At 42.7% G+C, this 144,179-nt stretch overlaps 2 protein-coding genes across 4 annotated transcripts; one reads left to right on the top strand and one right to left on the bottom strand.

Annotated features, from left to right (window-relative positions):
* The first annotated feature begins 37,969 nt into the window (after positions 1–37,969).
* On the top strand, positions 37,970–109,467 carry LOC147421662 (uncharacterized). Of its 2 annotated transcripts, none has more exons than XM_086503479.1 (3): positions 37,970–38,108; positions 108,092–108,819; positions 108,916–109,467. In XM_086503479.1, exons 2-3 carry the CDS (start codon positions 108,094–108,096, stop codon positions 109,018–109,020), a joined length of 831 nt encoding a protein of 276 aa, XP_086359605.1. In that variant the 5' UTR covers positions 37,970–38,108; positions 108,092–108,093; the 3' UTR covers positions 109,021–109,467. The 2 variants fall into 2 exon arrangements, with proteins under 2 accessions (XP_086359605.1, XP_086359606.1); XM_086503480.1 differs by lacking the exon at positions 37,970–38,108 and adding an exon at positions 60,273–60,416.
* A 14,792-nt stretch (positions 109,468–124,259) lies between these two features.
* On the bottom strand, positions 124,260–128,495 carry LOC147421661 (tubby-like protein 4). Of its 2 annotated transcripts, none has more exons than XM_086503219.1 (9): positions 127,744–128,495; positions 127,277–127,379; positions 126,940–127,110; positions 126,038–126,093; positions 125,864–125,939; positions 125,452–125,538; positions 125,268–125,360; positions 125,047–125,114; positions 124,260–124,796 (listed from the first exon to the last, which is right to left on the bottom strand). In XM_086503219.1, exons 1-9 carry the CDS (start codon positions 128,304–128,306, stop codon positions 124,721–124,723), a joined length of 1,293 nt encoding a protein of 430 aa, XP_086359345.1. In that variant the 5' UTR covers positions 128,307–128,495; the 3' UTR covers positions 124,260–124,720. The 2 variants fall into 2 exon arrangements, with proteins under 2 accessions (XP_086359345.1, XP_086359344.1); XM_086503218.1 differs by having other exon boundaries at positions 125,864–125,960; positions 127,744–128,493.
* Between the last annotated feature and the right edge of the window lie 15,684 nt (positions 128,496–144,179).

Here is a 144,179-nt window from a genome sequence, read left to right as displayed (position 1 = left end):
CGTAGTGTTTCCAAATTTTCAATGTATGTACCACAGCAGTCAACTCTTTATCATAAGTACTGAACTTTGCTTCAGACGGTTTGAATTTACGACTTTCGAAAGCAATTGGATGGTTATCTTGCATAAGGACTGCACCGATACCTTTTCCACTAGCATCAGTGACTACCACAAAGAATGGTCTTTCAAAATCAGGCAATTGCAATACAGGTGCATTAGTCAAAGCATGTTTAAGTGCATTAAATGAGCTTTCTTGCAAATCAGTCCATTCATAAGGCGTGTTTTTCTTCGACAAGAGAGTCAATTAATGTGATTTGTAAGCAAAATTACGAACAAATTTCCTGTAATAGCTACAAAGATCGATAAAAGATCGTAGCTCATGCAAGTTTTTGGGTCTAGGCCATGATTGAATGGCTTCAATTTTCTTTGGATCGACATGTATTCCGTTACCCGATACAATGTGTCCCAAATATTCAATTTCAGATTGGAAAAATGAACTCTTTTCAGGATTCAAATACAAGTGATTTTGTGCAAGCAGATCAAATACACGTGTTAAATGTTGTTTATGCTCTTCTTTTGATTTACTGAATACCAAAATGTCATCAAAAAATACAATCACAAAATCTTGATGGTCAATGAAAATTCGATTGATCATGCGTGTAAATGTGGCTGGTGCATTTGTCAAACCAAATGGCATGACAAGAAATTCATAGTGTCCAGTTTGTTTTCTGAAAGCAGTTTTGTAGACATCATGTTCAAACATTTTGACTTGGTGATACCCTGATTTAAGGTCAATTTTGCTAAAGATGTTTGCCTCTTTCAGTTTGTCTAATAGATCATCCACTCTAGGAATAGGAAACCTATTCTTAATGGTAATCTTGTTTAGAGCCCTGAAGTCGATACACATACGAAAGGTTCCGTTTTCTTCTTGACAAGAAGTACTGGAGCTCCGTATGGTGAACTACTAGGTCGGATTAGGCCTCGATCAAGTAAATCAGTGATTTGAGTTTGTATTTCCCTGTGTGCGGTAGGATTTACACGATAAGGTGCTCTACAAGGAGGTTCACTACCCGGTATGATGTCAATTTTGTGGTCTTCTGGGCGTGATGGTGGAATTCCAGGTGGTAGATCATGCATGAAACAATCTTTAAATTGTGAGAGAAATTCATCGTTTGTGGAGTTACGTGAAGTGTCAGTTTCAGCAGAAATTTAATTTACCAATACTAGATATGTTTTCCCTTGTTTTCGAATTGCTCGTTTGGCTTGAGTGAGAGAGGAGTGGAAATTTTTGATATGCCAATGTTGCTTGGATGGAGAATTTTTTTTTATTATGAGTGAGAGACATTGTACGTGTTTTATAATTAATCAACGGGTCAAATTCATGACGAAATGACATTCCCAAAATCATATCAAGACCATGCAATGGTGCTACCAAAAATGTACGTGCTTGAGTGAACTCACTAATGCAAACTTCAACAGTGACTTGAGTTTTACAATTAAAACGTTGATTATTAAAAACAGTTTTGACCTTGTGAGGTGATGATATTTCAGAGAGTGATAGTTGTTGTGCCAATCGTGTGGAAATGAAATCATGGCTACTACCATCATCTAACAGAATTGTGACATTTTCACCCTTCACAGTGCCTTGCACTTTAAACAAAGTGTGAGGAGATATAGGAGTACCTGAGGATGGGTTGTCATCGTTATCATAATCAGGATCATATCCCTCACCGTAGTTAGCTTCCACTTCATTGTCATCGGGTGTAGCATCTTCGATGAGGTTAAGAGTAGCTCCGTTGGGGCGGTTGTTGTTGAAGGATTTTTTACTTGAATTTCTGCTGAATCCATTGGAATGGCCATTGGATTGACCATTGCCCTTAGCATGACCATTTGGGTACTTATCTGCATAGTGACCATACTGAAAGCATTTAAAACACTTCACCTTTTTGTGACCATTAGAATTTGGAGTAGAACGTTGGTTGAAAGAATTTTGGTTGCCTCGTTGCTGGGTGTTGTTGTTGTTGTTGCTCGTATGAGGTTGAGCAGTTGTAGGAGAATTGTCAAATCTACGTCTTTTGAAAAACGTACGGCTTTGGTGTTTGTTTCTGTCAAAGTTAGTAGAGAAAGGAGGTCTCTTGTTGCGGTTAGTGTTAGCAGGTTGATCAGTGTGAGAGGAATGTCCACCTTTCTTCTTTTCTGCATTGAGAGCCAAATTAATGGCCTTTGACAGAGAATCTGGTTCGAACATATCTACCTCAGCACTAATTTGTAGTGCCAAGCCTGATATGTACTTACGCTTCAATTTCCTGCGACTAACATGTTCAATAACTTGCAGTTGAATTGAACGGTTCCAAAAACGATCAGTGTAACCGTGTACATCTTCATTTCGACCCTGTTGAATTAAATCCCATTGACGTCGTGCTTTAGCTTTGTACTGTGTGGGCAAAAATTGAGGTAAAAACACTTTTTTGAATGCATTCCATGTGCGTGGTCTTCTACCGTGTTGTTTGGTTGCGTTCCACCACAATGCAGTGCGGCTAGTGAGATTATTTGATGCACACTTTACCATTTTATGCTCAGGAAAGTCTTCATCATGAAAATAGTCATCTAGTTGACTAACCCATGCTAGAACCGTGCTAGCATCTTTAGTGCCATCGAAATCCTTGAAAGTGAAGGCTTTTCTGCTGATTTTGTTTTTCTTGGGTGCCGGTGCAGATTCGGGGCGTGCAGAATGCAATAATTTATCTTCAAGTTCTTGCCTTTGCATGCGTTCATATGTGAGTGATTGTTGCAGATTTTGAAGTTGTTCCGCAATCGTGGGTGCCTGAGGAAGGTGTGCCATGATTGCGTGCTTTTTATGTTTTTCTCTTTTTTTTCTTTCAACTTTTTTAAAATTTTTTAAGAATAATACTTAAAAAGGGCTATTTGGTGATATTCACAGATGCAATATGCGGAATAAAAGAGTAAAATAAATAACAGAAATGTAATGTACTTAGCTGGGAAATAGCGGTGGCGTCCAATCCGGAATGGCGATGCGCTAGGAAATTGCCAGAAAAAGGGAGTGGTCCGATGGTGCATCAGCGAGCCAATCGAATTTTGTAGCACCCGATCTCCCGTATCCCAAAACGTAATTTTAGCTTTCACTGTAAAATTCGGTTCATAGAGTCGGCTATCTTTGGTGAGAGCGGAACTCTGGAAATTATAATGAAGAAAGTTGAAGCACCAAATGTTGTCGGATATGATCGGCGAGGAATGGACAGGCAATATCTCCCTTGAACAGCAAGAGAGAAAGCTTGTGCGGCCAATGGAGTCTGTGGGTTGGGTTTGGTGAAGACCGACCAAGCGAATTAGAGAAGGGTAAACAAATCCTTAATAAAAGCCAATTTGGTTCTTAAGTTGAAATGCCAATATGCCACAGAGAAATGGAAAGCCTTTGGAGGCTTATGTTAAAATAGAAATGAAGGTTAAAGTAGAATTGAAGGCTCGAGTGGGCCGTCGACCAATTTACCCAAAAGGCTTTTAAGCCACTCCTTTTAATCAAAAGGTATGTCCACTCACCAATATATCAAGGCAGCGTGCAGGTTCACAGAACGACAGAGGCTATTTGTTTTGGAGATGATGGTGAGTGAAGGGTGCCGTTTCGGTCCGCGTGCAAGGAGGCAATAATACTCACACAGCCCGGACGTCCGTGTTGATGGCAATTTCAAGCTTTTTTTAGCAGCTCGACAAGGATTTCTTTTTTGTGTAAGCAAGGATTCCCACGGAATTGTCTCGCCTTGTTCCTTCTCTTCGTTTACGCCTTCCGATGCCACTTCCCAATGACAAGCCGAATCGACGTGACTCAAATTTCCTTGCTTGCTTCGACTCTTGCTCTCTCTTTCCTTTAGCAAGCCATAATCCACCTTCTTGTTCCCAATTTCAACTTCGCTTCCAAAGTTGTAATTAAGAGTTCTGACTACTTTCAATTATGCGTCGGTTCACTTTCTCGTCCGTATCTTCATGTATACGCAAGCTTAGCTAGTGCTTAAATTTAACCGTTGAACATACCCGTTCTTGATCGTCTTGAAGCCGAAATTGAAAATTGATTGCCGATTAGTAGCTGATTTGTCGCCAATTAACGACCAAGCAAAATTTCGTTTGCAATTTCGATCGATTAATCTTTGAATTGCCACGAATCCTTGAATCTAAGAATTGCAAGTCGATGAATTGCAATTTTGAATTTTGTCGATTCGAGGAATCTCTTCTTAAGCTTGAAATCTGATGCCAATTTTTCCTTGAACCTGAAGCTCTGATACCACTGTTGGGAGAAGAGGGGGGGAGATCGACCGCTTAAATTATTCAACACAAGCTCCCAAACATCACCATCAACCTGTCCACCTCTTCTTCCAATTTCCAAGCACACACACTCACACCTAGACTATGACACACACACACACACAGTAAACATAGAATTGACATAGACATGCTTGTAAGAGAGTGTAAGAGATGTGTAAAGGATGGAAACTAGATTAGAGAGTACACAGCAAAATAACCATAGCATAAGAGAGTAGAGAAGAGAATCTGCAAGAGAAAGGCCTAAATCTAGCCCCAAACTCCACGGCACCTCTCTTGTGGAGTTGGTATTTAATATATTACTTTGAGTTTAAGGTGCCAAAAATTGAGGCCCCTCTTTTACAACCACTTTACTTTTGCAAATGAGTGAAGCTCATTAGTTCTTACATGACCCATAAGGGGAGTTCCCACTACAACTATTTACAGGGTCATAGTGGCTTATTGAAATGATGTTCTAAGATACTGTGCAAATATAAAGTGGCCAAGAGTAGTTGTCGTCGCCTCTTCATCAACTCCCCACATTCCACTCTACAAAATCATCATCAACTCAATTAGTAAAATAAATAGACATCACATAATTAACCATTACGCCAAGGTATCCCAATTGCAGTTAACCACTTCAACAGGAGGGTGCCCAGTCTTGTAACAGGACCAATGCTAGGAGGAAGTACCTCCCAAAACCCTTTGAACAAGGCCAAGTTCACTATAATCTTCTTAGAAGGAACAAACTCTCAGGGAGCCCTAGTTTATTTTGACTATCGGGGACGCAAGTGCATTTGTATAGAGTAACGGCCTTCTCAGAGACTGGAGATAATTCAAGTCTATGATGATGGAGATAGATTCCGAGATGAAAGGGGGAACCACTATCTGATAGTTAAGAACCCTGAGGATTATAATAGGTATGGAGATAATGTGAAAAAAGGAAAAATGGTCTCAGAAACTCAAGAGCCGCCTCCTAAAATTTATCGACCTGGAGCTCATTTTATGTATGATAAAAAAACAAACAGAGTCTCTACCTATAATGAGAATGTGGGAATTTACAAGCATGAGAGCGAGGGAGTAGTCTCTTATTTTCGATGCAAAGAACCCTACCCAAATGAATTAAGCAATGACAAGGTTCTTTACTTGTTCTCTTAGGAAATTGCTATGGGGAAGGATATCAGTTTTGTTGACAAGTACGGGTGAGAATAGAAGCGAATTCTGCCAAAGGAGGTAGATAAGGCAACAGTTCCAGAAACATCAACATATGCCCCCGAAGAAGTACCAAGGTCCACCTATACCCCTAGCAAGTCTACAAATCCATTTTCAGAAGAGTACGACGCAACATTACATTCTAAACGGTAGCAGACTTTCAAGTATCAGAACCAGCAGGCAACCCAGCCATCATTACAGACATGGCTTCAACAAAATGCAACATCCGAACAAGACCTAAACAGAGGTGGTTATCCAGCTGCATGAGGGCTAAGAGATTTACAAGAACCACCACTCCATTCACATTACCAAGGCGAGAGTAAGCCGAAAACTCAAGAGTCGGCAGAGCCCAGAAGACAACCCATAGAACGAGAACAAAGAGAACGAGTTCCGAGAGATGAACCACCTCTTGCAAGAACCGTCAGAAATTATGGCTTAGGAGCACCTCTGGGAGAGGAACCCTCCCACTACCGAAGGCCAGAAGAGGCATATCGAGGAGGACGAGGAGAACCAATTATGAGATTTGTAGAACATCGTAGAATTAGACCTTCTTAGGTGCAAAAATGGGTAAACAAGAAATACTCGGGAAACAAAGATCCTAGGGATCATGTAGCATCCTTCGTGTGTGTAATTGGAGCTGAAGAAGTTTTGGAATTTTCTACTCAATTTGTAGGGTTTGGACTTACCCTAGAAGAGGATGCAGCCACTTAGTTTGATTTTGTGGAGCGTAGAGATTTTGAGTCTATGGAGGAGGTTTTTGATGAGTTTATTGAGGAATTCTCACAAAGAGGGATAGCTCATAATACAGTCTCACAAATCCCTAAATTCAAACAGAAGTAAGGGAAATCTGTGCGAAAGGCAGCCCTACGACTAAAGAGATATGTGAAGTTCTGCCTGTGGAAGAACTACCAACCCAGTCTAGACTTATGCTTATATTTATTCAAGGACTGAGAAACGTAGATCTCCAAAAGAACTTACATATGAAGAGGAGCACAACGTTAAATGAGTTAATCAAGAAATCTCTTGACCTTGTAGACAATTGTGCGGTCTACAAGGAGGGTGAATTCAAGGATCTTGATGGCGATTCATCCTCACAACAAAGTGGAATCAAGTCCACTAAGTCAGCACAGAAAGGAGAAGTAGCTGTAAGCCACGAGCAGCTGGTGGAAGAAGTGCTAAAAAAAATTAATATGTATACCAAGCCTCCGGCTAAGCAGCCGAAGTGGTGTGCAATTGAACAAAAATGGACAAACCATGTGACGGAGGAATGTTATTATAACAAGGGATATGTGAGAGAGCGACCTTATGCTCCCCAAGCTCAAGTAGCATCTCCTCAAATCCCATCGATGCCTAGGTATCCAGCAGGTAGCCTACGAAGACCTGTAGGAGTTGAAAGACCACAACCAGTATTGGGGCAACAACCACACCTACCAGGAGTAAGACCGCTTAGCATAAGGTATGCACCGACGATAAACGAACCAGAAGAAAAGGCTTTGGTACCCATGCATGCATATTACGAAGATCCCAATGGATATGCAGAAAATCCTGTCTATTATCCACATGAAGAACCTAAGATGCAAGAACCTTGGAGCATGATTGGAAGTACGGGACCACCAACAGCTGCCCAGGCTACAGGAGAAGGAAGATAGAGCTTGGATGAATGAACACTGTTGTTCATAGCCAACGGAGGCATGGGTAGGCAGAGGCATGCTTACCAACAGAGAGGAGCTCAAGGAGCACCTCAATAGCCTAAGGTACCCTGCTACAAGTGTGGCGGAGATCATTAGCTAAGGGACTGTCCTCACGATGAAATCATTAGAGTCAATGCGTATTGCACCGAGTGTGGTATTACTCATTTGATTCATGATTGCCCTAAGAACTCGAGCAAAGGAGCAAAAACTACTTTAAACATGCTGGAAGCAGTGCCATCTAGTGGGGGGTCAGAAAATGAAACAGTAATACCTATTCAGGTAGTCACACGGGCACAAGCTCAAAGAAGGACAAACGAACCCATAATTGAAGAGCCAAAATCGATGCCCCTAGTGGTGCAGAAATGAAAAATCAACGAAGCACTTGGAAAGCTAGAAAGGCTAGTATGAAAGCCAAGAAGGAACGAGAGCAAACGGCTCTATCCGAGGAGCTAAAACACACAAAGGATAGATTGGAGCAATTAGAGGATCTAACTAGTTTAAGTTCACACACTGCTGCAACCATAGGGCCCAAGGAAATAGTGGAACCCAAAAGTGCAGGATTGGAAGGATTAGTACTGGTAGAAAAAGTAAATGAGCAGCTTGATGCACTTTTAAAAGCATACGAAGCCAGACTCAAAAACAACCAAAACCAAGAGCAAAGATGGATGACTTATCCATATGCGGAACTAGAAAAATAGAGGTTGGAAATGTGTCGGAAGATGATTGAAACAGCCCAATCCTTGATAGAAAATCCACCTAGTAAACCTGCAAGTTGGCACGAGGTGCCAGCTCCAACCCCCATCACACCAACTCTAGAGAAACAAGTAGACACAAAGGACGGACTCACAACTGCCTCAAAGGAGAAGCTAATGGGGTAAACTACCAACTAAATCACGCTGAGAAGGAGATCTTACCTCCCATTGAAGAATTTGAGGTAGGATCACAAATGAACTTTAATATGCATTCACAAGGGGGGGACCAGGGGTCAATTAGCTTGGGGCACTGCCAATCTGACTCGCTAAAAACTCTACCCTCTTACCTAGGGGAGTATGAAGCTAAGTCTGAAGTGAGAGCAATCCCATCTCAAAGACTTTCTCCCAACAGAGTAATGGATTCACAAGGGTTGATTGAGTTACTGTCCACCCCTGTGGCATGCACAATCACGTTAGCCGAACTCCTGAGGTTATGACCAAACATGTGGACCACCGTAGTCAAATGCTTAGAAAAATTTGGAGTGAAAGACCCTACCTCAAGGATTCAAGAAGGAATCAAAGAATTGGACAAGCCTCAACTGAACACTAGGCCTATACCTTGAAACAAGGTTGGAGAATATTGTGAGGGAGAAGATGGAAATACCACACTACCAGTAGAATTCCAGGGAGTAGTATGCAAGGCTATTCTCGACAATGGAGCGGGAGTCGCTATCGCCACAAAAGAAATATGAAAAAAATGGGGAAAACCGGCTTTGAGAGCAACAAGAATGAAATTACAACTGGCAGATGGGTTCATGGAAAAGCCTCTAGGACTTTTAGAAAAAGTAATTGTCACCTCTTGTGGAATCGAGTATGAGCATACATTTACAATAGTTGATTTTGGCAAAAAGAACAATTACGAGATCATCTTGGGAAGACCGTTCATGAGACAATTAAAGATGGTACAATATTGGGGTTATGACCACATATACCTCAGGCATGGGGAGACTACAACCAAAATATACCTGAAAGACCATAGTTACGAAGATGTGAACTAGACACCAGTGGAAGAGTTTTATTTGGCTACGTTGGCAGGGTCTGAACTCCCAGCATGGTTAGGGCAGAAAAAAGATCTATGGATGTGGAGCTTCACATTGTGGGAGCTTGAAAAGAGAGGAATGCATCTTAGAAAGAGACATTGAAGACAAATTATATTCCGAAACCTTTTCCCAAAGATGCATTAGAACCTATGGAATGGGAACACATACTAGCAACGTTGGACGTTGTGCCATTACAGATAGCCCAACGACAAAATTTTGTGATAAGGACGGCTATGATGTGCTACCCTGTTACATGGTAAACCTTGTACCATTAGGAGATAAGAATGTAGACTCACCAGAACAAGAAGAGTTTTATCACTCCTCTGAGCATCTGAAATTAAGTAACGATGCTGATAACGAGTATTCAGACAGCTCAAGCGAGAGTAGGGAAACAACCATAGATATCAAGTTTTATGATTTTGCAAATCAACACCCTAGGCGCCAGGAACGCTATAGAAAAAAAGAGCAGAAAACAAGATTAGAGAAAACCCAATGCCCAGGATAAAAGACAAAACGCACTATCTAATGCTAGTCAAGGTAGAGGATTGTATAAAAAACAAAATATCAGGGAGATTCTCAAGAGTTTGAGGGAAAAGGACACGTGAGGACATAAAACAAGCACGAAAAACTAAACGAAAACAAATTCAAGAAAAGCTCAACAATCAAAACGTGAAAAGACAAAAGATCCAGACTGGACCAAAATGGAGCGTAAAAAGAAATATCAAGAACTTAAACGGACGTTACGAGAGGTATGGATTACTGAGGTAGAAAGTGAAGGTAAGGAGGATTCAGAAAAAGAAAACATGGATGTACCGTCCCACTATCGAAAATTCACCGTCCAAAACAGGAAAATCGTAATGACACCACCAATAAGGGAAAGAATAAACCAGGAATCTTACGATGGGCTGAAAAATGCAAAACGAATTGACCTCGCTGCACCAGGCGAAGAGCCTCAACCTATCTATATAGCAACTGATTTAGGGCATGAAGAAGAAGAAATGCTAACACAGCTTCTCAAGAAGTATAAAGATATGTTTGGATGGTCTTACAAAGACCTCAAGGGAGTTGATCCATCGATATGCCAACATACAATTCCGTTAAACTCAGATGCCAAACCAAGAAAACAGTGTCCATACACATATAATGACACATTCACTAAACGAATCAAAGAAGAGATTAACAAGCTGAAGGATGTCGAATTCATCTATGAAATCGAGTATACAGATTGGGTGTCACCCATTGTGGTTGTCCCCAAAAAGAACGGAAAGTTGCGTGTGTGTGTGTGTGTGTGTGTGAACCTCAAAAAGGTAAACGCAGCAACAATAAGGGATAATTATCCCTTGCCAATCACAGAACGTGTGCTTGAGAAGGTAGCGAAAAAACAGGACTATTCATTTCTGGATGGATTTTCGGGGTACAACCAATTGGCAACTGCAATAGAGGATCAACACAAAACCGCATTTGCCATAGAATGGGGAATATATGCATATAGAGTTATGCCTTTTGGCCTAACCAATGCCCCAGCCACCTTCCAAAGGTTAATGACTCATGCATTCAAAGAATACCTAAGAATATTCTTAGAAATATATATGGATGATCTCTGTGTCCACTCTCTTATTCGGGAAGAACACATTGATCATTTACAAAAGGTATTTGAGAAGTGCAAAACATCTCGAATCTGTCTCAACCCGGAAAAGTGCATTTTTATGGTAAGACAAGGCCGCATCTTAGGACATATTGTCTCAAGAAATGGCATAACCATTGACCTAGACAAAATTTGAGTCATAGCAGACTTGCCCACGCCTACTAATGCCAAACAAGTACAATCTTTCATGGGACACTGCGGATATTATCGAAGATTCATATATATGTACATGGTCATTGCACGACCACTATATCGCTTAATAGTCAGTTTCGATTGGACTGAGGAGTGTGAAACTTCATTCAAAAAGCTTAAGGAAAACCTTGTATCAGCACCTGTACTTAAAGCACCAGATTGGGAAAATATATTCCATGTTCACATTGATGCCTCTGCATACGCTATTGGGAGTATTCTGGCTCAACTTGGAGAAGGAACCATGGATTTCCCAGTTTGTTATGCGAGCTGACAGCTAAATAGTGCAGAAAATAACTATACCACCACTGAAAGAGAGGGATTAGGAATGATATATGTTGTAAATAAATTTTGGCATTATCTCCTTGCAAACAAATTTGTGTTCTTCACAGATCACCAAGCTCTTCTGTATCTAGTAAATAAACCATGCAATACTGGGAGAATTGTACGCTGGTTTATTATATTGCTAGAGTTTGACTTCACAGTGGTAGTAAAAAAAGGTAGAACGCATCTACGAGTGGATCATCTTTCAAGGCTACAAAACGGGGAAGCTCCTGAAGGAGTCGATGATGACATACATGATGCTTATCTTTTCAATACTGAAATGATACCCAAATGGTCTCAGAAAATTGTTAGCATTCTTTCCTTTGGAGGTAGATTTGATAAAAAGGAAGAGGGATCCAAACAACAAACATTTCGACAAACAAAAAACTTTCACTTGGTTGCGGGACGACTATACCATCTAGGCTCGGACAAAATTCTACGATTATGCATAAATCCAGAGGAATTCGAGTGTTATCTTGAGGAAGCACACATCCAAGACTGTGCATTTCATTGTTCAACAATTAAAACACACCAAATATTGAAACATTTAGGAGTATATTGGCCAACTATGTATGATGACACACATACTTATGTTAACAAATGTATTATATGTAGTGCCAAACGACCAGTAGATCACGCGACATTGTTTCAGGTAACCATTGCACCTGCATGGAGTCAATATATCATTGATTTCTTAACAACAAGGACATTTCTTGAAAACATAACAAAAGCACGACAAAGGGCTATAGAGTTAGAGGCTCGAGACTTTAATTTAATTGAAAATCAACTCTACAAGCGAAGGAAGGACAATCAACTTAGAATCTGTGCAAGTGAAAGTGAATACCTGCTGATTCTAGAACACGCACATGGAGGAATAAGTGGAGGCCATTTTTCAGGCAATAAGATGGCAAAAATTATCTTAACCGCGGGGATATGGTGGCCTACATTGCACATGGATGCTGAGGAATTTGTAAAGCATTGTGACGCGTGTCAGCGCACTAAAGTGCCGATAAAAAGAGATAGATGCCACTGCGGCCAATGATGGGAGCATGGGCATTTGCAAAATGGGGAATTGATTTTGTGGGGCCTATTTCACCCACTGCGTATCGTACCCATACCCAATATATCATCGTGGCTACAGACTATCTCACAAAATGGGCTGAAGCCAAAGCGACACAAAAAGCAGATGCAAGGACCAGTGCACAATTTTTGTATGAGAATGTCTTTGTAAGATATGGATTACCAATAGAAATTGTCAGTGATCGAGGAACACATTTTCTTAATGAAGTTATTGAATACCTGCTAGAGGAATTCATGGTCATACATAAAAAATCGGCTCCATATCATCCACAAGCAAATGGACAAGCTGAGGCCACAAATAAAATCCTATGCACTGTTTTGACTAAAATTGCATCAGAATCAAGGGCAGACTGGGATCAACAATTACACTCAACACTATGGGCATACAAGGTAGCTTATAAAACATCGATTGGAACAACACCGTACAACATGGTGTTTGGTCTAAACGCTATATTACCCATAGAGTTTTTGATTCCAACTCTATGAGTGGCGAAACGCTTAGAATGGACAGGACATGAACTCTCTTCAAGAATAGATGATCTTGAAAAGCTAGATGAACTTCGACTGAGAGCTGTAGCTTCGATCTATGCTTAGAAGAGAAGACAAAAGGAGTTTTTTGACAAGCATGTGCGCACGAAAGATTTTAAAACAGGTGATTATGTACTTGTTTACACCTTCAAGCAACATGCCAAAAAACTTAAAAAGCGAGAGATGGGACCCTTTGTGATTAGTGACTTATCACAAAGCGGAGCCGTCAAACTTGTGACATTGCAAGGTGAAGAAATGCCAAATTGGATTAGTGGGTGTCGGTTAAAAAAGTGTCATTTACCAGTAACACAGGATATGCTTCAACAAATCCATCATGAAAAACAACTGACAAAGGAGAAACAGAGGGTAAGAGAAGAAGCACAAGCAGAAGCAAAAGAACGCATTGCAAAAAGAAAGTTTCTACGACAACAACAACAAATTGGATCACCGTTGCGAATAAATGCTATTCGGTTAACGAATTTTAATGAAGACACAGTGGATCCAATAATTGTAGTCAAAGTGGGTAGCAACCAAGTTGACTCGACGGCATTGCTTGATTCAGGAGCTCAAGCAAATCTGATTTCTTGCAAATTATATAAACAGCTCAAGCTTGAAGAACAACTCCATCCTACTCAACAAGCACAGGAAAGCAGTACATCACATTCATTAAGCATGTTGTGCTGGACGATATCACATGTACAAATACATCAATATGTTTATCCCCACAAGTTTTATGTAGTTGAGGATGCGAGCACACTACATCCAATGATGTTGGGACAACCATGGAAGAAAGAGTATAATGTGCAAATAGATTGGAGTTTGAATATGGTCAAAATTCAACAAGCACAACGACACTAGGTGGTAGCATTTGCTCAGACAACCCAGAAGAACCAGATAATGGTGCCACAATCACTTGATAAAGAGCAAAAAAGATGGGTGCCACTTAACCAGCAAAAGATACCTACGAAGGATAACCAGCAAACCGCCCACCGTATTCAATCAAAAAATGAGACACCACAGGCGACAATGAATAGATCAAGTTCATCAATACCCAAACAACAGGTATGAGTATAGAAGGATGGAAGTGAACGAGCCTACAAACAACAATGCAATAGCAGACGACCTCCGAAAAACATTGTTAAACAAACATCGAACAGGGTCATAAAACAGATTTGGATACCAAAAAACATGCTCAATCGCCAACTACATGAGACACGCATTTGGATCCCCAAAGCGATGCTATAGGAACTCCCTTCAATACAAGCAACACAAGCAGCCAGACAATCACTAAATCCGACATCGGCAAACCGATCTATGTGGGTGCCGATCAAAAGAACCGCAATAACAACCAAAAAAGAGGCCATAAACCTACAAACGCCTCCAAATCAAAGCTAAAAATGGCCATGAAAAGAGAAAAAGATTATGGCCACATCAGACACGACACTCCCATCCACGGAGACCACAACGGCCATATCTACAGTAGCGGCAAACCAAGCCACTTTCGCAAAGAAGACATCAAACAACGAGCGGCAGAATTACAACTTTTTATTGTAAAGAAAATATGCCAACCAAACCAGGAACAAACAGGAAACCCCGACGTTGAATGCCAATAAGCATCTTGCTTATTCCCTCCTGTCGCACCGCATTAATTTTACCATGCATTGACTGAGTAGGCATCAGATAGGGCCACGTTACAAGGCCGCGCATTAGCACGATTTTAACCCATACACTGCACATACCCCGAGGCGATACCTTGTCGTCCGGGAGGACTCCGATTAGGAGGGGGGAGGCATTCTCAATGCGAACTCGATGACCGTAAAAAGCAGCAAAAAGGGCATGTTTTGACTATTTTTTAGGGGTTTACGTTTGATTGTGAAATTTTTTGAACTAACCTAAGTACATATGCCCTTATACAACATTAATCTACAGATATATGAGGCCAAATTGAGGCCTATAGGTGTGTGTATATATGTAAAAATAGCCATTTTTTGGGCAAAATATTGATAAAACGGAGAAATCCAGTCATAAAAATTACATGTGAGTGTACATAGTGTGTCGGGGTGAAATTTTTGATTTATTTTGATTTTTGGGGTTTTTCCGGGTTGACTTTGCTATTTTTCTTTTAATTTTACTAATTATTGACAGAAAAACTTCAAAAATACGAAAAGCAGGTGAAATGCGAACGTAATGAAAAACAAAAAAAGATGAGGATGATCAGTGATTATAAGACAACCCATGGTACATTGTGGGTGCAATTATGAGAATGAAGCGAGAGGCGTGTTGAGGCCAGATTTTGACCGAATCGTCAAAATTCTCAGAAAATGGGCAAACGGAGTCCAAATGAGGAACTTTTCGAGTCTAAACCACGTTTCGCAAAAAGTTAGGAGCACATGTCAAATTTCATGAAAAGTGGTATGGGGACCCCCATTATAAGATTTTTTCACTCCACTTGGAGCTCATTTCTACTATTTCACTTGTGAGAGAGAGCTCTAGCCACCTAGAGCTCTAGCTGATATGCCGCGCACAGGCATCCGATGGTCACCAGATATGAGAGGTAGGCTCGGCACCTTATGCTCTTCATGTATATTTGATGTTTTGTAGCCAAGACTAGCATAGAACTCCAACGAGGTTTGCAGGGTAGAGGCCTGTGAGCATAGGTAGCCACCTAACGGCTAACCCAATACCAACAAGACTTCATAGGGGGTTTACCCTAGCCTAGGAGACCAATCTTGGATGCCCAAAGGAGGCAAGAAAGCAATGGAAAAACCATGGCATCTCAAGCCCTGCAAGAGGCCACAAAGAAGAAAACCCGGCAAAAGTGGCCCGAATGATACCAAAACTCATGGGTAGGAGCTTCTCGACGAGCTCTACAAGGCTACATAGGCCACATGGCCATAAGGCAACCCAAAGCAAGCCTAAGCTTCAGAAACGGCATCGAAAACGCAAAGCATCACTTGGCTCTCACAGCCAAGCGAAACGTCCGTTTGCCACCAAACTTCACGAGCGGCTTACCAAGGCCTTCAACAACCAAGTCCTATGGTGGTAGACCACTACAAATCATCGGGGGCATGCAAACGCAATTATGTGCACTTCCAGAGCGACAAATCGCCAAACGAAGCTCAAGTGAAGCCAAAGCCAACAAGAACCACATGGCAAGGTTCCCCAAGGGTTCATGAAGCTATGCTGGTCATCATCAAGAAATTTCATCGCGGAAAAGCGCTCCAAGAGTCAGAAATCGCCTCTGAGGCTCTGAAAGCCAAGAAGGGAGTTTCTAACTAACTATTTGATTCTTTTATTTGAAATAAGGTACAAAGGGGACTTAGGAAGGTCATATGCACATAGTAGTAGGACTTGCTCCAAAAAAATGCACAGGAGACATCCTACGCGTAGGATGTCTCAAGGCCACTTTGGGTACCCAACTCATCATTCAGCCATACACACAGCCTCTACATGTCATTTACATCTTATCCCTCAAGTTTCACTCCATTTGGACCAAGTTTGACCTCTTATGCATCAAAAAACGCAAAGTCAGAGCATAGAGGCAAGAAATGGTCATAGACCTATCAGAAATGATCCAAATCAAGTGAAACTTGAACCACACACTCTTCATAACATGTCAAAGCTAACTGTGAGGTCACATCTTGAAAATCATGAAAAAGACATCCTACGCGTAATATGTCTCCAAGCTTGAAATGACCTCCAGGTGGATTTTTTGGATCTTCATACATCTTTATCACATTCATAGATGGACTTTTCAGACTCTGAAACACCAAAAATGGTCTTCCTACCCTCAAAACTTATCCAAATTCAAATCTAAGACCATGATGATGGTCCACAGGCTATGCCCTGTCACACTGACAAGTTTCATGCAATTCTGAGCAAAAACACATCTTACGCGTAGTATGTCTCCAGGATCATTTTGACCTACTCAGCAAAGTTTGACATCATGAATGTGATCAACATGCTACAAGAAGCCTACATATTAAGTTTCAAGTCATTTGGATAACATTTTCTCATCATTACAAGACATTCTACTCATTTGTATACCAAAAGCTTAAAATAGTCCAAAATTGCACTTTTTGGTGTCTAAATCAAAATCCAAGCACATAACTGTGATGTACTGGTAATAAGCTATCATCATGTCAAGTTTCAAGTCATTTCAATGAAAAAGACATCCTACACGTAGGATGTCTTTAGGCTTATTTTGCAGCACAAACCCTATTGTTTTCACTTGCGGGGCATCCTTAGTCCCTCATGAGCTCATGTTTCAATTTTCAAGTCAATTGGATAGTTAAAACTCAATTTATCAGCTAATCTGTAAAGAACGCTAACTTTGGACTACTGAGTGCAATAGGATCCATGGCAGCCGCTAAGTCGCTAGCAAAGAAGAAAAGAATGACCAACAAGGATTACCTGGATGAGGTGGAGCCATTTATAATACCAACAGGAACCATAAACCCCACTACCACTTGGTTACAAAGCAACTTACTTGAAGCAAATGACCTCAGAATATACCAAAGCATGTTCAAAGACCCAGGGGGCAATGCCATAGAGCTGCCAATGATACCACAAGAACTCAATGAGTTCACGAGAAGGCCAGAGATATTGTCTATCTTGGAAAAATTAGACTTACACAATTATGTTGAGGCTTTGCCAACATGAATTGACATTCAGAGAGTCTGGGAATTTGTCACAACAATAAAGGAGAATGGCATAGCCAAGGTGACAAATCTGCAAGGAAATAACAAAATGAATGTGATCACGCCAGAGGTGGTTGCAAGTGCCTTGAACCTCTCTAATGCAGGAGACAGTGTCAACAAGAGGTGAGAAGAGGTGAAGGTATACAAGGAAACCAAGAAGAACTACACCTTCGAGGATATTGCGGATCCAATGGTGGCAACCATGTGCCAACTATACAACCAATATTTCCATATCTGCACCAAGAGGCCTCAAAAGTACATTGTGCCACCTGCAACAATTGGAACAACATTCACATGGGCAATGAAGACAAGCAGCCCAAGAGAGATAGATTATGCGGCATACCTGCAGTACCACATTGTGAGGATGGGAACCAAGAATCCCACATATATTGTAGCAGGGGAGATGCTCACCAAGGTAATATATGAAGCTCTAAATGCTAGAGGCCTGTGGCCTCTTCCTCCATCATAGAATGAGTGGTTGAAGCTGACAGAAGACAAGGAAGAGGAGCAACCAACAGCTCCGAGGGTGACCACCAGACTGAAAAGAAGGTTAGAGACAGTAGAAGAAGAGCCACCTCAGCCAAAGAAAGGAAAGAAAGCTACCATTCAGATGCCAGCAAAAGAGACTAAATCCCAGAAGGCCGCTCGGCTAGAGAGGCTGATGGAGAGTTTCATAGCCGAAAGAATGCTTAAAGGAGATCTAAACGAAGTATGGAAGCCCTCACTTGAGACCATGTCTGGATCTTCTTGAAGGACTAATAGGGATCGCTTCGAAGATTATATAAAGAATTTCGAGATCATAGATGCGACGGCCAAGAATATTCCAATTATACCTTTTACCAAAGAAGAAGTTGATGATGTGAGGCGGCAGCTGTTAGAAGAGCAGGAAAGTGAAGAGCAAGAGAGGAAAACAAAGGCTGATCGGGACTTCAAAAAGAAGCAATCAACCCCACCATCAAGCCGCGAATCCAGTCCTCCACCATCACCGCCTCCTCCTAGTCCTCCTCAACCTCAACAGACTGAGGAGTTGATTAAAACTGAGAAGCCGCAAGACTCCAAGAAAGAAGAGGACAAAGAGAAAGAGCAGAAGGAAGAGTTTGAACCAAAGCCTGAGAAGCAAGATCTGGAAGCAAAAAACTATGAAATATTTCTGGATCTACTAGCTGTTGGATACACCCGAGAAGAGTCAGCTCATACAGCTTTTCAACTGTCAACCCCTAAACCAGAAGAATACACGTTGAGCCCTCATTTGGTGGAGCTAAAGGAGATTGCAACAGATACAATGGATTTGCAACCACAAGTCGAAGATTGGGAAGAAGTGATGCAGAGACTGCAAGGATTAAGAGCCAGATCAGTGGCCAAAGAGATTGAGTATGAAGGGTTGAAGTTGAGTGAAGTAAAGGTGAAAGCTGAAGTGGAAACACTTCAGAAGCAAAGTCAAGAGAAAATGCACAACCAAGCACAACTACAAGTTAAACTAGAAGCAGCACTGAAGAAATGTCAAGAATTAGAAAGTCAAAACCGAGAAACCAATTAGAAGCTAATGAACTTAGAAGAAGAGTACCAAAAAATCAGCAATGCTCTGACTGAAGCCGAAAAGGAAAGGGATGGGCTCACCCTACAGTTGGGGGAAGAGTCAAAACAGGTTGAGAGCTTGAAAGAGGCCAAAGACAAAGCTGAAATATCACATGAGGCTAGACAAGATGAGGTGATCTAACTAAAGGATCAAATCAAAGTGAAAGATCAAATGATTCAGAGGTTGAGAGCGTCTCCGGGCAGAGCAAGAGCTGCACCTGCAACTAGTACTAGCCAAGATAAAGACGTGTTTGAAGAACAAATGATAGAACTTCAAAAAGAGCTGACGCTTGAAAAGAGGCAGAGAGTAATGCTAGCAAAGGGATCATTCTAGGATCACTATCCGACACTATGGACATTGGCAAGCCATGGTACTTGAAGATTTGTGAAATGAAGAGGGTTGCCATTTGATGGGCCTTGATAGTCTTTTTGACAAGTATAAAATGAGCTTGTTTACTAAACATGTCTACAATCGCCCATATTCCCGTATTCCCATGGATAGACTTAGGCAATCCAAAGATAAAATCCTTGGATATTCTCTCCCATGGTGAATTAGGGATTGGCAAAGGTTGAAGCAATCCAGATTGCTTCCCTCTATCAAACTTTGTCTTTTGGCATACCACACATTTAGAAACATACTCTTGTATGTTTGCTTTCATGGTAGGCCAATAGAAATATGTTTCAATCCCCTTTAGGGTAGACGGAATCCCTCTATGCGCCTCATAAGGAGGAGCATGAGATTCATACATTACTTTCTCACGGAGTGAGTTAGTAACGCATAGTCTATTGCCATAGAGAAGATAACCATCTTGTAAAGTAAACGGTTCCTCTTTCTTCCCTAGTGCAGGGGCTGAAATCACATCTCTAAAATCGGGATCAATAACATACTCATCTATCGTAGAAGATAGATCATTGTGAGTTGCTATGGAAACCGCATTCACTCTCGGCCATCTTGAGAGTGCATCGACTACTTGATTATGCTTGCCAGCAATGTGAGCAATATGAAAATGAAATTGTGAAAGGAAATTTTCCCACCTCATTTGTTTGTCGGAGATCTTGGTCTGAGTCATGAAGTACTTAAGACTTTGGTGATCCGTTCACAGAATGAAAGGAGTCCCCAATAAATAGTGCTCATGAATCTAAGGCATGTATAACTACAAGGAGTTCCTTTTCATATATGCCTAGAGCTTGCTCAACAGGGTCGAGCCTTCGACTTTCATAGGCTATGGCGCGCTCTTCTTGGAGCAAAACAGCTCCAAGGCAATCACCACAAGCGTCACATTGGACCTCGAATGTCTTTGAGAGATCCGGTAGTGTAAGCATAGGTTGAGAGATAAGCTTTTCAAAAGCATTGTTCTCCTTGGCAGACCATGTATACCTAACGTTTTTCTTTCTTAGGTCATGTAATGGTCCTGCAATTTGTGAGACCTTTTCTATGAAGCGTCTATAGTATGCACAGATACCTATAAAGCTTGTTAGTTCATGAAGATTCCTTGGTTTAGGCGTTCCTTTTATTACCTCTAACTTTGATGCATCCATTTGGATGCCATCTTGAGAAATAGTGTGACCTAAATAATGAATATCTTGAAAGAAAAATTCACTTTTCTTTCGATTAACATAAAGTTTATTCTCTCTTAGAACTTGAAATATTAGTTGGAGGTATTGCTTGTGTTCGTCTAATGAAATAGAGTAGATGATGATATCATCAAAGAACACTCCAATAAAGGTTTAGTGAGGCCTGAATAGCTTCTCCATCAAGCGGTTGAATGTGGCTGGTGCATTGGTCAAGCCAAAAGGCATGACAATGTATTCGTAAAGACCAAATGTAGTGCGAAATGCGGTCTTTACAATATCTTGATCAATTATCCTTATTTGATGATAGCCACTTTTTAGGTCAATCCTACTGAAGTAGGTCGATCCTTGTAGCTTATCAAATAGGTCTTCTACTCGTGGAATGGGAAACCTATTCTTGATAGTGATCCTATTTAGTGCTCTATAGTCGACACACATACGATATGTGCCATCTTTCTTTTGCACTAGTAACATGGGTGAGCAAAATGGAGATGGCCTAGCCATGCCCTTCTCAACTAACTCATGCACTTGCCACATAATCTCCTCTTGTTGATCTTGAGAAACTCTATAAGGAGGTTTATTAGGCGGTGAACTTCTTGGAAGAAGTTCAATTGCATGGTCATCATTGCCTCGTTTAGGAGGTAGTTCACAAGGGATGTCGTCAATAAAGACATCTTGAAACCCCTTGAGAAAATTGGATAACTCTAATTTCTTGTGATTGTTTATATTTTCTTTTGCCAAAGCATTAGGTTCATTTTGAGAATCTTTAACAAAAATCACGTACACAGAAATAGAGCTCTTTATTGAATTATTGAAAGCTTGCGTATGTAAAATGGCTATGGTGTTACCCATTTCCTTAGCATCTATGTACATATCTTTTTCCTTGAACCTAAAGTAGATTCTCCTTTCAGGGAATTTAACATTGGCAGCCATGCAATCAAACCATGGTGCCCCTAGGATTACATCCTCGTGCTTAAGAGGAGAGATAAAGAAGTCCTCTTTGTCCACATAGCTTTGGACATGGAGCCTCAAATTTCCTAATTAAGGGAGTGACTGAAGCTTCTTGCCCCTTGAAAGCACCATCTGCGGGGTAGGACATCTCCCATCTTGTAAGCTTGAATGCCTAGCTTGGTGGCCAACTCTGTGGATATGAAATTGTGAGTAGAACCAGGGTCAAAGAGAATAAAAGCATCATGTTCTCTTACCTTTTCCCAAGCATGGCATAGAGGAGATCCTTTGTGGTGAGCTTCCTCTTCTTGGATTTCAACCAAGGTAGCTCTAGGAGGCTCATGGTGGGTGTTCTTTTTGGGGACAAGCGTGGTATGCATGCCATTGCTTGCCACACCTGAAACAACAGTTATCCTTGCGATAACGCTCAAGCTCGTCACAAGAGAGTTTGTTTTTGCCTTTGTAAACTCCCTTCTCCTTAGCTTTGTTGGAATTGCCCTTGGGAGACTTTTGGACATTGTCCTTCGCCTTAGGCTCATTGGAACCCTTGTTTTCTATGGGCTTAGAATTTCTCTTAGCCCCTGTTTGGAAATTGATTCGAGAAGCCACCATAGTATGGTGTATAACTGCCAATATGGTGCGTGGCCTTTGGGAGTTGACATGCTCCACCATTTCTTTAGTTAAGCCCGTACAAAATTGCTTCTTTTGCTCTCCAAAATCCATCTTTTTGAAGACAGTGGCTTTGAGATGTAGGTCCCAAAACTTGTCTACATATTTATGAATGGATTGGTAGGGAGAGAGCTTCAAGATTTGCCATTCGGTGAGTGCTTTGTCTTTTGCATTGGTGGCCAAAAACTCCTTCATAATGGAAGCTCTTAAAGCTTTCCATGTTCGTGGAGCTTCACCGTTGGCCCGTAGGCTAGACCCCCCATTGCCTGGTGGACTTTTGAAAGTGCATAGCTACATGACGTAGCTTAGAGGACTCCGTGAAGCCCTCATCTCCAAACGCCGCATCGAATTGTTGGATAAAGGCCAAGACTTTGTCCGTAGCACCAAAGGTGCCATTGTAGGTTAGGAAAGAGATGCTCTTCCCTTCCTCTTTGAACTTCTTGAGCTTGGACGACCTCTTCCACGCGACATAGGATTTCCTATGGCCTCTTCTTTTTGATGGTTCAAAAGTTGCACCATCGCTTTCTTCAAAAGATGATGAATTTGAGGAAGATGGAGAAGAGGGTGACCTCTTTCTCGCCTTTTTCTTACCTTGATCTTCTTTGTCTACACATCACTTTCATAAGAGGAAGAGGGTGAAGAAAATGGAGAAGAGGGTGTCCTATTTCTCGCCTTTTTCTTCTCTTGCTTTTTGTCATCCCTCTTTGAATTATGGTGTGGAGAAGTGTGTGATGGTCTTCTCCGTTTAGGAGGTGATGGAAAGCGTTTAGCCCTCCGTCTTCGTAGAGCCATCTCCGTCGAGGTGGCAGAAGACTCACTTATTTCTTGTTCCTTCGGTGGGGGTTCTTGAGTTCTCCTTTGAGAAGGAGATGCATCGTCACGAGGCAAATTTTTGAGCCCTTCATATGGATCCTCTTCTTCTTCCCAAATCGGAGAGAGCCTCTTTTGGGAGTCTCGCAAGGAGGCTTCCTAGGTACTCTCTTGTCATGGTGGGGAGCTTGGAGAATCCCATGAGCACGAAGCTACCATTGCAATTCACTTTGGAGGGATGGATTGCCCATGGCTTGTTGAAGCCTAGAAACAAGGTAGTTAATAAGCATAGGAGCAAAATCAAAGATATCAACATTAATTTCACTCTCTTTACTATTGTCAGCCATTCTAACAAATTTTAGGTGTAAACATTTTAGGTGTACTTTGGCACTTCAAGCCCTAGTTGCTACTCCTCTTTACCCCTTTTGAAAAACCACTGAAGCTACTGTACCCGTGTCTCAAATACCATTAATTGCAAGGAATAGAAGAGAGGGTCGTTCAACACCACAACAACACCGGCTCATGTCAAGCTTCTAATAGCTCAATAGTGGTTAAGCCGTAGGCAAGCCCCGTAGGACTCCACTATTAAGACCATAGCTCTCGACGGTGATGCCCCGTTATCTGCACGAAGGCAGGTGCATTGTAAGGCTGAAAAATCCCTATTCTACTTACTCAATTGCAATTAATAGTACCATTTATAGCTAGCTTGAGGACCTCCCTTCTTGAGCAAGAAAAGAGAAACCTTGTGCTATGATACTAATGTAACATTTAATGGCCTAGTAACTTGTGTGTAGTGGAAAATAGCATGAGCATAGTGAGCATTTCATTAGAATAGATTCCTACTGAGAATAACAAGAGTGCTTGGGTGGAGAGAGCAACAAAAAGCATAACACCTAGTTACATAGCATGAACAATACTTCAAAAGAGAGAGAAATTAAGCTATTGACAACAATTTAGGATTGGATTTACATGGAGCCGGTCCCCCCTCCAAAAGGCTTTGTATTATAGGTTTCTCCCATCAAGAGAGACATTTTACAATACAATTCTTTGTGTTTATTCAATACTAGCTAGTGCAATGAAGATGGAAGCTTCAAGCACTAAGCAAAACATTTATATAACACAACATCAATTCCCTCGCAGTCTCAGACCCAAGACCTCACACACCTTTGAAGATGGTGAGAGCTAGCGGGGTATGAGAGTAGATTGAGAGGAAGAAGGAGTAGTCTTACGAGAAAGATGTACATCTCCTCACATAATCACTCATATTAGCATAGCATAGCTTGGTAATTAGCATGGCAGAGGAGATGAGCATGCATTGAAGCTTGGCTCTTGGTTGGACTTGCATCACAAAGCCAAGAGTTGTTGGTGTAGGCCTCCCTTCTCACAAGCTTGGAGTAGGTAATAAGCTTTCCATTAAAGCTTGAGAAGGAGAGAGAGAGAGAGAGAGAGAGAGAGAGAGAGAGAGAGAGAGAGAGAGAGAGTCTTCTTGCTTCACACATGAGCTTTTGTGTGAGTGTGTGAGATAATGCCTTTGAAAATTCAGCCCCCTCTCTCTCTTGGATGACCCCTCTTGCTATTTGCTCATGCTACCACCCCATTGGACCTCTCCAAGCTTAGCCAATAGGATTTAAGGAGCATAAGTGATAGCCTTCTGACATATGTCCCCATTTCCCCTTTTGTGAGAGCTTTAGGTAATTAATTAATGCAACTAAACTCTCATTGGACCCCTTTGTCTCCTGGCCATTAGGAATCAGGCAAGCCATTGGGCTATTGAATGCTCATTGGACCCCTTGGGAGACTATCCAATAGTCTTCTAGAGAGATTAATTCTTATTGGTTATTTTATGAAGTGTTTCTAAATTAATTAAACTAGATTTACTCTAGCCTAATTCTCGTTGGTCCACCTCCATGGCCATCCAATAGGATTTGAGTACACCTTGTGGGCATCTGGGCTAGGAAGCTGACATGTGTCCCTCATTCCCTTTGTGTAAAGGAGGCTTGTGAGTGTGTGTGTGTGTGTGTGTGTGTGTTTCTCTCTCATCCCCTACTTGCAAGGCTCGCCCCCTCCTTTGTAGGATTTGTGAAGACTTTTTTACACACACACAAAGCATCCAATTTTCCTAAGCTTAGCCATTGGACACAACCTTGATTTTTGGAACCTTAGCATTTTGGAAGTCTTAATGGGCTGAACCTTAGGGTCTTTAAAGCCCATTGTTGCACCTTGCTCTTTTGCAGATGGCCCCCCCTTTGGATCCCTTTTTTCCCTCCTTTGGATCCCTACTGTGGCCGGTCTGCCAGCTTAACCAATATTCTAGTTTTTTCTCCGCTAGCACTTTCCCATATTAAATGATTAGTTTAACATGAGAAAATCATTTAGGAGAATTAGATATTAGTTATTATGACATACGACAAAGAATTGACAGTTGTAGTGCATGCTTTGAAAATTTGAAAACACTCTTTAATGGGTGCCGACCTGGTAATTAAACTCAATCAACAAAGGAGTCTTACCATACAACGAGCGACATTTTTCGAGCGAACCAAAATCTGAGCGAATATTTATACGGGATGGGCCTAGTTGTTGAGCCCTCTTCTCCGGGGGAGAGAGAGAGAGAGAGAGAGAGAGAGAGAGAGAGAGAGAGAGAGAGAGAGAGAGAGAGAGAGAGAGAGAGAGAGAGAGAGAAATCTTGAATGAGAAGAGCGATTTGTCTTATGTCTATGTCACACTAGGGCGGGGAAGCAAAGGCCATGCAGAGGTGGTAGCGAGTCATTTGCAGATAAAAAAGAAAAAGTTAGCCTCCATCCCTTGTCAAAGGGATGGCCTCGCACCCTCGGCCAAGTTTTCAAAGTAGTGGCCAACAACAAAAAGTACACGTGGGAGTCCATTTTAGAGGCGTTGAACCCTGGCAGATAACGTCTAAAACCAGAGGTTTAACCACTTGGGCTACTCCCTTGAGAAAAATGTGCAGCTTTTGTTTTCAACTCCAATGTGACAATAAAGTTAATGACCATTTGCAAAAAGAAAAAAAAAAGCAAAAAATTTACACAAGCTTTAGTGTCATTACTCGCAAAAGCTTCAAATTTTGACCTAAGAATTGAGAGAAATCCAAGTTTGCCCTTATTTTCACCGGTTAGAGAAAATATATTTTTCTAGCCCTACTCTCTCTCTCTCTCTCTCTCTCTCTCTCTCTCTCTCTCTCTCTTTGTAGTATAATCTTCTTCAAAGGGTGTGCCAGACGTGCAACCCTTTCAGGGAGATCTTTTAAAGAGCACATTGAAGAGCATTTTTTTAAAAAGTGTATTCACTTTTGCATTTAGTACAAATACAGAGAGATAGTTACCGTACATAAAGCATTTTCTCTTTGACAAGTAAATTTACCAGCCCCTCCATGCAATGGCACCCGCCACTTGCGTGTATCGGTCTGACCTACGACTCCACCTGCATATGCAACGTCTGTTGTTTTTCCATTTTCTTCCCATCGTGCAGGGCTCGTCATCACCCCAAGATTCATTAAATTCACCATTACTTTTCATTAAACAGAACGAGTACCCCTACTCACTTTGTATTCACTACAAGAACACATTTTTATTTTTTATAAAGCCTTCCTAAAGGACTCAGAGGTTTTTTTAAAAGTGAAAACTCTCTCTTTTCTTATAGTCCTTTAGGAAGGCTTTTTAAAAAAAAGGTGTTTTTCTAGTGAAGGGAGGGGGGGGGGGGGGGGGGTCGCAAAGCTGGCGGTGATGGTGGACAGATTATATTTGTTGATAGCTTATCTGATTTATTTATGTACTAGAAGGCTTTGTTTATGTTGGGGTCTCTTACCTACTTGTGTACAACTCGATGTATCTGTTGGGGACCCTTGCTTGTTTGTCAACTATTTGATGGATTTGATCTTGTTGTCGATGGTTTGGTCCCAGGACACTATGGTGGATGTGGCACAGTTATTAGTAGTGGTGGCATCCTAGGCCTGACCTCTAGGTGATGGGGATTGTAAGCCCTGTCATGTCGGCATTATGTGGTGTGGGTTTGCTCTTGTTTTGTTGAGGATGGCCTCCCCTCTTCAATCGGGTTTGTTGTTGATGGCAATTGTATGATTTTGGCAATTTTTGTGATTGATGTACGACTACCTGCTATGGTGTCCTAGTTCGGCTTGTGAGCAAGGTAAGTCTTGCATTTTTAATTTATTTTAATACAATACCACTCACTTTTGTGAGTTTTGTCAAAAAAATATCTCTTTTGTAGTCCTTCAAGGAGTCTTTTTTCTCTTAAAAAAGACTCTCTCTTAGGGGTTTGAGGTAGCGTCTCTTATTAAGCATCAAAATTTGATGGACAAGAAGGCCTCCAATTAATGATAAAGTGTCTCTCATTAACTCGCTCCATTTTATCATCGCTCAAAAAAGTTCGCTCGGAGTTTGGGATTCCTCTCAACAAAGTATCAAGTATTTATTATCTCAACCCCTAATAGATAATAGACATATTAAGTAGGTTGCTTTTATTAAAAGTTTTCAGCCCAGCATTCAATAGGTCAACCAGATAAAGAAAACATTGTAGCTGATGCTTTGAGTTAAAGAGCCTCTCTTAATAATCTATCAATTATTATGAGTACTTTATTTGATTCTATGCATAATACTTAAGCACAAGATGATGATTTCAAAACCACGTGGTTGGATATGCTTGCTAATTCAATGTACACATTTCTTAAATATATTATACAAGAAAATTTCCTTTATTTCAAATAGAAACTGTGTGTCATAAAACCATTTTGTATTTTACACATTGAAGAATTTCATAAACCACCTTATGCTCGACATAAGAGATTTGTTGCTACTTTTCAGAATTTACGTCGTGATTTATATTAGACTACTATGAAAAGTGATGTTAAACTATATGTTTCATTTTGTTTGATTTTCCAAAAGATTAAAGTAGCAATAGGTAAGAAAACAGGTCTTTTACACCTTCTTCCCATTCCTGAAAGACCTTGGGAACACATTTCTATGGATTTTGTTAATGGTATTCCACTCACTGTTCACAAACACGATATGATTTGGATTGTTATTGATCGTTTTTCTTATTTCATTCCATGCAAGAAAACTCTCACAACACATCAAGCTGCACTTTTCTTTCTTAAGGTTGTCTTTCCTCATCGTGGTTTGCCAAAGGTAATAGTATCTCACAAGGATTCCAAATTTTGTAGTGCTTTTTGGACTACAGTTTTTGAAAGTCTTGGTACTACACCTAATTTCACTTCTACATTCCATCCTGAGTTTAATGGTCAAACAAAAGTCACCAATCACACTATCATTGATTTATTGAAAGTTTATGTGTCTTCTCAACCAAAGAAATGGGATGATTACCTGCATATTTTATTGTTTACTTATAACAATACCACTCACTTTGCTAAAGGTAAATCTCCATTTGAGATTGTGTATGTTCACTCTCTTCCTACTCCTACTTCACGTCTTTCTAACATAGTGCATGTTGCCAATACTTTCATTGTAAATTTTCATGGTATTTATGAAAGTGTTCACTCAACTAAGAAGTCTAAGAGGCCTCTCAAGGGCACGAAGATTACAGGGCCCTCTAATGGCATAGCTTCTTCAAACCGCTTGCAATAGGTCAAGGTGCATGATCAATGCGACAAAGCTGTTAGTAGATAGTCCTAATTGTGGTTCAGTCAGTGCGGTGGTTGGGACACCCCCCAACGAAAAAGCAACGATAAACACCCGCTCATTTGTTGGTATTTGTGGAAACTAGGAAAATGTAGGAGGGTAATCAATTGTAAATAGAGGGCCCTCCAAATGGGCCTTTACAGGGCTTATGGGGGAGCCCTCTAAGTAAACTTCTCAAGCAAAAATAATGCATGATAAAAATCTCAATAAGTAAACAGATTTTTCTCTTCCATTCATTAGTGTGAAGAAACTTTACTCAATCAAAGGTAGTGCCTTCATCTAAAATAGATGATCTTGTTAGACAAACCCGACTCCAGTTTGCATGATCCCTTTGGTCTTTTATCCCAACACGTCTCCGTCTCTCTCTCTCTCTCTCTCTCTCTCTCTCTCTCTCTCTCTCTCTCTCTCTCTCTCTCTCTCTCTCTCTCTCTCTCTCTCTCTCTCTCTCTCAGAAGATGTCATGAAGATGCGAGGGAGGGCTTCTCTATGTATCTCTCTCTCTCTGGTGACATAGGGCAACATTCCTCTTTGTCTCTCTCCATGTGTGCTCTCTCTCCCTTTTTCATGAGGCATGGGTTCTCTCTCTCTCTCTCTCTCTCTCTCTCTCTCTCTCTCTCTCTCACACACACACACACACACACACACACACACACACGCGCACGAGCGTGCAAACTACGTTGAGAGTCTGCCATAGGAGTTCTCTCTCTCTCTCTCTCTCTCTCTCTCTCTCTCTCACACACACACACACACACACACACACACACACACACACACACACACACACACACAACTTATAGACTAGAGAATCACTCCACTTGCCCTTAGCCAACTATAGCTAAACCTTTCACGCCTTCCTTTTGAAGGAAATCTATGACAAACACAGCCTATGATCCTTGTCCCACTCAAGGACACATTAATCTATGCAGTTCTGTCTCCCTTCCCCAAGAATTGTATGGCATGTTTTTTGATCAGGTACTCTAATTTGCCAACAATTGTGCAACCTCTAATTTGTCCCACTAAAGGATGCATCAAATTATGTCTTATGTCTTGAGTGAGCAGGGTTCATAGCTCATATCTTGATACAATCCCTCATCTTATAGGTCTCAATGACAACTAGTGTGCATTATCCATCTTTGAACTGCTTTCGAGCCCCTTCTCTCTCCCCACACACATGCATGATCGATATAGCGAATAAATTATCAGGATTGGGCAGTGGATGTATATCTTGCTATTCAAAACATGAATGCTGGTAAAAAAATAGGTGCCTTCACATACCTGTGGTGAACATCATAGAGCATAGATATCATTTACTTGGGATTTTTTTTGAAAAGATTGATCCACATGGGGTTGCTTAGTAAAGACATGTATGCAAGGGTTGGGTGTATCAACCTTCAGTAATGGTATCCAAAAAATCCTCAACTTAATATAGCTAGATGTATTTACTACCTACCATACTCCTTGGGCTTGGTTTTCCAAAGCTGATGGCTTACTATTTGTAGTGGTCTCCAACCTAGTATAACATATGAGGTTTTTGCTTACTAAATATAGTTGGATTGCCCGTGTGGAGGTATTTAACTAGCATTTGTTAAATAGCTGGCCTACTGCATGTGCAAGGCAACTTTCTAAACCTAATTATAATCTCCCGTGATATAGCTCACCTAACCTAATGTGGCGAGTAAAGCCATACATAGCTGGACACATGTTCGCTTTGTGTTAAATAGCTCCCAATGCATTGTGTAATATCATATGCACAAATATATGCAAAAACACAAGCACACTCAGTCACAACCTGTCGTTTGCTGTAGTGCGAGCGCGCACACACACACACACACAAGCATAGTAGGAGCTTCAATCTGGGGTGGTCGTTGATACTCAATCGTAGCTTAATCAATATCCTATTGGTGTTGCGCCTATTGATGACCGTACACAAAGCATCTGAACCACTTGGTCCAGGGGCCATACTTCAAGCCTATGGCAGTCGCTTCAACTCAATAGGTACGTCTATGCACCTACGAAGATTATGTGATTTGTATAAACATACATATAGAAACAATTCTTTTGGTAATTCAATGGTAGCATAACACAATCATGTGCATACTATAGGCATATCAACCTTATGGCGTGACATAAGATAAACGTCCTGTTAGTCAGCTTTGAATGTGACTCTAAGCTCTTGGAAGGTTGTCGGCATGTGCTCTTACATGTACTACATCATTACCATCTCATACTAGTTCATATATAAATTTCTATTTGTTGAAGGCCTTTGATGGTAGTAATTTATAGATTGAGGCTCGTATCGATTACTCGTGTCTCAGTGATGGAAAGTTGCAAATAACCTTGATCTTCACACTGAATATTGGTAGGCCTTGGCACCGAATGAGAATCTTTTGTATAACATGCATAAAGAAACAGTTTTTTATTCAGCACTTTGATAGTAGCATAAGTTTGATTTGCTGGTCTTGTATTATGAAGCATTTATTTTATCTCGTATGTATACAAGCAAAAAAAACATGGATGGTATTGAGGTTGGCAATATCCGGTGTTTACATAAAGCAAAGTCTGGAGAAGCTTACACTGTAGATATCCAAGATTAATATATGGTGAGCATAACCTTACATAAATGGGGGGTACCCAAAACCTGACCTGGTTTTCTTGCATGCAGTACATATTTGGGGGTAAAAATAGTCAGCAACAAAAGGAAAAAAAAGTGTTTTATAGTCATTCATTATGTCATTCCCACAACAAAAAAAGATCCTCGATTTTTGGATTAGCATGGGATACATTATCTCCATTTCAGTAGATGGATGAAGTTCATTACTAACCATTGTTCTGTTTACATGGTATGTTACATGTTTTTTAGAAAGATGGGTCAATATATATAAATACACAAAAGTTAGTTGATTGCTAATAGGTTTTTTTCTGTTCATACTCAAAAAGTTAGATGATTGCTAATAGAATTTGGTTTGATGTGAGGGTCTACAACCTCATCTGATGGTCTCATACAAGAGGTAGACAACTGGTTTTTTTCCAGCATAATGAACAAGTACAAGCGAAATAATGATGAATACTTTGGATTGTATCAGTTCGGATTTACAAATCTAACTATGTATTGAATCATAAATTTCAACTAACTTAGTATTGATTTTTGTTGTGGACTTGCTAGACATCCATACTTTACTGTTAATTACCCTATTCTACATACATAAACATATTTTTTTTAACTTGTTTTTTTGACGCCGTTAACCTTCTGTGAGCGTCTCAATAGAGATGGCTTTGATTGGAAATTGGAAATTCTATCCGGTGTGAGGTTTGGATTAACGACTTCAAGCTGACTAAGAACCTGACCAACGTCATAAACTTACTTTTGTATACACGGATCGAGACCTTGAACCTTAAAGGAAAACTCTGAAATTCAATTTATTGAATGAGGTTTAAAAGCATGGCGTGAACTCATACCTTTTGTGATTGACAGTACTTTGTTGATGGAATGCTGGTTTTTTTAATGACTCTTAACTGCATCTCCATGGGAATGACACCATTGTTGGTGGTAAAAGAAACATAACATGCTTTTTTTAAAAATAGAAGCATAACTTTTTAAATTAGTGTTAGTGTTATACTTTGAAAACACCCCAATGGTAAAAAAATGGGGGCCTTAATCCTCATGTGAGGGTCTCGGATAAGATGGAATTTGATTGGACTTTTGAAAACCGATTCTTCAAATTACGAAGGAAATGCTATCCGTTTTTTTGGAAATTAAAAGATGAAAACATTACCATAATAAAAGGCTCATTCTTTAAACTTCATATTTGATCTAGGTTATGTTGTTAGTTTTGGTTGTAATTTTTGACAGCAGGGAGGGAGTCATTGACACCTGTCTTCCCAAGTAATGCCAGTTCTCACAAGCTTGTGTTTCTTGGATGGTGACAGGTAAGAGATTCTTTCCTTGGGATTACAACGACAACTACAGCAATTACAAAAGATCATCCATTGTTTGATTATTATAATTAGAGATTGAAAACGCTTGTGAGGGTTACCTTCTCAACTATGGTTTTCAAAGTTATAATTAGAGATTGAAAACGCTTGTGAGGGTTACCTTCTCAACTATGGTTTTCAAAGTTTCTTGGCTTGAAGATAGCAGACTATTATATCTTCTGGCTCTTGATTTTAGTACTTATGTATAAAGACCATTATGTACTATGAATGGGAATTATACCACCTTTCCATTGAGATAGTTTCTAGTGTCTTTTGTGATCTGAAAGGATTCTTTGGTGTATATTGTATATTGTTATTGAAAAACACACACACCTATCACCAAGAATAGTAGTGATATTATTCAAAGACCTAGTTAATCCCTCGATGTCTGTCCTAGATAATTTTACCTTGGACTGATCCATGAGGGATGGGGCTCTCTTCACACAGCCCTTATAGGTTTGCTTGGTCAGTTGAAGGTTGAAGAGGCTACAAGTTCTTACCTTTGGAGGTATTTATTTCTCTAAATAACTTTTTATGGACTATGCAAAAATACACACCATCTCAAGGGATAGAGCTTCCTACGGAGCCTCTGTCTAAAGCATTGATTCAGGTACTTAGATGCATTCATGACCCTATGGCATCTGAAATAATAGCAAGGGCTTCAGCTGATCTAGCCAACTCTTTGGTTCAAACCATGTCATTTGATAAAAGGTATCCATATCGTTGCCCAACTTGTCAGCAACTCTAAGGAAGGGGTGGCAGGGCTATCTGAATTCATTGAAAACATTCCTACCCTGACACTTGCTCACAAAGGGGAGTTAGCCAAGTTCTCTTCCGATTATTTCAGGAATAGGTTACTTTTAAACAAACTACACATATGAGGATTCCTTTGGGATCAAGAGCAAAAGCATAAAATATATCATTGATAGACTATGAATGCCAAAAAAATACTTTTTTCAAACTGGCTTCCAAAGCCTTAAAACTCCTAGAGGAGTAATGTCTTCCTTGAAGACAATTTCAGATGCTGTGTTGATAAGACTGATTTTACCCTCTTCAGGAAAAATTTGACTTGGCACATCTCTGCTAATGCTTCATGCTCAACTTTTGTTACTCTGATCTACTTTACAAGGCAGTAGGCCCATACACAATGGGTCTACTGCCAACCCATTCTGTATGGCTCATGGGGATAGGGCGAGTGTGCGCGCGCGCACACACGCACACACACACACACACACACATAGCTTATAGACTAGACAATCACTCAACTTTCCCTTAGCCAACTATAGCTAAGCCTTTCACACCTTCCTTTTGAAGGAAATCTATGGCAAACATGGCCTATGATCCTTGTCCCACTCAAGGACACATTAATCTATGTAGTTCTACCTCCCTTTCCCAAGAATTGTATGGCATGTTTTTTGATCAGGTACTATAATTTGCCGACAACTGTGCAACCTCTGATTCTTGTCCCACTAAAGGATGCATCAAATTATGTCTCGTGTCTTGAGTGAGCAGGGTTCATAGCTCATATCTTGATACAATCCCTCATCTTATAGGTCTCAATGACAACTAGTGTGCATTATCCATCTTTAAACTGCTTTCGAGCCCCTTCTCTCTCCCCCCACACATGCATGATCGATATAGAGAATAAATTATCAAGATTGTGCAGTGGATGTATATCTTGCTACTCAACACATGAATGCTGGTAAAAAAATAGGAGCCTTCACATACCTGCGGTGAACATCATAGAGCATAGATATCATTTACTCGGGATTTTTTTTGAAAAGATTGATCCACATGGGGTTGCTTAGTAAAGACATGTATGCAAGGGTTGGGTGTATCAACCTTTAGCAATGGTATCCAAAAAATCCTCAACTTAATATAGCTAGATGTATTTACTGCCTACCATACTCCCTGGGCTTGGTTTTCCAAAGCTGATGGCTTACTATTTGTAGTGGTCTCCAACCTAATTTAACATATGAGGTTTTTGCTTACTAAATATAGCTGGATTGCCCTTGTGGAGGTCTTTAACTAGCGGTTGTTAATTAGCTGGACTACTGCATGTGCAAGGCAACTTTCTAAACCTAATTATAATCTCCCGTGATATAGCTCACCTAACCTAATGTGGCGAGTAAAGCCATACATAGCTAGACACATGTTTGCTTTGTGTTAAATAGCTCCATGCGAAACCTTTTCATGCATTGTGTAATACCGTATGCATAGGCATCACAATATCTACAAAAACGCGAGCACACTCAGTCACAACCTGTCGTTCGTTGTAGTGCGAGCACACACACACACACACACACACACACACACACACACACACACACACACACACACACACACACACACACACACACACAGAAACTCACATACACTCACACACGAGCATAGCAGGAGCTTCAACCTGGGGTGGTCGTTGATACTAATCGTAGCTTAATCAATATCCTATTCGTGCTGACGGCCATACACAAAGCATCTGAACACTTGGTCCTGGGGCCGTACTTCAAGCCTATGGCAGCCGCTTCAACTCAGCAGGTAGGTCTATGCACCTACTGAGATTCTGTGATTTGTATAAACATACATATAGAAATAGATCTTTTTATAATTCAATGGTAGCATAACACACTCATGTGCATACTATAGGCATATCAACCTTATGGCGTGACATAAGATAAACGTCCCATTAATTAGCTTTGAATGTGACTCTAAGCTCTTGGAAGGCTGCCGGCATGTGCTCTTACATGTACTGCATCATTAACATCCCATACTGGTTCATATATAAATTTATTTTTGTTGAAGGCCTTTGTTAGTAGTAATTTATAGAGTGAGTTCGTACCTATTACTCGTGTCTCAATGATGGAAAGTTGCATCTAACGTTGATCTTCACACTGAATATCGGTAGGACATGGCACCGAATGAGAATTTTTTGTAGAACATGCATAAAGAAACAGTTTTTTATTCAGCACTTCGATAGTAGCATAAGTTTGGTTTGCTGGTCTTGTATTATGAAGCATTTTTTTATCTTGTATGTATACAAACAAAAAAACTTGGATGGTATTGAGGTTGGCAATATTTGGTGTTTACATAAAGCAAAGTCTGGAGAAGCTTACACTGTAGATATCCAAGATTAACATATGTTGAGCATAACCTTACATAAATGGGGGGTTCCCAAAACCTGACCTGGTTTTCTTTGATGCATTACATATTTGGGGGTAAAAACAATTAGCAACAAAAGGAAAAAAAAGTGTTTTATAGTCATTCATTATGTCATTCCCGCAACAAAAAAGATCCTCAGTTTTTGGATTAGCATGGGATACATTATCTCCATTTCAGTAGATGGATGAAGTTCATTACTAACCTTTGTTTTGTTTACATGGTATGTTACATGTTTTTTAGAAAGATGGGTCAATATATTAAATACACAAAAGTTAGCTGATTGCTAGTAGGTTTTTTTCTGTTCATACTAAGCAAGTTAGATGATTGCTAATAGAATTTGGTTTGCTATGAGGGTCTACAACCTCATGTGATGGTCTCATACAAGAGGTAGACGACTGGTTTTTTTCAGCATAATGAACAAGTACAAGCGAAATACTAATGATCTTCGGATAGACTTTGGATTGTATCAATTAGGATTTACAACTCTAACTATGTATTGAATCATAAATTTCAACTAACTTAGTATTGATTTTTGTCGTGGACTTGCTAGACATCCATACTTTACTGTTAATTACCCTATTTTACATACATAAACATAACTTTTTGAACTTTTTTTCATTTTTTGACACCGTTAACCTCTTGTAAGGGTCTCAACAGAGATGGCTTTGACTGAAAATTGGAAATTCTATCCGATGTGAGGTTTGGCTTGACGACTTCAAGCTGACTAGAACATGACCAACATTATAAAGTTACTTTTGTATACACGGATCGAGACCTTGAACCTTAAAGGAAAACTCTGAAATTCAATTTACTGAATGAGGTTTAAAAGCATGGCGTGAACTCATACCTTTTGTGATTGACAATATTTTGTTGATGAAATGCTGGTTTTTTTTATGACTCTTAACTGCATCTCCATGGGAATGACACCATTGTTGGTGGTAAAAGAAACATAAAATGCTTTTTTTTATAATAGAAGCATAACTTTTTAAATTAGTGTTAGTGTTATACTTTGAAAACACCCCAATGGTAAAGAAAGGGGGGCCTTAATCCTCATGTGAGGGTCTCAGATGAGATGGCATTTAATTGGACTTTTCAAAATCGATTCAAATTACAAAGGAAATGTTGTCCGATTTTTTCTGGAATTAAAAGATGAAAACATTATCGTAATAAAAGGCTCATTCTTTAAACTTCATATTTGATTTAGGTTATGTTGTTAGTTTTTGTTGTAACTTTTGACACTAATAACAAGGGGAGGGAGTCGTTGACACCTAGTAATGACAGTTCTCACAAGCTTGTGTTTTTTGGATGGTGACAAGTAAGAGATTCTTTCCTTGGGATTACAACGACAACTGTAGCAATAACAGAAGATCATCCATTGTTCGGTTATTATTATTAGAGATTGAAAACACTTGTGAGGGTTACCTTCTCAACTATAGTTTTCAAAGTTCCTTGGCTTGAAGATAGCAGACTATTATATCTTCCGACTCTTGATTTCAGTACTTATGTATAAAGACCGTTCTGTACTATGAATGGGAATTATACCACCTTTCCATTGACATAGTTTCTAGTGTCTTTTGTGATCTTAAAGGATTCTTTGGTGTATATTGTATATTGTTATTGGAAAACACACACACACACACACACACACACACACGTTACATTGAGAGAGTCCGCAAAACAGGAGTGGGCTTGCTTCCCTTGGATCCTTCTCTCTAAAGAATTTCTCTTTTTTGGGGGGGGCCGACCTCGACATTATATCACACGCGGTCTTGAATGAAGACCAAGCTATAAGATCAATGACGGGCAACATGGGCACGATTTTCATGACAATCGAGGTGTCCGTTGGATAGCAGTCGAGTTTATTCTTTAGGACTAAGTTTGCTTTTGGTTGCGCATGTTCACTTTATCATGTTGCAAAGTGGAATTAAACCCACGTAGGTGCGTGGTTAGCACACTAGCCTACCAACTAAGAGGTCTTGCCCAACTGGGGAACGAGGAAGTCAACGTCGTTGATACTTTGTGGACCGTCCATCGGCCTCGAGATTCGTCAATCCCATCTCTGAATCTTCATCAAATACCCCCTGCAATTTAGGGGAGGGAGAGAGAGAGAGAGAGAGAGAGAGAGAGATAATTCGTGGTGCAACTTGTTACTAAAAGAGAAATGTAGCCACGTGGATAGGTCCCGAGTCCCGACCTTACACACAAGCTTGCACTATCCATTTTGAGCTCTGCTGCTGCTTGTCGTACTCTGATGCTCCACCACGAAAGGTTAGCTAACCTGAGAGAGAGAGAGAGAGAGAGAAAGAGATGTATTTCTCTCTGCACATAAAGGGAAACCCGAGAGCGAGAGAGCGAGCTTGTATTTCTCTCTAAACATCAAGGAAAATTGAAGATTGGCAGACATCGTCTCTGATCGTATTGCCTCTTAAATATCAGTGAAAAGAAAAGTAGGGCAAGCCCTATGGATGTGGGCAGGACATGAAAGATGATCAGAGGGTTTCTCATTTTGTGGGGTTGTTTTTGCTCCATGCTCGTCATTTGAGGTCATTTTAAACAACACCTAACTGTGGCCCGTTTCCAATTGCCTCATGATAGAATTGGATCTTTCATAATTTTTAAAGCTCCGCATCTGGTAGGAGGCAAGGCATGTTACTCTTTCCTTATTGGTTTCTGGTCTTTCTCTTGCAATGCTTGGAGTTATTGCCTCTACTGGTTATCTAGTAAGGCTGTCCCATGTTCACCTCTCAAATCAATAGAAGGAAATGAACAAAGAGAACACCATAGAGTGTTCAAATTTTATCTCCCCCTTCCCCCTTTTGGGGGTTCAATGGACGCCTTTGTTGCATTTAGGGTTGTCAAATGCACCTCTGAAGCTATCTGCATCATTGCATATAATCGTTTATGCAATGAAGCAAGGCGATTTCAAAACATCTTCGCCCTCTCATTAACTAGACGTGGTTGATCACAAATGGCGTACTATTGAGAATATTGAATGATTGGCTCCGAGTAAACTGATCTGAACATGCATTGCATGCGAACATGCCCACGCCCACAAAGTTCCCTGCACATTATCCCCTAGGTTTTCCTAGTCTATGGATTGGCTCTTGAGTCATAGTAGCATGTGGCACATTGAGCCCATGTGCACATGACATCCCTTTTGTGACAAGCTAGTGATGTGGCACCACCAACTTATGGAGCACTGGTTGTGGGGCCTAAACCCTAAAGTCAAAAGCTTGAACTGTGGCGCTGGTTTCCGTAAATCGCGTTGACTTGCCACGTGGCACTACAATTTGGCTTACGGCTTTTGCACTGCTGAATGATAATGTCGCATTATACGCAGTTCCGTGCCATGTCGTCCCTCTCTCTCTCTCTCTCTCTTTTTCAAGTTGTTTTGAAGTACTAAAAGTGAACGAAAAGTTATCTCTGTGTTTCTGTCCGATCCCTCGCCGGAAGTGAGTGATTACACCTTCCTGCTTAAGTTGAGGCTAGGTTGAGCTGCTCCTACCGTTGGCGGCGGTGTGCCACTCTTTTTTGAGTAGGAGTGGTGATGGGGTTTAGGGTTATGTTTTTCTGCATCTAGACCAAAGAGGCATTTGATCACTCCGCTTGTTTGGTCAGTCACACAGAAGCTCTCTTTAGAAAGATAGTCAATGCCAATTTTTGAGTCAAAGCACTCCCAAGCTGCTTCAACTATTTCAAGTCCCTAGGGATAGGCACTCGATGCATAGAGAACTCCTTGGTGCATGAAGGCTAAGATTTTTGGCCGTCACGTTGTACTTTTAACTTAATCAGTAAACAAAGACCCAATCAGAGACACTAATAGCGGCGGTTTTGGCACAGTGATCACATGGCTATCGTTGAACGCTTTGATGGTGGTGACGTAACAATGTGTGCAGCCAAGCTGTTGTGGTAGTCTCTTACGGAGGATTGTAACATGGGATCAGAGCACGGCTAGTTCTGATGCGGCAAGTAGCGATGGCAACAGCTCTATTTAGATGCTTTATTGAGATTGATTTTTTTTTGTAGGAGTTGCTCTGTGGCTACTTTTAGTAGTTTAGAGCCTATGCTCTCAAAGGGGAACTTTGCACGTGTCACAAACTGGTGACGTGGTAGACCCCAGACAACCAATTGTTGCTGATGTGGCAGATTCTCGCAGAACGCACCGATAGGCTGACGTGGCAGTGCCGTACGGATCTCCGCAAATTCCGTTGATTGTATGGACGGCTGCAAAACATGTTGACATGCTAACATGGCACTGTACGGAATTCTGCGATCTGCACTATTGCTTTTGGCTGGCTGATTTAGGGTGGCAGCCTTTGGGATAGTTTGCTTTTATTTTTAAAAGCTTTTGGGGCTCTGCTTTTGGGCATCCCTTGTAAGAATAAATATGTCCTTTGGGACTCACTCCTTACAGCATCTGGACGTAGAGTTTGAGAGTGAGTACTCGCGGACTCTCTTATACTTTGCACACAGATTAATATAAAAAGAAATATCGAAAGGGGCGCCGGTCTTTGGGGCCAATACCTCTTAGCACGGAACTACACTGGGTTGTGTCATCTTTTGTGAATTGTTTTGAAGTGAATCTCTGATGTGTTGCGGTAGAATCTTGACTTGGGGTGTCCAAGTTTGTTACAGTGGTGTCAGAGCACGATCGATTTCTCTTCTTCCGGGAAATACGATCCCTTTTTCGTGACACTTACGGATTCCAACAAGAATCAGTCGACTTCTTCTGCATGTGCTGATGCAGGAGGAGATCACGGAGAAGATTCAACCGAATGAACAGAAGATTCATGTCTTGTACAGGTTTTATCTTCTCATGTGAGTGAAGGATGGGTTGTTGCTCGCTTTTTCAAAAGACAAAGATTCTTGCTTTGTAATTTCTTCACTTCGAAATGAACCAAGAAGGCAAATGCCTTCTGTCACAAAGTGATTACGTGGCTGAAAACCCTAAACTATGCGAGAGAAACCCTAATTTCTGGTGGCTAAAATGCCACGTAGCAGCAGTAGACACGGTCGAAAATTACAACGGATTTTGCGCTGGCTTTTTATGGCAGTTTTTGATATTGCTTTTTCTACGCAATTTGAAGAGAGAGAGAGCTTTTGATTTTAAGCTTTTGGGGCTCCGCTTTTGGGCATCCCTTGTATCTTTAAAATAGTGGGCAAGGCCTCACTTCTCAGAGCATCTGGACGCAGAGTCTGAGAGTGAGACCCAACCACTCTTGTACTTTGAACTCATATTAATATAATAAGAAATACAGAAAGGTGCACTAGTCTTTGGGGCCAATATCTCTAGGCAGGGAACTCCGCCGGGCCAGTGTAAATCAATTGTGAACTATGAACTATTTTGAAGTGGTTATTTGGTGCTGTCGCGGTAGATTCTTGACTTGGAGTGTCCAAGTCTGTTACAGTGGTATCAGAGCACGACCGATTTCTCTTCTACGGGAAATCCAATACCAAATTTTATTTTATTTTTTTCCGCGGCACCTATGGCTTCACACAAGGATCAGTCGACTCCCTCTGCATCCGAAGATGCGGGAAGGGATCACAACGAAGATTCCGACAAGGAGTATGGCCTGCCTCGGCCTACTCAGGCGGAGCGACGAGAGATGGAGTGTCGTCAATTGATCAGGGATGCAACAAAGATGATGCCCAATTTTGCGAAGGACCCAAAATTTGCAAAATATATGAGCAAGACTTCTTTTCAGGAAGTGCACAAGCAGTAGAAGAAAACCACAACACCACCCTCGAAACCGGCTCTCAAGAAACCTTCTACTCACAAGAAATACTCAGAGAAAGAATTAGAAGAGGTGGTTGATGCACGGATTGCTCAGCTTTTTGATGCGCAAAACAAAGCTAAAAAGCACGGCAAAAAGGCACTGACTTCTCGAGTTATTTGGGTTGTTAGTCGACATTTGAAAAGGCAAAGAAATAGAAGAAGCGTGTTCAATTTGAAGAAGTACCCAGTTCTTCTTCTTCTTCTTCTTCTTCTGACAGTTCTTCTAGCTCATCTGACTCGAGCGAAGAAGACGGAAAAGGCAAAAAGCGAAGCAAGAAACAACGCTTCGGAAAGGGCAAGAAAAAGGCAAAGAAGTCTAAATCTCGCCCAGTGAGTGACAATTCTACTGAGGACTCATCTATAAACAGTTCAGACTCTGAAGACGGCAACTTTTATGCAAAGAAGAAGAGTTTTTATAAAGCCAACCAATATGACTTTCTGGAAGATAAAGCCAAGAAAGTTCGAGAGTTTAAGGAAGGTGGATAGTCAATTAAATTTGACACGTTTTCGGGATATAGAGATGCCTCGAAGGCTTTGTCTTTTGTACAGCAGTTTGACATCGCTTTCGCAGGAGGACGCTACTCAGAGCACTCTTAAGATTCAGAGAGCTGTCTCTTACTTTAAGGGGAATGCTCGAACTTGGTGGTCCACGCTTCTTTTAAACAAGACTACGCCAGTTAAATGGTTGAAATTTAAGAAGCTTTTTATTTCTTCTTGGCTGACTTAAGAGTATGAACGTGATATACGAGCTACTTGGAACCATCTTCGGATGACCAAGAAAGATACAGTGGACGCTTATTGCGAGAGATTCTGAAGCTCTTTTCTACCTGCCTCTTCATTCAAGAAGATCTCATTCAGAGAACAGATTGAGCGGTTTAGCTTGGGTCTACCTACAAAGATCCGAGGTCACTGCTTGGAATAGAAGTCAGCTTCTATTCAGGAGTTGATGAGTCATGTGAAACGGGGTTTTGCCATTCACTTTGGCAGTCTGATCTACCCCACTGATGAGGTCATGACACAATGAGCCGAACAGATTTCGGCGAATGAAAGTAGAAAGAGAAAGAGCAATCCAAAAAAGAAGGATGCACGACCCAAGCTTACTCCTCAGGAGAGAGCTCGCTTCATCAGGGAGTGGAAGTGCTTTGGATGCGGGGAACATGGACATATCTCCGCGAAGTGCCCTAAAAAGGCACAGAAAGAACAGAATGACAAGGACGACGAAAGGCCTGAGAGTTCGAGAGCAGCTGAGGAACGTGGAAGAAAAGGCAAGATGAAAACAGGACTGGTTCCAGATTGTTTGGGGACTTCATTTCACCGAAATTGGCAGCGCGGCTCGATATCACTCCCGACCGGATGGGACCACTTGCGGAGGCTGTTCTAGCGGCACGCGGCAGGGACGTAGCCATTACACCTGTCATTGGTAAACTTTGGTTGCATTGTCAGGTGGTATTTGGGGCATGAGGACTTACATAATGCCTTTGGAAGATTGTGATCTTCTCTCAGGAATTCCCTGGTACCACAAGAACAACGCCGTGGTCGATTATCGGGCGAGGAAAGCGACATTGACTACAGAGAAGGACAGAACCATTGTACTTGACATTAAACGGAAGGGCGAGTCTGTCCCTATTGTATCGGCTTCGGCCATTTCTAAATTAATAAAATCCAATCTGTTTGTTTACTCGATCTTTATGAAAGAATTGAGTGATGAGGATAGGACAAATATGTTTAAACTTGATAAAGAACGCTAAGATTTTCTCCACTCTCACGCCGATTGCTTCTCAGAGGGCCTACCAGGCGAGTTACCACCTGTTCGTCCTGAAGATCATTCCATTGATCTGATACCTGGAAGCACACTACTGAACCGGCTACCTTACTGTGTGAACCGAGCACAAAATGAAGAGATTATGAACCAAGTGAAAGACCTCTTGGAAAAGGGTCTTATCCAGCCTAGTACTTCACCGTATTGCTCTCCAGTGTTGTTGGTTTTGAAGAAAGACGGATCTTGGAGAATGTGCATCGATTATAGAGCTGTCAACAAAATCAACATCAAGAACAGATTTCCAATTCCTAGGATCGATGATATACTTGACAGATTACAGGGATCCTCGTGCTTTAGCAGGATTGATTTGAAGAGTGGATATCATCAGATCAGAATTACACTGGGAGACGTCTACAAGACAGCTTTTCGAATGAGTTTTGGGTTATTTGAGTTTTTGGTGATGCCATTTGGCTTAACCAATGCTCCTGCAACATTTAACCGGATGATGGACAGGATTTTTCGAGAGTACAAGCTATTTGTTGGCACTTTCTTTGACGATATCATTGTTTTCTCCAAGAATGAGGCAGAACATAGAGATCATCTGCTTCAGGTCTTTCAGGCATTACGAGATCACAAGTTAGTGATTAATGCAAAAAAAAAAGAATTTTTTCTACTAGAGATACACTTTTTTGGACACATTGTGTCCGCAAGCAGAAGTGCAAATGGATCCGGCCAAGATAGAGACTATCCGTGATTGGCCCGATATGAAGAATGTCCATGAAGTTAGAAGCTTCTTGGGACTGTGTTCGTACTACAGGCGGTTCATTCGAAAGTTTGCAGAGGTTGCTTCACCTTTGCATATCTTGACATAGAAAGGAGTCCCTTTCTCGTGGGGACCCACAGAGGTGAATGCCTTTCAGACATTGAAAGAGAAATTGACTACGGGACGAGTTTTGACTCTGCCAGACTTGCAGAAGTCTTTTGAAGTATATTGTGATGCTTGTGGTCGTAATCTGGGTGCGGTCTTAATGCAAGAAGGCCATGTCATTGCTTACAAGAGCCGATTGTTCTCAAGGCCGGAAATGACAGCACAGATTTATGGGAAAGAGCTTTTGGCGGTTATCCATGCTCTTACTCAGTGGCGGCATTACCTACTCGGAGCGGATTTTACTATCATTACAGACCATGAGAGTTTGCGCTACCTCTTGTCACAGAAGCAGCTATCGGAAAAGCAGATGCGGTGGGCAAACATCTTGTCACAGTTTCACTTCCAGATTGTTCATGTTCAGGGATAGAAGAATGTGGTGGCAGATGCTTTGTCTCGAAGCCGTTGGTTCTGGCTATTGATACATCATAGGAGCTTCGAGGATATGGTCGACCAGTATGCCACATATACAGATTTTGTAGACGTTTTCACACGGATACGGGATGGGGAGACAGTAGCGGGATATTCCATTCGGGATGGCTACTTGATGCAAAAAACCATGTTGTGCGTTATACACCCTTTGAAGGGAAAAGGTTATGACTGAATGCCACTGTCCACCTTTTACGGGTCACCGCGGCATCGCTACCACCATGAAAGGGGTAGAGAGATACTTCTTTTGGCCGAGACTCAAGAAGGATGTGGAAGAGCTTTTGCGCAGTTGCTCGGTATGCCAGAAGATCAAGTTTGACAGGCATAAAGCACAGGGATTGTTACAGCCTTTGCCCATACCCACCCGTCCCTGGGAAAGTATTGTAATGGATTTCGTTTTTGATCTCCCGAGAACATAGAGTGGTCACGATGGTATCTGGATTGTTATTGACAGATTTAGCAAGCAGGCTCATTTCATTCCAGTGAAGAAAACAGTCAAGCCGGATCACTTAGCGAGATTGTTTGTGGCCCAGATCTTCAGATTACATGGCATGCCTGAGACGATTGTCTCCGACAGGGACCCCAGATTTACGAGTTTGTTTTGGAAGGCAATTTGGGAGAACATTGGCACGCGGTTGCAGTTCTCGTCATCGTTCCACCCGCAAGCTGACGGGCAATCTGAGATTGCCAATTCAATGGTTTTAGATTTATTGAAGTCTTATATCTCGGATCAGAAGACTCAATGGGAAAAGTATCTACCTTTGGTGGAATTTGCCTACAATAACACGATCCACTCTTCGACGGGGAAGGCGCCATTTGAGATTGTTGAAGGTGCTGCGGAGGTTCCACCCTTCCTAAGCACGAAAGATAAGATTTTTGAAGCGGATGAGTATACGCGCGACTTAGACATGGCTTTTGACAAGATCCGCGAGGCTTTGTAGAAATCTCAAGAACGACAGAAAAAGGCTGCAGATTGCCATCGTCGCGACTTGAAATTGAAGGAGGATGATTGGTTGCTCTTACGTTTTGAGAAGGCATGCCTGAGAAAGAAGAAGGGAAAGGAGTGGCTTTTTCCAAAGCTTAGTATGCGATACTACGGACATTTCCAGATCTCTGAAAAGATCAATGATGTCTCCTTCCGACTGAAATGCCCGACACTTGGAGGATTCACAATGCATTCCATGTGTTGAAACCTTTTAAAGGAGATGTGCCTGATGATGGGGAGCCTGATGAGCAACCCGAAGTGGAAGAAAACGAGGAGATCCTTGTTCCTGAACAGATTTTGGCACATAAGGATACGAAGAATAAAGGTAAAGTCCGAAGGCGGTTCTTGGTTAAGTTCAAGAACTATCCTGCTTTGGATGCGAAGTGGATGGAGGAGGAGGACCTAGCAGATACTCCTCAGGTTGTGAAACTTTACCTCGAAGCTTTTGGTTTAGCATAGTCTATTCCAATGGAACCCAGAATTCAGCTTGGCCGGAGATTTGGTGCAGTGGGATGCACAAGAGGGGAGTTACTCCGCTCCTTTGTCACCAGATGCCTCGATTTTGATACTAGAGTCACTGATGTCTCTTTGAGCTTCAGGGATTGTCACGTGACACATCCCAACCCTATGTGTCCGTGGAAAGCTACACCACAACAGGGTTCAGTTAGTCTAGATTAGCAGTGATCTGGTACTTTTGTGAGTCTATTCGTAGACCGTGCATGCCCAGTCACTTAGCATAGATGCATATCCTCCGGTTGCACACAACATGATCATCGGAATTCCCATTAGAATCCATTAGCATCAGTTAGGGGAATTTTCCAGTGCATTTAGCCTATTTTCCTATTTATTGGTTATTTTCACTTATTATTTTTAAGTGACTTTCCAACAAAAGTAGGTAGGGCAATTTTGCTAAGTTAATATATAAGCAAACCCAAGTCAGCACAAATTGGCAGATGAGCAAAGACACAGCAGGCTTCCCCAAGCAACACGTGTCCCACCCTCTCTCAGCAAGACCCTCTCCATCCCCTTGGCGAGGCCACCCCCGTTCCCTCAGCGTTTTCCTCATCGCCACCGTGATCCTTTCCCTTGGTGTTTCCAGGATAACCATCGCCATCCCTTAGACCTTTGAAGCCCAGCGTTTTACCTTCACTGGCAGCAGCACCCTCAAGAAACTACTAACGCTAGCTGCTTGCAGATCTGCAGCGATTTCAGCATCAGCCTACTGCAGCGTTTTTGCATCAAGTGCCTGGCATTTGTCAGCAATAGAAGATCAGTAGCCACAGCGTTTTTTCCACAGCTTGGCACCACAGCCATTCAGCGTTTTCAGCAGGTATAACAGCCATAAAAACGCAGCATTGGCGTAGATTCCTCAGCGTTTTTAGCTTGTGAAAACAGGCCCTAAAAACGCAGCCTTGAACCAGGTTGATCCAGGGTTTTACTCAACCCTAAGTTCCTCGTCAAAACAGGGAATTTCAGCCGTGTAAAGCAACCCCAAGATCACTCAGAACCATCAACAGTTTTCCCCTTTTGGACAGCAGATAGAAGTAGACCAATTCAGCCCCGAAACAGTCCAGGAAATTCAGCATCTAGAAGATCCCAGAATTCAGCCTTAGCCGTCGTCATAACCGTCGTCGTCATCGGCATAGTCCAACATTGCATTCGCATTGTACGTCGTCGAGCAATCAAAGTGGACCACTCTCGCCGACGAGAGTGGGGCCTTCGGAGGAGGGTTTTACAACCTCTCGGTGTCGTATCTCTTCTCTCTCCTTCTCTCAGTCTCATTCACTTGCACGCACAATATCCACTCACTTTGTTCGTGATCATAGCACTCTATAAGACGAAAAGCTCTCTCTTTCCCTAAGAACTAAAAGGAACCTTGAGCAATAAAGATCACTAATCTTGAGAAAATACAACATTCATTCCGTTGCACCTTACATTGGTATCAGAGCTTTGGAAGTGTTCTGCATTACTCAAGGAAAGAACCACAAGAACCACAATAATTTTTTTTGCTTGTTGCGATCGCACGAACCCAAGTTTACTTGGGCGTGGCGATTCCTAATCGTGTTTTGTTGAAGAGTGACAGGAATCCCAAGAAAGAAGGGCTTGTCCAACCTCCCCTTGTGTCTCTTTTCACTCATTGAGAGCGGACCGTGCACTTAGCGACCGGCCAATCGACGTGAGGTGGGAAAAAGCAACCTTGGTGTGAGTGCAAGGCCGCCAAGGGGTGCGCCCGCAGAAAAGGGGAGAACTCGGGTGAAGAGAAGATCCTTCTCCAACTCGATTTGCAAGCGAAAGAAAACCTCAAGAACCCAAGACCCTCAAGACTCAAGAACCTCAAGACCCCAAGATTCTCACGAATCAAGGACCTCAAGAACCTCAAAACCCGCAAGAACCCAAGTTCCTCGTGAACTTAAGAACCCAAGAACCCACAAGAACCCACGATTGCAGAATGATCATCACTCGAAGCGGATTGGATACTTCGCTTGGAAGTGATGAGCATGAGAGAGGCGAAGAAGAATTTTCCCCACCAGGAGGTTTTTCCGACCCTTCCCCATCTACGACAAAGATTGCACCAACTTCTATGGAGGAGTTGAAGCAGTTGTTTCTGGAAAGGAAGTTAGAACGCGAAGCAAGAGATGCAGAAAGAATGGCAGAATTTGATCGTGAATGCAAGGAAAGAAAAGCAGAAATGGAACGCAGACACGCAGAAAGAACATCAGAAATGGATCGCAGACACGCAGAAGACAAAGCAGAAAGAAAAGCAATACAAGAACAGAGCGACCGACAAAACAAAGAGTTCTGGTGACTCTATTCTCAAGTTCTTGCACAGATGCAAGAGATTTGGGGAAAGGAGACTCTCTCAGTCTCTTCTTCTCCAAAGCATGACACACAGGATTTGCATGATTGTGCGAAGCATGATGATGATTTGATTGACAATGACTTGCATGATGATTTGAAGCACAATGATAAGCATGATGATTTGGATGCCAATGATTTGCATAATGATTTGGATGACAATGATAAGCATGGTGATTTGCATGATCAAGATGTGATTTCTCACAAGCATGATGATTTGCATGATCAAGATGTGATTTCTCACAAGCATGATGAGTTGCATGAAGATGATGTGATTGTTCACAAGGATGATGTGTTAGTTGATGCTTTTTCTAGCGAAGCTAACCTCGTTGTAGATTAGATCAATCACGAAAAAGCGATCTTGGCTTTCGAGTCGAGGTCCAAAGAACCCCCACAGGACGATTCGATCATTCATGACGAATCGATCTTGGCTCTCGAGCCTTGGTCCAAAGAACCATCACAGGAAGTATTATGTGTTCGCAGGATTGATACGCACACATTGTTCGAGTGTTTCATTCGTGACGGTTTTCTGTATTTTAGTCAGCATCGTTATGTGATCCCTTTTCCTAGGCATGATATATTGAATGTTGAGTACGTTTCTCTCATGGATGAGCACGAATGTATGCGGATTGTTCATGAAGTTTGTATGTCAAGAAGTCGCATTCCATGTCTCTTCCTTGGCATGACACAGTTTCCGAAAGAGCACATGATAGTCTGAGCACCAAGCATGGGCATTTCCATTGTGATTTGCCACAGTTGATTGTTTTGGATCAAACAGAAAAGATTCGAACGCATTGTTTGCAAGTGTTTGATGAACGGGTTGTCACTCCGTCTCTATGTTCATCTACATTGCATACACAGTCTTTAGAGAAGAAAAGATTTTTTTCCTTCACTTTACATGGAATGGGTATGTTCATGGTTTTGTGTTGGAGATGGTTTCAGGAATTTTCAGCCATGGAGATTCTTGAAGACGAAAGAAGCAGGACTCTAGACGAAGTTGAAGCAAGAACTGAGATTCAGAAGACTTTGTGTCGCTTTCGGCGCGGCCCAAAGAAGCAAGCGTTGCAGACCTTTATGAAGTTCAAGTACCGCACGACCCACACATCAGAGTGGGCCGGCAAAGAGTCCCTTCCGGATGCTGTTGGCATCTCCCTTGACGCCATACAGTTCGGTACCAATATCTCACTTTGAAAAGGAGGGGATGTCACATGACACATCCCAACCCTATGTGTCCGTGGACAAGCTACACCACAACAGGGTTCAGTCAGTCTAGATTAGCAGTGATCTGGCACTTTTGTAAGTCTATTCGTAGACCGTGCATGCCCAGTCACTTAGCAGGGTTCAGTCAGTCTAGATTAGCAGTGATCTGGCACTTTTGTAAGTCTATTCGTAGACCGTGCATGCCCAGTCACTTACCATAGATGCATATCCTCCGGTTGCACACAGCATGATCATCGGAATTCCCATTAGAATCCATTAGCATCAGTTAGGGGAATTTTCCAGTGCATTTAGCCTATTTTCCTATTTATTGGTTATTTTCACTTATTATTTTTAAGTGACTTTCCAACAAAAGTAGGTAGGGCAATTTTGCTAAGTTAATATATAAGCAAACCCAAGTCAGCACAAATTGGCAGATGAGCAAAGACACAACAGGCTTCCCTAAGCAACAGGTGTCCCACCCTCTCTCAACAAGACCCTCTCCATCCCCTTGGCGAGGCCACCCCCGTTCCCTCAGCGTTTTCCTCATCGCCACCGTGATCCTTTCCCTTGGTGTTTCCAGGATAACCATCGCCATCCCTTAGACCTTTGAAGCCCAGCGTTTTACCTTCACTGGCAGCAGCACCCTCAAGAAACTACTAACGCTTGCTGCTTGCAGATCTGCAGCGATTTCAGCATCAGCCTACTGCAGCGTTTTTGCATCAAGTGCCTGGCATTTGTCAGCAATAGAAGATCAGTAGTCACAGCGTTTTTTCCACAGCTTGGCACCACAGCCATTCAGCGTTTTCAGCAGGTATAACAGCCATAAAAACGCAGCATTGGCGTAGATTCCTCAGCGTTTTTAGCTTGTGAAAACAGGCCCTAAAAACGCAGCCTTGAACCAGGTTGATCCAGCGTTTTACTCAGCCCTAAGTTCCTCGTGAAAACAGGGAATTTCAGCCGTGTAAAGCAACCCCAAGACCACTCAGAACCATCAACAGTTTTCCCCTTTTGGACAACAGATAGAAGTAGACCAATTCAGCCCCGAAACAGTCCAGGAAATTCAGCATCTAGAAGATCCCAGAATTCAGCCTTAGCCGTCGTCATAACCGTCGTCGTCATCGGCATAGTCCAACATTGCATCTGTCCATTGCATTCGCATTGTACGTCGTTGTGCAATCAAAGTAGACCACTCTCGCCGACGAGAGTGGGGCCTTCGGAGGAGGGTTTTACAACCTCTCGGTGTCGTATCTCTTCTCTCTCCTTCTCTCAGTCTCATTCACTTGCACACACAATATCCACTCACTTTGTTCGTGATCATAGCACTCTCCATAAGACGGAAAGCTCTCTCTTTCCCTAAGAACTAAAAGGAACCTTGAGCAATAAAGATCACTAATCTTGAGAAAATACAACATTCATCCGCTGCACCTTACAGGGATACTGAGAGCTGACGGTATTCTGCTGTATGAATTTATGAAATGGAATTTCTGAATATGAAACTGATTTGTTCTTGACTTGTTTTTAAGTGCAGGAACTGATAGACGAAATGACTGCAGCATTTTGGTCTACTTGATCTCGAATAGACATGGTTGCAATAGGGGTTAGTCAATCGGACATCGATGAGGTCCCGACTGGATCTAGATGCGATTGCTAGCTACATTGCCGATAAATCATGGTCTAAGATCCGAATGAATGTTGAATGTCATGTGATGTCCTGTGATGTCGTGTGATGTGATTGTCGATTGGTACATGTGCTAGATGTGTGTTCCTAGTACATAGGTGCTAAAGGTCAGTGTCTGTTAAAACGGTTTATGGCCTCTGTCTGTTTTGCAGGCGTAATCGAGGGCGATTACAATGCTTTCAAGAGGGGGGTATGTCACAAAGTGATGACGTGGCTGAAAACCCTAAACTCTGCCAGAGAAACCCTAATTGCAGAAACCCTAATTTCTGCAAGAAACCCTAATTTTTGCTGGAAACCCTAATTTTTGGTGGCAGAAATGCCACGTGGCAGCAATACGGACGGCCAAAAAGTACGGTGGATTTTGCGCTGGCTTTTTACGGCAGTTTTTGATATTGCTTTTTCTACGCAATTTGAAAGAGAGAGAGAGCTTTTGATTTTAAGCTTTTGGGGCTCTACTTTTGGGTATCCCTTGTATCTTTAAAATAGTGGGCAGGGCCTCACTTCTCAGAGCATTTGGACGTAGAGTTTGAGAGAGAGACCCAACCACTCTTGTACTTTGAACTCAGATTAATATAAAAAGAAATACCGAAACGGACGCCAATCTTTGGGGCCAATATCTCTAGGCACGGAACTCCGCTGGGCCAATGTAAATCAATTGTGAACTATGAATTGTTTTGAAGTGGTTATTTGGTGCTGTCGCGGTAGATTCTTGACTTGGAGTGTCCAAGTCTGTTACACCTTCTCTACTTGGCACATATGACTCGCTTGTCCCCAAGTGTGTCGCTAGCTTGTTCTCCACATAAGCCTGTGCAAAGTGATGAAGGTCCAGAGTCCTTGCCTATTAGAATAATATGGGTGAGATAGGTCATTAGATAATTGATTGTCTAGCCTTTGCATCATTCCATTTCGTGGCCGAAATGGCTGGCCGCTAATTATTGATTGCAAGGCCAACTCGAATAAGCAAAAGAGCAGGCTCTATCCATGAGCATTGCCTATTAGAATAATATGGGTGAGATAGGTCATCGGATCATTGATTGTCTAGCCTTTGCATCATTCCATTTCGTGGCCGAAATGGCTGGCCGCTAATTATTGATTGCAAGGCCAACTCGAATAAGCAAAAGAGCAGGCTCTATCCATGTGTCAATACTCATCGATACTCGAAATGGATGGCCGCTAATTATTGATTGCAAGGCCAACTCGACTAAGCAAAAGAACAGGCTCTATTCATCAGTCAATGCTCACTCACGAGGACTTGGGCTCTGTATGGCCACTAGGTTGTGGAACAAGGGATGGATTGTCACCATGTCAACCACTGAAGACGAAGGGGGTTAGGACTCCTTGATCCTAACCCTGGCCAACTTGCAGATCTTGGCCGAGGGACCTAAACCCTAATAGGCGAAGCAGAAGAAGTCTTAGATAACTTTCAAAGCGCGATCAAGGGGCTTATAGAAAAGGGGTTAGCACTTTAACATCCTAACCCTACCAACTTGCAGATCAGTGGCCGAGGGGCCTAAACCCTAAAAGAAAGCAGAACATACTCACACACACAAATTGCATAGAGAGATGATGACGTGGCAGGACTTTATGGACTGTTCCTCGAGTTACGGAGCTGACTGTTGACATGGCAGCATTGTATGGACGGCCTCTTGGAGGTAAGCTTTTGGACAAGATGCTTTAAGATGCCTTGCTTTTTATGTGTAATGCTTTTAGAGGCCAAGCGCCTTCAAATATGTGCCAAGGGCTCACTGTTTGGCACCCCGGTTGCAAAGGAGCAGAGCAGAGTCCCGGGGCTTGTGACCTTGGTGGAGCAATATAAAGAAACGCCTAAAAGGGCGCCAAGGTTTGGGGTCAGTGCCATCTGGGAGTGGACCTCTGTTACTCTGTGTCACATGGATTCTCTCTCTCTCTCTCTCTCTCTCTCTCTCTCTCTCTCTCTCTTTGTTTAGTTGTTTTGAAGTGCTAAAGTTTTGATCGAGTTTGTTCTTTTGAGTTGGCACATAGTGTCATTCCGTTACATTGGTATCAGAGCTTCAAGTGTGTGCTTTGAGGGTTTTAGGGTTAGGGTTTCTGTGTCAAGGTCATCGACGCATCAGTCCAATGCGTCCGTTTGGCCTGCCTTAGATTCACTCTCCCTCGAAAGATGGTCCATGCCAATCTCTGGGTCAATGCAAGAATCCTCTGTGTGGCGTTGCATCAGTAGGGCATTTGAGTGACCTTAGGGTCTAGAACTAACTTGACTGTGTTTTGCAGATTTTGGCCGAGGAGCCTAAAACCTAGAGGAAAGAAGAGGAGCAAACTTCTGGTTCCTGTCGAGAGGCCTAAAGTTATTGAAAAGGGAAGTCATAGAAGAAGAAACTAAAGAGTAACAACTTATAAAGTTTGCCAAGGTGTGAAGAACACGCTTACTAAGTGTGTTTATTCATACTTAAACTTAGATGAAGACCGAACTCTGAACAGAACTTGAGAACAAGAGACTCGGAGGCTTAATGTGTTTGATTGATTGAAATGTGTTACAAGGGCATTCTTATATACGAGGAGGTTGTTGCAATTGCATGCTTGACATTGAAAAAACGAGGTGCAGCCATTCACCGAAGAGGCATGGCTATTCGCCGAATAGGTGCGACTCTTGGGTGAAGAGGCACATCCTTTCGAGAACAACGGTCTCTGATCTGGTACGTCTTCGTATCTGCAAGAGAACCAAGCGAGAAAGGTAATACAAACATGAAGAACACGTCACAATCGTGACATTCCCTCCCATTTAAAATAAAACCCTTTGTATTAAATTATAGACATTCGTTTATCAAAGTTGTAGAACCTGAGGCTGTTGTTGCATCTCTTCATTCATTTGCCATGTAGAATCTGATTCATCAAGATCCATCCACTTGACTAGGAATTCTGTAGTAATCTTCTAGTAATCTTCTGTCTTGTCTCTTTCTGACGAACATCAAGGATAAGTTCTGGAACTAGAATCAAGTGTTCTTCTTCTATTTCTGGAACATAGGATGAGACATCTGGAATAATTGAATCTCTTGGAATATATTTCTTAAGCCAAGAAATATGAAATGTTGGAAGAATCTTTCCCCATGCTGGTGGAAGTTCCAGTCTATAACTGAATGTAGAATACTTCTTCAAAATCTTGAAAGGACCATAATATTTGGGCCGTAACTTTGGAAAGACAGACTTCACTGTCTTATGACGATGCGAAGCAACATATTGTAACACCAAGTAACCTTCTTGAACCTCTGTATGGCGACGATGTTTATTTGCTTACTTTTGAAAAGTCTGTTGAACATGTGCCAACCTGTCCTTCATCTGAATAAGAATATCTTTGCATTTCATTTACCAATTGATCTGCCAAAGCAACCTTATGTTGTATCACAAAATTTGTAGGAATCAATGGAGTATGTCCGAAGGCTGCTTAGAAGGGAGTCATGCCAATTGCTGAGTGAAAGGAGTTATGGTAAGAAAACTTCACCAATGGCAAATATTCTTTCCAAGAATTCAGTCGAGCCTGCATATAATGTCGTAACATTTCTTCCAATATTTGACTCACTCGTTCAGTTTGCCGATCCGTCTATGGATGATAAGCTGAACTGAATAAAAGATTCGTTCCCAATGATTTGAATAAGGAGGTCCAAAAATGTCCTGTAAACTTTGAATCTCGATCTGAAATGATTGATTTGGTAATCCATGGATTCGAAATATATGTTGCACAAATAATGAAGCAATATCTGGTGTTGAAGTAGTAATTCTGCAATGTATGAAATGTGCCATTTTGGAAAATTGATCCACTATCACCAATATCTGATTATTGCCTTTTGAGATTTGGGCAATGTTGTAATGAAGTCCATGCTGATGCTTTCCCAGCGTTCATTTGGAATTGGTAAAGGCTGGAACAATCCTTGTGGTATTGTCGTGACGCCTTCATAGTTTGGCAAGAGTGACAAGCTTTGATAAAGTTCACCACGTCTTGCTTCATTTGAGGCCAATAATAAACAGCTATCAATATTTTGTACGTTTTGTTGATGCCGGGATGAGCAACATAAGGTACTTCATGATGTTCTTGAATAATCATCTTTCGCAAACGCAAATTATGTGGTACACAAATTCTGTTCTCATAATACAACAGATCATCTTGCATTGTGTAAGCTGCAACCAAGTTCATTTCTGCCTGTGTAGGAGTGTTTGTTCGAAGCACTTGAAAAATTTCAGCAAAATCTCAATGAGTCAAGTATTCATCCTTAAAACAATCAAGAATATCAAATGTAACTGTAGAAATTGCCATATTTGTAGCTTGAGGCATTCTACTAAGTGCATTTGCTACCGAATTTGAAGTCTTGGCACATATTCAATGACCGAGTGGAAATTTGCCAAAAATTCTACCCAACGTCCTTGTGTAAAAATATACGGCAATGATTGATGATCCGTCTTGACAACATAGTCAGCTCTCAAAAGGTAATGTTTCCATGTACGATATGCATGGACAATGGCTATAAACTCTTTGTCATAGACTGGATAACGGATCTGTATAGCAGTAAACTTCTTGCTATCGAATGCAATGACCCTGTCATTTTGCATTAATATGCCACCAAAAGCAGGATTGAAGCATCTGTCATCACAAGAAATGGTTTTGTAGGATCCGCAATGGCCATGACTAGAGTAGTTGTTAAGGCCTGTTTGAGATCATTAAAAGACTTCTCTGCTTCTGAAGACCCGGTAAGCTTGTCAAACTTCGTGAACTCTAATAGAGAAGCGGCAATATCCAAAAATTTATAAACCTTGGTATGATAGAAATTTGCTAACCCCAAGAATGAGCGAACATCAGATATTGTTGTTGGAAGAGGCCATTCCATAATGACTTTGATTTTTTGAGGGTCAACTGCTATTCCGTCAGCTGATATATAACATGACCAAGATACTCGATCCGATCCTTGAAAAATTCACTCTTTTTCTTGTTGACATAAAGCACATTAGTCCATAATACCAAAAACACCAATCGAAGATGCTCTTTGTGTTCAACAATATCCTTGCTAAAAACCAAAATGTCATCCAAGTAGATGATGACAAATATATCCAGATATGGACCAAAAATTTCATTCATTAAGGTCATAAATGATGCAGGAGCATTGGTTAATCCGAAAGGTATTACCAGAAATTCATAATGTCCATATTTTATTCTGAATGTCATTTTATACTCATCACCTGCTTTGATTCCGATTTGATGATAATTAGGCTTTAAGTCGATCTTCGAAAATACTTTAGTACCTAAAAGTTGGTCAAATAGTTTATCAATCTGTGGAAGCGGAAAATTTGTTTTTAATTGTTAATTTGTTTATGCGCGGTAGTCAATACACAAGCACATAGAACCATCTTTTTTCTCAGCCAACAAGATTGGAGCACCAAAAAGACTTTTATTTGGACGAATGTGACCTTTATCTAGCAATTCTGCTAGTTGTCTCTGAATTTCCTGAGATTTAGAATATGAGATTCGATACGAAGCTCGTGTAGGCGGAGCACTACCAGGAATTAGATCAATCGAATGATTCACTGGTCTACGAGGAGGTAAGGTGCTCGGCAAGTCATCAGGAAAAAGATCCAAGTACGGTTTATAGAAAGGTTGCTCAAGGTAAGCTGCTGGCTTTGGTGTTGGTTTGGATTGAATTGCATCAGTTGCAACATCGTCAATGCTACGTATCATTAAAAGTGCTGTAGAGTTATCGGGTTTTCGTACCATCCGTTTAACTTGCAATGCAGAAACGCAGTCACCGGTTGTACGCAAAATAAGCCATTCAAAGTAATAAGCTGACCACCTTTGCAAAGGGTTATAGTATGTCCTCCGAAACTGATCAAAGGATCATATAGGTATAACCAGCATTGGCCAAGAATCATATCATAAGTGGATAATGGCATTACTTCGAAAGTGAGACTGTCCTGATATTCTTGAACGTCAAAGGGCAAGTGCTGAACAATTGTGTCATCTGCTAACTCAACATCGTACGGTTAAGTACTCTAGACAATAGGCAATTTTAGTTGATGCACAATGTTGGTGCTCACAAAATTATTGGAACATCTGCTATCAGTCAAAATGTTAATTGGTTTGCCATGAATGAAGCCAAGGAGACTTAAGACTTGATTAGACAAGCTGCTCGGTATGGGCATAGTATTCTTGGCATTTTTCATTAAAAATGTAGCCACCTTGGAAACGCGTATTGTGTTAACAACACGTTTGCCTCTGTCTTGCTGTGAAGTAGAATCTGCAGATTCGTCAGAATTAAAAGGTAACACTGCCGGTGTCTGCATTAGCGTTGCGTCGCAGATTCGACGGTTGAGGCCGTTTATTACATTGGAACCAACGATGAGGTCCACCGCAAAGGGTACATAATCCATCTTTGGATGGTTGTGAACTGGACTGTTGTGGAGGAGCGGCAGAAGTTGACGCTTGATTTCCATACGAACGTATGTCTGGATAGGATTTTTACCGAAAAGATTGTCGGCCTCTGCGACGTCGATTAAAATTAGACCGATCATTTTGAAAAATTGGTCTACTACTCTGCGCTCTCGGACTCCAAACACTAGATCGGGACAAGGAACTAGTAGTTGCTTGGGACTGTGAAACATTAGAACCATTGTGTGATCTGTTGCTTGAATAAGAGATGTCACGCTGGTTTCGAAAAGGGGCACCGGATCTGCGACCGATGGGCGATCACCGGCTTGACAAGCGGAAAGTGGTCTTTGCGAAAGTCACCTAACTGTTCCACATATGAAATGGCGTCCTCAATTGTAGGGGGGTTTGCCTTGTGTACATCATCGCGAAGGGTGGGCTCATGTCCATTGACAAAAAATTGCAATTTGTCGTCGGGAGTAATGGTCATTATCTCCAAGTTCAGTCGCTGGAACTGAGATATGTAAGTAGCCACAAAGCCTAAGTGGTGCAACGCAGGATGCGCATGAAAATCAGCACTTGTTGTGGCACAAAGGCTTTGCACATTGTGCGCTTGAATTTTGTCCACGTCAGTGTTTGTTTTCTTAGGGCAAGCCAATTTTGCCACCAAAGAAGATGCTAGCAGCTAAAGCTACTTTTTTTTGTTCCGTTATGTCCAGGTTATTAAAATAATTTTCCATTTTGAATATTCATTGATCAATCACCCGCTTATTGTGTCGACCATCATAAGGCTCGGGGGGTTTTATGTCCACTTTTTTTTCATTAGATTTTGTGATTAATCGAACTAAATATTTAAGTTCAGGATTGTTACCCTCATCAGGTGGATACGACATGGTTTGATCTTCGCCGCATACGGATGATGTAGAACTGCCATCCTGCTGAGGTGTTGGCTGTGTCAGGGCTTTGACTTCATTTGACAAGGACTAGAGCATGGACTCGAATTGAGCCTGTCGTGAAGCTTGGGCCTCAAACTATTGCTGAACAGTGGCCAAGAGTGCGGCTCCGTCCACCTATCCCTGCTGTGTCCCTGAGTCCGACATGATGAGCTCACAGCTCGTAGCGAGGCGAGGCTAGAAAAGACCAACCTGTAGGCAAAGTAGACGGTGTGTGTAGTGGCTCCGCGAACTCAGCAAATGTCGGGTCGTCCTCCGTGAAATCCTCGATCTCGTCGAGTTCTGGAGTCAGTGGAGTGTAATCTGGTACGACTTCCTCTGCATGAAAAGGAACCAATGTGTGGGAAGTCTGGATCTCGGAGGTTATCCACGTAACAAGCCGGAATATGGTGTGCGACAAATGGGAAACGAGTCAAAAGGAACTCATACTGTGGCAACTTTGCCCGCTCGCACCAAATGGTAATCCGCCAAATTGACCACCTTTGGAACCCGAAACGGCGTTGCGAGAAGTGCACCAAGTATTCTCTATCTAGAGGGTTAGGAGGTTTGGGAGAGTATGTGGGAGACGGAATCCCCACGGGTACTTCCGGAAGTGCCTGCTCCGGGATGGGTGCATGAATAGGTATTGGTGCAAGAATCTCTGCAATTTCCGGCTCTGGAGAATCTGGAATGAGTATGATGTCGGGTTCCGGCGAATCGGAAACGATGATAATCTCGTGGGCGAGAAGAGGTTCTGGTGCAGGAGCTGGTAAAGGCAAAGGAGGATTTTCGGGAAGGATTTCTTATGGCACGTCGTCTACGTACGACAAGTACGGAACCGGCACATCGTACGCGTCGTCATCCATGAGGAGGTGAAAGCCGGCTACTGTCCAAAAAGCACTTAACATCAAAAAGCATCTCTATCTAAAAAGCTCACATAAATCTGCCCTGGTTGTCAGTAGCCCAAAAAGCGGATATTCATACAACATGCCACGTCACCCTGTTCAATGGAAAACATGTAATGCCGTAGTCTACCACGTCAGCAATGCAGCGTAAAGTTCAGAAGTCCGTACAACTTGCCACGTGTCAGTTGTGCCAGGCTTTATTTTATCTTTATGGGATCCTTTTAGTTTTAGGCCCTTGTGTCACGATTGTGACGTGTTCTTCATGTTTGTATTACCTTTCTCGCTTGGTTCTTGTGTAGATACGAAAGTACCAAACCAGAGACCCCTGTTCTCGAAAGGATGTGCCTCTTCGCTCAAGAGTTGCACCTATTTGGTGAATGGTTGCACCTCTACGCCGAATGGTCACAACTCTACAGCAGAGGGACACGACTATTTGCCTAGGGTCATGTCTCTTCAGATTCTATATAAGAACGCCCTTGTAACACATTTCAATCAATCAAACACATTCAATCTCCAAGTCTCTTGTTCTCAAGTTCTGTTCAGAGTACAGTTTTCATCTAAGTTTAAGTATGAATAAACACACATAGTAAGCGTGTTCTTCACAGGGGTATCAGAGCAAAAAAAATTTCCCAGGCCTCTGGACTTGGCGTCTACCTAACTTCGTCGTTGCCTACCCTTCCCGCAATCCTCACCTCATGAGTCGTGTGGTAGCAGAGGAAAGATGGTGCCCAATTGCCTACGTGTATGAGGTAACTCTTACCTGTTCTAATTCATTCTATGAACATCAGATATAAACATAAAGAGGGCAGACAGCAGTGTGTGTGAGTGTGTGGCGTACCCGGAGCATGTGTGTGGCGTACCCGGAGGCTCGTGTGCACAGTCAGTACTTGGAGCGTTGTGCCCCTTCGTCGCACCTCTTCCCAAGCGGTAGAGCAGCATCACCAAGCGTCTGAAGACTTTCCCAAGCGGCAGCTGCGTTTGACATTTGCTTGCGCTGGCTGCATATTCCACGCTGGCTGGGTTTTAACGCTGCAAGAGTTCTTACGCTGGTGGGTATTTTACGCTGGCTAGCTGACCTTTATAAGCCTTATAATTTATTCTAAGTGACCAGCCCGCCCCAAATTTGGGGTGACCGGCCAAGAGAGGTGACTTATTAAAAAAATTACCACATAACGTCAGCATGGCTGAATATTATTCAGCGCAACCAATTGAACGAACCAGCATTACAGAGAATATCTCCAGCGCTGGCCTTCTTGCGTGCATTTCCTCTGTATGAGTGTCCCTATGGCCATTCTTTCAGGCATCTGGACGCAGAGTTAGAAGATCTGGACACAATGGGAGTTGTTTCTTGCCAAATCAATAATAGAGAAATACCAAGACAGGCGCCAGTCTTTGGGGCCAACACGTCTTGGCTTGGAACTCCGCCGTGCCATGTCGCCTTCTCTCTCTTTTATTCAAGTTGTTTTGAAGTACTAATAGTGTGTGTGATTAAGTGTTAATTCCCGTTACAGGTCTCCTTTGCAAAGTGCTCTGTGTGTGTGTCTAAAGTAAAGAATTTTGGGTGAAAGCCAATGCCTACCACCCTATGGGCCGGTTTCGTCGCCGGGACATCAATCACTTTTTCCTTAAAAGAGTGAGCCTGGATTGTTTAGGGTAAAGACACAGAGTGCAGGAACGCGGGGACCACACTATGGCCGACAAGGGGAAGGGAATTATGGAAGAGGGTTCCTCTTCAAAGGACAGGCAGGAGATTCCTATGGTTTTTGAGATTGGCGAGAGCTCACGGCCACGTCAGTCTGTACCTCCTGTCAACGTGAATGTCCCTTCAGTAGTACAGGGCTTTATGACTGGGCAACTTGAGGATGATGCGTGTCACAAACGGGAGCGCATAACAATATAAACTATACTCGGATAAATAGAATTTATCACTTAATATTGAAGCCAAAGGATATATATATATATATATATATATATATATATAGAGAGAGAGAGAGAGAGAGAGAGAGAGAGAGAGAGAGAGAGAGAGAGAGAGAGAGAGAGAGCAGATCGACACAGTACTGGGGACGAGAAGATGGGCTGGTCCCCCCCGTAATAGTATCTTCATCTTCTGGTCCCCCCCCCGTAATAGTATCTTTATTACTGAGGAGAAGTCTATACAAGCACTTGAACCGAACGTATTACCACGTTCGTTCTAGAATAAGACTTGATGGTTCCCGGAAGCCTCGGCTTCCGATTCCTAGTGCAAAACCCTATTCTAAGGAACTTCCGTTCCTTATTCCAAATCCTTGAGAACCATCGCTCATCCAACATACAAGATAATAATGACTTGTTTTCCATTCTCTCTAAGTACATATAAATTCGCTTCAGAAGCACTTCTTCTAAAGCCAAGTTTTTTAAAAAACTTATCAATTCTGACATACCATGCTCTTGGAGACTGTTTCAGGCCATATAAAGCCTTCTTCAATCTGCAAACCTTCTGTTTTGAATGGGGTGTCTCAAACCCTGGTGGTTGCTCAATATACACCTCCTCCTTGAGAATTCCATTCAAAAATGCAGACACAACATCCATTTGGTAAACAACCCATAAATAGATAGCAGTAAGAGCAAGCACAAGACGAATAGTTGTCATTCGAGCTGTGGGAGCGAAGGTGTCACTAACATCAAACCCTCCGACTTGAGAGAATCCTTGTGCTACTAACCTGGCTTTGTACTTTTGCAAAGAGCCATCAACTTTATGTTTGAGCTTGTACACCCATTTTGTGCCAATGACTTTCTTCTTTGGAGGCCGATCCACTACTTCCCAAGTGTCATTCTTTATGATGCTGTTGTATTCAAACTGCATCGCTTCCTTTCATTTTGGATCAACTATGGCCTCGTCGACAGAGGTTGGCTTCTTCACAGAGCCTACAATTTCTGTCATGAGAGCCATGTTGACGATGTGTTCGGAGGCTCTCCTTTGCTCCTCTATTCTCTTTGACCGTCGCAAACCCCCCTCCTCTTCATGAGGATTGTGAACTTGAGGGTTTCGAGCGTCAAAAAGTTGTTGAGCCCACTTTGGTAGTGGCTTTTCCTGTGATGCTGCAACAGGTTGGTTAGATTTATTTGAGTCATCATCAGAAAACTGCTCCTCTTGATTTTTTACCTGACTTTGGTCTGCACATGGTGAGTTATTTCTTCATTTGATGAGAAAGTGGACGAACCTGGTTTCTCCACCGTATGTGGCCCTTCTTCAAATACCACATCTCGACTTGTGAGTATTTTCTTTGCCTCTGGATCATAGAGTGTATAAGCCTTAGACTATTCACTATATCCAAGAAATACTCACTTCTTGCTTTTGGCTTCTAACTTTGTTCTTTGAGAATCAAGAATATGAGCATAACAAAAACACCCAAATGTTTTGAAATGCAAGACTGAAGGTTTCTTACCAGAATAGGCTTCTTGAGGCGTTTTCCCTTTCAAAGCCTTTGTGTAGCTTCGATTGAGAATGTACACTGCTGTACTTACTGCTTCGGCCCAAAAGGAATCGGGCATACCCTTGGCTTTGAGCATACACCTTGCCATTTCTACCACCGTCCGATTGCGACGCTCCACAACGTCATTTTGTTGTGGTGTGTAAGCTGTAGTGAGGTGTCGTTTTATGCTATGCTCGTTGCAGTAATTGTTGAATTCATTTCAGATGAATTCTCCTCCTCGATCTGTGCGAAGCTTCTTCACCTTCTTTCCTGTTTCATTTTCTACAAGCTTTTGCCACATTTTAAACTTTCCAAAAGCTTTAGACTTCTCACGAATGAAATACACCCACATCTTTCTACTAAAGTCGTCGACTAACAGCAAAAAGTAGAAAGATCCACCTAAAGCGGATGTAGACATTTTTCCACAGAGATCTGTGTGTACCAACTCTAGAGGAGAATGAGCTCGATTACTACTCTCTTGTGGAAATGCCCATCATGCAAGCTTAACAAACTTCATTCATCTCTGAGATTTGAGGCAAGTGTGCTACCATCCCAGATTTTTGCATCTCTTTTAGCACAACAATACTGAAGTGACCAAATCTCTCATGCCATAATTGAGTTGTACCTTTTTCTATAGTGACCGTAAGTGCAGAAAGTTTGTAGAGGTTGTTGCGCCTTACACCCTTTCCCACTGTGTTGCCTTTAGAATCCAAGATTTCTGCTCCATTTTTCTTGAAACGGACTTCAAGATCACGATCAGTGATTGCAGCAATGGACAACAAATTCTTCTTGATTTGAGGCACGTACAACACATTAGAGAGCTCTTTAGTTTCACCTGTAGCTGCTAAAAAAGAAATTGTCCCAGACCCTTCGGCTGGACATTTGGCATTATTCCCAACAATTACACTTATGGGTTCCTGTAGAGGCTTCCAGGAACTATACCAGTCTTTCTTACTAGTCATATGTCGGGATGCACCACTATCTAGAATCCAAGAACCATCAACAAGCGGAGTTTGTGCTGATGAGCATACCTCTTTTATGACAGCTCATAGTTCAAGGTCTGTTTCAGCATTGTTGGCAGATTCTCTTTCCTTCCAAGAAGCTTTCATGGTGCTGTTCTTCTCATCTGCTTTCTTCTTTCTGTAGTCTTTAACAGCATGACCCTTCTTGTTACAGTAAAAACAGCTACCTGAAAATTTCCTCTTCTTGGGCTTCTTCTTAGAAGCATTTGATGTAGTCCCCTTGCCTTTTGCATTGGCTGTGAAGGCAGCATCACCTCCACCATCCCTGGTTCTGAGTCGTAGCTCCTCTTCAAGCAACATTGCACTCAGTTCTTCAAACATAAGAGGGGTTGGACGAACCTGAGTGTTGAGTGCCGTAACGAGACCATCATATTGTTGGTATACTTGCAATGTCCACCTCTCTAAGTTTTGCCACCACAATATATGCTGCACAGTTTGTAAGGCCCCCATATGAGGAGAAGCTAATGGTGCACATATATTTGGTGGATTCCAGCTATGCACGCTGATGAGATCTCTATTTGTGATCGTGGATGGTACGGAGCAAATTCAGGGGCAACTTTGGGGGCCTTGGGGGCGGAAGCCCCCGAGACTTTTTTTTCCCCTTTGTCGGAATATCTTGGCCGAACGACGGCCGGAAGACAATCGGAAAATGGTTGTCCGGTGGCCGGTGGTCCATGGTCTTTGGCCGGTGGCCGGATTTCCTTGGCCGGTGGCCGATTTCTAGGAGGACTTGTCTACCCAAAAGCGGCTACACATGGGCGCATGGGAGAGTCCTACTTGGACTTGGCTATCTAAGGGCGGCTGCACATGGGCGTTTAGAGGCTCCCCGCTCCCTTACAACTATATAAGGAGGCCTTTTCATGAGTATTTTGGTTGAATGGTGTGCACACTTGACGCACACAGCACATCCTTGTGTAAGGATTATTAGTCCCTTGTATTCACTTGCTCTAGTTGTCTAAATTGCCATCTAAGCTCTACCTTGAGAGCGCATGGGTGGATGACGCCATCAATTTGTATAGTGTGCCAATCTAAAGTTTTTTACTTGCCACTAATCTACTTTGCATCGTGTCTCTCTCTACTCTCCTTGCTACTAGATCCTTATTGTATTCCGCATTTCTTACAAGTTCCTCGCCTCTGGATCTCACCTTCCAGACTCGGGGCATGTCATCCCTGCAACTCTCTTTTCCAACTCTGCTTCCAGAGTCCTCTTCCCGTGTAGAACAACTCTGCTTTCTCGGACACGAAGTCCTTACTTGGGAATCCCAACTTCCGGATCACAACTTGAGAGACTACCTCTATCCGATCCGTGGATCTACTTCTTAAACTCGGGTACGAAACCCTTGGGCTGATCTGGCTCTAGTTCCTTAGAGCGCTTTTCTCCTGCAGAGGCTCATGCCTTCCTCTGCTCCTACTCCCTCACGAAGAGGAAGTACACCTGCAATCAAATACTCAGAGATCATAACATGAAAATCGCTACCTTCAAAGTCTCGACGCTCGAAACGCAACTCGGTTCTCGAAAAACAATTCCCCGGAAGAGATCTCTACATAGAAAATCCTCTCTTCCAATCCTACACACCAAAGAGGTGTGTTCTCGGGTTCCTTCTCGTAAATCAGCCCCGTCTACGACGTTTATGGGCTGAAAACAGAGAAAAACAGCAGCTTGCCGCGATGGAAACACGCTCCGTAGGCACTTCTTCGCGAGGGAACTCGCGCACTGGGTCTTGGCGACATCGGGTACACTTGGGACAGTCATCACCGGCAAACGTCTTCTTTGCGGGTGAACTCTGCAGTAGCATCTCCTTCTTGCAAAAACTGATCCTCTTCTCTGAGTCAGGGCATATAATGCTTTTATAGCTCTTGACAATGGGCACGAATAGTTGCTCGCGTAGAGATCGAGGCCGTTTTTTTTTTTTTTTTTTCATTTTTTTTTTTCCGCTGTTCTGCCAGAAAAAGAGAGAGAGGAAGCGTTGGCTGATCTGTTGCCTTATTTATCAGATGGCTGGCCACTTATTAAGTGGGCGGTCGGCGATTTTAAAAATAGTCTGAATCTGCCCAAAAACTCAATAAAACCTTATAAGTTAAAAACAATGCTTTCACAGCACTTCCCGAGCGTCCCTGGATGCAATCACATGCACAGTTGCAATGCAGACATAGACTTCCTCGCAAGAAAGTATCTGCTTTTCCGAAAAGCAATCCCGCTTTCTCAGAAAGCATCTGTTTTTCCTCAAAGTTTCCTCTGAACCCATCTTCATTCAAGTGCTTGCTTTTCCTTGTGCACAATTCTGACACAGTTCGGAATTTCCTCTTGACTATGAATATCCCCTTTCCGATGCACCCGTCACCCACCTTGTGACGCATCAGGAATACCCATCACCTAGTCCTTTCCGATCGAACTTACGGTACAATCTCCTTCACGATGCTCTATGTCACCCATCCTATGACGCATCAGAGATGTCCGTTCTCGGATGGTCGAATACTTCTTCCCGATGCTCTATGTCACCCATCCGATGTGACGCATCGTAAGTACTCGTTCCTGGTGGCCTTACAGATATTCCCGTTCACAGTGCTCCCGTCATTACTCTGAATGACGCACTAGGAATATACTGTACTTGGATGTCTCCAGTGAGAAAAACCCTCTCACTCAAAATTCCAATAATTCATTTAGAATTATTTTTCCTCGTGTTCCAAGCGAGAAAACCCTCACACTTATAAATCCAATAATTCATTTAGAATTATTTTTATGTCAAATAAAGCCAATTTAGCAACATCCCTCTCACTTATAAACAGTTGTCCTCAATTGTAGAGGTCCAACTGGACTGCTTAGGAGAAATCGAAAAAATTCAAAATCTTGCTCAATGGTGAGTTGAGCTGGTCCTTTCTCAGAAGAGAACTTTAAAAACATAAATTAAACAAAAATTCAATAATTCAATACTCACCTTACCGGTTCATGTCCTTCCTCTAGTACCTCGAGGATATCCTTCACCATTCATTAAACTTACGAGCCATGTAAGAACTCGTCATTCACGTTTCTGAGAATCTGTTAACTCAATTCCACCTTCTCAATCCCGAGAAGAATAATCCTCCTAGAAATCAATCTAGGTCTATGTCCTTGCGCATAATCCTGCGTTGTTAGTCTAGAGGGTATTAAACCTCTTGTGTCCTCCCACATAGGGAATGTCGAGAGCATTAAGCTCATGTAAATCTTCCTGTGGCAAACAAAGTGTGCCACCTTACCAAAGTAAGTTCTTATTCCGGGCCTTTGCTTTGGGTAGGCAAATTGTTCTGATCCAAAGTTTCCTTATCCGAGACCCTGTTAACTTGATTCTGTCTTCTCAAATTCGAGAAGAATAATCTTCCTAGAAATCAATCTAGGTATCTATCCTTGCGGATAATCCTGCGTTGTTAATCCAGAGGGTATTAAACCTCTTGTGTCCTCCCACATAGGGAATGCCCAAGTCATAGAGCATTAAGCTCGATGACTTTCTTTCACAATTTGCGATCACCTTAAAGAAGGTTCTTGTTCCGGGCCGTCTCTCAACATAGGCGGACGGTTCCAATCCGAAGATTCCTTGTGCACGGTGGCACTTCCTTCCAATCTTTTCCTCCTGCAAGTTATTACCACCTGCAGTGTTTTCTCGACGCCCATTAGCGTCTCTTCCTTACAAAATCATAAAGAATGATTCACCTTGCGAGCATCAATGACGACTTGCAACATCTCAGGCAGATAGGATTCTAGCCATAGCATTTTCTGAACGTACGTTCAAACCGGGTTCACAATAGAGCGAACCCTCTTTGATTCTCAGGGATGTTCTTCCGTATGTAATTCTTACCATTTTGAAACGTTGGCGAACTATATTTCTACGAGCATAATAGTTCGAATTTATTCCAGCAGCGTGTAAATGCTACTTGACCTACTCATGGAGAAACATATACTGCAACCAAAAGTTGCTACATAGCGTACTCAATGATCAACGACCATCAGAAAACCTCTTCTCGGTAGAGAAACTCAAATTCCTTCTACCGAACTGTCACGTGACACATCCCAACCCTATGTGTCAGTGGACAAGCTACACCACAACAGGGTTCAGTGAGTTAGATTAGCAGTGATCTGGCACTTTTGTGAGTCTATTCGTAGACCGTGCATGCCCAGTCACTTAGCATAGATGCATATCCTCCGATTGCACACAGCATGATCATCGGAATTCCCATCAAAATCCATTCGCATCAGTTTCTAGTGCATTTAGCCTATTTTCCTATTTATTGGGATTTTCACTTATTAGTTTTAAGTGACTTTCCAACAAAAGTAGGTAGGGCAATTTTGCTAAGTTAATATATAAGCAAATCAAAGTTCACACTTTCTGGCAGAAGAGGCAGCAGGAGCACCTTGCTCAACAGGCAACTTCTCAGCAAGACCAACCCCTGCGACTACTCTGGCGTTTTCTCCACAGAAGACCTAGCGTTTTTGCATCAGATCAGCCTTGGCAATTTGTGCACAGCAGATCAGCCCCGGCGTCATCACGACACAGCAGATCAGCCTAGCGTTTTTGCATTTGTAGAACCCCGGCGATAGAAGGACCAATTTCAGCCCCTGGCGTTTTTGGACTTCAGCAGCAATTTAAGACCAGCATTATTCACCTAAAGTGTAGCAGATTCAGCCTGTAAAGACCATCAGTTTTCAGCCCTAAGAAACCTTATTTTTCAGCCAAGAAAACGCAGCCAAAATAGTCATTTTCAGCCACCGAAACAGTCCCGAAATTCAGCGATTAGAAGATCTCAGATTTTAGTCGTCGTCATCGTCATCGTCGTCGTCGTCGTCGTCATCGGCATAGACCAAGTTGCATAGTCCATTGCATACGCATTGTACACCTTTGTGCAATCAAAGAAGAGACCACTCTCGCCGACAAGAGTGGGGCCTTCGGAGGAGGGTTTTACAACTCTCGGGTGTCGTATCTCTTCTCTCTCCTTCTCTCAGTCTCATTCACTTGCACGCACAATATCCACTCACTTTGTTCGTGACCACAACACTCTACAAGACGGAAAGCTCTCTCTTTCCCTAAAAACTGAAAGGAACCTTGAGCAGTAAAGATCACTAATCTTGAGAAATACAACATTCATTCCGCTGTACCTAACATTGGTATCAGAGCTTTGGAAGTGTTTTGCATTACTCAAGGAAAGAACCACAATAAATTTTTTTGCTTGTTGCAATCGCACGAACCCAAGTTTACTTGGGCGTGGCGATTCCTAATCGTGTTTTGTTGAAGAGTGACAGGAATCCCAAGAAAGAAGGGCTTGTCCAGCCTCCCCTGGTGTCTCTTTTCACTCATTGAGAGCGGACCGTGCACTTAGCGGCCGGCCAATCGACGTGAGGTGGGAAAAAGCAACCTTGGTGTGAGCGCAAGGCCGCCAAGGGGTGTGCCCACGGAAAAGGGTAGAACTCGGGTGAAGAGAAGATCCTTCTCCAACGCGATTTGCAAGCGAAAGAAAACCCTCAAGAACCTCAAGATCCTCAAGATCCTCAAGACCCCAAGATTCTCACGAATCAAGGACCCCCAAGAACCGAAGTTCCTCGTGAACTTAAGAACACAAGAACCCATGATTGCAGAATGATCATCACTCGAAGCGGATTGGATACTTCGCTTGGAAGTGATGAGCATGAGAGAGGCGAAGAAGAATTTTCCCCACCAGGAGGTTTTTCTGACCCTTCCCCCTCTACGACAAAGATTACACTAACTCTTATGGAGGAGTTGGACCAAGAAAGAGAAGCAAAAGAAAAGCCTACGAAGAAGATATGGAAGCCATCGAGCGTAAGTACCAAGAAAGAAGGGCAGCCATAGAAGCAGAATTTTATCGCGAGAACAAAGCACAAATGCAAGAGTTATTGCGACTCTTTTCTCAAGCTCAGGCACAGATGCAACATAATCGGGAAAAGGAGACTCTCTCAGTCTCTTCTTCTCCAAAGCAGGATACACAAGATTTGCATGATTGTGTGAAGCATGATGATGAATTGAATAATAATGATTTGCATGATGATTTGAATGACAATGATAAGCATGATGATTTGGATGCCAATGCTTTGCATAATGATTTAGATGACAATGACAAGCATGATGAATTGCATGATCAAGATGTGATTTCTCACAAGCATGATGAGTTGCATGAAGATGATGTGATTGTTCACAAGGATGATGTGTTAGTGGATGCTTTTTCTAGCGAAGCTAACCTCGTTGTAGATTCGATCAATCACGAAGATCCGATCTTGGCTTTCGAGTCGAGGTCCAAAGAACCCCCACAGGACGATTCGGTCATTCAGGACGAACCGATCTTGGCTCTCCAGCCTTGGTCCAAAGAACCCTCACAAGAAGTACTATGTGTTCGCATGATTGATACGCACGCATTGTTCGAGTGTTTCATTCGTGAAGGTTCCCTGTATTTTAGTCAACATCGTTATGTGATCCCTTTTCCTAGGCATGACATATTGTATGTTGAGCACGTTTCTCTCATGGATGACCACGAATGTATGCGGATTTTTCATGAAAAGCTGAAAAGTTTGTATGTCAGGAAGTCACATTCCATGTCTCTTCCTTGGCATGACACAGTTTCCGAAAGAGCACATGATAGTATGAGCACCAAGCATGGGCATTTCCATTGTGATTTGCCACAGTTGATTGATTTCGATCAAACAGAAAAGATTCGAACGCATTGTTTGCATGTGTTTGATGAACGGGTTGTCACTCCGTCTCTATGTTCATCTACATTGCATATAGAGTCTTTAGAGAAGACAATATTTTTTTCCTTCACTTTACATGGAATAGGTATGTTCATGGTTTTGTGTTGGAGATTGTTTCAGGAATTTTCAGTCATCAGCCATGGAGATTCTTGAAGACGAAAGAAGCAGTACTCTAGACGAAGTTGAAGCAAGAAAGGAGATTTTGAAGACTTTGTGTCGCTTTCGGCGCGGCCCAAAGAAGCAAACGTTGCAGACCTTTATGAAGTTCAAGTACCGCACGACCCACACATCAGAGTGGGCCGGCGAAGAGTCCCTTCCAGGATTCCGGATGCTGTTGACGATCTTCCTCGACGCCATATAGTTCGGTACCAGTACCTCACTTTGAAAAGGAGGGGATGTCACGTGACACATCCCAACCCTATGTGTCAGTGGACAAGCTACACCACAGCAGGGTTCAGTGAGTTAGATTAGCAGTGATCTGGCACTTTTGTGAGTCTATTCGTAGACCGTGCATGCCCAGTCACTTAGCATAGATGCATATCCTCCGGTTGCACACAGCATGATCATCGGAATTCCCATCAGAATCCATTCGCATCAGTTTCTAGTGCATTTAGCCTATTTTCCTATTTATTGGGATTTTCACTTATTAGTTTTAAGTGACTTTCCAACAAAAGTAGGTAGGGCAATTTTGCTAAGTTAATATATAAGCAAATCAAAGTTCACACTTTCTGGCAGAAGAGGCAGCAGGAGCACCTTGCTCAACTGGCAACTTCTCACCAAGACCAACCCCTGCGACTACTCTGGCGTTTCCTCCACAGAAGACCTAGCGTTTTTGCATCAGATCAGCCTTGGCGATTTGTGCACAGCAGATCAGCCCCGGCGTCATCACGACACAGCAGATCAGCCTAGCTTTTTTGCATTTGCAGAACCCCGGCGACAGAAGGACCAATTTCAGCCCCTGGCGTTTTTTGGACTTCAGCAACAATTTAAGACCGGCATTATTCACCTAAAGTGTAGCAGATTCAGCCCGCAAAGACCATCAGTTTTCAACCCTAAGAAACCTCATTTTTCAGCCAAGAAAACGCAGCCAAAACAGTCATTTCTAGCCACCGAAACAGTCCGGAAATTCAGCGATTAGAAGATCTCAGATTTTAGTCGTCGTCATCGTCATCGTTGTCATCGTCATCGTCGTCGTCGTCATCGGCATAGACCAAGTTGCATAGTCCATTGCATACGCATTGTACACCTTTGTGCAATCAAAGAAGAGACCACTCTCGCCGATGAGAGTGGGGCCTTCGGAGGAGGGTTTTACAACTCTCGGGTGTCGTATCTCTTCTCTCTCCTTCTCTTAGTCTCATTCACTTGCACGCACAATATCCACTCACTTTGTTCGTGACCACAGCACTCTACAAGACGGAAAGCTCTCTCTTTCCCTAAGAACTAAAAGGAACCTTGAGCTGTAAAGATCACTAATCTTGAGAAAATACAACATTCATTCCGCTGCACCTAACACGAACACATCTCACATCGTGATTTTCGTGTTGGAATATCCTTGTGCGCAAAAAGGCGCTCAAGTAACAAACTCCCGTCGAGTTCCTTAGCATAGTCTGCATCTTCGTGTGTTATCCATGTACCCAAAGGTGTACATAAGTTTCAGTGATCCTATGAAATTACCTTCCCTTCGTAAGATCCTTAGAGCGAAGACGGTCAACCTGATGATCCCTTGGCTCAATCTTAGAGCAAAACCCGCTCATCGAAAAAACTAGGATTTTAATCCTTGGATTCCTCGATCACAGGCCGTAGTCGTCGCTTGTTCTTTCCCTCGTAAAGGGACTATTCCTTCACTTGTGCAAAAAGCACTACCATATCTTCCCTTACCGGGTAGGGGGTATGGGCTTAAAGAGTACTCAAGCTTCATGAAAGCTTTTCTTTGCTTGAAAGCTCAGGATGGTTCCTTCATAATTTCCTACACGCAATAGCAGGTAATTTGTTGGAGAACTACCGGATACCAAATCAATCATGGACCTTCCGGATGGTTAAGCAAAGCAGTTAATTTGTTGGAGAACTACCGGATTCCAAATCAATCATGGACCTTCCGGATGGTTAAGCAAAGCAGTTCATGGTATAAAACAATGTTCTGACCCAACCCCTACTCTCATAAACACTCGAGAGTAATTGTTCTGGTTAGACACGTGCATATCTTGTGCATAAAAGCAATACGCAGTTGATGAGTTCCTCAAAGATTTAACTTTGATCAAAGACCTGTCCTCTCACTTAAAGTTTGAGGGTCTTCTATTCAGAAACTCAGGGGTTAGATTGAATTCCCTTACTCCAAACTTTCTCCGGATAGCAATGTATCCTTCGAGGAGAGGTAACAAAAATTCGTTATTTTTGTGTTCAATGGTTCTTGTCCCACTGCGGGAATTGTATTCTATGTACACTAAGGTGTACACTTTCAGCTTTTATCGCTGACTCCACCATCTGCTACAAAGTATCTTGCAGATTGGTTCACAAAATTCGGGCAAAAGTCCTTTGTTAAAGCTGTTCATATTTCCTTCCTCAGAGAGGATCAAGAATGGAGCTACCTTGGCAAGAGTGAACCACTACTTTCTTTGACTCGCTCGTGTTCCTATTGGGCAAACCAATCCCAATCTTCTTGAATGCTTTCCTCAAAGCGTAGAGGAAAAAAATTTGTCGGAAAATTCAGCCTTGAATTGAATCCAAGTCTTGTTGTTGTAAGCTCCTTGCAGAGCTTTGGTATACCACCAAGTACTTGCAATCTCCTTGAGGTGTTTGGTCACATGCCTCATCTTCGAGGCTTTTTCAAAAATTGCCGTTTGCAAAGGCAACTTCAAACTTGTCGAATCAAAGCGGTAGCTTTCGGGGCATCTTCCCTTCCGTCAAGAGTATCAAACTTGACTGGAAGTGTTCCTAGGTCTATAGACCTTCTTCATATCCTTCCCGGAATGGCAGGATTTCATGGCTATAGTTTTGGATTGACGCTCATGGATATTTTCTGGATTCTGAAGGATCTCGAGCATTCCGCTCCTTGGATTCTCTAGGTTCTTGAGCATCATGCTCTTGTCGCCTTCTCAGAGAATCCCAAGTCTTGTGTCGACTTCTTGCAAAGAGAGAAAAATTTCCAACTCTGCGAGCTTTTCCTTGCAGGACTTAGGGTTCCGCTTGCTTACTTCTCTCTTGGCTTGTCATGGCTTCTTCCCGTATCTTCCCAGAGTCGTCCTCCTTTACAGAGAAAGAGGAGACCATGCTCTGATACCACTGTCACAAACGGGAGCGCATAACAATATAAACTATACTTGGATAAATAGAATTTATCACTTAATATTGAAGCCAAAAAATATAGAGAGAAATAAATAGAGAGAGAGAGAGAGTACTGGGGACCAGAAGATGGGCTGGTCCCCCCCCGTAATAGTATCTTTATTACTGAGGAGAAGTCTATACAAGCACTTGAATCGAACGTATTACTACGTTCGTTCTAGAATAAGACTTGATGATTCCCGGAAGCCTCGGCTTCCGATTCCTAGGGCAAAACCCTATTCCAAGGAACTTCCGTTCCTTATTCCAAATCCTTGAGAACCAAGGTCCTCGCCTCTGGATCTCACCTTCCAGACTCAGGGCATGACATCCCTACAACTCTCTTTTCCAACTCTGCTTCGAGAGTCCTCTTCCCGCGCAGAACAACTTTGCTTTCTCGGACACGAAGTCCTTACTTGTGAATCCCAACTTCTGGATCACAACTTGAGAGACTACCTCTATCCGATTCGTGGATCTACTTCCCAAACTCGGGTACGAAACCCTTGGGCTGATTTGGCTCTAGTTCCTTAGAGCGCTTTTCTCTTGCAGAGGCTCATGCCTTCCTCTGCTCCTACTCCCTCACGAAGAGGAAGTACACCTACAATCAAATACTCAGAGATCATAACATGAAAATCGTTACCTTCAAAGTCTCGACGCTCGAAACGCAACTCGGTTCTCGAAAAACAATTCCCCGGAAGAGATCTCTACATAGAAAATCCTCTCTTCCAATCCTACACACAAAAGAGGTGTGTTCTCGGGTTTCTTCTGTCACAAAGTGATGATGTGGCGGACAGCAAAAACCCTAATTTCTGCCAAAAACACTAAAATTCTTGCAAACCCTAATTTTCGGAAATCGCGGAGGCGGATTATTATTATTATTATTTTTTTTTTTTTTTGGGAAAATTTTGAGCGACGCAAATCTCAGCTTTTCGCTTTGATTTGGGAGAAAGAAAGAGAAAAAGAGAACTTGCTTTTTATTGACTCTCATTGAGAGAGAGAGAGAATCTGCTTTTGCTTTCAAGCTTTTGGGGCTCTGCTTTTGAGCATCCCTTGTAACCTTTAAATTAGTGGTGAGGGCCTCACTTCTCAGAGCATCTGGATGCAGAGTCTGAGAGTGAATCCCGACCCACTCTCTTGTACTTTGAATTGATTAATACAAAAAGAAATACCGAAAGGGGCACCAGTCTTTGGGGCCAATATCTCTAGGCACGGAACTCCGCTGGGCCAGTGCAAATCTATTGTGATCTGTGAATTGTTTTGAAGTGGTTATTTGGTGCTGTCGCGGTTGATTCTTGACTTGGAGTGTCCAAGTCTGTTACAGTGGTATCAGAGCACGGCCGATTTCTCTCCTACGGGAAATCCGATCCCTGAATTTTTTTTCCGCGGCACCTATGGCTTCAGGCAATGATCAGTCGACTCCCTCTGCATCTGGAGATGTGGGCTGGGATCACAACGAAGATTCAGACAGAGAGTATGGCCCGCCTCGGCCTACTCAGGCGGAGCAAAGAGAGATGGAGCGTCGTCAATTGATTGGCGATGCAACAAAGATGATGCTCAATTTTGCCAAGGATCCGAAGATGGCAAAATATATGAAGCAGACCTCTTTGGAAGAGGTACAGATGGAGTGGCAGAGAACCACAACACCACTCCCGAAACCCGCTCGCAAGAAACCTTCTGCCTCCAAGAAATATACGGAGAAGGAACTGGAGAACGTGGTTGATGCACGGATTGCTCAGCTTTTCGACGTGCAAAAGAAGGACAAAAAGCACGGCAAAAAGCAGAAGAAAGGCACTGACTTCCCGGGATATTCGTCGGTCGACATTCGACAAGGCAAAGAAACTAAAGAAGCGCGTCAAGTTTGAAGGCCTACCCAGTTCTTCTTCTTCTTCTTCTTCTTCTTCTGACAGTTCTTCTAGCTCTTCAGACTCGAGCGAAGAAGACAGGAAAAGCAAAAAGCGAAGCAAGAAACAAAGCTTCGGAAAGGGTAAGAAAATGGCAAAGAAGGCTACATCTCGCCCAGAGACTGACAGTTCTACTGAGGACTCGTCTACAGATAGCTCAGATTCCGATGACGGAAAGTTTTATGCGAACAAGAAGAATTTTTACAAAGCCAACCAGTATGACTTTCTCGAAGATGAAAGCAAGAAAGTCCGAGAGTTTAAGGAAGGTGGCCACTCGATCAAGTTTGATACTTTTTCAGGATACTCAGATGCTTCGAAGGCTTTGTCTTTTATACAGTAGTTTGACATCGCTTTCGCAGGAGGATGCTATTCAGAGCACTCCAAGATTCGGAGAGCTGCCTCTTACTTTAAGGGGAATGCTCGTACTTGGTGGTCCACGCTTCTTTTAAACAAGACTGCGCCAGTTAAATGGCTGAAATTTAAGAGGCTTTTTATTTCTTCTTGGTTGACTCAAGAGTTTGAGCGAGATATACGAGCTGCTTGGAACCATCTTCGGATGACCAAGAAAGATACAATCAATGCTTATTGTGAAAGATTCTGGAGCTCTTTTCTACCTGTCTCTTCATTCAAGAAGATCTCGTTCAGAGAACAGATTGAGCGGTTTACCTTGGGTCTACCTACAGAGATCCGAGATCACTGCTTGGAACAGAAGTTAGCTTCTATTCAGGAGTTGATGAGTCATGTGAAGCGGGGCTTTGCCATTCACTCTGGCAGTCTGACCTACCCCACAGATGAGGCCATGACACAACGAGCCGAACAGACTTTTGGGAATGAAAGTAGAAAGAAAAAGAGCAACCCAGAGAAAAAAGGATGCACGACCCAAGCTTACTCCTGAGGAGAGAACTCGCTTCATCAGAGAGGGGAAGTGCTTTGGATGCGGGAAACAGGGACATATCTCCGTGAAGTGCCCTAAAAAGGCATAGAAAGAACAGCATGATAAAGACGACGATAGGCCTGAGAGTTTGAGAGCAGTTGAGGAACGTGGCAGAAAAGGCAGAAGAAAAACAGAACTGGTACCACATGGCGTGGGACCTGCACCGAGTGTAATGAATGAAAGTACAAACTTTGCTGCTTTTGGGGCAAAGTGAAGGATCAGGAAGCTCTTTTGATGGAGCCAAGGCCAACTTCTTTTCACTTGGAATTAGCGGCTCGATTTGGAATTACGCCCAACAGACTGACGCCATAGGCGGAGGTAGTTCGACTGGCACCCGGATGGGATGTTGCCATTACACCGAGCATTGGCAAACTTCGTTTGCAATGACAGAGGTGTTCAGGGCACGCGAGTGACGTTCTACTCAGGATCCCTTGGTACCACAAGAACTACGTCGTGGTTGACTACCGGGCCGAGAAAGCGACTTTGATAAATGAAGGGCTTAGAGATTGTACTTGATGAACTTCAGTGTCTTACTCATTCTTTTGGGAGAGAACTGAATGATGGATAAAGGTTGAATATGTTTTGACCTGATCAAAAGAACGCCAAGATTTTTCTCCACACTCATGCCGATTGCTTTTCAAAGGGCCTGAATATCAAACCATTGATCTGATACCTGGAAGCACGCCACCGAATCGGCCACCTTACCGTGTGAGCCGAGTACAGAATGAAGAGATTATGAACCAAGTGAAAGACCTCTTGGAAAAGGGTCTTGTCCAGCCTAGTACTTCACCGTATTGCTCTCCAGTGTTGTTGGTTTTGAAGAAAGACGGATCTTGGAGAATGTGCATTGATTATAGCACTCTCAACGAAATCACCATCAAGAACAGATTTCCTATCCCTAGGATCGATGATATACTCGATAGGTTACGAGGATCCTCGTGCTTTAGCAGGATTGACTTGAAGAGTGGATATCATCAGATCAGGATAGCGCTAGGAGATGTCTACAAGACAGCTTTTCAGACGCTTTTGGGTTATTTGAGATTTTGGTTATGCCTTTTTGCTTAACCAATGCTCCTGCGACATTTAACCGGATGATGGACAGGATTTTTCGAGAGTACAGGCTATTTGTTGGCACTTTCTTTGACGACATCATTGTTTTCTCCAAGAATGAGGCAGAACACAGAGATCAGCTGCTTCAAGTCTTTCAGGCATTACGATATCACACGTTAGTGATCAAGAAAAGTGATTTTTTTTTCATACCAGAGATGCACTTTTTGGGACACATTGTGTCAACACAGCAGGAGTGCCAACACATTGTGTCAACACAGCAGCACGCCACCGAATGCCGAGTACAGAATGAAAAGATTATGAACCCAATGAAAGACCTCTTGGAAAAGGGTCTTGTCCAGCCTAGTACTTCACCGTATTGCTCTCCAGTGTTGTTGGTTTTGAAGAAAGACGGGTCTTCGAGAATGTGCATCGATTATAGCGCTCTCAACAAAATCACCATCAAGAACAGATTTCCAATTCCTAGGATCGATGATATACTTGACAGGTTACAGGGATCCTCGTGCTTTAGCAGGATTGACTTGAAGAGTGGATATCATGAGAATAGGATAGCGCCAAGAGATGTCTACAAGACAGCTTTTCGGACGACTTTTGGGTTATTTGAGTTTTTGGTGATGCCTTTTGGCTTAACCAATGCTCCTGCGACATTTAACCGGATGATGGACAAGATTTTTCGAGAGTACATTCTATTTGTTGGCACTTTCTTTGACGACATCATTGTTTTCTCCAAGAATGAGGCAGAACACAGAGATCATCTGCTTCAAGTCTTTCAGGCATTACGAGATCACACGTTAGTGATTAATGCAAAGAAAAGTGAAGTTTTCCTACCAGAGATACACTTTTTGGGACACATTGTGTCAACACAGCAGGAGTGCAAATGGACCCGGCCAAGATAGAGACTATCCGTGATTGGCCCGATTTGAGGAATGTCCATGAAGTTAGAAGCTTCTTGGGACTGTGTTCGTACTACTGGCGGTTCATACAAAAGTTTGCAAAGGTTGCTTCCCCTTTGCATACCTTGACACAGAAAGGAGTACCTTTTTCGTGGGGACCCACAGAGGTGACTGCCTTTCAGACACTGAAAGAGAAATTGATTACGGGACCTATTTTGACTTTGTTGGACTTGCAGAAGTCATTTGAAGTATATTGTGATGCTTGTGGTTGTAGTCTGGGTGCGGTCTTGATGCAAGAAGGCCATGTCATAGCTTACGAGAGCCGTTTGTTCTCTAGGCCGGAGATGACAACACAGATTTATGAGAAAGAGCTTTTGGCGGTTATCCATGCTCTTACTCAGTGGCGGCATTACCTACTCGGAGTGGATTTTACTGTCTTTACAGACCATCAGAGTTTGCGCTACTTCTTGTCACAGAAGCAGCTTTCGGAAAAGCATATGCGGTGGACGACATCTTGTCATAGTTCCACTTCCAGATTGTCCATGTGCAAGGACAGAAGAATGTGGTGGCAGATGCTTTGTCTCGGAAACCGTTGGTTCTGGCTATTTCCGCGATACATCATAGGAGCTTCGAGGATATGGTCGATTAGTATGCCACAGATACAGATTTTGCAGATATTTTCACACGGATACGGGATGGGGAGACAGTAGCGGGATACTCCCTTCGGGAAGGCTCTTTTACGGGTCACCGCGGCATTGCTACCACCATGAAAGGAGTAGAGAGATACTTCATTGGGCCGAGACTCAAAAAGGATGTGGAAGAGTTTGTGCGCAGTTGCTCAGTATGCCAGAAGGTCAAGTTTGACAGGCATAAGGCACAGGGATTGTTACAGCCTTTACCCATACCCACCCACCCTTGGGAAAGTATTGCAATGGATTTCATTTTTGATATCCCGAGAACACAGAATGATCACGATGATTTTCCGATACATGGCACGTCTGAGATGATTGTCTCCGGCAGAGACCCCAGATTTATGAGTTTGTTTTGGAAGGCAATTTGGGAGAACATTGGCACGCAGTTGCAGTTCTTGTCATCGTTCCACTTGCAGACTGACGGGCAATTTGAGATTGCCAATTCAGTGATTTTAGATTTATTGAAGTCTTGTATCTCGGATCAGAAGACTCAATGGGAAAAGAACTTACCTTTGGTGGAATTTGCCTACAATAACACGATACACTCTTCGATTGGGAAGACGCCATGTGAGATTGTTGAAAGTGCTGCGAAGGTTCCATCCTTTCTGAGCACGAAAGATTAGATATTGGAAGCGGATGAATATTCGCGAGATTTGGATACGGCTTTTGCCAAGGTTCGCGAGACTTTACATGAGTCTCAAGAACGACAGAAAAAGGCAGCGGATCGCCATCGTCGCGACTTGAAATTGAAGGAGGATGATTGGGTGCTCTTACTTTTGAGAAGGCACGCCTGCGAAAGAAAAAGGGAAAGGAGAGGCTTTTTCCAAAGCTTAGTATGTGATACTACGGACCTTTCCAGATCACTGAAAAGATAAATGATGTCTCCTTCCGATTGAAACTGCTAGATACTTGGAGGATTCACAATGCATTGTATGTGAGTCTCTTGAAACCTGTTAAGGGTAATGTGCTTGATGATGGGGAGTCTGATGAGCAACCCACAGTGGAAGAAAAGGAGGAGATCCTTGTTCCTGAACAGATTTTGACACATAACGATACGAAGAAAGGTAAAGTCCGAAGGCGGTTCTTGGTTTAGTTCAAGAACTTTCCTGCATTTGATGCGAAGTGGATGGAGGAGGAGGACCTAGCAGATACTCCTCGGATTGTGAAACTTTACCTCGATGTTTTGGTTTAGCATAGTCTACTCCAAACGGAACCCAGAAACTCAGCTTGGCCGAAGATCTGGTGCAGTGGGATGCACAAGAGGGGAGTTACTCCGCTCCTTTGTCAACAGATGCCTCGATTTTGATACTAAAGTCACTGATGTCTCTTTGAGCTTCAGGGATACTGAGAGCTGACAGTATTCTGCTGGATGACTTTATGAAATGGAATTCCTGATAATGATACTGATTTGTTCTTGACTTCTTGTGAGTGCAGGAACTGATAGACGAAATGATTGCAGCATTTTGGTCTGATTGATCTCGAATAGACATGGTTGCAATAGGGGTTAGTCAATCGGACATCGATGAGGTCCCGATTGGACATAGATGTGATTGCTAGCTACATTGCCGATAAATCATGGTCTAAGATCCAAATGAATGTTGAATGTCATGTGATGTCCTGTGATGTTGTGTGATGTGACTGTCGATTTTGTACATTTGCTAGATGTGTGTTCCTAGTACGTAGGTACTAACAGTCAGTGTCTGTTAAGACGGTTTATGGCTTTTGTCGGTTTTGCAGGTGTAATCGCGGTCGATTACAATGCTTTCAAGGGGGGGGTATGTCACAAAGTGATGACGTGGCGGACAATAGAAACCCTAATTTCTGCCAGAAACCCTAAAATTCCTGCAAACCCTAATTTTTGCAAAAAACCCTATTTTCCGGAAATCGCGGAGGCGGATTATTATTATTATTATTATTTTTTTTTTTTTTGGGGAAATTTTGAGCGACGCAAATCTCAGCTTTTCGCTTTGATTTGGGAGAAAGAAAGAGAAAAAGAGAACTTGCTTTTTACTGACTCTCATTTAGAGAGAGAGAGAATCTGCTTTTGCTTTCAAGCTTTTGGGGCTCTGCTTTTGAGCATCCCTTGTAACCTTTAAATTAGTGGTGAGGGCCTCACTTCTCAGAGCATTTGGACGCAGAGTCTGAGAGTGAATCTCGACCCACTCTCTTGTACTTTGAATTGATTAATACAAAAAGAAATACCGAAAGAGGCGCCAGTCTTTGGGGCCAATATCTCTAGGCACGGAACTCCGCCGGGCCAGTGCAAATCTATTGTGATCTGTGAATTGTTTTGAAGTGGTTATTTGGTGCTGTCGCGGTTGATTCTGGACTTGGAGTGTCCAAGTCTGTTACACCTTCTCGTAAATCAGCCCCGTCTACGACGTTTATGGGCTGGAAACAGAGAAAAACAGCAGCTTGCCGCGATGGAAACACGCTCCATAGGCACTTCTTCGCGAGGGAACTCGCGCACTGGGTCTTGGCGACATCGGGTACACTTGGGACAGTCATCACCGGCAAACGTCTTCTTTGCGGGTGAACTTTGCAGCAACATCTCCTTCTTGCAAAAACTGATCCTCTTCTCTGAGTGAGGGCATGTGATGCTTTTGTAGCTCTTGGCAATGGGCACGAATAGTTGCTCGCGTAGAGATCGGGGCCGTTTTTTTTTTTTTCAAAATTTTTTTTTCCGCTGTTCTGCCAGAAAAAGAGAGAGAGAAAACGCTGGCTGATCTGTCGCCTTATTTATCAAATGGCTGGCCACTTATTAAGTGGGCGGTCGGCGATTTTAAAAATAGTCTGAATCTGCCCAAAAACTCAATAAAACCTTATAAGTTAAAAACAATGCTTTCACAGCACTTCCCAGGCGTCCCTGGATGCAATCACATGCACAGTTGCAATGCAGACATAGACTTCCTCGCAGGAAAGCATCTGCTTTCCCGAAAAGCAATCCCGCTTTCTCAGAAAGTATCTATTTTTCCTCAAAGTTTCCTCTGAACCCATCTTCATTCAAGTGCTTGCTTTTCCTTGTGCACAATTCTAACACAGTTCGGAATTTCCTCTTGACTATGAATATCCCCTTTCCGATGCACCCGTCACCCACCTTGTGACACATCAGGAATACCCATCACCTAGTCCTTTCCGACCGAACTTACGGTACAATCTCCTTCACGATGCTCTATGTCACCCATCCTATGACGCATCAGAGATGTCCGTTCTCAGATGGTCGGATACTTCTTCTCGATGCTCTCTGTCACCCATCCGATGTGACGCATCCGAAGTACCTGTTCTTGGTGGCCTTACAGATATTCCCTTTCACAGTGCTCCCGTCATTACTCTGAATGACGCACTAGGAATCTACTGTACTCGGATGTCTCCAGTGAGAAAAACCCTCTCACTCAAAATTCCAATAATTCATTTAGAATTATTTTTCCTGGTGCTCTAAGCGAGAAAATCCTCACACTTATAAATCCAATAATTCATTTAGAATTATTTTTATGTCAAATAAAGCCAATTTAGCAACCATGCGTTCAAGACTCAGCTAGTTGCGGCGGTGAATGTCTTTTCACAGCTCGTGTAGAATCCGAGGTTTATGGAATTCTTGCAAGCGTCACCAATGCAACAGCAAAATAGGCAACCTACGCCGCGTACGGAGCTTGTTGATGCTCAAGCCTCGGTACTTCATGTGGCGCAGGAGGAAAGGGAACACTCGCATGTTGCGGAGTCGGGGGCTCCAAAGCAGGTTCCTCCTGTGCTTGAACAGGTGGCTAGAACGCCTATTCCACAGGTTATGCCAGTTCAGCTCGCCACCTTTTAGAGCCAGCATGTTGTCTTGAATGGATAGGGAGCTGGATACTAGGCTATGCACTCAGTTTTTCCACCACCCACGGTACATCTTGGGTATTTCGGGGGTGGATCAGTGTTTCAAAGTATAGCTGGTTATGCGCCTGGAAGTCAGCCGTACATGCCAGGAACAGTGTTCGGGGGTATGCAAGGCATCATGCCAAACCTCATGTATGGTAGTATCGGCATGCAACAAGGTTTGCACTGCAACCAGGGCCAGTTTGGGGTGCCACAGGGTCATTTTGGCATGGCTGGTTTTTCTGGACAGCAGCCAGATATCGCACCTCTGACGCAAAATGTGAATGGCCAAGATGTGCGGATCATGCCTACTACAGTGCCCATGTTGCAGACCATTCCGTATGACAACTTGGGGGCACTAGAGAAGCCGAAGGCTTACAAAGAAGGTGGTGCAGCGGTAAAGTTCAGTACCTTCAGTGGTTTCGAGGATAAGACAAAGGCCCTCACTTTCCTCCAACAGTTTGATACAGCTTATGCGGGGGGGGGGGGGGGGATTTTACAGAGGCCTCGAAGGCCAGGAAAGCTGCTACTTTCTTAAAGGACAATGCGCTTACATGGTGGACGACATTGTTAATGCAAGGACAGGCACCCGCCACTTGGGTTTACTTCAAGCAAATGTTTGCATCTGCTTGGCTATCAAATGAATTTGAAGCCGACGTCCTGACAGATTGGCACCAGCTTACTTCAGCTTCGTGCAAGAGCTTGCTGGAGTACAATAGGAGGTTTTGTAAAGCGTTACTCTCAGTGACCTCCTACAGATTTGTGCCACTGACAGAGCAGATAGAAAAGTACTGTTGTGGGCTGCCTAAAGGGCTTCGCGATTACTGTACAAAGAACAGAGTGGCTACCCTTACTCAGCTTATGGAAGTTGCGAACACTGGTCTTGCCTTGTTGAAAGGAGAGGACAAGGATTTCCGAGCAGTGACAAAGGAGGCCAGCAAAAGAAAAATTCAGCGAAGAAGCCCTTTGTGAAAACGGCTCCTAATGCGTCACAGGGGTCAGAAAAGGCCACCAAAGACAAGGATTCAGCTGGGACTTCTGGAGCGCAGGCAAAGAAACAGAAAAGAAAGCCTTTTGTGCGCAAGTCGCTCGAGGAAAAGAAGGTCTTAAGGGCTGAGAACAAATGCTTTATATGCGAGCAGCCTGGTCACTTTTCTATCGATTGTCCACAAAGGAAAAGGCCAGCTGACTCAGAGGATAAAGAAGACCAGAAAGGCAAGAAGCCAAAACCCATGGCTGGTTTAGTGCCAGACATGGTGGGTGACAGGCCCAGCACAGATGCTAGTGAGTTATGCAGGGCATGGGGTAAAGTTAGGGATCAGACGACACTCATCTTCTTTGATCCAAGTGCCAAAGCCAACTTCATCTCACCAGAGTTAGCTATGAAGCTGGGCATCAGAGCTGAAGAGAGGCATAGTTGGCATGTCCTGGCCACTCAGAGTGTGTTACTCCCATCATTGGAAAGCTGCGTCTGCATATTCAGTCGTATGTGGACACAGAAGAGTTTTACATCATGCCGCTGGAAGGTTGTGACGCCTTGTTGGGGATCCCGTGGATGTTCCGAGTGCATGGAATCTTGGATGCCTACAACAAAAAGATCACTGTACAGCATAGGGGCAAAACTCACATCTTGGATGTAAAGCTTAAAGGAGAGTCAGTCCCTATTGTATCTGCTTCTGCTATCACTTCTGTAATAAAGAATCATCTTTCTGTGTACTTGATTTTTGCACGTGATGTCTCAGATAGTGATCAGTCAAATTTATTTGTGTTAGATAAAGAAAGGTAAGCATTTTTGCAAAAGTTTAGTGACTGTTTTTCTGATTCATTACCGTCGCAATTGTCGCCAGAGAGACCTGAGGACCATCAGATAGATTTGGTGCCAGGGTGTAGCCCACCAAATAGACCTCCCTATAGGGCTAGTGTGCCGTAGCAGAAAGAGATTATGGGCCAGGTTGAGGAGTTATTAGAGAAGGGGCTGATTCAGCCTAGTTCTTCACCCTTTTGCTCCCCAGTGCTCCTAGTGCAGAAGAAGGATGGCTCATGGCGCATGTGTATTGATTACCGTGCGTTGAATAAGAATACCATCAAGAATAGGTTCCCTATTCCTAGAATTGATGATATTCTCGATCGTTTAGAGGGTGCTGCAATTTTCAGCAGGATAGACCTTAAGAGTGGGTACCATCAGATTTGTATAAGGCCAGAGGATGTGCACAAGATTGCGTTTAGAACAACATTTGGTCTTTATGAGTTTCTAGTGATGCCGTTTGGGCTAACAAATGCTCCTGCCACGTTCAATAGAATGATGGACCGGATTTTCCGCTAGCATCAACAGTTTGTTGGAACGTTCTTCGATGACATGATAGTGTATTCGAAGAATGAAGAGGAGCATAGGCGTCACTTGACCATTGTGTTTGAAGAGCTGCGCAGTCACAGGTTACTTGTCAATCCTAAGAAAAGTGAATTCTTCCTCGAAGAGATCCACTTTCTGGGCCACATAGTCTCAAAGGATGGTGTTAGAATGGATCCCGCAAAGGTCGAAGCTATCAAGACATGGCCACACTCGAAGACTGTGTGCGATGTCAGAAGCTTCTTGGGATTGTGTTCCTACTATAGAAGGTTTATCAGAAATTTTGCAGAGATAGCATCGCCTCTTCACGCATTGCAAAAGAAAGAGGTCACTTTCAAATGGACCCAAAAAGAGATTTCAGCTTTTAGTCTCTTAAAGGAAAAGTTGACTTCAGATCCAGTTATTGTTTTGCCAGATCTCAGGAAAGTCATTTGTGGTCCAGTGTGACGAGTGTGGCAGTAGCATCGGAGCAGTGCTAATGCAAGATGGACGGGTAGTAGCTTATGAAAGCCGAATTTTACAAGGGCGAGAGAGGACTATGCAAGTCTATGAGAGAGAGCTCTTGGCCGTGATTCATGCGCTTTCTAGCTGGAAGCACTACCTCTTAGGTGCTGATTTTGTTGTCCAAACAGATCATCAGACCTTGCGATACTTCTTGACACAGTCAAGAAGTATCGCAAACAGATTTTGTTGTCCAAACAGATCATCAGACCTTGCGATACTTCTTGACACAGTCAAAGTTATCCGAAAAGCATATGCGATGGGCAAACATTCTTTCCATGTTCCACTTCTAGATTATGCATGTGGAAGGCAAGAAGAATGTTGTGGCTGATGCGTTATCAAGAAAGCCACAAATTTCAGCTGTGTCAATTCCTTATCATCATGAGTTAGATGACGTGAAGGAACAATATACTGCTGATGAAGATTTTGCAAGGATCTTTGAACAGTTTCAAGAGGGGCAACATCACGAGCATTACCTCCTCAGAGATGGTTTTATGATGATGCATGGCAGACTTTGTGTCACTAGGCCACTGCGACATAAGGTCATGGAAGAGAGTCATGTCCCACTGTATGCAAGGCATCGTGGCATTGATTCAACAGGTAAAGCGGTAGAGACATTCTTCTATTGGCCTACCTTGAGGAGAGATGTGGATGCCTTTGTGCGAGCATGCATAGTTTGCCAAAAGGTCAAGTTTGACAGGCAAAAGGCACCAGGGTTGTTACAACCATTGCGGATTCAGGATAAGCCATGGGAAAGCATTGCTATGGACTTTATCTTTGATCTTCCAAGGACGCCAACAGGGAATGATGGCATATGGACTATTATCTGCAGGTTCAACAAGCAGGCCCATTTTATCCCTGTCAGGAAGAAGATAAAATCTGATCAGATGGCACGCTTGTTCATGTACAATGTGTTTAAGTACCATGGTATGCCACAATCGATTATCAGTGATGGTGATCCTTGCATGACCAGTTTGTTCTGGAGAGGATTGTTTGAGAACATGGGCACTACGCTCAAATTCTCGTCTTCGTTTCATCCACAAACTGATGGACAGTTAGAAGAGGCTAATTCTATTGTCTTAGATCAACTGAAATGTTATGTGTCAGATAATAAGGGGAAGTGGGAACAGTATTTGCCTATGCTTGAGTATGCGTACAATAATACGGTGCATTCGTCTACTGGCAAAGCACCTTTTGAGATTGTTGAAGGCGGCAAAAAGGTTACTCCCATTTTGCATACAAAGGACAAGATCTTTGAGGCAGATCGATATGTTGAGAACATGGATGAGATGTATAAGAAGATTAAAGTTGCCTTGGAGAAGACTCAGGCAAAGCAGAAAAAGGCTGCTGATCGTCACCGTCTTGAATTGCTACTATCACCTGGTGATTGGGTTTTGTTAAGGTTCGAAAAGGCAAGGTTAAAGAAGATGAAGGGCAAGGAACGGCTGTTTCCTAAGCTCAGCATGCGTTACTATGGGCCTTTTCAAGTGCTTGACAAGATCAGCGATGTGGCTTGCAGGCTGAAATTGCCTGATGCCTGGAAGATTCATAATGCGTTTCACGTGAGTCTTCTAAGACCCTTTGTGGGTGATGTGCCAGAAGATATGCCAGATGAGGATCAGCCAGAAGTTGAGGAACTTGATGAGATCCTGGTACCTGAGCAAGTTTTGGCACATAAGGACAGAAAAATTAAAGGACAAGTTGCAAGACGCTATTTGGTGAAGTTCAAGAACTATCCGCCTATGGATGCAAAGTGGATGGAAGAGCATGAACTGTCAGAGTCACCAAATGTATTGCAGCTTTACCTTGAAGCCTTTGGGTTACAGCCTTACTTTTGCCCCAACCCAACGTGTGCAAAGGAGGTGTAATGATAGATCTAGTACATCAAATGTACATATGAATTGAGTGTAATAGATGGAAATGACAAAAGTATGAAGGCCTCATTAAGTCATTTGTATCTATATGTTATGACCTTTCTTGCGGATACATGCGATGATAAAAGAGTGTTGATAGCACAAGATCATCAGTGGCATGTATTTATGGTATGCAATCGAGGACGTTTGCGATTTCAAGAGGGGGGTATGTCACGGGGACGTGGCAACTGTTAACTATGTCACGAGGACGTGGCAACTGCTAACTTTAGTTGTTGGTTTCTTTCCAAGGGGTTTTGTTTTATTTTTGAGACCCTCTTCTTGAAGTAGCAAACGGTCGGACATTGCATGGCCAATGTGAACGGTAGTTTCACCCGTCACAGATGGGTAGTGGTCAGCACTGGAATTCGTATGGTAAGAGGATATCTAGGCTCAGAGCAAGATCATATAGATCCCCCGGTCGCACTTAGCAAGTTGGTGGATACTAGGAAGTGAACTCAATTAAGGCGTAAAGTCAAGGTGGGACTACCAACAAAAAGTATCCGACAGTTGGGCCACATTGCACTTTTGGATGCGGTCCCAATGAGGATAGATGGTCAGACGACCAGTGGGAGCCCAACGGAAGCATCTCCTAAAATTTAGGGAACTGCTATTTTGGGCCGTGAAATGTGTTCGCGTCATTACCTCCGGTATGACTAGGGGAACATTTTACAACTCTGCCGCGAAGTCAACTGGGCAACGGGTCAGGATATTTTTAAGCGGCGAACCCGAAACGGGCAAATGCTTGTAAATGCGCCGAGTGTCGATTTTTCATGAACTTTCCCCTTGCAGAAAAATGGGCGCTGATTTTTAAGCTGGGAGAGGCCTCATTTCAGCTTTTGTCACAGGTTAAGAGCTATGGAGTGCTTCCTTTCCCTCTGATGTACAGTGTGGTGCTAGGAGTGATGCCCTGCACACTACACACTGCTCTCTCTCTCCCCTACGTGCAGTTATGTGATGCCCCACAAGAGGGCTCCTCATTTGACTGATGTACAACTATGTGGGTTCATGCTTTTGTGCTTAATCAAGAGCCTCCTTGAGCAGGAACAGTGGTAGCTAGCTACTACTCCAAAGCAGGCACTGGTGAGGGTCATAACCTCACCATACAGGTGCAAAATCAGCGCTGTTGTGTATGTGCTGTAATTTTACTGTTTTTCAGCCATACGGACGCCAGAACCTCTGGGAATCGTGCCCCACTGGCAGAGGACAGTTAGGGGACTGTTTGGGGCTGAAAACAGGGCAAAAACCAGTAAATACAACATGCTGAATTTACTGTTGTTGGGCAGGAATCAAAGGGTATACTCTAGTAGAAGCGAGTTCCAGCAAAGGAATTGGTTTCGCGCAAGTTTAGGGGCTGTTATGTTGCCGAAATTTGGCCAAAACAGGCGGTATCTAGTGGGATACAGTCAAAGGATTCCCAGGACTCTTCTTTGTACTTTACCCTCCTAAAGAATAAAGAAATACCGAAAGGGGCACCAATTTTGGGGCCTACAAGTTGTCGGCGTCTGCTCGAAGCATCCTAGCTTCCGAGCCGTGTGTGTGATTAAGTGTTAATTCCCGTTACAGGTCTCCTTTGCAAAGTGCTCTGTGTGTGTGTCTAAAGTAAAGAATTTCGGGTGAAAGCCAATGCCTACCGCCCTACGGGCCGGTTTCACCAAGTGTGTAGTTTGCAGTTTATCTCTGTGTTTCCGTCTGATCGCTCGCCGGAAGTACAGTGGTATCAAAGAGTCAGGCGTGTGCTTTTTTAGAAAGCATACCAGTCCTTCAAGAGCAGAGAAAGCAGTCAATTTTTTTTATGAAAGAGTCTTTGTGTCCCTGCCTCAGACTTTTTTAATGAAAGAGTCTTTGTGTCCCTACCGTGAAGCTACTAGCCACTCCCGCCCTTAGTCCATCGCGCATCGGGCGTGCTGCAGTCTTAAGGGGTATAAGCCATAAAGAGCCCAAGATCTTGTTAATATGGAACAAGGCACTGGGAGATTGTCATGGGACAGGCACCACGTGCCAACGGAAAAGAACAGATTGAATAACAACTGAACTGAAAGAGGTGCATGACACGAGACGGGGAGTGGCGGAGTTCCACCTCGAGAGAGTACTGGCCCCAAACCTTGGCGCCCCTTTCGGTATTTCTTTATATTGCTTGAACTCCGTACAATGCTGGTACTCGTGCTCTGCACCTTCACCCGAAAGCGTGCCAGAGATTGAGCCCTCTGCACATATTTAAAGGCCCTTGGCCTATGAAAAGCAGATACATGAAAAGATTCAAACTCAAAAGCATCTAGTCCCAAGAGCTAGCGCCCAAAGATGCCCAGCGTAAATCACGAAAATCCGTACACTGGCCACGTCAGCATGTCATCGCAAATTGCGGAAATCCGTACAGGCTGCCACGTGGCAATGCCAACGAAAGTCACAAGCGTCCGTATAGTTGCCATGTCATCATCTTCTACGCAAGATAGTGTGGCTCGCTCTGTTTTAATCTCTTTAGGTCCCCTGGCCCCATCGGACGGGGTCGCATAAGTTGGTAAGACTTCTTCTTTAAAATAGGCCACTCGACGAGACTTTGCAAGTTGGTAAAACTTCTTGTGTTGCTTCGTCTTCTTCTGCTACTTTTGCTTCTGCTGCTTCTAGGGTTTAGGCTCCTCGACCGGATCTGCAAGTTGGCTCCGTTCTTCAGTGGCTTTACACGTCAACAGTTTGTGACATCGCCCCTTCTTGAAAGAAAGTAAGCGTCCGCGATTACAGCATATCTGCCAAACAACTCAAGTTAGCTAAAAAATTTCTGAGGGTCATTCTGAGGGACAATCAGTTTTCTCATTCCAAATTGGAGCTCTTGATATCATGGGTCGTTGGCTTCCCATAAAAATCTCATCCAATAAGGAGTCTCATTCCAGATTGCAGCTCTTGATATCCCGGGTCGTTGGTTTCTGAGAAAAATCTCATCCAATAAGGAGTATTTAGTGGTTGGCACATCACAATGCAACACAAATGCTCATATATGCATATTATAAGACATAGAAACATAAAGTTGTTGATGAACACTCCCTCCTCAAATAACCATCTTGGTCTGGGCCATGAGTTGTAAGCATTTTTATAGAGCCAATCAATATGACTTTCTCGAAGATAAGACCGAGAAGACCAAAGAATTCAAGGAGGGCGGACAATAAATAAAATTGATACTTTTTCAGGTTTTCGAGATGCGCACAAGGCCCTCGCTTTTATTCAACAATTTGACATAGCTTTTTCTGGATGGTGCTACTCAGAGCACTCCAAGATTAGAAGGGCAACATCTTATTTGAAAGGAAATGCACAGACATGGTGGCCACTCTTCTGTTACAAAAAGAAGCACCGACTAAGTGGCTTAAGTTCAAGAAACTTTTTATTTCTTCGCGGCTCACTCAAGAGTACGAACGTGACGTGATTACTGCGTGGAATCATCTTAGTTTGGTGAAGGCAGTTACTCTGGACACTTGTTGCGAGAGATTTTGGGATGTTTTTCTACCTCCTCCATCCTTTAAAAAGATCAGTTTTAAGAAACAGATCGAGCAATTTTGCTGTGGACTGCCGAAAGAGATACGAGATTACTGCTTGTTACAGAAATTTGAGTCCATACAGCAGTTGATGGGACATACTAAGCAAGGGTTTGCTGTGCATTTAGGTAACTTGACTTACCAACAGACCAACTTTCGACAAATGATGATAGAAGAAGAGGAAAGAAGGATGCACGTCCCCGACTGACAGAGGAACAAAATACCTCAAAATAGGGAAGTGTTTTGACTATGAGAAACAAGGACATATATGTGCACGGTGCCCCAAAAAGGCACAAGAATGAGAACGATCGACATACTAAAATAGAACTTGGCGAGGAGATACTCGCTCGAGAACAGATACTGGATAAGAAAATTGAAAGAGATATTGATGTGTTGACAACATTCTGTTTTATGAATTTATGAATGGATAATTTTGAAATAGAAATTTCCGAAGATGACTTTGATTCATGAAATTACTGTGTTTGGAAGATCTGGCTATTTGTGAACAGATAACATATAAAATCGAGAATGAGATTCTGACGAATTTGCATACGAATGCAATTGGGAGCAATGACAACTCCAGACTGAATTTGACCATGATGAGAATCATGAATTTTGAATGATGATGAATGATTGAATGATATTGTGGTGAGCGCATCAAGAGTTCCCGAGGAGGGATGAGATGGCTACATAGCGATAAGATGACTAGATTGAATGATTGAAACACTTTGTTCAGTATGAACTCAGTGTGTGATTGATGAAGTGGAATTCCTAGAAATAAATCTGATTTTTGAGTACGTACTCACATGGTTGTGTTTTGAGTGCAGGATTGAACGAACTAAATGATTGAAAGACGAAATGAGTGCAGAGAGGGCCCGTGGGAGTTGTAACTTTGCTCGAGCATTATGTGTCGACTCTGTCTTAAAAGTGTGATAAAATTGTGATGTATTTTAAGTTATTCTCTTGTATGTCGTGCCCGATTTTCGACTTGGGGTGTCCAAGTCTGTATCACTAAGTACAATGCACCTTCACCCAGAAGCATGCCAGAGATTGAGCCCTCTGCACATATTTAAAGGCCCTTGGCTTATGAAAAGCAGTTACATGAAAAGATTCAAACTCAAAAGCATCTGGTCTCAAAAGCTGGCACCCAAAGTTGCCCAACGTAAATCACTTAAATCCGTACACCTACCACGTCAGCACGTCAGCGCAAATTGTGGAAATCCGTACAAGCTGCCCACCCCACCTTTGAAATATTGGATATCTCCTGATATCACATATATTCTGTGATGGGAATCCAAGATATGCATGCTTCCAAAAATGTAGCGTTGGACGATTAACCAACTTGGCTACTACGCATACATTAAGCATAGAAGTCTTCTAGTGTACTCTCAAGCACAAACTTCTCTAGCTAAATTTTGTATGAAAAGAGTAGATACAATTGCTTAACTACTCTCTTAAGCATCACGGACCACGCTCTTACCCTGCTCCAAAGGGCTACATCAAGTCACCGTGGGTTCCATCTGAAAGGCTTCAAGATATAATTGCAACAGCTGAGGCGAATCAACCCATTCAGACTCTTCCATCTGTTTGGCATCCGAAGATGGATAGTTTTTAAACTTCACTAGGTAGCGTCTTGCAACCTTTCCTTTAACCTTCCTTTAACCTTCCTTTCTTTATGTGCCAATATCTCTTCAGGAAGAAGAACCTCATCCAATTCTTCCACTTCAAGCTGTTCCTCATCAAGCATATTCTCTGGCACATCACCAACGAAGGGTCTTAAAAGGCTGACATGAAAAGCATTATGTATTTTCCAGCCTTTTGGTAGCTTCAACTTGTAAGCTACATCGTTGATCTTTTTGAAATCTAAAAAGGCCCATAATATCGTATACTGAGCTTAGGAAACAAACGTTCCTTGCCTTTCCTTTTCCTTAACCTGGCCTTTTCAAAGCGTGAAAACACCCAATCACCAAGTGAAAATACAAGTTCACGACGGTGACGATCAACAACTTTCTTTGCTTAGCTTGAGTCTTCTCAAGGGCAATCTTTATCTTCCTGTATGTTTCATCCATATCTTGCACATACTTGTCTGCCTCGAATATCTTGTCCTTGGTCTGCAAAATGGGCGGGACTTTCTTCCCTCCTTTCACTATTTCAAATGGTGCCTTACCTGTTGACGTATGCACAGTGTTATTGTAAGCATATTCAACCAATGGGAGATGGTGTTCCCAAGTTGCCTTGTGCTCTGACACATAACAGTTGAGCAGATCCAAGACAATAGAATTTGCCTCTTGTGACTGTCCATCAATTTGTGGATGAAACGAAGAAGAGAACTTTAGCGCAGTGCCCATGTTCTCAAACAATGCCTTTCAGAAAAGACTCGTCATATGTGGATCCCTGTCACTGACAATTGACTGAGGCATCCCGTGATACTTAAAGATATTGCTCATGAATATCTTGACCATGTGTTCTGGCTTTATCTTCTTCCTAATAGAAATGAAATGGGCCTGCTTACTGAACCTACAAATAATAGTCCAAATCCCATCATTGCATGTTCGTCTTCTTGGAAGATCAAAGATAAAGTCCATCGCTATGCTTTCCCATGGGCTATCAGGGATCGGCAATGGCTGCAACAATCCCGATTGCTTTTGCCTGTTAAATTTGACTTTTTGGCAAACTAAGCATGATCTTACAAATGTGTCAACATCTTGACGCAAAGCTGGCCAATAGAAGAATGCCTCAACTCCTTTTACTGTTGCATCAATTCCATGATGCCCAATATAAGGTGGAGAATGACTTTCCATCAAAACCTTTGGCCGTAACTGTTTAGTGAGGCATAACTTTCCATGCATCATGAGAAAGTCATTCTTAAGCATATAGTAGTCATGATGTTGCCCATCAACAAGCTGATCATAGATCCTTGCAAAATCTAAATCTTAAGCATATTGTGTCTTTATTTCGTCAAGTTCACAATGGTATGGAATTGACATTGCTGAAATTTGGGACTTTCGTGACAATGCATCAGCCACCACGTTCTTTTTCCCTTGCACATGCGCAATCTGAATCGCATGTGTTTCTCAGACAACTTCGTTTGTGTGAGAAAATATCGCAAGGTTTGATGATCTGTTTGGACAACAAAATCAACCTCTAGCAAATAGTGTTTCCAACTAGTGAGAGCATCAACTGCCAACAATTCTTTCTCATAAACTTGCAAGCTCCTTTCGACCTTCAAAAGAATTCTGCTCTCATATGTGACTACTTGGCCATTCTGCATTAGAACAACACCAAGACTATGGCCACATGCATCACACTAAACCACAAAAGGTTTCAAAAAATCTGGCAAAATGATTACCGGATCTGAAGTCAACTTTTCTTTCAAGTGTTTGAAGGCTAAAATTTCCTTGGCTATCCACTTGAAAGCAACTCCTTTCCCTTGCAGTGCATGGAGTAGAAAGCTTCGAATGTCATGTACAGACTTCAAGTCTGGCCATGACCTAATTGCTTCCACTTTGGAGGGATCCATGCGTACCCCATCCTTTGAAACAATGTGCCGAAGGAAGTGAATCTCTTCCAGAAAGAATTCACTCTTTTTTGCATTAATGAGTAGCGTGTTCTTTCGTAGCTCATTGAAAACTGCGGTCAAGTGATCCCTATGCTCCTCTTTAGATTTTGAGTAGACAATCATGTCATCAAAGAAGGTACCCATGAAGTTTCTATGTGGTCTAAAAATTCTGTCCATCATTCTATTAAACGTGGCAGGAGCATTTGTGAGACCAAATGGCATGACGAGAAACTCATAGAGACCAAATGTTGTCCTGAACGTAGTGTTATGGACATCTTCTGGCTTAATGCGTATCTGATGGTACCCACTCTTTAGGTCTATCCTTGTAAAGAATGACACTTCCTCAAGCCGATCAAGAATTTCATCTATCCTCGGTATGGGGAACCTGTTCTTGATGGTATTTTTATTCAAGGCGCGATAGTCAGTGCACATGCGCCATGAACCATCCTTCTTCTGCACTAGGAGTACAAGCGAACAAAAAGGGGATGAACTCGGCTGAATCAGCCCCTTCTCTAAAAGCTCGTTGACCTTACTCATAATCTCTTTCTGCTGGGCTGCACTAACCCTGTACGGTAGTCTATTCGGTGGACTAGAACCTGGCACAAGATCTCCGGTACAATCCTCAGGTCTCTCAAGAGGTAACTCCCCTGGCAAAGAGTCCAAAAAACAATCACTGAAACCACTCAAAAAAGTTGACATGTCTTTATCTAAGGTAGACAAATTAGATACAACTTCAAGTAATTCTTTTGCAAAGATCAAGTACGCAGAAAGATGATTCTTTATTACAGATGAAATAGCATAAGCAGAAACAACTGGAACAGACTCGCCTTTAAGCGTTGCATCAAGGACATGAGCCTTTCCTCTATGTACAAGGGTAATCTTTTTGTTGTAAGTATCCACCATAGCATGCAACCTGTAACACCATGGGATACCCAATAACACATCACAACCCTCAAGTGGCATAATATGAAATTCTTCCGCATCCAGATAGCTCTAAATGTGCAGACGAAGCTTCCCCAAAATGGGAGTAACAGGCTCTGAATGACCTGGGCATGCCAAACTTGCTTCACCTGTCATACCCATCTCCTGTGCACGAATGCCTAACTTTGATGCCAATTCTGGTGATATAAAATTTGCACGGGCTCCTGGATCAAAGAAAACCAGCACTGTCTGGTCTCTAACTTTGCCCCACGCTCTGCACAGTTCTGTGGCATCTATGTTTGGCTGGTCACCAACCAACTCTTGGACAAGTCCTGCACCCGGCTTTGGCTTCTTCCCTTTATGGTCTGACTTGTCATCCTTATCCTGTGACTTCTTTTGTGGGCATTCATTTGCAAAATGTCCTTCCTCTTCACAAATGTAGCATTTCTTGGTCTCTCTAAGAGCTTTCCTTTCTTCAAAAGTTTTGCTATAAAAATGCCTTTTTGTCCTTGTCCTCGTCTTGAAGAAGATTTAGACTGCTTCTTGGACTGTCAGCTTCTTCAGTGGAGGGCTTCTTTGTGGGAGGCACAAAAGGCTTTGTTGCAACATTGCTCTTTGCTGAAAACTGTTTGCCCTTGTGGCTATTAAATCCATTGGAATCTCCCTTCGACAGATTATTGGCCACTCTTGCATTCTCAACCAATTGGAACATATTCATGACAATAGTCTTTGTGCAGTAGTCCTTGATTTTCTTCGGCAATCCGCAATAGTACTTCTCAATCTGTTTTGACAATGGCACAAATCTGTAAGAGGTGACTGGCAACAATGCGGCCCAAAACTGTTTGTCGTACTCTTCCAGATTCGCACGTTGTTTAGCATTCAACTCGTGCCATTCTGTCATCACATCCACTTCAAAAGTGTTTGTCAGACAGGCAGGCGCAAAAAGCTGCTTGAATTGGACCCACGTTGTTGGGGCTTGATCTTGGTTGAACAATGCGGGCCACCATTGAAGCACATTCCCTATCAAGAAAGTGGCAGCCTTGTGTATCTTCAAAGATTCTGTGAAGTTCCCTCCAGCATAAGCTGCATCGAACTGCTGTATGAAGGTCAAAGCCTTCAGTTGATCCTCAGTTCCTCGGAAAGTTTCAAACTTCACTCCCTACCACCTTCCTTGTAATCCTTAGGCTGACTCAAAGGAGCCACATTATCATAAACAGGTGCCCGTAGAAGTGGTGCTCCACAATTGTCCATTCCAACACTCGCATCACCTGTTTTACCTGTCATATTTGCATTTTGGGCGTATGACTGCGAAAAACCAGCCATACCAAATTGTGTTCCAAGCACTCTAAATTGACCATAGGCACCCTGAAAACCTGGTTGGACACCCATGTTTGTGTACATTGGGTTACCCATGCCTGTTTGCATTGTCCCGAACACATTCCCTGGCATATAACCTGTGGAAGGTCCTTCCATAGCTTGAAACACTAAACTACCTCCAAAATAACCATGATAAGTAATAGGTAATGGAAGGGTCTGACGCATAGCCTGTTCATTACTCCCTTGACCATTCACAATCGGTTCTTGTCCAGCTAAAACAAATTGCTTTGGATCATTGGATACCGCTGGTTGCTCAACCACATGGGCTTTCCCTCGAGCATCATGAGGCCTCTGCGCATTGGAAATGTGCTTTTCCTGCAATTGCTCAGTCATGCCTTGTGTAGGAGGCTAAAAACCCTGTATCAGAGCCTGAAATTCCGTGTAGGAGCGTGTAAGAACTCCTGCATCCTTGTGTTGCTAGCCAACTACTGGAACGTGTCCATGCAGCAACGCAGTTGAGCTCTAAACAACCTGTCCTCTTCTTGAAGAGTTGAACTTTCTCTGCGCCATGTGAGAAAGATCCCTCTTCAGGTACTTGGTCTCTCTTCTCTGCCATAACGACAAGCTCTGCGTTGCTTTCACCCACAACAATCCACGCTACACTTTTTGAAGAAAAAGTGACTATCCCATCGATGGAACCATATAACCGGCCTGTACAACGTAGAGGGCGGTATCATTTCAATTACCTGTTAAGTTTACACAAAGCACTGTGAAGAAAAGAGAACATAGTTGTATCCAAGGACTAGATTGTCACTGCGCACATGAGACCGACACCCTATAGGCCCCAAAATTGGCGCCCTTTTCGGTATTTCTTCATTCAATTAACCCGTACACTTAGGCCAAACTCTCACAAAGCTGTCCAAACGTGGCGAGGGCTGAAAACGCAGGCTTCTACCTGATTTCGGCAGCATAATGGCACGAGAACCCGTGTAGGTCAAAAACACCTGTCTAGGACGGATTCCCGCGCAATTTAGAGGCTTTCCGGTGAGCTGTAACAGAATTTCAGCGTGCTGTAATTCTCTGTTTTTCTGCTTTCGGGTGCCCAAAACCCTGTACACGCATCCCAAGGCTCTCACAGAGCTCCCTTGGTGTTCCCTTGCAGTTTAGGTGCGAAACCCTAAACCTGCAGAAAAACACAGCAGGCTGTAATTCTCTGTTTCAGATCGTTTTTAGCGGAGCGAACACGTCTACGGGTGTCCCAAGGGCTTCCGCACGCAATGGGACAGTTCCCCTGTGAATTGGACGAGTTTTTACGCGAGAAAACTCTCCAAACTGGCAATCTTCTGTGATGATATTGTGCGTACGTGTGGGGGATTAGCAATTAGCTAATCTGATTCCTCTTCAGAAGGCTCTTGCCTTGGCAAACGCGCATAAACCCTCAGAATTGTACATATTCATCTGAGTAGCCCAACTAGGGGGGCATTACCATATGTGCCAAAGAGGAGAGAGAGATGCACGAGAGCAAATCAACGTGCTACATGAGACAGAGGAGAAGGCAAGCTTTCCATTAAAGCTGTCGACTTGCTCGCACTACTCACACACACATTGTAGGTCACTTATGAAGTTCAAATCAGCCCCCAACCTCATTTGGGCGCCTCCTCTTGCTGAGGTGTCGTGCATGTTGCTCTCCTTCTGCCAAGTGTCGAGTTTGCCCCTTTGAGTTAATTCTCTAGTTCCCACTCACTTAAAAAGTTGTGACTTTCCGAGTGGCCCAGATTTCATTTGGCGCACACAGGCTTCCATACTCATCAGAATTGAGTGCTAACGGGCTCGACCAGTCCCAAATTGACCGACATAGACTCTTGATACGAGAAACCTGTTCGGCCGTAGCCGTTTCACATTGGTGACACTGCCATTGTGAGAGAGAGAGAGAGAGAGAGAGAGAGAGAGAGAGAGAGAGAGAGAGTCACGTGATGCCATTTGGCTGGACATCATTCACACCCTCATTTGGCAGTAGGATTCTTCCTCAGGTACATCTAGAGCAGCCGAGGCTCGTCGATTTGACTTCCTTTGGCGTTGGGCTCGATCTTCACTCTTCTTCACACTTATAGGTGGACAGATTACATGGCATTATGCACCTCCTCAGTGGTTTCTCCTCCACTCATCATACAGACCACCATGAGATTGTTCTAGTCGAGTTGTCACTATAGTGGCTCTCACCCTTACATTCAGCTTGTACACCCCACGTGATAGGCTATTTTGGCATCCGCTGGGGATTATATTGTACTTAGTAATATACAGCCCTGATTTTTACCAAAATAGAAAAAAGAGTGTCATGTGACACATCCAACCCTATGTGTCCGTGGACAAGCTACAGCACGACAAGGGTTCCGTCAGTCCAATCAGTCTAGATTAGCAAGTGTTCTGGCACTTTTGTGAGTCTGTTCGCAGACCGTGCATGCCCAGGCACTTAGTGTAGATGCATATCCTCTGGTTGCACACAGCATGATCATAAGCATTCCCATCAGAATCCATTAGAATCTTTCAGGGAAATTTTCCAGTGCATTTAACCTATTTTTCCTATTTTTGACATTTTTCACTTATTAATACAAGCGACTTTTGTTGGAAAGTAGGTAGGGCAAATAGGTTTTCCCTCGCACAGAGGCTTTCATACTCATCAAAATTCAGTCCTAACTGGCCCGACCAGTCCCAGATTGACCGACCGACCGACCTAGATTCCCGATGTGAGAGACCCGTTTGTTGGAATTAGGGTTGCAGAGAAACACACACAGCTTGGAGAAGACGAAGGAAGCTCAAGGCACACAATAGAGAGTGTGTTACTTAGTGTGCAATGAAAAAATAGATAGCCCTAGAGTGATGGGCGTATATACAATGCACGGGGGAAAAAACCTCCTAAAGAGGGAAAAAATGCCCCGGCGGTCCTAGTGTGTTCACACACATCACTACCACATGTATATGGTAACAAATCCCCCCTGGAGTGATGCGGTGAACGAGAGCTGGCACATGAGTAAAGGGAAGTGCCATGCCCTGAGGACAGGATCAGTCCACAAAGGGGAGTAAGCCCAAAGCTTTGCGGAAAGCTTCAAGCTTCTCACGAGACAATGCCTTTGTGAAAAGATCTGCAAGGTTGTCCTGTGTTGGCACATAAGCCAAGCTGATCTCTCCTGCTGAGAGCCTCTCCCTGACATAGTGGTAATGCACCTCAATGTGCTTTGTGCGAGCATGAAAAACTGGGTTCCTCGCAACTGCCAATGCGCTCTGACTGTCAGTGTGGATAGTGTTGGCAGTGTCCTGACCAACACCCAAGTCAGCCATAAGGCGTCTGAGCCATACACACTCAACCGTAGCTGTGAAGACTGCCCTGTACTCAGCCTCACAACTCGAAGTGGCCACAGTAGGTTGCTTCTTGCTCAACCATGATATACATGAACTGCCAAGCATGAAACAAAAACCACTTGTGGACACTCGCGTGTCAAAACAACCAGCCCAATCTTAGTCCGAAAAAGCATGTAAGTCTGGCGGCAATGATCCCCCCTTGGGATAAAACAAGCCAAGATGTAAAGTGCCACTAAGGTAGCGGAAAATCCTCTTGACAGCCTGCCAATGCTTAGACCCTGGGCTATGCATAAATCTGCTGACTTGTGAGACTGCAAACTGAATATCTGGCCTCGTGTTGCATACATAAATGAGGCAGCCAACAGCAGTTTGGTAAAGAGTGACATCAGCAGGATCGCCAGCATCATGTAGACTCAACTTCAAACCTGTTTCCATGGGAGTGGCAATAGGTTTGCAATCCTCAAGTCCAAACTTACATAGCAATGTCTCTATGTAACTTTTCTGACACAAGGCAATACCACCATCACACTGCTTAAACTGTATACCCAAGTAATGATGCAACAGAGCCCCAAATCTTTCATCTTGAAAGTAGCATTCAAATCAGCCTTAAATTCAGCAATATGTCTCTCATTTGGTCCAGTGATCAGCAAATCATCAACATAAAGAACCACAATGAGAAATACATCATCCTCACGCTTTACATACAATGTGCTTTCTGTTGGACTGTTACGAAAGCCTCGTTTAACCAAATGAGTGTCAGCTTTCTCATACCAAGCACGAGGAGATTGCTTCAACCCATACAAAGCCTTCTTACATTTGCACACTTTGTCCTCTTGTCCTTTTATGACAAAACCGCGAGGCTGCGTTACATAAACTTCCTCAAATATGTCACCATTCAAGAAAGCAGTAACAATGTCTGATTGATGTACATCCCAACCAAAATGAGCTGCCAATGCACATAGAAAACGCACAGTAGTCATACGACAAGTGGGAGCAAAAGTCTCTTCATAATCTATGCCTTTTTGTTGTGCATAACCCTTTGCAACAAGTCGAGCCTTATGGCGATCGATCTCACCATCCGGCTTGCGTTTCAACTTGTAAACCCACTTCGTACCAATGGCCTTTTTGCCAGGAGGCAAATCACAAAAAGTCCATGTGTCATTCTCTATAAGTGCATCATATTCTGATTTCATGGCAGCAATCCAATTTTCTGAATTCTGTGCTTCATCAAAAGACAGAGGCTCCTCAACATCATGTAAACTAGACACAGCCAAAGCATAACAATCTGATGCATAAGATGCATGGCGAGAGCCTGAACGAGTACGACTAGATAAAGGTGCATCCAATTTAGTGTCACGCAAAGTGTGCACCAGCCATTTTGGCATACCTCTAGCCTGCTCATTTTCAGCCCTTTCCTCATCAAGTACATCATGTACATCTGCATCAGTAATAGGCTGTTCTAAAACATTTTCAGAAACCCCCATAGGCTGTACATTTGCCTCATTGGAACTTACATTCGTATTTCCACCACTGAAAAGAGGCAACAAAGTGTCATAAATGTCCTATGAGCTTACATTACTGTCTCTAGTACATGACAGCAAGGGCTGAACAGAATCTTCCACAAACACTACATCCCGTGAAACCAGAATACGTTTTGTTTGCGGATGATACAACCTGTAACCTTTGCTTTCAGCACTATAACCAACAAAAATACATTTGACAGCCTTATCATCCAATTTTCTGCGCTGCACTTGTGGCACCAAAGCATATGCCAAACAGCCAAAAACACGCATGTGCTCAATAGAAGGTTTTCTATCATGCCATGCTTCATATGGAGTAATAGACTGCAAAGCTTTCGTAGGACACCTGTTAAGTACATAAGTGGCACACATGATGGCCTCAAGCCAAAAAGAATGCGGCAAAGCTTGACTTTTGACCATACATCGTGCCATTTCCGTTAGTGACCTGTTTTTCCTCTCAGCAACACCATTTTGCTGAGGTGTATAAGGCACTGTACATTGGTGTTTTATCCCACGACTAGCCAGAAATGCATTAAATTCATGAGACATATACTCCCCCCCTCGATCGGAACGGAGGGTGCCCATAGTACATTTTGAGACATTTTCAGCCATAGCCAAAAATTGTTTGAAGCACATAAAAACTTCGGACTTTGCTTTAAGCGGAAATACCCACGCATGCCTGGAGTAATCATCAATGAAAGTCACGAAGTACAGGTAATTGCCCAAGGACGGAGTTTGCATGGGCCCACAAACATCACTATGCACAAGCTGCAACCTGCATGTGGCCCTAACTGAACCATCCTTTGGAAACATAGAACGCTGCATTTTACCCAGAATACAGCCTTCACAAACATGTTTGATAGGTGCTTCAAGAGGCGGCAAAGAAGCAACCATATCAGATTTCTGCAAACGCAGCAAACTGGCAAAATTCAGATGACCAAAACGTGCATGCCAAAGTTTTGCATCTGAAATAGCCCTTGAATCTGCAACAGCATTTGCAAAATTTTGTCCACACTTGTCATACAAAGTGAGCTTATACAGCCCACGGCACAAAAGCCCAGATGCAACAATTTCATCACCAAAACTGAGATCATGAACTGTACATCTGTCATCCACAAATTTGACTACAAGTCCAAGTCTAGCAAGTGCGGATACAGACAAGAGATTCTTCTTGATCCCAGGTACATAAAGTGCATCAACAAGTGTGAAGGAACTGCCATTAGCGGCAGTGAGCACAATCTTTCCAACTCCCTTAACTGGATAAGAGGCATTGTTGGCACAAGTGACTGAATTCCCATGAGGGACAGACTCGAGAGAGGTAAACAATTCACGATGTGAGGTAATGTGCTTTGTAGCACCACTATCGAAATACCACACATGTGAATCTGCAGCAACTGACAAGCATGCATCATGGACTGCAAGATTGTAAGTGCACTCTGCGCTAAAAGCCCATTCTGCATCAACATCAGCATCACAATCTCCTTTCACAGAAGACTCAACAATGGCTGCATTTGTAGTGGATCCAGCATTTGCAGTGGAACCACCCTCTTTCTTCTTAGCCTCTTTGGCCTTCAACTTAGGACACGACTTGATCAAGTGATCATTGGCTTTACAATAATGGCAACGCATCTTCTTTTTGCCCTTATCACCAGAATTGCCATACGAAGTGCTGCCAGCAGAAGCATTAGGAACAGAATTTTTGCCACTCGCAGCAGAACCATAAGAAGTGGTTGCATTACTGTTACCACCCTTTCTTTGAGAAGCAATAAAAGCCTGTTCAACTGCACGCTGCCTAGTCCTATTTTTTCTAGAAAGTGACTGTTGCAACAGCAATGTGCATAATGCATCAAACTTGACAACTTCAGGATTTCCTTGGGTCATCCGTCTGCAAGTACTAGCAAAAGTCTGGTAGGAATCTGGTAAGGCATCAAGAACAGTCTGCACAAGGGAACTGTCCGAAATGACTTCACCTGCAGAAATGAGTTGCTCATTGATATCCTTGACACTAGCAAGGAAAGTGTCCATATCATCTTCCTCATGCATAATCTTCGACTCTAGCTCTTTACGCAGCAAAGCAATTTTAGCCTCATTGCGGCTTGCATAAAGACCTGCTAGAATATCCCAAGCCTGTTTTGCAGATTTTGCTGAGCGGATGTGAGGAATAATGGTGCGCTTCACAGACAACGCAATCAATGCATGAGCCTGCGCATCCTTAACATCCCAACGAGCTTGTTCTGCCGTAGGCAAAACAACTCTAACAGCTGCAATCCTTGCAGCAAGACCTGCAACATCCTCAACATTGCCTACATCTTTAGAACCAGGACGTACATCAATGCCCTGCACAATGTTCCAGACACCTTTTGACACAAGAACATGTTGCATCATATAAGCCCACATAGGGTAGTTGTCCCCATCCAACCTGTCCTCAGCAGCAAACATCTTGAACACATCTGTGTTGTTGTTGTCAGCCATGGTAAATGCTGCACCTGATGTGAAAACTGCCCGAAAATAGGAGAAATGGAGCGGGAACAACTTGTGCTATATAGCACAAACCGTAGAAGACTATAAGGCACCTGTTATGCAAAAAACGGCACTGACAGAAAATCTGCACAAAATGACGAAATAGCCTGTGCAGTACTGCCCGTAGTGGAAACGGAGGCCGAAATGAGCCCAAATCAAAATCCGCGCTGACATGCCACATGGCACTGTACGGCAATCCGTGTTTTACATTGACACCAAGTGACGTGGCGATTTCCACATTTTATGTGCTAGCAGCTTTTGAAGACCATATGCTTTTTGTCACAAATTGCTGACGTGTCAAGCCACTGAAGAACGGAGCTAACCTGCAGATCCCGATCGAGGGGCCTAATCCCTAAGAAAGCAGCAGAAGAAGTTTTACCAACTTGCAAAGTCTTGCCAAGTGGCCTATTTATAAAGAAGAGTTCCCACCAACTTACGGGACCCTGTTTGATGGCGCCCAAGTGCTTAGAGCTAAATAAAATAAAGCAACATACACATAAAAGACTTGCGTGCCTAGCAGATGACGTGGCAGCCTGTACGGACTTCTGCATTTTACGTTGAATTGTTGACGTGGCAAGTGTACGCCTTTCCGTGTTTTTAGTTGTGCTTGATTTCGTTAGGCCATATGCTTTTAGAACTTGAAGCTTTTCATGTAACTGCTTTTGAGAGGCCATGGGCCTTTAAATATGCGCCAAGGGCTCATTCTCTGGCACGCTCCTGCGTGGAGGTGCAAAGGATGGAGTACCGGCGTTGTATGTCACAAATTGCTGACGTGTCAAGCCGTTGAATAACGGAGCCAACATGCAGATCCCCAAACCCTAAGTAAAGAAGCAGAAGTAGCAGAAGAAGTTTACTGACTTACAAAGTCTTGCCGAGTGGTCTATTTTTAAAGAAGAGTTCCCACCAACTTATGGGACCCCGTCCAATGGGGCTCAAGTGGCCATAAAGGCATTAAAAATAAAGCAAGCCCACACACACACACACACGGGGAAAGTTGATGACATGGCAGATCTGTACGGATTTTTGGATTTTGTGCTGACATGTTGACGTGGCAGAACTGTACGGATTTCCGGATTCTGCATTGGCTATGCTGACATGGCAGTTGTATGGATTTCCGCAAAACGTGCTCGCGGCTTTTGGGGGCTAGTGTTTTTGGGGCCAGATGATTTTGAGTTTGAAGCTTTTCATGTAGACTGCTTTTCATAGGCGAAGGGCCTTCAAATATGTGCAGAGGGTCGCGAGTACAGGCATTGTACTGAGTTCAAGTAATATAAAGAAATACCAAAAGGGGCGCCAAGGTTTGGGTCAGTACTCTCTGGGGTGGAATTCCGCCACTCCGTGTCGTGTGTGCTCTCTCTCTCTCTCAGTTCAGTTGTTGAAGTGCTAAAAGTCTATTCATTCTGTTCTTTTCTGTGGGCACGTGGTGCCCGTCTCGTGACATTGTACCTTGTTCTTGCACTGAGTTGAAGCAATATAAAGAAATACCGAAAGGGGCGCAAGGGTTTTGGGCCAGTGCGCCACTCCATGTCTCACGTGTCGTGCATCTCTTTCTTTCAGTTGTTATTGAAGTGCTTAAAAGTTTGTTCCGTCTATTCTTTTCCATTGGCACGTAGTGCCCTTCTATTACACCATTTGTCACATCTTCAGGGTTCAAGTCTTCTAGCCCTTGTCCTCTCGGCAAGTCCTTCCAATTGGGCACGCCACATCACCAACTTGTGACACAAACTGCTACAAGAACTGTAAGACTTTCTTTCTATCTTTCTGTCCCGAAAGGTGAAAAATTCCATTGTAGATCCTCTCTTTTGTGATGAGAGAGTCCATACTGAGAGTGAAGCCAGAGACCTCGAGAGGAGATTTCTAACTAGCCTGTAGGCGGGCTCTCTCAACAAGAGAGGGACTGATCACATCCTGCATACTGCCTGGTCAAACAATATGACAAAACGCTGCCCCGTCATATGACCATAACATTTAATGAGAGACTCATCAATGGGAGGGTCAGTTGAAGTCCCTGGGCTGATGTGGTGCAAATCCAAGATGTGGATAATAGGGGTAGGCATACGGGCTCCAACCTTTATACCCAAGTGATGGTGGGGGAGGTGGTGGCAAAGACGATTGCACCGGGTAGAAATCAGATGGTTGCACCATGTTCTTGAGAACTCCCTTGATCGGAATAAAAGACTGAGCGGGTTGTCGAGAGGAAGCCATTGCACTTAATGGTGCCGGAGGAGGAAAAAACTCAGGCAACAAAGATGGCAATATGTAGTTCAGAAACTGTTGAAAGCTGTGCAGAATTGGAGGTTCTGTTGAGGATGCTTGGAGAGTATGTCGTGGAGTTCGTTGAGGAGAAACTGCAGGTACTTTGTAGAGTTTGAGAAGTGCCATCTTGCTCTGTCTTTTCTTAAAAGGACGGGTATGCTTTCCAAAAAGCGGACCACTATTATCCACCTCTGGAACAGACTTTTAGCACCCCAAACAACTGAACAGAGAGAGAGAGAGAGACTCCCAGAGTGCACTGGCCCCAAAACCTTGGCGCCAATCAAGTCTGTGGTGGTTGCCAGGTGTTGTTTCTGATTGAATGAGATTTGTAAAGCAGTGCATTTTGATTTAGGCCTCTTGCAGTTTCATATGACATTGCCGAATCCATTTATCATGTTTGTAACCATTTGTTATGTCAACAACATGTTTGAGCTTGTACAATTTTTTGTCGGTGCTAATTGTAGTTGACAGGCATTTTTTTGCAAGGCTTTAAAGTTTACATGCTTCAGTCATTTGTGTGTAAGCTTATGAAATTTTCCATGTGCGAAAAGGATTTCCCGGTATTTTTCCCTACATGAGCTGCTGCTCCAGAGGGACTGCATGCCTAGCTAGCTGTGGTTGGGAACAGGGGAGTGACCGCTCCCTCCCTAGCGGCAGCTCATGATGTTGTCGTAGTCCCAATGTGAGAATTTGTCTAAAGCTTTTTGTAGGAAAAGTGTGATTCTGGTCGATAATTCTGTATGCATAGGCTAGTAGTATTGGTAGTTTTCTTATTTGAGTGACTGCTGGAAAAGGCTCGTAATATGCTAAACCAGTGTCCACTTGGATACAAGAAATGGCAGATGACTCTGAGCCAAGCAACAGGTTTTATGCAAGGAGATACCAGAGGCCAGTCATTTGCCAGGGCGATAATTTATCAGGAGAGGCGTCTTCCTCGTTGTCAGATAATCCTGAGCATGAACAAAGCTCAGATGAGTCCTGTTTCTACACCAATGATCTCCTTAATATGGATTACTTTGCGGCTCCATCAAAAGGCTTTCTAGTGCAACAAGAAATAGGGGATTCTGTCATAGCAAGTACTGCATCCCTTGAAGCTGGTAAGAATGTTGAATCCCCACCTGTCATTAACCCAGAATTTGATTGGGTTGAACCTTCTACCCCCATCCGAAGCTGTGTAATTGTTACTAGTGAAGATGATGATAGCTCTTCCAGAAGTTGTTCGAGTGATTCAAGAGAAAGTTGTGGTGAGCATTGTGTGAGAGAGAAGGATGCTGATCCTTACATTGGAGACTATGCGATTGTCTTGCATGATATGCCGATGGATGCTATACAAGAATCGCATGGAGATGTTAGTGGGGTGATTGATGATAGAGGAGGAGGAAACGATGCACCATGGAAGAGTTATTTGGGAGCTTGGATATCGGAAGCAGGGCGATCAAGCAATTTTTACTCAATAGCACTAGCTGCAGCAGTCATAGGGTTGGTGCTTTTTGGGAGTGGATGGGACCGTATACGACTACAGTTCCAGAAATTTAGGTGTCGGTATTCCTACAATGGAAAGGTAATAAAGCCTTTTCTTGTAGCTGTATGCAAAATATATTTCTTCTATAAAAAAATTCTTTACCGCATTTTTTTGGGCATCTTACGCATGACGCAGGGCCTTAGTCAAGCAATGTACCAGCTTGTCCATGTGAAGGGTTCATCTTCAAAGCTTCGGAGGATTCCTGTTGCCAAAGCGCAGAGCTGCTTTTCAGGCGTGTAAACTGCAAACTCAGGAGGAACCATCTGCATTCTTTGGTGATACAAAGCTTTTGAGATGTGAGGAGTTTGTAAAGTGTATTACTAGCTTTAATGAAGATGTGCTTTACTGCACATGTTTCCCTTGCACTGCAACACAAAGCTAAGACCATGAAAGCTCGGACCTACTCTTTGGATTTTAGCTGCAGCTATTTATGTGCCATTGTATCTTGACTGACTGACTTCAAGCAATCCTGAAGGATTTTGGTAGTCCTCCACCCCCATCGGATGGCAGTGCTCTAATTGTATCAGCCCTTTTAAAGTATAATGCAAATCAAGCTATTCTTATGTAATGCCACTGCTAGATCTGTTGTAATGTGGATTGTGGTATGCTGATCATTACACACAAAGTGGGGGTTTTGGCAAGCAAGAACGAGGTTGTACTCAAATTTGAATCTGATTCGAGTTTTAAGTTGAGGATTAAGGATTGTACTCAAAATTGAGTCTAATTTGAGTTTTAATTTAGGATTTAAGGACTACTCAAAATTGAGTCTAATTGAGTTTTAAATTGCAGATTGTAGTAGGGTGAGTACATTTAAGGGCTTGGTTACTTCTCCTCTTCATGTAGCAGGTGATGTGCCATCATGACACACCAGCAATCTGGATGTGCGAGTGATAGTGCATTTTGTGAGTCATTGGGAAAAACAATCCTTTTATTCATGCTAAAATTTCAGCCTCTCCTCTCGCTCAAATGCATTCATTCTCACGCTCTTTCCAAAAATCAAATAAGCAAACTCTTTTTTCCATTACCTTTTATTTCTACATGAGATACAAAGAGGTACAGTGTCACCCTCTTCCCAACCAACCCACTGAATATTCATCATTGTTGGACCTTTTTGTGTGTATCTATTTGGGTGGCGGGGCTTACATGCAAGGAGTCAGTTTGCCTGTTTAGCATGTGCTTTGTTGTTATAGCTTTCAAGATATTGAAGCACAAGTACATGGTATGGTGTACATGGACAATGGGGTCCATTGCTAGTTTAGGACTAGTTATTATTCTGTAGTGGTTTTGGCCTTCAAGAAAAATGGTCTGTTTGGAAGAGCCCTATTAGGTACAGAAAAACCGGGAGGGCTCAATCTTGAGCAATGATTGGTAGCAGGGTTGTCTTTTGCCCGGGCATTTCACTGCCTGAAAACAATACACTGCCTGAAAAACCATAAAGAACTTGAAATTTAATGGTGCCCCTCAAAAATCAACCCTGATCTGATATGGTAGCTTTGACTCAGAATGGGTGCAAATGAAAGCAGGAGCTATGGTGAATCTGCACCGATACCATTGGAGCACCTAGAGCGAGATTAAGGTCATCTGTGGATGGGTCTTGAACCCAAAGTGCTTAACATCAGATGCCCAAATGACATCTGCCTTAAAGCACCACCATCATCATTCTTGTTCTTGCTCTTTTGCAAACTTCAGGACTGTATAACTTGTGGGGCTTGTACTGGCAATTATCTTTCTCCCTTGAATGACTTGTTGGTGAGGGAATGTGTTATCAAAGGTTCATGACGGCTTGTACATGGAAGCACATACCATAAGTTTCGATCATAAAATAGCTTCACTCGTATTTCTATATGCAGGTTTTAGATAACCCTTAATAGTGGGAAGGGGTATTGATTTGTAGCTTGGTGATTTTTCTTGTAATTATGTGATGCTCATGATAAACTAGAGTTGGCATCATATTTTTAGTTTTCCACTTACAGTGTATATGCCATATTGTAGTCACGTTGTCAATGGACTTTACTCCTTTGATATAGCACCTTCATTGGCACTCCCTTTCTGCCCGAAGGGAGGGTGTATGACGAGGGAGTTTCAGCCCATGTACAGTGGAGTACCCTTCAAATTTTTAAATGTACCTCTCTCTCTCTCTCTCTCTCTCTCTCTCTCTCTCTCTCTCTATAGTGAAAGGTAGTGCCAACATCTGGCTCGCCAAGGCTTTAGTATGCTGAGTGTTGGGCTCTTGGAGCAATCGTGAACTGTTGGATAAAGTATTAGTGCCACATGGCTAAGTTAATGATAGCAACTTTGTTTCTTGCTATTTCTTTCATCTTATGTAGGCCATTGTGACTAGGTACTAGACTCTTGTTAAGTTTGTAAGCTTATTTTCACAAAGCATGTGACTATAGCATCTTCTTCTAGTTGCCCTACATTGTACTGGAGTTGATATCCCTATGCTTGCTTTAGGGTTTTGAAAGAGGTAAAAAAAATTGGGTCCATTAGCAAGATCGGCATGGGCTATTTCATGAATCATTCCCAGGATTGATGCCCTTGTTACCATTTTTGGCAACTCACCACCCACGATAGTATATACCACGGGGTCTTAAATGAACCGGGATCGTTGGCGGGCAACAATATCGGGTACTAATGGCCCGAAAAAAGCCACTGCATTGAGTTTCCCCCCTTTCAACCCGAGTTTCGAACCCTTAACCTTTCCGTTGGTAGCCTAGTGCCCTATCCACATGCCTGCATGGATTTCCTTGCTCCCCTTGCCACTTCACTTTGTCATAAAGTAAACCGCCCCATGCAAAAAAGTAAACTTGAATGTGAAAAGTACACTAGGACCTATCAAACGCATCACAAACATCACAAAATGCGTGCCCTAGTTTATAGCCGTGGATCCCACCGCTTGGGTTCATTCCATGGTATATTGCATGTCGATGCAAAGAGTGGTTGGCCCCCCAAAAAAAACTTATTGAAGGTTGTCATACTGTCTACCCATGTTACTTTTTAAACATGCGTGTACTATGTTTTCCAATGTTTGAAGAAGCAAGAATGCCCAAGGAGTCCTTTAGCTTTTTGTGATCTTCACTGAGTAGGGAACTTCTATACTATATATAATGCAGCTTAAAATTTCAAGGAAGGAGAGGCCATCCATGTGTCACACATAGGTTGATTTCAAGTTTAGTTTCAAGTGCAAAAGTGAAAGGTAAGTAGTAAGATTGTAAAAAATGAAAAGACTTCTGGCAAGCTAAAGTCAAAAAGCTTTGTACTCTATCAATATTTATATTATCTATATTTATACTATATCTATACTACTTCTCATAAATACTTAAGTCAAATTGAAACTGTAAAGTTCTAAAGTGCACTTACATGGGTTACTTCTTTATTTTGCTTAAAAAGTCCTCCAATAGTAGAGAGCACTGTCACACATCGTCACGTTGAAGTTGGAGAAGAAAAAGGGAAGTCTGTGACTTTGCGCACACGTCCGAGAGAGAGAGAGAGAGAGAGAGAGAGAGAGAGTCTATATATTAAGTAGCCCTCCTCACATATCACATGCGCAGTACACGCTCTTGGAGGTGCAGATAGTTTACTCAAATGCTCTCCTATAGAATATATATGTGTGCGTGTGTGTGTGTGTGTGTGTGTGTGTGTGTGTGTGTGTGTGTGTGAGAGAGAGAGAGAGAGAGAGAGAGAGAGAGAGAGAGAGAAAACAAGAACTCCTTGAATCAATTCTTGCAAGAAGAAAATGGTAATCCCTAATACTCCATCACTTGGAATCTTGCATGAGTTTTTTCTACATGGTTTGCAAGTGATATTATAAAGCTCATCATCAAGCAATGTATAAGATGGGGTGACAAAAGCTATGAATACATAAACAAAAAAGTTTCAGCTTGCAAGTTAGGATAAGTGTTCTATCAAGAAAGCAAACGCATTTTTAAGGCTTTGAGTTGAGTGCAAAATAAAGGTGCAAGTAGAACAACTTTGTTTCTTGGGCTCTCTTGGCAACTGAACTTAATTTACAAAAGTTCCAACTCATGATATTCATTTGATTTCTATTTTCAATAACCTCATGAAGGAGGGATTATCCACAAGATGGAATTTACAAGAAATGGTCATGATAGAGATATAACGAGATGCTCCTAAAATGCTCCATTGTACTCAAAATCTCTCTCTCCCTCTCTCTCTCTCTCTCTCTCTCTCTCTCTCTCTCTCTCTGGCACTCAACTCACCTGCTGTAATTCACTCAGGTTGTATACTGAGCTGATCAATAACTCTCCATGCCTAAAGACTATGGATATGACAGTGGTAACTAAGAGTTTATCAAGCAGCTAAGAGAGAAAGGTTTGTCTGCAGTGATGCACACTCACAATGTGAGGAAAGCAAGCTTGAATGTGATCAATAGATAAGCACTCAAGAAGATAATGATGCTTAGACTCTTGAACTTGCAAGGTGCATACTATGCATACATGAAGGGACTCTTCCCCAAAGCCCCAATGCTGCATCTCACATCAAAGGAAGTGGAAGCTAAGCCGAATTGTTGCTATGTTATGTATCGCGGATGAAGAAATGGTCTCAAGTTTGTAATTGTACAAATGGTTCTCTCTCAAAGAGCATGCTTTTGTTATTGGGGTATGGTATAATTGAGGTGTCATGCAATGCAAAAAGTGCGAGCCTCTAGATTTTTCCCATCCCGCAATACATTGGCATTGTGAGAAAGCCTTAATCACTATAAGGTCTAGCAACGCATAATGAAGCAAGTGTGTTGCATCCCATATTCCAAACCATGTAGGCACACCCTTGCATCCATCATGAGTTGAATATTTTGCTTTTAAGAATCCTTTGAACTTTGTTACTTTCATTCCATGAAATTTTAGAAACTCCATGTGGCGAGCTTTGATGTAGTTTTACCATCTACTCCACAAGTCTCTCCATGGCCATAACCTCAATGGGAAGTGACCCCAACTCAAATAGAAGGCGTTTGTAAGGTGTTTGCACATGGCAACTCTTGAACTCAAATACTAATGTGTGTAAGAGAGAGTAGGAAAAGTGTGTGTGTGTGTGTGTGTGTGTGTGTGTGTGGGGTGGTGGTGGGAGGGGCATTACACAAGCTTTAGCAATGATTTCCATATGGTGCAGATAATTGCATCCAATGGTCCATACCACCTTTCTTGGTGGGCCATCCATCCTTATTTTAATGGTTTATATGATCTCCTCCTTTGCCATTTGGTCCTCCTATCATTAATCATATGGAGAAACTTATCGATGCATAGGAGAAAGATCATATATATACTGGAGCATCACCGTAGTGGGAGCATTAAGAAAACATATTTGTAACTTCTCCAATTTGGAGAGGAGGATCATGCCACGACTCACAAGAGTTGAGGCCATGCTGTTATAATTAGCCACGGCAACCTGCGGGTCACATTTAGTCATATATTATAGAGAAATTAAAACTTTGTTACTCTTGTAAAGTGGCATGTATATAATTAATGGCTAAGGTTGCGAAGGAATCTTTGGCTTAACTTTTTTTGGCAAATCGCACTCATCCGGTGCGAGGTGGCAAATCACGTCCTTATGAGCGCACATGATCGCCTCGCCACACTCGAACCCATGACTTGGGTCACGGAGGTCGAGTACTCAACCAACCAAGCTAGCAAAGGAACATTTGGCTTAACTTATGAAAATGCAACAAATATGGCTCCATTGAACATCATGATTGCATAATACGTTCAACTTACATTGGTGGTGGTGGAGGGTGATCTCATTATTCTCATGTTGATCTTGTGTATTGAACCCCTCCCATGCCACCATCAAGTCATCACCGCACGGCCTTGTTTTGACCATCCATTCTCCTCGAGATTCGAATAGAGGGTCTAAGCCGTAGATCACATCGTCAAATTTAGTGCTGTGGGTGGTACATGCTAAAGGCTGTTTGTAGTTTGTGCTGAAATACTTGTTTGGAATCTGGATGCGAATGGTTGGCAAAAGGGAAGTGCTGGCCTGTTGCCCGGTTGGCACTTTTGTCCCACAAGAGGAAGGGGTCACATCACCATGCGCATATTCTGTGACCTGTCTCTCCCCTTTTCAACTTTGTAATTTGAGCACCCAAATTCAAACAACAAATTCTCTCCCAACGGCCACTTCCTAGAGCCAATTTTTTTAATGCTTTATTTTTTTCTAAAACATTAAATTCAAGTCACCTTTAAAAATATATATATATATACTAATACTAATTGTTCACACGAAAAGGTAGGACTAATGACACTATGTAAGGTTGTGAAATCACACGAAAAGGCAAGTCCAATCATTGTACAAAATAATAAAATCTCAAACGCTCGTCTACACTCTCCTCCGGGGCTTGTCACAAGAGGACGCATTCACCCCTTCAACACATCCTCCTAGGCTTGTATCAATGGTGAGATACTAAAGTGTCCTCCCACATGGGAAGGGGTAATTGTAGGAAGAGATCGATGGAACACTTTTGGGGAGCCTCTTCTTCACTCGTACGTGTGTGTGTGTGTGTGTGTAAGTGTGAAGTGGCAAGTCTCGGTACGAAAGACGGCACTCCTTGGGACTAAGTGACACCCATATAAATGCCGGGTGAAGTAATGGGATCGATCGTCCAGGTTGAGGGGCGAGATCTCGAGGCACACTAAACACAGTCGCACAAAAAACGAGGTGCAGTAAACTTGGCCAGCGAGAAAAACGAGGCGCATTGGTGGGTTTTGAACCGGTGGCCTTGCAGTCCAGGTTGAGTGTCACATGGGCTAACCACTTCACCCACGCGCGTATCATGTATGCCTAGTCGTTTTTATGGCCCTATATTGTGAGGTGATATGCATTTCCTCGGCTGTCCAAGTTTAGTGCTCATCCAAGTTTAGTTTTTGATTTGACTGTTGTGGCTGCGATCTCCTCTGCTTTCGCACGTGAGCTTCTCCGCCTTTGATCCCATTGCCTCCCCCTCTTAAATATAGGTGTTATTTAGTCATGAGGGATGGCACCCAAAAATTCGAAGTAGGCTAAGGTGCAGTCAAAAGGGGGTAACTCATAACACTTACCCCTCCTCCATGTGGCGATTCCCTAATAGGCTACACCCCTTTTGGGTGCATTCAAAAGGGGGAGGAGGGGGTAACTCATAACACTTACTCCTCCTCCATGTGGGGATTCCCTAATAGGGCTAGGTCGCATGGGCTTCCCATCCAACCCTTTGGTCGGTTCAGTTCACCAGCTGCTCCACATCCCATTAGAGTTAATGCACTATCGCCCCTAACAAGACGTGCAATATTTTGTCATTATACGCATCTGAACAACAGCCGCCCAACTTATTTGAGTCGTCGCTAATTTTTGGTTGCATAAATGACCAATTGACTTGTTGTTCAAGTGTAATCATAATTTGAAGCTCGCCTTCAAATGATTGGCTGCCTAAGCAAGATTGCACCAGCGCAACTCTTAGACGGCCTAGCCCTTTCCAAGATGAAGTTGGAAAGACAAAAAGTATGGTAGATAGCTAAAACTTACATTGGGAACTACGACGAGGAGGCACGTGCTCGGCTCTTCAACAACCAAAGATAACGAATGTGCAAACGTCATTCAAAATCTCACATTGCAAATGGATCGCCCCCTATGTATTGCCTCTTGAGGTTTCCCTCCTCTGTACCTTCTATTGTATCTTCTACGCCCTAATATAATCTAGGAAAAATTACCAAAATATCCCTACAATTTGTGAAGAATTCCCAAAGTGCCCCTCAAGTTTCAAAATTTCCCAAAATACTTTTGTACCAATTTTGGATGGTTTGCTCCAATTTTTGCATAGTTTATTCTTTTTTATAATAAAGACATCTAACTTTTAAGTGTCTTGGACAAAAAAAAAATATCACCAATGAGCTCATTAGTAGAACACTTGTGTCTATAACTAGCGAGCCACCCCAAAATACCATCTAAAATTCTATCAAATGCTATTAAGGAAGAATCCATTTTCCTATGAAGAGTGAACAAAAAATACATTAACGAAATGGATTTTGGGAGCTCTAGAAAATTGGACATTTTGAAAAAAATTGGCAAACATCCACCACCTTGAAGCTCTACCAGTGTTGCAAGCAACACGAGTACATGCGAAACTCATAGCAACAATGCCAACACCACACCCATGGCACGAGGAATTTCATAGCAACTAATAAGAGGGACATTTGGAGAACTTTTGAAATTTTGAGGGATATTTTAGGGATTTGTACAATTTTTGGTAAGTTTTTCCTTGATTTAGCATGCCAGATATGCCAAAGCCTCTCTCTTTGAGTGCTTTTTTTTGTGTGCAAAACTTACAATTGTGAGTGATTGTATTAAAAAGTCACCAAGAAATATACAAATCCGCCTCAAGCTCATGTCGAGCCTTGAGGGACAAAAGGTTACATGTACCTAGCAACGCACTATTACCAACAGCCCAATCCTTTATACAACAAGGCTCGATCGAATGGCGAGGGTCGTGCTAAGCCGACGTGCTAAGCCGATCCTCCGTGTTATGCTTTTTACCCACAACATATATAATCTCCTTACTTTCTTGTACAATCTCTGAGAAGCTAGCCACAGAGAGGTCGTTATATCAAATACCTAGCAGTTCTTTGCCTTCCAGATATTCCTAAGAAACAGTATCTAACAATTTGAGTGAAGATTAGAAGTGCAGAACTTTGAAATTGTTTCCCACCAAGGCAAAGATCCTTCTTGAAAAACCCTAACTTCCACATTCTTTGGATCCATTTGCACACCTTTCTTGCTAGGCCTCTAATCATCGGGCATTGAAAAGGTGGGCAAGGTCTTCACTAGCACATCTGCACTCTGAACACCTATCAGACCCGATACCACGCGACTGAATCTTTGAGTGCATTCTTAAGGCGGTCAAGTTGAATCGCACTTAAATTGATGTACGTTATGTAGAGCAACTCATTTTCTTCAAAAGACAAATACTAGCTAATCTATATACTATATAAAAAAGGCAGGCGCAAGGCTCCACGTGGTTGCATATCCACACTTCGTCGTTTCTTCCCCTTCTTCCTCTACGTCGTTGGTTGCCATCTTGGCTTGCAATCTTTTGCATGTTGTGCCATCGTGGCTTCTCCCTTGGATTGCGGGTGCAATGGGCTGCCAACTACCACTTCGTGCATTTCGAGGCAATGGCAGGACAGTCAGCGCCGACCTTGCGCTCACTATAGCGTTGAGCTGGCAGCATAATTGGATCCCGCATATCGAGAGCGTAGTGAACGGGTGCAAGCAGCTCCTTGAGCAACGGCTTGAGGGAACGTAATGGGTGCAGGAAGCTCCTTGAATAGCAGGGCCAGCCACACCCCGGCCCGAGGGAAAGGGAACGTTCAATAGAATGGTAATTTGCCTTCTTAAGTCCGAGAGGCGATGCGCTGCAGTCTTCTAAGTTCTTCCATCTCAACCAATTGTGTTGCATGAGAGAGAGAGAGAGAGAAGGGGAGGGAGGGACAACTGCAACGAACAATACAAACATGCAAACTTCTTCCAGCTCCACCGCCCACCAATTGCATTGAGAGCATGTGGTCATCGAGCTACCTTGCAGGAGTTCTATTGCTACAATCATCGACATTGCCATCGCTCTACCTTAAGCTTATGTACAGAGCAAACGGGTAGTCAAGCAGCGAGGACATTGCACTGTTGTATAGTCGTATACATCAGTGTCATCGTGTCAATACCTGATGTAATGACCCCCGCTCCCCTCAACACACACACACACACACACACACACACACAAAGTGCCTTCATCGTTGCTAGAGCGCAGCGTCAACTTTGAGTTTGAAAGAGACAATTCAATGCCCTGTAGCACGCAATACACGAAGAGGGAGAGAAGGGACGTTGCCAGTAGTCCACAAGCCGGTATCTGGAGGTGTATGTCAATGACCCTGCAGCCGGAGATCCATGGACCATATTCAGCGCAGCTTGACTCTTGGCAAGCCGATAGACGTGACCCGGAAGGCGTTTTCAGGCTCACCGTGCTTAGCCCAGCAACACCGATTGGCATCGGTTGTCCTTCAGGAAGACAGTACACCAACGGGAAGCTTTGGCTGCCCTCAACTATGAGTAGACGAAGGGTCTATTGTTAAGTTGGGGTGTGGACAGGCAGGACTATCTCTATCTGCCAATGGATGTAGCGTGCTGAGATTCCCACTAAAATTCACAATATAGTGGAGTTTAGAGAGCGCCAATTCACATGAGCTGAACATCATTTCATAATTGCTCATCCTCAACGTGAGTATACACAATAGCTTTGACTCACCCTTGAGTTTAAGCGATTCTTTGCTTTTGCATCTGAAAGCATGCAACTCTAATCTCATTGGTTTTTCTCTCCATTAACGCACGCAAAGGTAGGAAGAGTAGTTACCTCTTTCGCCCCTCGATTGGCATTTTAACTTCTTATCTCTCTCTCTCTCTCTCTCTCTCTCTCTCTCTCTCTCTCTCTCTCTCTCTTCTATGGCACAGTACCAAGCCTTGCCCTTAAATTAGCTTCTGTTTAAGCAGTTAGTGGACATCATACTTGCTAGCTGCTAATTTTTTCTATCTTAAATGTGTGGGCGACAAAAATATTACCATCATTAACATTGTTGTAATGGTTTGAGTAGATACTCTTTCCTTACTCTTTGCCAATATACTTGCAGTTCTTACTTTCTCATTTTACGAGAGAGAGAGAGAGAGAGAGAGAGAGAGAGAGAGAGAGAGAGAGGGAGAGGGAGACGAGAAACAAGATTCTTTACAAAGTGGTAGCAACATGCACACTACTCCCATGCTGATCGGTGCTCCTTCCCAGCCAACCTCCCCTCATATTCATGATTGCTTCCATATGTAGAGCAAGGGAGGCGGGTCCACCTCGAAAGTCGAGAGCTTTTGGAAAATCTGCTTCAACAACTCTCAATAAGTTTCCGGAGAGAGAGGCAGTCGGAGGCGGCCGGCCATACTAGTCTAAATAATAACAAGATGAGGAGTCATGGAGGCTTCTGGAGTTAGGGGAGGATGAGAATTACGAGGAGTGAGAGAGATTTTGCTGTTATGGTTGTCTAGAGAGACTCGAGAGTCAAATAAGACGTTGGAATTTGGCCTCCATGGCTCGACTAGGGTAAAGGGGCCAGTAACGTGACGGCCTCCAATACTAAGATAAACCAACCCGTAGATTTGTACTATTTTTGGGGACCACTTGTGGCACCCGAAACACGAAAGGTGAAATGGCTACCTTGTTTAAAATAGCATTGTTCTATTGGCTAGCGTATCAAGCCTCCGTGATTGCAGCATACTCTTTTTGGCCCTGGTGGGTGCTCTCTTTGGTCTCCAATGTTGCTACACACGATTCCAAAAATGGTGCCATAATTTTTAGATCCAGAAGTCGACAAACTCAAAAAGTACTTTTGTGAAACCTTATGGTAAGACAAATGCAATGAGCTACTATGTGCTCAAAATTGAGTTCCAAAGAAGAAGATTGAAGCTCCCCAAGTTAAACGTTCCCTCCTTTACCCTAGAGGGAGCCAAAGAAGACTTTACCTTTCATTCATCAATGGGCACTAGGGACAATAGCAAACTTTTATTTGGGTTGTAGAGTTGAGAGACAAATGTATGCAAGCTAAAAAGCGAAAGTCTCACGTCCATGAAAGTTATGTTCCCTTTTCTTGAGTGCATTCATAGGAGTTTGATCCAATGATGTGAAGTATTGATTCCTTGGAAATTTTCTTTGATATTTTAACCAATGAAAGATTCTTTTCATTTATTTAAAGACTTTGTAAAAGCCTATTTCATTAAATTGTGTTATTATTTTTTTGTGCTTATCATATCTATCTTTTTCATATCAAAGCAGTCAAATACTTTTTGGCCTACTAAAAGCCTTGGTGCATTATGAGTGAAGGTCGTTCAAACTTCATTGCTTGACACTATGGTGCATTATGGGTGAAGGTTGTTCAAATTTCATTGTTGACAAGTGTCTCAAGGGGCCTCAAAGTCTTGTAAATAGAAAGATATCATAGTCTTTTGAATTATATTTTTCAAAGTTGCATTCACTTTTTTGGATTAAAAAGTGTATCCACAGGAGTTTGATCCTATTATATTTTTCAAAGTTGCATTCACTTTTTTGGATTAAAAAGTGTATCCATAGGAGTTTGATCCTATGATGTGAGGTATTGATAAAAGGTTCTTTCATTTAAAAACTTCATAAAGGTTAATTTCACTATCTTGTTTTATTATTTTATATGTTTATTAAATTTATATCTTCTTACAAAAAAGCATTAAAATATTTTTTATGTTTTAAATTTAAAATTAATTATTTTTATTTTACGTCTTTCTTATTTTATTTTATCTCAAAATGCTGATATGCAATTTGCACCTTTCACATTATTTAAATGGGGCTCTTAGTAATATATAAACTACTTGTGATTATATATGTATAATATCATATAATTTTATATTAAAGCACAACAAAAATTCCATGTGATTATGGGCACTCATTTAAACTTACTCTCCCCCATCTCCCCTTAACTTAGCCAATGGATCACTTTATTGTCTTTAACTTTATTCGTTTTCTTTTGTTTTAGAATTTCAATGTAAGCCTTTTGCCTTTTGCCTTGTTGTTTCATGATATACAAGGCATTTGTGATTATGTGTATATAATGGACACTACAATTTCATGTTAAAACACAATAAAAATGACACATGATTGCAAGCACTCATTAAAACTCTCTCTCTCTCTCTCTCTCTCTCTCTCTCATATTCACACACACACACACACACACACAACATTCGTTTTTTTCACACCCTAAGCACATGAGAAAAACTTGGGCAACATGGTGTAACACAACTTGGAACTTGTGTTCACCACCCACAAATAGGTTAAAACCAGGGTGTGTGGTAGAGCAATGGTTTGCATCTATGCCCAATTCACCCATAAAGTGTCTCTGAAAGAAGGCCCACCACTACGTACACTAGCCATTCATGAGTGCACCACAATGGTCTTGCAATAAATGTCTAGGATTTCCTCACCATGCCACAATGCATAAGGGATTTGGTACACAACACTAGCTTAGATGTGAGGTTTCCCTCTGTTTAGATGTTGCTTGGTTTTAGGCAAAAGTTGTGCCCATCCTTTGTGCAATGTGTCATGGACTACCAAACATGGTGCTAATCTCTCTCTCTCTCTCTCTCTCTCTCTCTCTCTCTCTCTCACACACACACACACACACACACAATGGGCAAGGTTGTAAAACCATAGGTCATTAAAATTCGATTGTGTGTAACTTCTTCCCCGCAAGTTGCCTTGCAAGAACACATTCTTAATATTCCTTTGATGAAAAATTCCACCTTTTGATGCAACCACTACAATAATAGCATGAATGGTAGCCAGCTTAGTTGTGAGGCTATAATTTGATCATAATCAATCCCATGTCTGTCTAGATTTTTCCACCAATTTGGATTTGTATTTGCTAACTATTATTTGTTAGGCAATGACCCTAAATCATGTCTCAATTGCTTCAAGGATATGCAATTTTCTAAATAGTGACCAAGCAAGGCTAGGATAATATTCTTGATAAGCGACCAAGAAGGGGCTAAACTTCTCTTCAATGTAACATTATGCACAATAGTAGGGAAGCTTTTGATGTGGAAAGCCACAGACTGCCCAACTCAATAATAATGACACATATATTCAACGCTCTTGTAATTTTTATAATCTACCTTTTCTTTGCTCATCAACACCATTTCGCTATGCAATGTACCTACATAAAAATTGTCTCTAAGTTCCAAGTCTTTCTCAAATTGGTAGACTCATTAGACAAGTATTCTCCCCTTCCATCTAACCTCAAGGAGTGTGCACACAACATGAATAAATGCCTTACTTTTCCACATCCTAGTACATCCACACTTTTCTTATATGATAATCTAAGAAGGTAAAATACAACTTGTATACTACCTACATGCTCATCACAAACTTAAAACAAGCTTTTAGTTGTGCATTGTTTTGAAGCTTTGTACATTTGCATGTCCAATATGCTTAAGCTAGATGTCAATATCTACAATAACTCTAAAAAAATTTGTAAGCATGACAATTTTAGTCTCAGTTACATCTACATACTATCTTCTTTTCTTATACAACTGGCCTTCCAATCTTCTTACATTCTTTTGCATATTCTCCATCAAGTTTCAACCCGGCATGTGAACCTTGTTTAGCCATGGACAAAACAAAACCAAGTTCTTTGTAATGCTAGGTACACGAAGCACATCCACCAAGGTCTTCACTTTACCATCTGCCATAAAAAATGGCATATTCCCTCTATATGCACAAATGGATGTGAGATACCATCTCCAACTTTAACATAGCTAGGACCTCCAAAGTTTGCTAGTGCTTAAACCATTCATGATGACCACCTTTTGATTCAATGCATCCGTATTAACATACCATACATAATCACCATACTTGGATACATTTGCAAACATAGCATTCATCATGTTTTGCTTAACAAATAACCACTTTTAAGTCAACTGCAAGTCCGCAAGTAGTGTATAGTTGTTTCGCCTTTTCCATGGACCATCACAGTCAATATAACCTTACCTACCACACAAATCCAAATCGCCCTATCATTATTATGTACATTGTTTCTACAATCCGGGACCGATCTGGCTCCCCTTCCATTGCTAATGTCTCCATACACTTCTACTCTTATTTTTGAGAACCATGTGTGCACAGATTATCTTGATTGTGGTTGCCAACACTGGGCCATATCATAGGGTGTGGTTGTAGGAATGTAACAGGAAGCTCCCACATGAAAGAAGTGTGAAAAGAGAAGAGGGCCTCCCATATCAAGAAGAGAGAGAGAGAGAGAGAGAGAGAGAGAGAGAGAGGCAACTGATATAGCACATATAGCCACATCCATGTTATTTCTCGCATAATGTCACATGCTACCTTGTTCTTTGACCGACACATCTCATTCCCAAAACTTATCTCAAGCTTCTGCAGCACTTACCGGCTTGCTCAATTGGACAGTTCAAAGGCGCTTCTGGCTTTCCATCAAGAAAAAAGACAATCAGAGAATAATTTTTGGCCCTACTGCATTCCTTCATCAACAGTAGCCCATGTGCATTCACAAGCTTGGAGAGACCGATCTCGCAACCCTTGTACAAAACACAAAAAGGTAATCTTTCATCCTTGCCCAACTACCACATTCACAATGAACAGCACAAGAAAGTCGTTTCTTGAGAAGATAGTGGTCGAACAACCATACACAGCAAATCATGCTGTTTGTCATCTTGGATGCCACAACATTAACATGTGTGAAATTTCCTCTTGGGAGTAATGAAAATCTTGAAAGAGAATTTTAAGAGTGAACAACTTTGGAATAGATTCCCAGGTTGGTATGAATTTGGCACAAAACAACAAAATTAGCTCTCACAATGGCACCAAATATCACATGGCTGTTGAGGATGATACCACTTCAAATGAATACAACATATCACAACTTAAACACCGCATTCATTCCCAGCTTGTTTTTTAAAGTTTAAAGGCTTTTGCAATACACAAATTCGGCATTGAAGATATGTTGAACCATGTTTGCCTCCCAACTGTTGGTCAAGGGACCAGCAAAAAATTTCATGACCATGAACGAGCGAGTGGTCATAAAGAATGGGTTTGTATGTTGGAAGATCTAGTTCAAAGTGTGCATAGACAGCTCTACTGCCTTGTACAAATGTCTTTGGAAAATAAAAAATCGTCAATAGGGGATTTAGATTTATGCTACAACATGTTACATGCATCACAAACATGCTTAAGCTCTGGGTGACTAAGAGCTGATTACAACAAGTTCATGTTATCATGGATATTATTGAGTCAAACTGATGAGAGATGGTGGCAAAATATACAAGACTAGTAGACAAAGCTCTGCAGCTCGAAGTACCTTTTCGATCAAGCTGTCCATTAGATCGTACAACAAAGCTTTGAGTCCAAGGATGAAAGGCATATACTAAATGCCTGATATGCTGTTAAGGGGAATCTGTAGGCCACCAAGAAACCGATACGATATTAAATAAAGCTGTGCTAAAAAGTGAGCTAACAATTAACATCAGCAAATCAGGATCAACAGGCAGACGATCTCACTATGCAGCCTACTTGCAAATTTTTTTCATGAGCAACCGGACTACGAACCCAATGAAAAGAAGTATTGCAGAAATTCAAGGAACCAAAAATACACAACAGCCCAACAACAGGTGAGTAATGCGTTGATCTGAGAAACTTGATCTTACCGATACTCCAGCAGATACTTGGATTTTCCCACCTTACCAAAAATGAGAATAGCCTGCTTCCCATCCTCCTGCATTGAAATTTTTGAAGTTAGATATCTCACATGTGATGAGAGACAATTTAATATGCTGTTCGGTTGTTTGTAGGACGCGGTTTACTTTGCTACATAAAACAACCAATTTTCCATCTTGGAGGATTGATTGCTTCCAAGAAAGCTACATACATTCATGGAGAGTAACATATTTTTGGCCGAGCTCTTGATCTTGGAGGACCTTTTAGCCCTATCCCTAAAGTCCAGCTCATAGCACCTTGTTACCTGTGTCAAATGATTGTGTGCGAGTCCACGTTATTGCAGGATCTTTGCAAGCATCAAATGAAAACTGCCCCTCCCCAAAAAAGGAACTTACCTTATTGTATTGGGGTTTGCGAGAGTAGAGTGTATGCACATTGGAGGGATGTTCCTCCCAATCAGGAGCAAGGCCAAATTTCTCCCTCTGTTTCACATCCAACTAGCCTCTACTCAGAAATATCTATACATGCAGATGCCTCAGAACCACCACTCACACTATTCGTTTGTTCACATAAACCGGCATACAATCAGAGCATATCAGTACTTTCATTCCAGAGAAGGAACAAAGTAGAAAAAGGGTCCAGGGACAATACTACTCAAGAATATCTTTAAGAAAAAAAATGCAGGGAAAAGACAAACAACAAAACTATGTCCAGAAACATATTCAAGCCCATAAGAAAAAAACTTCGAAGTACTACAGAAAACCTTGAAGAATGACTTGTTTTGATTCAGATAGAGTATCTACTCACATAAATATAAGGAGTAATTTGTGTGGATTGATACTTGGGGATGAAGACACGCATCACCCGATATGTCCCTGTCAAGCTGGATACCGTCGGCTCAAACCTGAGTTCTCACAATCATTTTGTCAAACTAAAATAACACAATGATTGAGATTACCAAAACGAGAACTTTCAACTCACGTGACTACACCCAGCAGATTTGGAGACCCATTAGATCCTGATTTACTTGGGTCAAACTGCATGAACAGCAAAAGAAAGTCCTCAGCCTTCTAAATACAAACCTTAACAAATTATGAGCTCTCTAAGCCCTATCTTATACCAGGACATACTATACTCATTTCAAGGATGTTTAAGACCCCTCCATAGTAGTAGGACAACATCCACTACTTTCACACAGTCTGAAACTCTCAGCTTCTTTGCAAGTGGCATTGAGGAAGGGTATTCAACTGTGCCAGACAAAGCTACAGATCCACGTCTAGCACATCAGGAAACCCTCTATAACTTAACAAAGCTAACCCTGGTTGATTGATCTTCTCAATGGTTCCAAGACTCCAACTCAAGACATGCAAACAGAACACCAATCATAATATTGCTTCTTCCAATTTGCTTGCATCGATACCACAGCTCTTTTCCACAAATGATTAATTTTTCCTCGAAAGCATGCTGAGGGAACATGCAGAGCCGATAGTATATGAAACATCCAAAAGAACAAGAAATTGACAAGAGTCGTTACTCTTTTCCATGTCATAATTTGGGTTTATAATAATGCAACAAGCCTTCAAATCTGCGAGACCCAGTTTCCAACAAACCCAAAACAACGAGAAATGACCAGGAATGCATTCCTGTGCAATCAGCATGCCAAACTCTCTTGCAAATACCCTGGATCACCGTGCTACACACAGGAGACATTTTCCCTCGTTCGCTCCCTCCTTCCGTACCTCTCTCCCCACCTCCCTCTCTCCACAATCAGAGACACAAACATCAACATGATTGTTACTATGTGATTCGATCTATTACTACCTCATAAAGTGGAACAGAATTCATGCATTGTCTGAACTGAGATAAGAGTTTGAGATGATTACATTATCGCAGATGGAGTAGCGGGATCCTAGCAAATTGGCTCGTACTTTTCCCAGTACTTCTAACTTCGCGGAGGAGTCTATTCCTACTGAATAAACCACAAACTCAGACCTTCCAGCAGGTCTCTTGTGCATTGCCAATGCTAGCTTCCTATCCTGGCGACCATGGCCCTCCTGCATCACAAGACAAGCCAAGCTACTTTACATAAGATGATTTTCCAAAGGTTAAAACAGTAAAATAGTCAGTGAGAGTTCAAATGAATAGGCTCGTACCCACATCAAGCTGCAAATTTTCAGCAATCAAATTTCAAGCTTAGATTTAAGATCAAAGAACACCTACATCTGTATAGAGGATATAGCCATGTATGCCATTGTGTCGCTCCCTTTTAACGTAGCACACACAACACCCCACATCTAGAGGTAAAGGTCGGCACAGCAATGTTCTACTCCCTCAAGAAAGAAACAAAGAGAAGTGCTCAGTAGGCTTACAATAAAAAAAAGAAACCAGAAAAACTCCCAAGAGAATTGCTGAAAGTGCAGAAACTGAACAATAGAAAACTGAAAATTTCAACAGAATAGCTGTAGAACATGTTGAGCTTAAAAGCTCAGTCTGCTCTTAGAAGGCACATGACTCTATCAAAATTCTAAATTAGACTATGCATGTGAGAGCTGCCAAGCACTCTCTCATATTTTATAACTGGTATATCCACTTGAACCATCAAAATCAAAGCAAAGCAAAGCTTGTCTAGACACGAACCATTCTTGGCTTGTCTACTCATGATGTAAAAGCGTCACATTGGTACTAACCTGTTGCCAAGAGTGGACCAGGCAGACGCAGGTGCCACCTCGCTCTCAGACTCGTCCCACATGTGAGAGAAAAAGGTTGGAGTTGGAGGGGGAAAGAGGGGAGCAGTCTCCTCCCCATCTTTCTCAAAGCCACATTTTTCGTCACCCTGCACATGAATTGCCCGTGTTTGGCAACTGAAGCCCCTTTTGGGCACCAAACCACCAGCAACTGGACGCAGAGGCTCTCTTCTTCGTGATGGTGCCCCTAGCGCATGCACCTGCTGCTTCTCTTTCGCAAGCTTCATGCCTTCCTCAGCTAATGATCGACCGAGCTTCTGCGCAGGCGGGTCATTTTCCTTTTGGACGCTCCCTATAGCATCGGATGAGCTCTCTGCTCGATCCTTAAAGGTCCTTGATGAGAATGTAGATGATGAAAAGATGGATGCTGTTGATGAGGTAGTTGTTTCGGAGCAGCCGCTTGATGATGGTTCTGGGTGCTCAACAGAGTCACTTAGTGGGTTGAGGTAGAGCGACTTGTATAGAACCTGCTGGGAAGAGAGCATGCAGTTCTTGAAAGGCGACATGGTTCCGCAGAGAGAAAGAAGCTATGCTCGCCAAGCTCCAGCCATATGTGTGTGCCTCTCTCTCTCACACACACAGACACGAGAGAGAGAGAGAGAGAGAGAGAGAGAGAGAGCGCTGATGCACTCAAAATCAGTTACGCTCTGCTGCAGCTAGGCTACATGTGTGTCTGCTTTCAAAGAAAGGAGGCCATAGGACAGGGACATGCAGTAATAAGTTCAAAGTCGATAGGTAGTGTCAAAAAAAAAATCACCATCCCTTAACTTAACTGCTAAAGTGGTGATATGATTTTGAGCAAAAGAAAGACATACCAACATGGTACACCTTGTGCGCTTGTTGGAACTTGCGACACCCCCTCAACAGACGGTAGTCTAGAACCATGGACCCACGCCATCTATACTATAATACTATATACTATACTATATATACTATAGTATATATTAAGGAGACTAGTTTTTCAGAGCCACGTGTCGTAATTTGCTTTATCCGGTTGCAGTGAGGATAGTGCGCATCACCTCAAGTAAATCAGCTCGACGACTTCGATGCTCAAACAACATGTGTGTTTGTGTCCATTGTCTCTGAGATATGAGAGAGAAGCCTTGCACGGAGACTCAAAATGCAGCCTTTCTGCCCCGCGTTGGCTCTTTGTAGAGGTTGACAGTGTGTGTGATAGAGATCTAGTGAGGGAGAGACAGAGACGTACTGTTGTACGTGCGCACAACCTATGTTTGTGTGTGCGTGTGACAGTGTGTGTGTATGTGTGTGTGTGTGTGTGTGAGAGAGAGAGAGAGAGAGAGACACAGAGAGATGAACGAGTTTTCCTAGACTATCAGCATATACTATAATACTATATACTATACTATATATTAAGGAGACTGGTTTTCCAGTGCTACGTGTCGCAATTTGCTTTATCCGGCTGCAGTGAGGACAGTGCGCACGCAGGGGGGGAGAGAGAGAGAAGGAGACTAGTTTTCCAGTGCCATGTGTCGCAATTTGCTTTATCCGGCTGCAGTGAGTACAGTGCGCACGCAGAGAGAGAGAGAGAGAGAGAGAGAGAGAGAGAGAGGTGGCCGAAGGCCGCCGGCCACACTAGTGGCTTAAAATTTTTAAAGAAGGAGAGAGGCTCCACGTGTCGTTCATTGGATGAAGTAAAAAAACAAAACCTTGATTTTTGATCTTCTGTAAAGCAGACCTTCACCTCAAGTAAATCAGCTCGGCGACCTCGACGCTCAAACAACATGTGTGTTTGTGTCCATTGTCTCTGAGATATGAGAGAGAAGCCTTGCACGGAGACTCAAATTGCAGCCTTTCTGCCCCGCGTTGGCTCTTTGTAGGCGTTGACAGTGTGTGTTATAGAGATCTAGAGAGGGAGAGACAGAGACGTACTGCTGTACGTGCGCACAACCTATGTTTGTGTGTGTGTGTGTGACAGTGTGTGTGTGTGTGTGTGTGTGTGTGTGTGTGTGTGAGAGAGAGAGAGAGAGAGAGAGAGACAGAGAGATGAACGAGTTTTCCTAGACTATCAGCATATCCACATGTTGCATGTCAGGGGCATCGAGAGAGAGAAAGTTATCGTAATGCTGATTGACTACTCGAGCGGTAGAGAGGGGCCGGGGGGCAACGAGTTCAAAAGTTAGGACGCAGTGGGTAGCGCGATTTGGGAGCTTGGAAGGGGTCATGAGCGCACATGAGAGGGGCTGTCAGGTTGCCAGCAATGCCGCATCCTGCAGGCTCCAATGCCTTATGCAGGCTAGCTGCTAAAGCCTTGCGGATGAAGCCTTAGATGGAGTGGCAAGCTATAGCTTTAGCTTCTCACTACAGCAGCGAGCCGGCTCGACACGGCTCAACACTCAACCCTCAAGCCTTCTACCTCGCTGCTCCACTGCTTAGTGCTCAACCGGCTCAGTTTTGGCGTTCACCGTTTTGAAACCATTTAAGTTAGGAAAATTACCAAAATACCCCTCTAATTTGTGGAAATTACCAAAATTACTCCACTAATTTGTGGAAATTCCCAAAATACCGCTCAAATTTTGAAATTCCCCTTAATACGCTCAATATTTTGTCATAAATTCCCAAAATGCCCTTCAGATTTTTCAAAATTTCCAAAATACCCTTGGTTGTGAGATCAAATATCTCCAAAGATAAAAAAAAATTGTCGCTTTTCGATTGATTGTCTATCAATAGAAGATGCTAAAACTAGAATTTGAGCTGGTATGTAGGTTTTGGAGATGAATTGCTTCATTAATTTTAGACATATTTGCCTTTTTTTGAGAGGTAATTTGCGACAAATTACATGCTAAGCACTCAAAAACGGATCTCAATTGTCAAAAAGGAATAAAGATTAGAAAATCTTGAACAATCCAACAAAAAAAGATACAAGGGTATTCTAGGAATTTTCAAAATTTGAGGGACATTTTAGGAATTTCCACAAATTAGAGAGTATTTTGGTAATTTTCTCAAATTTTAATTTCAAACCCACTTCCAGCCATCCTTAAAGGGCCAAGCCTCCAGGCCCAAGGCTAATCTCTAAAGCCTTTCTCAAATTCTCTCTCCAGAGTCCAAAGTCGAGACTCCTTGAGCTGCTCTCTCTCTCTCTCTCTCTCTCTATATATATATATATATATATATATATATAAAATATACATTTGTACAATACTACTCCTTGAAGGGAAAATTGCCATGTTACCCTTCACTTGAAGGATATTTTTTAAGGCACCCTTCATGCACGAAGGGAGATCCCCAAGATTTACCTTCACTTGAAAGGGACTTTACAACAAAAACCTTCTCTAAAGGGTTACAAAGCCTCCAAAGGGCACTGAATCCTTCCAAAATGGGCCCTTTATTCCAAGAAAGTATGGGCACCTCACAACGTTTGCGTTCGGGAGAGAAAGGGAGAGAGAAGGAGGGCTTTGAGGACCCCTTTGAATTTGGAGCCCCCAATCGACCTTGAAGAAGCGTAGAGACCTGCTATCATCGTTTACTGATTGGAGTGTCATTGCTCAAAATCTTCAAAAGCACATGTGCGAGAGATTGACCCACCTCACTTGGCTACACTTGTGCTTCACAAAACGTCTGTACACTTCTCGCACTCGCTCTTGGGGAAACTCTCTCTCTCTCTCTCTCTCTCTCTCTCTCTCTCTCTCTCTCTCTCTCTCTCTCTCTCTCTCTCTCTCTCTCTCTCTCTCTCGTCCTGCATACATTTTGGCTTTGGAGCTCAAAGATAGAGTAGTTTAAGTGAGCCCATTGAAAGATTTTTTTGGTGTAACAAGCAAACATTGGTGAAGCAAGTTGCACACAAAAGCTGTTCACATATAATAGCCTCTGTTGCACAAAGACATGCTTGCTTGAGGAGAAGCTTTGTCAGAAGGAAGTACCAAGATGAGGCTTCATAGTTCAAGCAAGGGCAAGTGACATCATCAACAACAATAATCAATGTGTTGGGGTAGAAAGCACTTATGCTAGGTACACCTGGGTCCTTCACTTGCTCTTTTGTACTTATCTGTGTCTTTTGGATGAACAAATGCATGGTATAATACTTAAGCTTGAAGAGTGTCTTGCAATGGGAGTACACTTATTGCAGGTATGCCCAACATTGGCACAGCCCGAAAGAACTCTGTGAGATGTTTTTTGTGAATGCCAAGTGGGGGCTTCATACATTTTTAGTCCTCCTTGGAAATCCTTTGGGGGACCTGCAGGCTTGATGTGGTGTACTTTTGAAAGTATAGGTTTTGACGAGATTCCTATTTGGAGTGTTGTCCATTCAACGGTATCAATTGTAGGATCTGCTTGAAGAAGCAAGGTCAAGAAGCACGAGGGTGTTTGGCTTCATACATTTTTAGTCCTCCTTGGAAATCCTTTGGGGGACCTGCAGGCTTGATGTGATGTACTTTTAAAAGTATGGGTTTTGACGAGATTCCTATTTGGAGTGTTGTCCATTCAACGGTATCAATTGTAGGATCTGCTTGAAGAAGTAAGGTCAAGAAGCACGAGGGTGTTTTGAGAAAATATTAAGCAATGTTTTGTCTCCAATGTATTCCCTTAGAATGCACTTATGCGAGAGATGTGCCGAGAAAGATCCGCTGTCCAAGGAAGCTTTGTAATGTTTCAGTGGATGCAACAGGTGGGCATCGACCCACACACAACAGTTTTGTGTGATTTTCTCCATATTCAGAGAGTCATTGAGGTCTATAGGATGAGGGCCAAACATACTCTGATAATATGAGGGAATTTTTTTTTTGTGCATTGAACCAATGCCACTATACTTACATCGTTGTTGTTTTTTAGGTCAAGCACGTTGTTCTTGGAAGTCAGGGTATGTCCAACATGGGGAGCAAAGAGCTTTGGGTTGTTTACAATTGATGTGAAGCAAGTAATTCTCTCCAAAGGCATCACTCACGCTTGCATTGCTAAGACATGTAGCATTATCACAAAATTGGCATGGGCAAACACATTCATCAGAAGTTTGTTAGGATGGGGCTCTTTTTTGCATTTGGCATGGGCAAACAAATTCATCAAAAGTTTGTTAGGATGGGGCTCTTTTAAAAAACAATTTTGTATTTCGCAATGCTGTGGTGAACATGTACATCAAGTGAGGTGTATTGACAAAATTGAGTTGTAGCCTCTTGGAATGCAGTTATAAGTGGGACTTGCTGAGTTAGAACTGGGAATGCAATAGAGAACATTGCCTTAGATGCTCTCTTGGAATGCTGTTATAGGTGGGACTTGTTGAGTTAGAGCTGAGAAACAAAACTGTAATATTTGAATGCAATAGAGAACATTGCCTTAGACGCTCTTTTGAATGTTATCTGTTGGAAAGCATTCACCCTAAGTATCTCCTCTCAACAAGGGCAAGTGTTTTGATTTTTAAGTTTTGTTAAATTTTCTCCTATGCTTGAATCTTTGGTGAACATATGCATGGTCGAAATATTTGTCTTCAAGAGCCTCCTGCACTTGGAATGCACTTTTTGTAGGTTTGTGCGATGTTGGCAGGTTTACGAAGCTCTGGGTTGTTTTCCACAAGCGTTGAGTCACGGCTTTCCCCAAATGTGAGTGGAAATGTGTACATCTGATTCCTACTTGGAAATGCTTTGGTCAACGTGGAGACCTAATGGTGTGTACTTTTTTTAAAGTACAAGAAGTTGTCATGAGCTTCTACCTGGAATGGTGTCTCTTAGGTGGTGCTGATTGCAAGATTTGCTTGACATGGAAAGAGCAAAGAAGTTATAGCATATGGCCCTATTTTTATCAAGGGAAAAGTGAGGACCTCTCTTTGAATGAGATTACTTATGCTTGCATATTGATGCATGTGGAATCATGCAAGCAATTGACATGGGTGAACACATAGAGGCATGTGCAATGGTTTCCCAATACCCACATCTATACTTTTTATTAAACGGCTTGAGAATTCCTCGAACGCTCAGCCCTTTCATGTATCCCCATGGTAAGGCTCGTGGAGAGAACCCACCAGCTCCAAATGTCTAGATGAGAGAGAGAGAGAGAGAGAGAGAGAGAGAGAGAGAGAGAGAGAGAGAGAGAGAGAGAGAGAGAGAGAGAGAGAGAGAGTACATGGGCACGGTTCAATCTCCTATTACAGGAAGTGCAAAAGATTGTTGTTCTTGACATATGCCTTGGTAATACTGATAGAAATGGAGCAAACATATTGGCTTGCAAGGAAGCAGATGATTTCGAACAGAGCAGCACATTGGGGAAGCGGATGATTCAAAATAGAAGAGCACATTGGGGAAGTGGATTCCATGCATCAAGCACTTGCATCAAGCTCAAGCAGCTCCTTGCACGTTTAGCCACGGTATGGAAAAGTTGCTCAAGGTAGTTTCTACACATGTAACTATGTTTCCCATCACTACTTGAGCTCACTTTGGCGGCTTGATGCAGTGAGGGAGCTCTACCTAGGGTGTGTCTATGTGTGGGGAGAAGTGGTCTTCCTATTCATTCAATGGAGAGTGCCAGCCTCCATAGAGAGAGAGAGACAGAGAGAGAGAGAGAGGAGGAGGAGGAGGAAAAAACTGCAGGCCTTCTAGGCCTCGCTCACCTACCATCACCCCTCACACTCTTCCCCTTTCTTCCATTTGCATATGAAGTTAGCCATGGTAGAGGATGGGCCCACAAAGGACACCAATATAGATTCTATTGCCCCCTCCATCCGCAAGTGGATTAAGATATTTTTTTCATGCAAAGGGATGCCGAGTTAAGCTACACTCAACAATTTCATTTTTCTTGAACTAAAAAGCTTCTACGGTAGCTCAACTTCGTCTCTTTTGTCATAAACACTATTTTTGAGAGCTAATTCTGCCAATTTTGGCAGGGTTAGCCTAACTAAGGTAGCATTACCACTGCACAACAAGGAGAGTGACGTAAGAAAACCCTACTAGACTTTGTGCAAAATGTACCTCGGGTACAATAATCGAGAATATCGCTCATTCATTCAATGGAAGCTACACATGGAAAGATTGTCATGTTGAGTGTGCCGTGTTGTTCCACGAGCGTATGCACATCTTCTTGAACAACCACATTTTTGGGAGTAGCAAAGTTCTGGGCAAAATAGAGCATCATCTTTTAAGGTACGAGATACAAAACCGAGGATCATTGCATGCTCATCTGATTTTCTGGGTTTCCCGAGGCGACATTGAATCGATAGCAAATGAAAAGCGACGTACATACTTGACCCACGACAGCCTCCTTTGAATTTCTCAAACCATTTATATCATCTCGTCACAAAAAAACAAATTCACAGATGTAAGTCCACCTGTAGGGTAATGGTCCAACACTCTGCATGCAAATATGGCTTTCCATTCAGTCCTCAACTATCAATGGACCCACAAACATCGAAATGGTTGTACTATCGGTCCGGAGATAAACACCGTAACGTAGTTCCCTACCACCCGACAATCTTGCTGATGTGGGGAGTGCACATGAACATCCAACATGTGACCAACTCATCTATATCTCACTACTGTTAAAGTATGCAATGAAGACAAAGCCAATGGATCCACTGAACCTATCAGAGGAGAACGCAGTGAGGCTCAACCTGAATGGATTAGACAAGGTCAAGCTCCACGTAATTGCAGCATCGATAATGTCCAAGCCAATTTCAGCAACAGAGGCATCACTCAATTGCCAGCAAATTCCGATCATCACAAGAAGCGAAGCCGTGGAATATATCGACTCATCGCCACCTTCACTAAGACAAAGATTGTTATCATAGAGCCAAACGATCGTTATGCATCCAGTCTCGACGTGTACTGTGCAAGGCCACTGCAATACATGTTCTGTATGTACCACAAAAATTTTAAGATCGAGAACATCACTACAGGATCTAAGAAGAGCCAGATGTATGATGCCTACAACAACTCAGTACTAGAAAATCACCAGCTAGTATGATTCACCGAATACCACCTTGGCCACCAACCAGAGGGCTTCTTCTTCAACATACTGCTACAGAAGGCAACATTTAGAACCGAGTCCAATTTGATCTCGCAAGAAAACCCAATGTCTTGTTACTTTATAGAGTGCAAAATCTGACAGTTAATAAGAGATGAGGAGGACCTTGAGATGTACATCAAAGAGTACACACAATGAAACATGATTTTGAACGAGAACATGGGGCACATTGTGAACCTGATCCACCAAAAGCTCTTCCTGAACTGCGAGAATCCGATTCATTCAAGCCGTGTAGAGATGAATGATACCAAGGAAACTAGTAGGCATAACATGTTGCAACTTCTAAAGGAGTTTGCCAATGTCCATAACACGGCACTCACTCCTGAACAGCAAAAGATATTCGAAGACACATCCACCACAACATCCGACCTCCACATTATCACGGGCGTCCCAGGATCTTAAAAGTCATTCCGCAGCAAATACATGAAGACCAGGTTTGTACAACAGAACAAGACAGACATATTGGTGCAGCTGCATCAACGTCAATTGGTGCAGCTGCATCTCCGCTAAGCAGTGTCGCAAAAACAGTGCACTATCAATTCAAGATAATGGCGGACTCGAATAAACACTTTCCAGAATCAATAAATCCAGGGGACAAGAGATTCACATCCATCAAAGAGGTTGACGTTATCATAATGGACGAGATATCAATGCTCACAAGCACAACATTCAACATGGTAGTTCGCCAACTTGTTAATGTCACAAACGTATCAATTCATGATCCATTCTGCAATAAATTGGTGCTTCTCTTTTTAGACTTCACACAACTACTGCCCGTCTGTAAGCACCCTGGACCTTTTGTCATGTATGTACAATTACACAATCGACACACTTCAAGCATGGCATTGTCCACAAGATGACATTCTTAGTTTGACATGCAGCGGACCCAATATTCCTCAACTTTCTACACACAATTAGACAAAGAAAGCCAACCGAACAAGAGATAACAAGCACGATTTCAAAGTGCATACTTAAACACAGGAGGAGACATCGCCAGAGATGCCAACATCAAAGAGGCAACGACAGACGAGGAAATCAACTACATAGTCTACTCGATAACCTGCACAAAAAATGGAAGAAGATACATAAGTGTAACAAAGAACTACGATGCGAAGAGAAAAGCACACAAGAGAAAACCACCAAAAAAATGAGGAAAGACGTTTCAACATATCAGTCTTTCACTGATAATTTTAGGTTCGATGTTTTGCATACGACAAATAGCAAAAGTGTAGCTCTAGCATTAAACAAAAGGAGATCATAGCTCAGCAAGCAACTTCAACAAAGGAATATAATAATTTGATAGGCCATCTAATTGTCCAAAGTACTATTTTTTGAAGTATCACAAAAAATATAGTCCATAATGTATATCCTCTTTTGACTTATTTTCTTACAGTGCAAGAATTCATTTTGGAAGTTTTGAGGATCTGTCTGTGCTTTGTTTTCACATTACTCTCTCTCTCTGTCTCTCTCTCAATCAATCGATTGCATTTACAATCAATAAAATGTTATTTTGAATGCCCGCTTGTAATTGTTTAGCTACATAATGTCTTTGCTCGCAAACTACTCTCTCTCCCTCTCTCTCTCTCTCTCTCTCCTCTCATTGTATGAAAAAAAACTCAATCACTATCAATACCAAGTTAATCTCAATCAATATCGATGTCCATCAGTGGAGTCACCTCAAAAGGTCACACTAGTTTTTCTTTGGTTGTTTAAGAGCCAAGTGCTTGCTTCCTCACCATAGTTCCCAACTAGTATGTGACCCGCGCGTTGCTGCGGCTAAAAAAACATGGCCTCTAGTCATAAAATGCCATCTTTTAGGTGAAAAATATTAATGGTTTCTTCATACATATAAGGCATATATTGTTGATTGGTGTATTTTAGCGCCATTGGCACACCTACAATGAAAAAAACATGGATCATTGAGTTGCTTATCTTTGCAAGTATTCCAGGCATCATGTTGAACTGAAGTATGTGTTGCAAAATCCAGGGTGTGACCCGTAAGCATGTACTCTCTCTCTCTCTCTCTCTCTCTCTCTCTCTCTCTCTCTCTCTCTCTCTCTCTCTCTCTCCCCCACCAAATCCAAATTGCTAAAGCATGTACTTCTTTCAGAGAGGAGACTGTATTCAAACCACTTGGCCTTGCAATGAACATTCTATTATTGCATTTCTAGTAGAAAAAGGTAGCACAACTTATTTACAATAGAGGATTGGATTAACCTTTCTAGTGAAGTACACAAACAAAACTCAGGAACTTGACATAGATAAACAAATGTATGCTAGCTCTATAGCCCTTGGCATAAAATTGACATGGATGTAGTGCACACATGGACCGTTCGGCTTGCATCCAGTGACACGATGAACCATCTCACAGGAACTGTTTGTCTGTGCACATGAAGCCAATCGGTGGGGAATGCCACGAGATGATGTTTTGATGAGAGCATTGGTGCAAGTTGTAGGAAGAAGCAGAATGCTCCACGTTAAGTGTTGGCACCCTAGACTGACTCGGAATCGTTCTCCTCTCTTCCTAACTACTAAATTTCATGGAATTCATGTGAACATGATGAACAGGGACCCTCCATCATCATAAGATTGTTAACTCATCTGATGCCATGTGTGTAGGGGCGAGGCGGGTCCAACTAGCCCAACACCTTGCTGAACAGTGCCATGTGTACAACATAGGAGCCTATAATGAAGGAATTGCCACCACCCAAAGAATTTGGTTTCTACATAGCTAGTGTTTTCTCCCTAGCCTATAACAAAGGAATTGCTGCCACCCAAAGAATTTGGTTTCTACATAGCTAGTGTTTTCACCCTCAAAAGTTCTTTTCATACCGCTTAGCTTTTTGGTTAGATTGGTATTCATAATATTCCGCAATAGATGCTTCTTCCAAAGCTACCAAAGTAGTCACTTGTGCATACACCCTCTCATGAAGTATAGTGAATTTCGTTCTACCTACTTTCTGTGACTTCGCCCGTTGTAAATGTTAGGAACAAATCGGGTAGGCCCCACAAGTCAACCATTGCGATGAGATCTTTGAGGTTCTTTTGCTGCCATGATGGAGTGTCGGGCATTGTCGACAGAAGCTTGTATCTTATAATGTTTCTTACTGCATCTTGGTTGGATGCATTCTTGTGCTTCCTTTTATACGCGTCTATGTCACGCTGCACCATTATCGTGTTTGTAGAATTGGAAATCATGATTGCTCTCTTGAGTTGGTACATGATGAGTAGGTATGGCTTGTACAAGGTATAAACAACATGCTGATCCTCATCCTGATGTAGTCACTGAATCGGGTGGCTCCTTCGTAGTTTCCACGCTCGACGGGAATAAAAAAGGGAACACAGTTTTTCTATTGTCACGTCTTTGGCCTCTAAGTGGCTAGCAGGCATTCCATTGTGCCTAAAGATTGTCATACGCTCAATGAGGCCTAAGCCCTCATGGAGCTTTACTGAGCCAAAGTCGTGAGAGTCTATTCTGGTATAGGCCATCTTCTTAAGGTGGTGTACGTATTTTCAAGAATGCTCATCTCACATTACGCTTCCGCTTCCTCCATCAATGCAAAAGGCTCCATTTCTGAGTGGCTTGTTATGATTGACGTTACAACATCTGGTGTCAACACATAGAAAGTGTTTTTGTTGTGGGGTTGCTCTCCCACAGTCTTAACCATCTTGATAACTGGATTATGGAGTAAGTTGTAGGCCAAAATGTCTGATAACCGTGAGGATGCGAGCTGCTTTGATAGTTGCTGTAGATTTGCCTGCTTTTGTCCAGCAGATCAAAGGGTCATCAAGCAAGGATCTTTTTCCAAGTACACCGGATGTTACAGCGTTCGCAGAGCTTATGACGTTTAAAGAAATGTCAATTATACTGAGGAGTTGATTGTGAAGCTAATTGGATTCCAGGATACGTCGGACATAGAGTACTACTACGCTTTTGATCCTGACGTCTCTGTCGCAGCTGGAGCAACGTGACCAATGTATCGATCCTACTTCCTTCTCGGCAGCGTTTAGGAATGCCATGTTAGCTAGACTAACACTGGTATAGGCAAGTTTTTGAGAATGTGGAAGTTTCGCAAAACCGGCACAAATTGTAATGTTTTTGGATGCAGCGATGCACTGATCTTGCCAACGTCGTGATAGAATATCGATTCCAGATCACGAACTTGCAGTTGCACTCAGACTCTCTTTCCTCTTTTTTCTTGTTCGTTGTTTTGCTACACTTGCCTCTTTCTTTTCTGAGTGAGTTTGTCCATCACCATGTTTGGGATCTGAAAGTATTAATTACAATATGAAACATCCTATCCATTAGAGTTTCTTAATTGTGGTTTGGTTTTTCAATGATGCAGGAAATGCAATACGTGCTCGCAGGCCAGTGCTCATAAAAAAAAGAAAAAGCCATACGCAAGTATGGTGGGGAGGTGGCACCGTCCTACCCAAGTTTTATAAACCGTAGGTCACACTACAAGAGGTTGTGTGCACTTGTGACGTTGTTAGCGACGAAAATATATTGGGTTTTTATACTCTCCGGCATCGCTAAGACCGTCGCTAACAATGTCAATACGGGAACGTCGCTATAACTGTCGCTATATGCGTCTCTATAGGCATCACTATATAGCGACGCCTATAGCAACGATCATAGCAATGTTTACAGGCCACCTATAGCGACGTTTATAGCGACGCTGCAGAGCCTTATATAGCGACGCTCATAGCGACGCCCGAGAGAATTTTTTTTTGGTGGCAGGGCATTGAAGGCCCTGCCACCCATCAACCATATTGAATGTTTCAATAATTGAGTAAACCTAAATGAATCCAAGATAAGCCCAGATTCACCTTTGAAAGAAAGTGCAAGCTTAGATATAGACCCAAAGTAGTCACCCACAAGACAATATAACCATTAACTCCATAATCCATAGTATTGTTTGCAGAATAAAGAATAAAGATACAAAACTGACAAAAGTAAATTGATGGAAGTAATTCAATGACAATTGTACACATCATAGGCAAAATCACTTGATTGTTAAACTTTGCAAATGTAATAGTTACAACACCATTGTCATTATTGAAAAAATATACATGGTTTTCCAATAGTTACAAAAAGACGTATAAACGTCATCTCATGATTCATATGCTATGACAAAAGGAAACTAATGCTATCTAGCTACGGCTAGACTGACGTCGTCTAATCGGACTTCTCATTGCGTCCAAGCGGCGTATCTGTCGGATTCTGCAAAAAAAAACAATAAGACAACTTTTTGTAAGTATAAACATATAATTTATAAAACAATACAACAAATAGAAAAGATTAAACCCTAATACTAACCATGCCGCCGCAAGAACTCAGAATGTCCATCAGGACGTTTAAGCCCTTCCTGCTTACATACTCGCGCTTGTACGGTGTGGGGTCACGTCCTGTCATCGATCACTGTCAAAACATACAAAGAATCCATTATGTTAGAATTTAAAAACCCCTAAACCTTAAACTATCAAACCTAAAGAGAAATGTGAAAACACTTACAAAATTGGCCTCAAATGATACCCACCCGCCACTCCCCAAGTGGTGTAAGCTCCGTGCCTCTACTCGCGCTTTGGCTGCCTTGTTGCTTCCATTTGTCGGGATTCTCGCGCGCTGCTTTCTTTGCATTTTTCCAATCTTCTTTGGCCAGCCAATCTGGTCTGTTTCACCCATGCTTAATTGCTTTTTGCACTTCCAAATGCTTATGCTTGCAATATTCGAGCATTCAAACCTTCATCAGGTCTTCATTGAAGCGGTCATTCCGTATTGAAACAGGAAACTCGTCATGCAGCATGCTGATGACTCTGTCTTTCAAATCATTTGGTACTTCACTCCAGGTGTTTAGTAGTAGTGTCTAAACACCTGAGAGCAAAGACCGTGCATGCACGAGATCACCTTCTTGCCTTCATCATCCAAGATGATACCGCCACTGAAATCGATGGAGTAAGGCAAGTCCTCTCGTCGGTGACGCGTGAACCTGGGTGTCTCGACGAGGGTCTCTAGCGGCGTGTCGATGGGGGTACGGACGTCAGGTGTCTCCAATGGAGTCTAGGCCCCGAAGCGAGGAGTGACGATTGGAGTGACTCCTGGAGGAGTAGCTAGTGGTGTGTGGCTGCTAGGAATGGCCGTCAGCCGCGCAAAACCTGGTGTAGATGGCGATGCCGTGGCTGGTGTGGGGGCGGGCAAAGAAAGGGAGGGTAAAGAGCCTCGTTGAACACGAGGAGGTGTTGAGGCATCGATGGTGGCATCCCCACAACAATCACCGCTGCCACCACTAGAGCACCGGTGCCTAGATGAGTGTGAAGATTATCTCATCGACACCGAAGCTTCGAAGCACGCTGAATGCTCTGAAACAGAGGGAGACGCTAGAGGAGTAGAAATGCGTGATGGTGCTCCAGAGCAATGACACTCCACGTACCACTGTCTCTGTTAGGGTGACAAAGAAGAAAGAAACTCATCATCATCCATACCTGCATTAAACACACGAACATTTAATCTTAATATTGAATGACGCATATAGACAAAAATGGACAAAAAGCCACGTGAATACAATATATATTATAAAACGGAGCAAAATTGTTCAAATACAATATTTATGGCTCTAAGAGGTCTCTCTCTCATCCTCACAAAGCTCAGCATAACTTCCTATATCTATATAGAGCTCTCCGTTTAAACAGATGTCCTCCGTTTCATTTGTAGATCCTTTGCATGCACCCCATAGAGAGTAGCAGCTTGATGCTCATCTGGCACCACCTCAGCAGCTTCTGACTGAGCATCTTCTCCGATCCTCCTCCATTGATGCCTCTGTGATTGGCACATGGTAGCCTTCATACGTCTGTGCACTATGAGGGGCTACCTCTATGACGTACCACCAGTTTGATGCAGACTTTGTAGAATGAAATATCACCTGCCAGAGCCACGTAACTTACATGAGGGATTCCAAGCACATAACTTCTAAAACTGGATGTTAACTATTTACATACTTACTTGTTCACAATGCTCGGGTAGTACGAAAGTGTCTGTTAGGTCATTCCATTTCTTAGTTGAATCCACCTCAAGAAAACCAGACTCTTCTCTATGCACAGTAGCATTGTGACCCTCCATGATTATCTTGAACCATTGCACGTCGAACAAGTCGAGTCTATAATCTATCCTCAAAATCTCTTGTAGCGTGCCAAAGTAAGTGAGTTCCGCCACCACAGGATCTGCATTAGAGGACCGTCGTCGACTAGACTATTCAAATTTTGCCATGATTCCACAATCTTGAGTAAACGCTTTTTGTCGATCCGTTCCACCCTAAAATGTCAACCTTTACACCATGCTGTTGTGTATGACTTATACTACAACCAACAAAGATTATGAGAGGCCGTTCAAATATCTTGAAAGTCACTAGTCGTACATTGCAAACTTACCTTGGTCGCGCAACCCCGAGAGTACTCCCACTCCTCTTCAGTCACTTCTTCACCGCAATGTTGTGCGCTTTTCAATTGGTTGTGCAACCATCTTAAGCTCATGAATGTTGATAGGTTCTCCAGACTCGTCGGATAGTGCATCGGTGGTCGTCTTCCCCGTCTCCACTCGATTCGTACCCTTTGTCGCTCTTGCTTTGCATCCTCATATTGTGAAATCCACTTTTGCATCACTGGATTGTGAAGCATGCAAAATCGGTTGATTTTTGCCTCTAGATCTTTCATCATCTTCTTCTCAACACCGAGATTGCACATGACAATCCTAGATATGCGCTCATCATCTACGGTTCGCCATAGCCTGTCCCGGGCTTTATCAAATCCGTCTAGCCACTCTCCAATGTACACTAGGGACTCTGATACCAGCCAACCTTCTGCCATGCTACCCTCCGGAAGTGCCTTCAGACGCACATATCCCTTGAGTGTTTTCATAAAACGTTCTAAAAAGAACATCCATCTGGAATGTACTGTGCCAACTATTTCCACCTCATCAACTATGTGAACAAGAAGATGCACCTGAATGGTTAGCATGGTAGTAGGAAAGTGTTTCTCAAACATGCACACAACCTCTGCAGCTTTAGTTTGGCGAATGGTATGGAGTCTACGTTGATCTCCTTTTGTGAGATCCATTGCACCAACTCCGCAAGTTTGTAGATTGTGTTACGGACGTCAAGAGACAAACATCCCTCAATGGCCACCAGTAAAATAAACTGCAAAACACGTGCAGCAATGATATTAAAGTACACACACGAATTTGTTACACAATTCCCACTATGAACATACTTGATATATTTTATGCGAGTCATGTGACTTCAAACCGGCAAGCTTTCCTTCTTCAGTAAAACACGTTCGGAGCGAGTGCATTACGCCAGTGGGAGTCCCCACAGATCGAATGGTCTCTTTTACTTTGCGTTCTTGGGCTCCTGTGAAAATACATG

Source organism: Adiantum capillus-veneris, chromosome 27, assembly GCF_014529385.1.
Source record: "Adiantum capillus-veneris isolate H3 chromosome 27, ASM1452938v2, whole genome shotgun sequence".
Taxonomy (NCBI): Eukaryota; Viridiplantae; Streptophyta; class Polypodiopsida; order Polypodiales; family Pteridaceae; genus Adiantum; species Adiantum capillus-veneris.
The sequence above is the reverse complement of the archived record's forward strand: the minus strand, read 5'-3'. Positions and strand labels throughout refer to the sequence as shown.

Bases quoted from the DNA above. Each gene is read 5' to 3' on its own strand.
- LOC147421662 (XM_086503479.1), top strand. From the start codon at position 108,094: ATGGCAGATGACTCTGAGCCAAGCAACAGGTTTTATGCAAGGAGATAC. The intron at 108,820-108,915 runs GTAATAAAGCCT...CGCATGACGCAG, and splicing joins GGTATTCCTACAATGGAAAG to GGCCTTAGTCAAGCAATGTA.
- LOC147421661 (XM_086503218.1), bottom strand. From the start codon at position 128,306: ATGTCGCCTTTCAAGAACTGCATGCTCTCTTCCCAGCAGGTTCTATAC. The intron at 127,380-127,743 runs GTTAGTACCAAT...TTGAGGGAGTAG, and splicing joins TGGTCCACTCTTGGCAACAG to AACATTGCTGTGCCGACCTT. The intron at 125,539-125,863 runs GTGAGTAGATAC...GATGTGAAACAG, and splicing joins AAATTACTCCTTATATTTAT to AGGGAGAAATTTGGCCTTGC.